Source organism: Peromyscus maniculatus, chromosome 23 (genome assembly GCF_049852395.1).
Source record: "Peromyscus maniculatus bairdii isolate BWxNUB_F1_BW_parent chromosome 23, HU_Pman_BW_mat_3.1, whole genome shotgun sequence".
NCBI lineage: Eukaryota > Metazoa > Chordata > Mammalia > Rodentia > Cricetidae > Peromyscus > Peromyscus maniculatus.
The window spans coordinates 17,916,619-18,060,797 of record NC_134874.1 but is presented as its reverse complement, the minus strand read 5'-3'; positions in this window follow the sequence as shown (position 1 = coordinate 18,060,797).

The window sequence follows — 144,179 nt, the reverse complement described above, 5'->3', positions numbered from 1 at the left end:
TTCACTCAGCCTGGAAGTCTTTTCTTTTCCTGAAGGTGTGTGGTGGCTGCAGCTTGCTGCCATACACCCTCACTTCCATGTCACCCTTAGAAGTCCCATCCCAACATGCTGAAGTAAATGCTGCCGCACTTCCCACCATTGGGGCATAATTGGAAGACCACTGTTCTCTATCTTCTATGTTCTAGCCAAACAATGCCAAGAAATCATTAATAACAAGACGTAGTTCTGACAAAATGTTACATAATTCTCAATTGCTACTTGGGATCAGGATGATGAATAACATGCTTGTGGGCCATTCTCTCTACAAGGCATCAAGGATGATGAGACGCTAGGACAAACCTACCCCTCCTTCAGCCACCCTCTATAATAGTAAAGGACTGGTCACCTTGAGCACATTCACTGTGCATGCCCTGAACCACCCGAAGGATGAATAGAAGTCTTCATGTCTTCAGTTTTCTTCAACCACTTCCTCCCTAAAGCCTAGTGCCCAAACTACCCCCAACTAAATAACATTAAGACGACATTTGTCACACATGTTGTTATGGCGAGGAGTGCCAGATGTGCTCAGTTTCTGCTCTCACCTTTATTGTTAACCAGTCAAAGAGGAGGGCAGATGAGCACCTCTGTGGAATTTTAAGTATGAATTGCTAAGCTTGAGTCCAAAACACAAGGAAAAAGAAGTTTTCTTACCAGCAGCCACTACCAATTAAGCTTAATTGTAGCTGAGTTCTACACAGCTTCCAAAGGCAGTATTAGAGACAAAGGTTGGGATCTCAGGAGTACTTTCCCTATCAGTAAATGTTTGTTAGTTGTTCCAGTCCTGACAGCATCCTATCCAGCATGATCCCGCCTTTCCCTCCCACAGTGTTCTAGTTTTCTTTGGACAAGGCCACAGTGACCATAGATTGGTGAAATAATCGACAGAGGAATCCTGATTGGTTTAGGCCAACTGACATATTTATGTAATTTCTGACTTGATCTGGGACCTAGAACCAGGCAAAGGATGCTTACGTGTTCAGAAAAGAGTGCTGGGTCCAACCTGAGGTTGATGTTCTCAGAAAAGCTGATGGGCAATGTGGGTCCTCAAGTGCTGCCTGAGAGCTTGGATTTTTGTGAGTGTTCCCAGCATCTCCTGAGGGGCAGGGTGTAAGCAGTGTGTCTGAATTCTTCCTATAAATTGCTTTCCTAGAAACATCTGCTTTCTATAGCTGAAGTTTTTTTGGTCCTGCCTGGTTCCCACAGCCCTGTGGTCCTGCAGCTGCTCAGACCCAAATGAACACACAGAGGCTTATATTAATTACAAACTATATGGCCTAATGGCTCAGGCTTCTCGATAGCTAGCTCTTACATCTTAGATTAATCCATTCCTATAAATCTATACTTTGCCACGTGGCTTACTGGTACCTTACATCTTGCTTCTCCTGGGGGCGGCTAGCAGCGCCTCCCCTGCTCTGTCGTTCTCCTTCCTCTCTCTCTAGTTAGAATACCCCGCCCAATCTTAATCTGCCTCACCATTGGCCAAACAGCTTTATTTATAAACCAATCAGAGCAACACATTTTCACAGCATACAGAACATCACCCATCAGCTTTCCTCCTAAGCATCTAGGACATTGGGTACACAAAAGGCAGAAGGTTCCTTTGGAATCAGTCCCCAGGAGAGAGCTTGGCTCATCCCATTGGGGGGGAAAAAGTATGGAAGGAGTCATCTCCTCCTTCATTTGGCCTTGCCATTTGACATCAGCCCATTGGCTTGGATCTCTATTCCATTGGATTGGATCTCTATTCCATTGGCTTGGATCTTTATTCCAAACATCGAAGCTATCACCAGACACTGTCAGTCAAGACACCAGCCTGCACAGTGTAGAAGGCGATGTGCTTATGTGCGATGGTTAAGAGGCAGAAGCAACAGGAGTGGACAGAAGAGCCCAGAAGCTGTTGTTGGTAAGGCAAAAGTCCAGATAGGTAGCCTTCTGAATGCAGATTAATGGAGCTTGGAAAGCTGACTTTCAATCTTCGTGTTACAAGGTGAAGACAGATGGACTATTAGGCTGGGGAGTCCAAGAAACTGAAACTGGGCAGCTACTGCTTCAACCTTGTGGAAAGAGAAAGGAAATTTCTTTGTTTGGCTTCTCTCTGTGACTCGCTAGACAGCCCATTAACCATTTAGCTGCTATGGTTTTTATCGCATGAGGATGAGTGCTCCTGTATCAACCAAGGCTTAATTGAAGCAGCAACAGCTCCATTTGTGTGACATCATGAGATTATATTTAGAATGAGTTGTATGATGTGAGAAGGAGAGAGGAGGCAGAAAGTTAAGGGAAGAATGGGAGGACCAGAGGAAAATCTAATCAGCCTATTGGCAATGCTGGCATGGTCTAAGATGAGAGAGTACTCACAGGGGAGCCTGAATCCAGGGAGGTCCAGCCACAGAGAGGATCATGGGATGGTGCACTGAAAGTACTTTGTGACTATCCTCCCTCTAGGAGACTGTGGGAAGCTGCGTGAGTCCGGGGTCTTGGATGGCCAGGGTTTCTGACTGACAGCAGGAAATCAGGGTGGTTGCTGAAGGAGAAAAACAAAATGTCTGAAAGGCTGAGAGCAGGTGAAACATTGGGGCCCTAGTCACCACCCAGATGCACATGGATTGACAGCAAAGAGCCACTGGGTTTCACTGCTACCTGCCAGATCATGTGGTTTTGTTGGCCAATCCCTAGCTGGATGCAGCCTTAGGTTCCTACCACCATGCCTTTCCCATCAAGATGGACCATCTTCTTGAAAACTGTAAGCCCAAGCAAACACTTTTTTCCCCTAATTTGTTCTTGGGTTGGAGTATCCTCTCATCACAACAGAGAGGAAACTAACACAGCAGGATGGGAAGATGGAAACCTTCCCATCCAGCTAAGACTCTAATGTGAAGCTAGAGTCTCAACACACCTGAGTGTGAAGCCCATGTGGAGGACCCTCGGATGATGGAATTTGTCTTTTAACACAAGAAGGTAAGTGCAAGGACATACCTTTGTCACCATGAAATGACAAGTGGGCAGGTAACAGGCTTTTTCCAGAAATTTTGGAATGGCTTCAAAAAGTAAAATAGATCCTACAGAACCCTAATCAGCACCAGTATAATTGTTCAACTCCAAATGAAACGCATTACTATTTTTAAGGAACAACAAAATGTGAGTGAGGCAGGAGAGATGGGTCCTTAGTTAAGAGTGTTTGCTGTCCTTGCAGAGAACCCAAGTTCGGATTGTTTCCCAAGCATCCCTGCTTTGTGGTTCTCAGTTGCCTAGAACTTCAGTTCCAGGGGATCCAACTCTCTTCTCTAGTCTCTTCAGGTACCAACACTTGCATGCGCAGACACATGGTCACAACCAAATAAAAATAAGATAAATATCTAAGACTCTCCTCCCAGAGGCTGGAGATAGGGTTCAGAAGTTGAGAGCACTGGCTGCTCTTGCACAGGACTTGGGTTCAGTACCCTACATTCACCTCAGGTGGCTCACAACTACCTGTAACTTCATGGAGTCTGACACCTCCTTCTGGTATCCACAGGAATTACATTCATGTTTACCTACCCATAGGCAGGCACTCACACATACTTATAATCAAAAGCAAGTCTTTAAAATGATGGAGACTCTTGCTCAGACGCTCCAAGCCATTTTGAGAACAAGGTGTTTCAAACCCCACCCCATCAACATGCCTTACAATACCCTTCTAAATTCCAATATAATCTCATGATTTTTTGAAAGTTAAATAAAATATTTGATATGAAGAAGCTTTCATGTTCAATCAATGCTGGTTCTGTCGCATTTCAGTTTCTTGTAAGAACAAATTTTATGTACAGCACATCAGAGCTTCAAAAATTCTTATTTAATGTTGAATATTTGTAGAAGGACCTGGCTGATTTTTAGAGTGGATTCATTGAAAGTGATATTAAAGAGAATTTTTAAAGAGAAAAATATATTATTCTATCTATGAAAGTACATCATAATCTGTATTAGAATGCAGCAGAAATGTAAAATTATAGCCCATTAGCTCTGAAAAACATATAAAATGCCATAACTAAAAGAGATTTATTGACCTAAGTGGATATTGACATAAAACAGAGAAAGAAACGCCATGAAAAATACTAGTAAATGGATTCTTACCCCTTATTTGTGGTACTATAAAAACAAACGGCAGCACGCCGTCCAGAAAAAAATATTGGTGGCTAAAAAGCAAGACTCAGAACAAAATGGAATGAAATCAGAACAAACAGCCCTCCTTGCCTGCAGAGGAATTCAAACAGTGGAAAAGCAGACTGATGTGCTCACAGGGGTGCTGCAGCGGATGCTGACAAGCTGATGTGTCTTTGTGAACCAGCACAAACGTGACAGTACGTGATGCAGTTGAAGATACCCCAAGGTCATTTTCATGCCTGCGGGAGAGGCTAGTATTTGCTTTGCAGTGGGGATATGAACAAACAAACTTGTGGGACAAAAAATAATAATAATTCCAAAAGACTACACCCCACTATGGTTCTATAGGCTTTCAGAAGTCCTGGATGTCTGTCACACAATAACCTCATCCCTTGTTATTGTTGTAGAGTCCTCCAAGACTAGTCCATGTATGTGTTTCCTTTAAGGCTGAGATTGTATCCAGGGGAAAGGCGGGGTCTATGATGTCCAAGTGCACACCTCTGTTTGAACTCTAGGATCAAGGCTCCCTACTCCAGTGTGCATCTTTTGGGGTGTGATTCCTTCCCTCCCACCATCCTGATCCTTGCACATGTTGTACTCACCCCCGCTGAGGAGTAATACTTCCAAGCCAGAGGTGATTCCCATCCAGGCAGAACTAACTGGAGATGAACGCTGTCATTTTAGCAAAACAGAGGAACGAAGAGGGGCCTTGGAAGCCCCAGTCCAGGTAGACATATGAAACATGCTGCTTCTTGGAATGTTTTCCCTGTACCCTTATATGGCCCGGGGAATAATTGCATCAGCCCAGGCTTGGGGTTTGAGAAGGAAAAATCACTTTAGGGACAAAATTGGTAACTGAAGAACCCATTTCCAATCTGTCCCATTTTGAATTGTGAATTAGTTGGTAGGGGACAGTTTTTAAGTTTAATTCAAACATTTTATTTGAAAAATCATACACACACACACACACACACACACACACACACACACACATATGGTATAAAGCACAAATAAAAAACTACTTACTCATAGAGAAATTTTTTGGTTTTGTTTATTGCATTTTCTAAATATACACACAGAAGGATGTGCATGCCCATATACACACACATGCACACACATATATGTGCATATCTCTCTCTCTCTCTCTCTCTCTCTCTCTCTCTCTCTCTCTCTCAGCTCAATCTCTACTTGTTCAGATTTAACTCTCAACTTGGCACAACCTCAGGTTGAGTCATGTTTCAACAGCTGTCTTCCCACAAGCCCCTTCCTGAGCATCCATCTGGTTGTTCCCAACCTGCATGTGGCTAAGACCCTGAAACAGGAAACATGAGCTGTAAAAGCTTCTGTAGTCAACACAAGGTTGCTGGACCTGGAGTCGGGGGAGGTTGGCTGGCTGGTGGCAAGGGCGTGAACACTGCTCTGGGAAGTGGTACCCTGTCCTTGGTTGAGCCTTGGTGCTGGGCCCTTACATTTTCCTTGTTTTTTCTTTGTTTAGAAAAGGAAGTGACTCACAGCTTCCATCAAGTAAACACCGTGTATCCTTCATGTTTATGTGTGAACGGTGACTTCACACTTACATAAAAATTGCTCTGAAGTGCTTAGAGAAAAAAAAAAAACATGAACAATTATCCAGCCATTCTTGAAATTGTTATCTAGTTTCCTACCAATTGTTAACTCATGAACTAATTATTTCTGTTTCTATCATATTAAAGTCGTAGGCACATTTACATTAAGGATTCCAGCACTTGGGAGCTTATGGTTTTTCTATCAAAACTGTTCAAATGACATGTCATATTCAACAAGGCTGCCAGGGATATTTGTCTCAAAAGTACATTCCACAAGCAATGTGAGATGACTGAGCAAAGAGGGAGAATCCAAAGCAGATGCAGAACAGAAATAAAGAAATGATTTTCATATGAGTGGGAGGAATCTATATAACATTGCTCACTGCTGAATCTGGAGTACCCAGCATAAAGCATACAACTTACATCTCATACATGTAGCATAGTTATTCACAATAGCTAAGAATATGAAAAATAACAGCAAAAGGGATATGGAGCTTATTATATGGTTGCCATCAAAAGGTGTGTTTAGAGAGGATTTTTATTAACAGAGAGCAAGAGAATATGCCCAGGTGTAGAGGGTCCCCTAGTCAGTGCCAGGTGTAGATGATCAGTGGTGAATGAACAGTGTGTTAATTGGCTTTAATAGTCCACTTGACATAATACAGAATCACTTGGAAAGAGAGATTCAATTAAAGAATATCTTTAGAAGGGTTTACCTGTACCTACAGGTATGTTTGTGGGGGATTGTCTTCATTGCTAATTGATGTAGGAAGACTCAGCCCACTGTAGGTGGCACCATCCTCTAGGCTGGGCCCTGAACTGTTTAAGTCTGAAAAAAAAAAAAAAAACTACCTGAGCATGAGCAAGCAGGCAGCAATATGCCCTCCTTTCTCCAGATTCTTGACTGTGGATGTGATGTGACTAGCTGCTTGAGTTCCTGCCTCGGCTTCCCCTAAATGTTGGTCTATAACTTGGAACCATACACCAAGTTAATTTCTGCCTCTGTGTTGCTTTTTGTCAGGGTGATTATCACAGCAACGGAAGGGAAACTGTAAATAAAGGGATACAGAAATGTTTTAGGATGGTGACTCTTGATGAGGAAGAAATGGTCAAGAAAGGGCATGAGTGTTCACTGGTTATCTAATTTGCCAGTACTGGTTCGGAGGAGACACTTGTTACTGAAGCTTTTCCTCCAGATGAACATTTACAATGTGTAGTGGTCAGCCACCCAATCTCTCACAGATGATATGCACACAATCCTCCACCTCAGTACCTTTCCCAGGGAGCTCCCGCAGTGTTACCTGTCATAACAATACTCTGACCATCTGTACTAGCTTCATTTCTGCTGTGATCAAATATCTTGACAAAAATGCAGTTTATGGGAAGGGTTCATTTTGCTCAGTTCCAGGTCACAGTCTCATTGTCAGGGAGCCAGAGAAGCAGTGGCCTGAGATAGCTCATCGCATCCACAGTCAAGAGCAGAGAGAAATGAATGTACATGTACTTAGCACTTTGAAAGCTGTCTCTACTCTTACACAGTCCAGAAACCCCAGCCTAGGGAATGGTGCCACCCACAGTGGGCTGGGTCTTCCCACATCAATTAAGTTAATTATGACAATTACCCACACACATACCCACAGTCCAACCTGATCTAGACAACCCCTTGCTGTGGGATGTTAATGTATGTCCTGTGGGAGCCCTTCTTGGGTTCCTTGTGGCATTACCCAGCAGGTTTGCATAGAGGATGATTAGGACCATGGGCCTGAGTGCAGGTGTCTGAGATGGTCTGCACTTGGCTGTACTGGGGGATGGTCTGTATGTCAAGTTGCTCTGATTGGTCAATAAATAAAACCTGATTGGTCGTGGCTAGGCAGGAGGTATGGGCAGGACTAACAGAGAGGAGAGATAAAAGAGCAGGAAGGCAGAAGGAGACGCTGCCAGCCACCGCCAGAACAAGCAGCATGTAAAGATGCTGGTAAGCCATGAGCCACGTGGCAAGGTATAGATTTGTAGAAATGCGTTACTTTAAGATATAAGAATAGTTAACAAGAAGCCTGCCACGGCCATACAGTTTGTAAGCAATATAAGTCTCTGTGTTTACTTGGTTGGGTCTGAGCGGCTGTGGGACTGGCGGGTGACAGAGATTTTTCCTGACTGTGAGCAAGGCAGGAAAACTCTAGCTACAACCCCTCATTGAGACTTTCTTCACAGGAAGACCTTAGGTTTTGCTAAGTGAATAGTTAGAATTATCTATTGCACAGCTCTACCTCTGAGGGGAAAAGTGAACTGGGAACCCAGAGGCTCCTTTCCAAATACAGAGATGCTGCTTGACATTCCTCTCCATCACCCTTCTTTTCCTAGGTCCAGGCTCATGCTTTTGAGACATGCCATATTCTCAGGAGTGTTGTGTTGGTATTCTTGTGTGTATGCACACCAGCTTGATTTAAAGTATTTTTAACTCAAGGATGATGAGTTATTTGAAAGTAAGAAGAACATCTGATCTGTGTAATACTGCAATCCCCCAGCTACACACAACCTCCCCGAAGTGTGAATGTAGGCTGGAGAGGGGGACATAGAGGGAAAATATGGATGTGGATTAAAAGCTTGGGAAGACAGTGGTTCACCCCTTTATTTGTCAAGAACACTTGGTTACCTACTAGCGAGGTCTAGTTGTGTGCTTAAATGTCCTTATCTACAATTTCAGGATATTAATATTAACCTAGAGGGTGTGTGAGGCTTAATAGAGGAAGGATGGAGGTCAGATGTGGCTTGGGGTGTGAACAGCTTTCAGCTCAGCCAGTGGGATGTCACAACCCCAAGCTACATTGTGCTTATCTGTAAACTGAAGATAACAGTCCACACTCTGGTTCAAATAGTGATGAGCATTAAATATATTGGATGCTGAAAAAAATCCAAGTGTCAGCTGAAAATACCCGACTCTGTTATCATTGTTGCACAAACTTTTCTTGCATTAATCAGGTGGGGTTCACTGAAATATAAGTGGCAGAACACTTGTCATTTACTCTCTCACGCATGGAGATGGATGTGGGGTTTCAGGTGGGGTAACATGCAGAAGCTCAAGCCCTCATGAGAAGTCCTCTTCTCCATATGTCTTTGCTCCTCTGGGACTCATGAGTCTGTTTTCATCATTGTCCTGTAGTTCCAGAAGCCTTTCTACAAATGACACTGAAGCTTGGGGTACACATCCTCTGGATCATCGCCCATATCATCAGACAGTAACTTATCTTTGCCCCAACATTTATAACCCAAGTCATGGAGTACTCGCTTATTCTGACTAGCTCAGCTTCCATAGCTGGGTCATGGGAGTTTAACTCTGTGCCACATGGGGATAAGGGCTCTCTGGTTGACTGTACTGGATCATGGGCTTAGCCTATGGCCAACTTGCAGGGATGAACATGATGGGATAGCAAATATCCAAGGGGGAAAAACAAATAATGCTGTGTTAATTTGCTACTTCTGTAACTGAAGGCTAGAGTGAGATGTCTTGATAGATATGCAGTCTTTTGTTTTTAGAAGCCAGGACAGAAGGAGAGAGGACAGAAGGGAGGGGGGAGGAAGGGAAAGAAGGAAGGAAGGAAGGAACAAAGGAAATGAGAGAAAGAGGGAGGAAGAAATGAATGAGTGGATAATGATGGAGTTCATCAGAGTCTATAAGGACCTGGGCTTAAGTAAGACTTTCGACATGATGATCAGAGCCTCGGGTGCCCTCTTGTGAATGAGATGTAATCATTCACATTTCTAAGGCATTTGGGGAGGACACAGTCTTTGTTCTCGACTTCACACGGTAGCTGACCATATTAGTTAATATAGAAGGATAGTACTTACAAACTCACACGGGAGCAGGGGGAGCATAAATGATCACTGGGGCTGGACTTGGAGAGGTTCAAGCGGAGTCCAACCACTCTGACGTCCCGACTTTCTCATGATATCCTACTCATCAAGCTGGCTTGGAAACATACAAAGTACAAACCCAATGATCCCAGTGAGGCCCATAGAGGGGCATGGCTGAGAAAGTCCAACTGTTGACTCCAATCAGGAAGTTTAAATAACTCAGAGCCTCCGTGGACTCAGCATGGAGTGACCCTGGAAGAAGCCGCAGATGAGGGGAACGGTCAGGCAGATACCAAGAGATAATCACGTGGAGAATTTTATACATACTCCACAATTCCAGGGACACCCACCTGAGAGGCAATAATGAGAGTGTGGTCATTTTATTCCCCTTGCAGAGCAGAATTACATCCCTGCCCCAGAGATCAGCCATGGTGTTTTGTGAAGCTTTTTCATGGGCCAGTGGCATCAGGCCTGCAGTTCTCCTGGTGCCAATTAAATGACTTCATTCAAACACTGAACACCACAGCAGAGGTGAATTCCTCATATCCCACTTCTTGGCCTTAGAAAACCAAGAGGAGCAGTGGAGAAGAAACAGAAACTAGGCATTAAACAAATGCAGTGATTCAAATGTACATTTACATTCATGGAGGCGCTATGAACACAGAAATTGAAAAAGTCATTAACCAGGAAAGATGCCAGTGCCCTTGCCCTCTCAGTGAGGCTGCCAGCCCTTCTGAGTCCCTTCCCACCCTTTCATGGAGATGGCATCCACAAATGCTCCAGTGTGGCAGCTTTCTAAACCCTGACAACAGAACTGACTTCGGAAAGGAAGGTAAATGTAGAGGGTGTATGTTGGTGAGCAGGTTTAGGTGTAGGGAGGGTGAGCCTAGGCACCCATACAGTGTCTGAGATAGCCTGTCTCCATGTAAAAGGGAATACAGTCCACCTCTCATGTAGCCAGATGCTCAAAAGACATGGACAAATCTGTCCTTATAACCACAGAGCCTGCCAGGACCTCTGTGTGCCATCTTCTAGTTGCTGGCTTCTTTCTTTCGCTTCTCTTATTTCAGTGGGTGGCTTAAGGAGCATGTGTTTACTTGGTTAGCGTCTGTCTTCTTTTCTATGCTGTAATCACCACGACTAACTGGCCCAGGTCTCATTTAATTTTAGCTTGGCACATTGGCACCCAGCTCCCCATGGGCATTTCAGCATATTGCTGATCGGAGGGAGGAGATGATTGCTCAGGTGCAAAAGATTCCTGAGCCAGCACAAAGTCAGTATTCACTGAGAGTCTGAGGTCTCTAGAGAAATGTAAAGAGGAAGGTGGATCAGTGTAAGCTGGAGACGAAAAGGGGCTGGACCTCAGACTGAGTCCATCTCCTAGCATAGGTACCTCTTCTCCATGGCCCAGAGGACATCATGGATGGTGGGACAGAAATATGGTTAGATGGAGAAGAGTGTCCAAAATAGTCATCTGGTCATCACATGACTGTTGCAATCATGAATGCACAACAGCTGTGACTTCCAGCCTGAGTGTTGGTGTGCACTTACACACACACACACACACACACACACCAAAAATAAAATCTTTTTCAAAAACAAAAACATTGAAAATGAATAAGAAAGAAACTACTATGGTGCACTATAGTGCCATCTTCAAGAATCTACTCTAACATGTCCATAAAATAATAAATAAATCAAAACATTGTTCGTTGTTAGCAATACTTAACAAAATTCAAATGTGCCATCATGCATTTAGCAAATACTTCTGTGGCATAAAGAGTGTATACCAGCGATAGAAGGTACTTAGCTGGGATTTCATGAGGGAATCTGTACCAGGAAGGAGCCCAGAGTTATTATATTTAATAATCGATTTGTAACACCATCTTGATCAGGCCAGCCTGTAAAACTTTATTTGGCTAACAGGAGTATGATATGTGAGGTAAGAGCCTGCCAAATTAATTTCCCCAGGCTTTGCTGAAGACAAAACTTAATCAGCCATCTCCTCGGTGAGAATTAATCTTCCATCAAAAATAATCTTCTTTGCTCTTTCTGCTTCTACCTAATTCTCCTGTAAAATGATAAACAAACAAAAATAAATAGGTAAAAGACAGAACTATTTGTCACTTATCCCTCAAGTGCAGCTGCAGGTAGGTTCAAAGATACAAGGAAGAAAATATGATCCTGGACATGATGGAGATGTCCCTGATCCCGGAGACTGGGCCACACTGGGCATGGATGGTTTGTGTTTGTTTATTTTGATGGCTACATGTGTAAAACACATTGACAAATCTAATTAGCTGCAGTAATATCTTCCCTTGCTAATGAAAATCACATACGCTTGGAAGACTTCCTTGTCATGGGTGTCTGGGTTCATATGGAGATAAAATGGAGTTTTCCAGGTCTTCAAAGAACACAACAGGTTCCTCAATCTTCCCTTCTGTGATAAGGGTGACTTCTAGACATTAAAAAAAATCACTCAGGGCTCTGCAGTTAAGTGCACTTGCTGCTCCTACAGAGGACCTAGATTTAGTTCCCAGCACCTAAGTCAAGCAACTCACAACCTCCTGTAACTCCAGCTCCGGGGAATCTGTCTCCCTCTTCTGGCCTCTGCTGGCACTGCACTCACGCACACACATACCTCCACACAGACACATATCCATGCACATAATTAAAAAATAAAATAAAACTTTTCTTTAAAAAAAATCACCTGTAGCCGGGCGTCGGTGGCGCACGCCTTTAATCCCAGCACTCGGGAGGCAGAGCCAGGCGGATCTCTGTGAGTTCGAGGCCAGCCTGGGCTACCAAGTGAGCTCCAGGAAAGGCGCAAAGCTACACAGAGAAACCCTGTCTCGAAAAACCAAAAAAAAAAAAAAAAAAAAAAAATCACCTGTAATTCATGCTCCTCATTCCTCTGTCCCAAGTGCTGAGACTGCCTCAGGTCTGTTTTACATGTACTTACCCATGTATGTTTCTTTCCTTGGAGACTTCAAGAAACAAAGGGCTCACATATGAGTTACTTCTCTTTTCCTGCTTGTTTGTACAGTTTTTCACCAACTACAATTCTGTAAAGACTCAGAAAAGCCAAGTGAGTGAATGAAGATGTAACCATATCTCAGAGGATGCTTAACCCAGGTCCTAAAACAAACACCAAATGGTCTGCGTGAGTTTCCAATTCTGCTGATATGCTAAAATACCCTGACCTAAAGCAATTTAGGGGAGAAGGGGTTCATTTTAGCTTATGATCCCAGGTTGCAGTCTATCAGCATGGGGAAGCTACAGTAACAGGAACTTAAAGTCGCTCGAACATCACATCCACTGTCAAGAGTGCAGAAGAATGGATGCATGAATGTCTGGTGTTCAGCTATCTCTCCATCCTCACATAGTCCAGAACCCCAACCTGGCAACGGTGCTCCCCACTTTCAGACTGAGTCTTCCCATGTCAATGAAGTTATTCTAGACAACCTCTGCTCCCAGGCCAATCAGATTTAGGCAAATCCTTATTAAGACTCTTGTAGGGTAATTCTAGATTATGTCAAGATCACAATGAAAACTTAATCAAAGCCCTGTTATTAATCCGGGAATTGCTAACTGCTTGTGATTTTCCATATCTCCCTAAAGACATTTTATCTACATTGAATAGGATCCTTGAGGTCCTTTCTCTTAGAAACTGAAGGAAAAGAAACCCCTGCCAGTGATCAAATGGTTAGAACTCCATCCATGTCAACCTCAGGGTTCAACTCTTCCAACTCCCCTTAAACAATGATAATCAGTCAAAAGACACAGTTAGGGGCTAGTGTCATCTAGGGAAACATAAGGCTTATCCTATCTTTAACTGGATAAATGATGAACACCTTATTCCACTGTATTCATGGTGGAGTTTGCAGCACTGTTTTTCTGCTTCTAGAGAAGATGGTGGCTTATGTACAACTTCCAGGCTCAGGGACCAGACATTCCCCCTGGAACACTTATAGTGAACCAATAACTCCACTGCAGTTTCTTGTTTAGAATTCACTTGTACTTTCCTTTTGCCACTGAACACACACGCAATCTATCAAACATAAGCAATTGCTGGAACTTGAACGATTTGTTTGTTATATATCAAAAGTTCAGAGGAAGCATTTCAGGGCCCTTAGTTTTTCCAGCTGGTTCACTCGAAGGTGCCTTTGCTTTTGAGTTTCAGTACAGCCTGCCCTGGGCTTCTGTAGCAACAGTTAGTGTTTAATGGACACACAAAGGAGCATTTGCTTGACTTCTTCAATGTTTGAGTGGCATATGGTTTGAGTATCACCTCCTTTGTCATGTGTTAGGATGGATGAACCTGTAGCACAGTGCTAACACGCTCTTGTGGGATTCACTGTCAGGTGGAGGAGGTAGGTATCATCCCTTCCCCACAACAACCCTTTCATGACATGTGAGGCAAATGTTTAAGGAGAAGTGCATGGCTGTGTTTCAACATGACCCAAGGGTCCATTCTATTATCAATGTGCCTTTAACTTTTAAAATAATCTATCTACCAATGTATCATTATCTGTTTACCATCTGTCTATGTAGTTATCATTTATCCATCCATCACCTACCCATTTATCATCCATCTATCATCTATCTTCCTATCTATCATCTACCAATCTATTGTCCAACTATCTATCATCTACCTTCCTATTTATCATCTACCGATATATCATCTATCTATACATCATCCATTTGTCATCTGTTTCTCTATCATCTATCTATCAATCATCTACCCATCAACCATCTATCTCTCTATGCATCATCCACCTATCTGTCAATCTATCCATCTGTCTCTCATCTCATCTTTATCTATGACCCATCTTATCTATCCATTATCACCTACAAATGTGTCATCTTCTGTTTCTATTTCTCTAAGGAGTCTTTTGTGATGTAGAGGGGTGATTTCTAGCAGAATGATGCCTACAGGAACATGTGCACCCCCTTTTCCCAGGTATCAGGGGAAGTTATTCTAGCAGCAGCCACTGACTTCTACCAATTATTTGTCCTACAAGGTATAACATCACCCTTGGCAGCCCCACAAGCACCTCTATGGGATGAATTCTTCAGCAACACTTGGGACATTTTCTTTTTCAATTTTCTCCAATTCTTTCTCAAAAGCTCTCTTGGATGATATGAGCTAACCCAATATCATATTAGTGAGTCTCTTCTCTTTGTGAAATACACATACTCACTTTCTGTGTTTGCATCACAGAAAACTTTCTCGATCAAATATTGAAATACTGGGGAGAACTGAAAACTCCAGATTATTTTCCAAGATGGTGTGCCTATTTTCTCTGAAGTCATACCAAGACCAACATCAGAGGGTCTGATCATTGACCCCATTTATTGATTACTGGATCACAGTATATGTTAATATGCACCTCAGATTGTCACTCAGAGCCCACTACTGTCATCAATAAGAAAATATAATTCAATCCCTGATATTGAAGGAGCAGAAAGAGATCTAAAATGTAATGCAGTGGGTCAAAGTGGTAGGGTGGAATAGGATGAGATGGGGTAGAATGACATAGGTGTAGATGGATTGAGATGAAGGATGGAATGAATGAGTTGTTAGGGGAGGGATTGTGTGGTGGGAGAGATTAGATTGGATGGGAGGAGTAGAACAGATTGAATGGGCTGGTGTGAGATGAATGGGATGTGATTGATGAGTTGGGCTAGAATTGGAAGTAGTGGATGAAATGAAATGGAATGGGTTAGATAGGATGGGATGGGATAACATGGGATGAATGGTGTGAGACTGAATAGTGTGGAGCACCATAGACTAAAATACGATAACAGACAAGTTCAAAGTACTTTTGTATACCATGAACATGTCACACATAACTTCATTAAGTCTTATTTCCTCTAACTTTCTACTCATAATAAAATTTCCTACTCGGATCCAACCCAGAACCTCATCTGTTTTTTTTTTTTTTAACATAAACTATTTTTTATCCCACTCTATGAACTTTTATTTTACACACTGGCCATGGCTTCTCCTGTGATACCATTGAGGAGTAAGGACTTGTATGCACAGTGTGTGGCTATTTATTGCATGTGCCCTTTATACACAAAGCATTTGCCAACTCCACCTACAGAAGGCCTCTGCCTTGAGTGTCCATTCAGAACTTGCCCTCAACCTCCAGTGGCTGCAGTGATATTGTTGGACCACGTACTTTTTCCTTCCCGACAGAGTAGAAACACTTCCTCTTTGCTCCTTGCTCCTTCCTCTACTGGGAAGTCACCAAACCTTATTACTTTCTCCAGTCCCTTCATCTTTACAATGCAGTTGACACTGTTTTCTTGGCAGGTGACCATGGTTTCATATCATTGGATTTTATGTGCCTTGGTTGAGGCCTGTAACTTCTGTTTGCCTCTGTTACCTAATATAATTTTCTGTGTGACTAATATGAAATCACCTAGAAAGCACTCACTGCTTTCTCGTTATTTAAAATAATTTTGATCGTGTTTTATTTATTTTTTTTGGTGTGTGCACGAGCCTGAACTGAAGGTACCACAGTGTGTATGTACGTGGGGGTCTGAAGGTGGGATTGGTTCTCTCTTTCCATCATGTGGATCAAAATCAGGTTGTTAGTCCTGAGGTTCTGAGTCATACAGAAAATCCGAAACCTGTCACAATAGCAGGACAACCCCCAAAATTAATTTCCCAAAATTATTTCTAGGGGGATGCCCCCACAGTTTCTAGATCCTCATTAATAGTTACAGTATCATAAGAAAGGAAGTAAAATGAAAGATATTTTAAGAAGGTGCAAAACTTATATTTTGACCTTGATAAAACCCACAGGATATACTCAGGATTCTCTGGAGATTTGTGTCCTAATGCTCCACAGTAGTGCCAGATATAATTAATTTCTCACCTCTTGTCCTCCTTCCCCCTCCCTCTTTCTAATCTTAGTAATCCTGTGCTGATTAGACAAAATTTAAATGAGGGGTAGAGACAAAGGGTACATGGGGCTGGAGAAAAGGTTCAGTGGTTAAGACCACTGGCTACTCTGGCAAAAGACCCAGGTTCAGCTGCCAGCACCCACATGGTGGCTCAAAATTGCCAGTAATCCAGCTTCGGGGATCCAGTGCCCTCTTCTGACCTTGATGGGAACTGCACACACATGTTGCACATACACACTTACAGGCAAAACATCTGTAGATGTAAAGTAACTTTTTTAAAATGAGAGGAGCAGTGAATATATTTCAAATGCAAACACAGACTTCTCAGGCATGTCGGTTAGTATGGAAACTTTAAGGTGAGATTCTTTTTTTGCGATCTTGTAAGAAGGAATCAGAGCAAGGAGGGAGGCTAGAGATCAGGAAGTGAAGTGCAGCAGCCTGAAAGCTTTTCACACTGAAGCAAGCCCAGAGGCCAACTGAGTCAAAGAGCTGGAGGTCAGCAGGATTTCCCACAGTGATAGCTGGGACCAAGAGGTTTGTATAACAGTCCCCAGTTTTCCAGCTCATCTACTATTCTGAATGCTAATGAGAAATCCAAGCAAAAGCCAATAGACATTTTCCCTCTGGTTCAAACCTATATCCCCAAGCCTTGCAAGTGTGTTGTGGTTGGGCTTAGAGCCACATGGCAGACACTGAAAATACAGAAATCTATCCCCAAATAGCAACAGTTTTCTGCTCGAAGATATCCCTCCCAAACTGTTTTATAATCTCTCATTAAGGAGGACTAAAATCACAACACACAATTAGTCTTAATTTTAATTATATACTGCCCTCCCAGAGAAAACTTAAGTTACAGTTAAAATACAGATAATCAGATCAAACCAGGAGTAGAATAAGAGAAAAAAGACTTGAAGAAAATCCCTTGGGCCAAAAAATAGACTGTAGACAATTAGAGGCAAATTTGAAGTTGTAATACTTTGACTTTGTTTCTGAAAGGTGTGTGTTTAAATCTAAACCATTGAGTCTCATTATTTGAAGATTCAATAAACATTATTAATGAGGAAATATTACAATGATAAATCATATTTAAATATAAACATGAAAATAGTAGTTTGACACCAACAGAAAGAGCATGTAATCACAGAATTCATATGCAGGAGAGGGACTTCCAGAGTTACTATTGAAAACTTTACTGTCTTTACAGAACTTCATTAATTTTACACTTATTAAATAGGAAAAATTATAAGATTGTAAAGAGAAATGTAAGTAGGCAAAGGATTTCAACATTTGCATATAGATAGAAAAGAACTCAGATCCAAATTACTGGTAAAAAATGATTTTCAATATTTTCACCTAATTTTCAGTAAATTAGCATTTAGAAATGTCTTTGTCATGTTTTTCAGAAATATAGATTGATTCTTCTTAACTTTTCTTCCAAATGACAAAAATAAAATACAGTTTATCAAAGAAATCACTACATGATGTGGTTAAGCCCCATGAGAACTTCAGGGAGTTAATGAGTTTGGGGTAAATCAAGATAAAAAATCTATAAAGATAACTTTTTCTTCATTTCACTTATTATTTTTGTCTCAAACTTATTTATTTATTTATTTTTAAAAGATTTGCATTACATTTTATCTATTGCATTTGTTTGCATGTGTGTATGTGAGCTTGAGCACACTGTAGTATATATGCAGAGCTCAGAGAACAATTCTTGGAAGCCATTTCTCTCACTCAACCATGTGGGTTCTGGAATGGAACTCAGTTTTGCCACAATTGGAAGCAAGGACCTTTACCCACTGAGTCATCTCATGAGCCCTCAGTTATATTTTCAAATCTCTACTAACATCTAAAGGCTCTAATATCCTATACATCCCTCTTTATGGAGTCTTAGTTCCCATATGTAATAAATCATCTTGTGTCGGGTGGTTTATAAACAACAAAAGGTTTTATCTCTCAGTTCTAGTGAGGAAGAAGTCTGAGATGGAGGTGTAAGTGGATTCTATGTCTAGGGAATTCCCTTTATTCTCTTCATGGTTGAAGTCTTCTCTGTGTGTCCCAGTATTATGAGATAGAAGTCCTCTGGTCTCTTTAGACCTTATCACGGCACTAATCTGTCATAACAATCCCCAGCCATGACTCGGTCCCTACCCAGAAGCCCCACTGATGATTAACAAAACTTGATGGGAAAGGAAGATTAGACTTCAATGTAAGAACTTGAGCACAATTTACCCCTCCCTCTGGTACCTCTGATAGCCTCCTTGTTGTGGTGACCTTGGTTACCCTGGCTTCCTGGGCTCCATCAAAGTACAAAGTAAAACAGTGGGTGCCCTAACAGTAAACTCAATGGACATCCCATTAAATTCCTAAAAAGGATGCTGAGCATGCACGCTCAGGGATGGCAGAAAATACAATCAGGCAACTTAGAGAAGAGCCCAGCCCTGGCAGCTGTGATTTGTAGGAGCAAAAAATCTTGCAAGATTCAGACTTGAGGAGACCCCACCAGTTCTCAGTTCATTATGACAACTCCTCCTGAAGTCTTCTGTTCTATAACTCTGTTCAAAGACAATCATCTCCTATCCTTTACTCCAAACTGGAGGAGAAACAACCTAGGCAGAAGGTCTCACACCCTACTGTAGCCAACACCAATGAGCAGATGCCCATTTTTCATGTTCTGCCATGTTCAGAGAATAAGATTGGCAGAAAAAGAAACATTGCGATCTTCAAAAATAAATGGAATATGATGCCATTCATTGTATAAGTTTTTAGGTGCCTGTAGCAGAGATGAGGGCTGTTATGTTTGTGCCCACTCAGAACCACGAGTGTAGAGGACTGTGGGCTCCTCTTCCCTTTAGCTACTGAGTTTGTGACATTCTAATGAGGTTCTATTAGATCATGCAAGGAAAGTACAGAGAATGCCTGCTTTATATCCCTCTACCCCCTAAAGAAAGGGCATTAAAAGATCAACACTAGGCATTTCTCCAAATGCTTAAATTGGGCTGCCAGTGTCTGTGAGCATTTTAACCATATTGACTTGTGTGTAGTCAATAAACGTGTGTAGAGTCTTTGGGTTTTTGATGGGCATGTCCCAAAATGTTTGAGAAAATTTAAGGGCTAGAAATCCTGTTGACTCTGGGCAGAGGGCTGAGTGACTTCTACAAAGAGTTCCCCATTGTGTAGAGAGGACCCGGGTAGGAAATGGCTCTTAAGAGGTGACTCTGCTGGATCCCATCACCTGTGGTCGGACACCTTGCTCACCCCTGATAAAACAGGAAGGGGCTTGGTCCTGCCTCAACTGAGTGTACCAGGCTTAGCTGTCCCCCCATGGGAGAAGTTACCCTGTTATAGGAGGGGATGAGAGGTCAGGGGGGAGGCAGCGGGGGGAGCAGGAGGGAGGGATTAGAGGAAGATCTATGGTTAGTATGTAAAATAAATAAAAAAAATTAAACAAAAAGGTAACTCTGAAGTTGTCAGCTCACGGCTCAAGCATGCAGTGACTAGACACAAGGTCCCGGAAGTGGAGACTAACATTAATAACTCTGAATATTTTATGTTGTGATTGGCATAGACAACATTGTCTTCTTGCAATAAGTGCTGGTTATTAATTTTTGGAGGGGCAGATTTCTGGTAATGTCAATATGTAATACTAAAACCTACAGATCCAAGAAGCCATGAAGAAGCAAATTGTCTCAGTTGTAGAAAAATAGATGCAACTCGAAATAACCATGCTAAGCTAATTATGTCAGACTTAAGAAATATCACATTTTCTTTTATTCATAGATACTAGACTTTATGTAGACACATAAGATCACATACTTCTGTATGTCACGAGATATTCTATGGGAAGGAGAACTTGGTCCACGTACATTGAATTATTCCTTGTGTGAAAACATCCTTAAGGAATCCAATACTATGTACATTGAATGTCCTGCAACAATAAAAATGTATATATATAGGAGAAGCTGGAGAGAAGGCTCAGCAGTATGATCCCTGGCTGCTCCTGCGGGTTTGGTTCCCAGTACCCACACGGTGGCTCACACTATCTTTAACTCTAGTTCCAGGGATTCTGATGCCCTCCTCTGGCTTCCACATGTGGACATCCACACATTTAGGCAACACATTGATACACACAAAATGAAAATGAATCTTCAAAAACGTTGGTAATTCAGAGAACAGAGAGGGGTCAGGTGAGGAGAATGCAAGAGCTGGAGGATGGTTGCCATGACACCCATGAACCAATGGCAGCTGTGGTGACTTAGGCAAGGTTGGAACAAGATGGGGCCCATCATGGAAGGGAGAGGTGAGCATGATGTGCCCTTCCCTGAGGAGCTGATGATTGCAGAGGAGAGAGATGCCATTTTCTTCAGTGGCGTAACCACCGAAGATTGCCTATACATCAGTTGCCCCTTCCCATGCTCATGTAAGCAACCCTAATGACCTCAGTGGGTCACGCAAAAAAGAAGACATAAAAATAGGAGCGGAGCTTGTTGGGAAGTGGAGAACACACTCAGCAAGTGTGGGAGGGGAAGGAGAAAGGGTAATGATTGTGGGGTGTGAAAATGACCCAAATACATCATATGCATATTTGAAATCATCAAAGAATAATGAATTTTAAAAGTTTAGGCACGTCAGTATGATGAGGGAAACAATGCGTGTTTGGCAACCAGAGAGGCCATCAAAATTGAAATATTTGATTAGACACAGCTATGTCCAAATCACTCCCCAGCGCACATTCCACGTTGGATGTCTGCGCATGTTTGAAACAGAGACATCTGTTCTGAATTCTGAAGTCCTCAAGTGTGTTAATTCTAAAATACTCAGATCCCCTGACCCTTCCTCGGTAAATACTCTAATTTAAAACACACATCAATTATTAGTGGTGTGACTGTCTTTTTTATTTTCTGAGAATTAAATGAGTACTGTATTTATATCAGTTTCATCAGGTGATCTTATTGTGGAGATTTCACGGGTGCAGCTTCCCTGTCCTGTCTGGAAGATACCATCTCAAAGCAGGCACAATGTGAGTATTTTTAACACAACACAAAAAGATAGAAGCATTCCCCTTCCCTATCACCATCCCCATTTCAGTATCAGGCCCAGAATTATTCATAAACATGCACTGGGTTCATTTCTTAGAAGATACCAACTATTGCATCCCGTGATTTCTAACTTGGGCAATGACTCTGGCATCTTGACATATGAACTGAATTACAGCAAGCCTCCATTTTTATCTTATGCAGATTAGGGAAATAATTTCATTGCCCTGGTAATGGATCATTAGCAGATTTCAGAATGAAGGGCATTAAACTCATGTTTTGCGAAGCACTTCCCAGAATGTTCAAGCTGGAGCCACAGAAATAAAGAATTCACCAATTTTCGAAGCTGTTTATTATATGTTTTTATAGACATGACTCCTTGGTACTTTTGCCTAAGGCATCCCACTTAATAGCAGAACAGCACTTTGAGCTGCTATTATCAAATATATGCATCAGATGGACTGATAGACTCTCTAATCTTGGGATTATTTGTTTGGAAGGGGAGCCCTCCACCACCTCTCCCTATAATGTGCATAGGCTTCAATTATCAAATTATGTTTATGCTTAAACTCCCTGATTTCCCCCATCATTTCCCAAACAATACTTTCCTTTTCTAAGTGTTTTTCAAAATGAGATTTGGCTTTTCCAGCTGTAGGCAGCTCAAAGGGCAGGGTAAATTAATCATGAATTAATGCGTTTACGACTGTTTCGAAAGTGGTGAATAGATGGGTAGGGACTCCATCTCAAATGCCTCAAAGTTATGTGGTTCTTGCATATGTAATAAGTACCTGGAAAGCTTTTTCAGTTAGTTGACTTGCATATTTTATGGGCCATAAATACCAATGTAACCTAAATTTTATCTGCCGTATTTTGCTTATTTCGGTTGTGGATGCAAAGTACAGGAGCAATTTAACATTTTACTGAGTGAGAAAATTGGGGGGCGGGGAGAAATAGTGACTTGTTATCTGCCTTTTTTATTTCACCTAAATAAAATCAAACCATCAAGCTAAAGCTTACAATAAAAATAAGTGCCACATGAACAATACAAAAACATATGTTATTAAAGCTAATGCAGGGAGGAATATTAATAGGATCAGGTGTTGAGGTGGTTCTATTCAAATCTGACTGCTGTTCTTCAAGGCATAAACGAATCTTAGGGTAATGGTTTCTCAGTTGGAAGCTTTAAATCTGGCTTTTCTCTTCCAAATGGAGCCAGAGGATGAGGCTGAGAGAACCAGGAAATGCTTTCTCCTGGACCTGACAGGGTCACTGTACTCTTGAGACCACAGCAGCTGTGGTTGTCTGCACTGGATCAAACCAGTCAACATTCCAGTATGGACTGGGAAGAAGCTCTCCAGGCCCTCACCCCTTCCTGAGGAGGTACTGATAGGTGTTAGCTTCTGGGGGAGGGAGAATCATTCTTTTTTGAGGGTGTGTCTTCTGGTAGGTTCCCCATGCTTCAGGGGATGGTCCCACACCCATGCATGCAGGGTTAGCATGAACTGAACTAATTGGGCTATCAAAAACAATGTATGAATTTGAGGAGGGGATGTTGCAGAGGGTAAATGAGACAACTATTATCACTGAGTTTATGTATGAAATTCTGAGGAAAAAGGAGAAAATTAAAGAGTAAAGGCAATCAGTCTGAAATCCATTTCTTATCAGCTCTGTGTATGTCATAAGCAGGGGAATGGTGGCAGTAGTTATTTGATGATTACTTGTTTTGAATACTCAAGAGTCAGACAAGAATGAGAACATGGGAACTAAAGGTCCTAACTAGACCTTCATGAAGTGGCCCATACCAGAACCCTGCTGGATTTTTTTTCTCAGTTCTAGAACTGAAGTGAGAAAACAGAAGAGGAGAATCAAATATCTTTGGAAACACCCTCACAAAAGTACCCAGAGGTGTGTCTCCCAGGTGATTGTAAATATAACCAACTTGACCATAAAGATGCACCACCACAAGTCTACACCTTGTCAATCTGACACCCAAGCACATGAAGATTAAACCATCCCACCCCATCCCTGTTCCCTTACGGTCTCACGTTCACTTCACGAGGCATTGCTGGAATAAAGGGGGAAACCTTTATTGCCATGACCTTTCCAAGTGTGAGCCCATGGTGATGGGCGCTGGTGAGGGCAGATGGCAAGAATTAGAAATTGTCTACATTGGTAGTTTCTGTCCTATTTTACCCAGAGCAAACTCAGCATAAAGGGAAATTAACCTAAACAGGTTACCCATGGGCTGTGCTGGGTTCTTTGTCTTCCCTCTAAATACTGGGGCCATTCGTTGCTTGCAGTAGAGAGAGGCAGAGTAAGAAAGAGGGAACAGACTTCTTGAAGGAGCCAAATTCCAATTTAGGGCTAACTAGCAGCTTCATATTCAACACGCAGAAGAAAGAACAAGAGAAAATATCTTGAAAGGCAGGGGGAGAAAACGCTCAGCTCAAACATCTGTTGGATTTAGTCTGCTCAGCACTTTTTCTTTCGGGTAAACGCTGATCATTTTATGTTTGGGGCTCTCTCTCTCTCTGTGTGTGTATGTGTGTGTGTGTGTGTGTGTGTGTGTGTGTGTGTGTGTGTGTGTGTGTGTGTGTGTTTGGGAAGCTATGGATGAGTCACATAAAGCTGTCCCCCACATATAAAGGTAATTTAACTTTTTTTCTCTTTTAACAGTTTATTTTACATGTACAGGTGTTTTGCCTGCATGTATGAATGTGCCTGCAGAAGACAGAGGAGGGTGTTGGATTCCATGAATCATGAATTATAGACTGTTCTGAGCTGCCATGTTGGGTCTTGAGAATCAAACCCAGATCCTCTGGAAGAAGAGCCTGGGCTCTTAACCACTGAGCCATCTGTCCATGCCTCTGGGGTTATTTTTATCATTGAAGGCTTTCTTCTCTATTTCTCCCATTAAAGTGGTAAGTCCAGGATTGAGCAAGCGAGTTTCAAAATGAGAGAAACAAAAAGCACAATAGGTGTGATGCTGATCAGTTTACCGATCTTGCTTACCTGCAAGCCACCAAAAGATTATCTCGTATTCATAAGGATGCGATAAAGCTAGAAGAGACCAGTGTGACTATTGCTGATTCCTCCATCTAAAACAGAAGGGATGACACTGAGAGCTGGAGTAACAATTCCATGACTCTAAGAGGGCAGGCAGGTACTCAGGAAAAGGAGACAACTCCCGCCGCCCCCCCCCCCCCCGCCCCACGCCGCCCTGAGTTCTTCTTCTGAATCTTTCCCCTCTGTTCCCATCTTTCTTCACAAAATTCATAGATGTCATTTCCTGTCCACAAGACTCTCAAGTGGCATCCTAAGGGTATAACTCCCTAAGTGTAGTCCCCCAGAAAGCCAGAATCTGCCTCTCCTGAGGAGGAACATGCTGGAATGATCAATTGTCAGGAGCCTCCACAATCCCATGCCCAAGGGTACCAGAGCGACCCTCCCAGAACCTGCAGAGCTGGGGCTAACCCCCTTGTTTCAACATGCTCCACAGATGGCCATGATGAAGTACAAGTCAGGGATTTCTGGTGTGTACATTGGGAACTCCATTACTCTTGGGAGTGCTTAAGGTATTTAGAAAGACAGTATCATGATACGAATTAAAATATGAACAAAAACACATCAATTTAAAATCAGAAAAACATGATTTCATCATTTACTCTTTAGAAGAAACTGTGTTCTTCTAAATTTGGACTTTTTAGATCTTACAAATGAAATGTAGTGAACTGGTTTGTTTCATTGTCTATTTGTTTATAGGAATGTTTAATAAACAAGGAAGGAAACACACTTCACAAAGTTAGAGTAGTCAGTCTACTTGTGATGTGAGAAACCTTCGCTGTCTAATTAATAAGGAAATTTATATAAATGATTATTATTCCATGATCAGCAAACAGCCCATGAAACTAAGCTGTAAGGAAGCTTGGCAAACTAAATTCCAATGGTAACAAGTCTCTGATATATGGATGTGTGTAGCCACCAACTTCTACATAGAAAATTCTCCTCATGGTGCCTGCAAGGCTTCAGTGTGTGTTTACTCCCACCCGTGCCCAATTTCAAGCTATAGTCACGTGATCAATGAGGAGCAACCAGGAGAAATTTACATAAATTGACTTGTGAGGATGGATGGGAGGAAGAAGAAGAACAGTAGGGGTGATGCTGACCAGTTGACAGACAGTGTCATGACACAAATTAAAATAAGAACAAAAACACATCAATTTAAAAATCAGAAAAACACGATTGCATTATTTACTCCTAAGAAGAACCTGTGCTTTCTAAAGCTGTTTTGCAAGTGGTAGACATTACATTGCACTGTAACTGATTCATCAGATGGTTTAATTTCCATAAGAGGACTTTCCTTTTTCGTATGACATCAGGAACAAACACTACTGCAAGTGTACTAGGGTAGAGGCTGGAGCACCATCAAAAACCATCAAAAACACTTTGTTTGGAAATGCCATAGTGAAGCCCGATACTTTGCAGGCTAATACAATAAAATAAGATTAAATTAAAGAAATAGTTTGGATGAGTAGAGTGGATGCTGCTAGTTTAATGAGACTCAGGTCTGAGCTATTTAGGGAACTAAATTGCTTCAAATGGCACATGCATAATACTAATTGGATTCAGTGGGTTGTTATTATTTTTAAAGATAATGAACACGGAGTTGGGAGAAGAATGTGTTTCAACTAGGGGACCTAGGCGAAGTTGTAGGGGTTAAAGGTTGTTGGATGTGATCATATATTTCAGTGTACACATGTATGAAATCCTCATAGAATAATTTTAATTGCTTCAAATAGATAAAAGCAAATTACAGAATATGCAATTTTATTTCATTATTAAAAACTGAGTATGTTTTCATTCCTACACCCTCATATAGACACTTAATAGACCCCAAACCAGCACAATATGTATAGTCTATTCAGAGATGAAGTTTTTGGATTCTCTTTCCCTTTATTTTATGCATTTCCATATTTAGGATCTCATTATTTGTGATAGAAAAGACAGAACTCCTAAAAAGCCAAACATTACAAAGACTAAGTCTAGAAATTAAATACTAGGTGCTGGGGCTGGCTTCCTGTTTGTCTCCAAGCAAAAACAAGCAAATAAAAAATGTGACCAGTGCCCAGGACACGCAGCAGAAACACTGCTCCATCTAGGATAAGGGGAATTCCAGCCCATTGCCAGGCAGCTTCTACATGGAGGTGTTAGCATCAAGATAGGCAAAGGGACACCTGTCATGGATAGTAGACAGTCTAGGACAAAGGTTCTTAACCTGTGGGTCTCAACCACTTTGGGCATCCCATATCAGATACCCTGAATATCAGCTATTTACATTACGATTCATAACTGCAGCAAAAGTACAGTTATGAAGTAGCAATGAACTAATTCTGTGGTCTGGAGTCACCACAACAAGAGTAACTGCATTAAGGGGTCGCATCATTAGGAAGGTTGAGAATCACTGTTCTAAAGGATCCGGCAGGAAGTAGCACCCCCATCATGACTCCACTGAGGATGTTTCAGAGAAAAGAATTTCACTAGTCCCGTTGCTTTTTGCCCTGATAAAATACATGACTAAATCCAATTTAAAAAAGGAAGGATTTACTCTGCCTCATGGTTTAAGGGGATATTGTCAGTCATGACAGGAAAGACATAGTGGAAGACAGAACCATCTTTGGTGCAAGAACTCTCTCTCTATACAGCTTGTTTACATCTTAGAAGACCCGGAAGCAGGGCAGGGCTATAAACACCACAGCAGACTCTTTCTACCAGCCCATCCTCTTAAACATTCTACAATCTCCCCAAACACCGCCACCAGTTAGGTACCAAATGTTCAAACACCCGAGCCTGTCTGGGCACGTGTCACATACAACAACGGTCTTCAAAGACTTGCAGTTGCATGGAAGACACTGAGGCTGGGAATCCTTCCAGAGTTGCTCTTACGCTCTCTCAGCCTTCAAGGGGGCGATGCAGCATCAGCAGAAGGCAGAGCTGGAGCCAGGAGCAACTGGCAATCTGAGCATTGCAATTCTGCAAAAGTACAAACATCAGACAATTGGCCCCAACCAGAGGAGTGGCCAAGAGGCGACTCCGGGCTTTCTTTCCTCCCACACAAAGTTGGGGCTTCCCACTAGGACATTCCAAGTGGAAGAAGGAAGATGAAGGCTCCTTGTGAGTAGTTCTCACTCGGGCTCAGAATGAAACAGACAGGGGAGAGCCAACATCTCCTGGGTGTGTTTCCCATGTTGGGCTGGGCTAAGACCAGACCACCCTGTGTTATCTCTTGATTTCTGCTCCTTGCCAGCTAAGGACCCCCAGAGTCGTTCAACTCCCCTGAGCTTCCTATTCCTCAAGTAAATAATGGGGGGTTGACCAATCTGCCAAGCTCCATTCTGGAGTAACATGAGCATGGTAAAGGGTTGTCTGCCCCAAGGAAAGGAAATAGCATCTGTCCACAGACAGGGTACCAATCAGTCAGACTCAAAACTTAACAAGCTGCTCCAAGAACTGATTTCATATTTCTGATCTCTTAAACGTGGCTTAATGAGTTGATATAACTTTAACTGAAAATTCATTAAAATGTATTTGCTCTAAGTAAATATTTAAATGAATATTACACACTCCAGGGAAGAGGGGGAGGCTTGTTTAATTATATCTCCCTCCTCTCTGGGAACAATTTGAGTTTTCTCCATATAGGATGATTCTGTTACACACCACTGTCTTCCCTGCCTTGGGGAAGCCACATAGAAGTCAACAAGGCTCTATACAGGCTGACAGCGTCCAGATATGAAATTGGAATACTGAGGCTGCATCTGGCTGTTTTCCAAAAGCTCATGATATTGCTGCACCCACACAGCTACACCTATGTGGGGATCCTATGAATTATTAAGCACAGCATGTTGATTTCCCACACTTCCCATCACTTTTTTTTTTTTTTTGCACAATTAAGCAGCTAAGACACGTTTGGCTTACCATCCAAACAATGGCACTTAATGAAGAAATACAACTTATTAAAAGCTCAAGCTTATCCCAGCTTTTACAGTCCACCACAGAGTCTTGACCACTCAAGACAGGAGTGATGCTCAAAAGGAGATTGGGAACATGGGTTCGTGGTTTACAGCCACAGGCAAGGAAGAAAGGATGGTTTAAAGACCCCATATCCTTGGGGGAAGCTAAAAGAGTTGGGAAGAAAGCAAACACAATTAATTCAGCATGCTAAGCTGAAGGTGGCCAGGTGACTTTACCCAATCTGTTTGGGAATCTAAAAATAGAAGTTCATCCATGCAGGGTTTCTTATGCCTGTATTGTATGGAATCGTGGAGGCCATAGTACGGGTTCAAGGCAAAAGTACTATATATATATGAAGGGGCTATATAGTACTTCCCCAAGCAGAAACACCTAGGTCTAATCTGCAAAGAAATAAGGGTGAAGGGAGGGGGGCTCTCTTAGCATTGTCCATGTTCTCAAATGCTTGTGATTATATTGTGTTTGCTTAATTTAAGGTCTTTTTTTGCAACAAAAATTGATTTGTATTTTTTTAACGCTTCATCTTGCTTGGAAAAAAATCTAAAGCAAAAGATGAAATACATGGAAATTTGACCAGCATTTAAAAATTTGGACTTATAATTGAAGTTCAGTCTGTGCACCAATGAGAGATGGGAAAGGTGGCATAAGGCTAGGCTTCCATATGGATGAGGACATATACCTTATTGGGAACCAGATGAGAGTGGCCAACTGAAGGAGCTTGTGAGTGCCAAGGGTCAGAGGAACGGCCATGGTGGACACACCATTCATTCACTTCCACCAAAAGTATACTGCTGTCCCTGAATCCCCACCTACCCCTTAGCAGATGGTGCCATGCTCTGTTTTTCTTTTATTTTGTTTGAGAGAGGTACCTTTAAAGGGTGTGGCTTGCATAGGTTCAACACAAAGCATATTACATTCACACAAAGTGGGTGATGACTGTGATTTGCTGGGACTGAAAAAAGACATGTCTCGTAAAAGTGTAATCTATGAGCACAGGACTGAGTCTATCAAGTTGATCGCAGTCCTCGAGGGAGGATTTGCCCTGGAGGAGGTAGGAATGGGGGGTAGGCTGGGGGTAAGGGGAGGGGGGTGTGAGGGGGGAGAATAGGGGAACCCGTGGCTGGTATGTAGAACTGAATGGTATTGTAAAATAAAATTTAAAAAAAATAAATAAAAATAAAAAAAAGAGTTAAAAAAAAGTATAATCTAGTGGCAGGAGTCAGATGAGGGAGAGTGAGGTGGAAATGATGGATATGCAGTACTCATGCATGAAATTCTAAAAAACAAGGTGTGTGTGTGTGTGTGTGTGTGTGTGTGTGTGTGTGTGTGTGTGTGTGTGTGTTTTAATTCAGAGGAAATTTAGTGTGGTGATACATATCTTCAATCCCAGCACTTGAGAGGTAGAGGCAGGTGGATCTCTATGAGTTTGAACTACATAGTAAGTTCCAGGTCAGCCAAGGCTACATATTGAGACTATCTCTCCCCATCACACAAAGGCAAAGGAGACAGTTACAAAATTTTAATTTTAGCACCATACAGGAGCAGATATAGACAAATAAGATTGACAATCAAGAACAAAGGAAGCCTGTGTGGATAACTGAAATGTAGTGAACTGGTTTGTTTCATTGCCTACTTGTTTATAGGAATGTTTAATAAAAAAGGAAGGAAACACATTTCACAAAATTAGAGTGTTCATGCCCTGAAACACAGTGAGGTTCTCATCAGGGATGAATTGTGCCAAGGTGTGCAGAGGAAATAGAACTCATAAAAGGACTTATTTCTTCCCCTTATAAAAATTGCCCATTTCTATATAACATTATAAATAACCAAATATAGTACTTCCCCAAGCAGAAACACCTAGGTCTAACCTGCAAAGATAATAAGGGTGTCGGGGTAAGGGGTGTGCTTTCTTAGCATTGTCCATGTTCTCAAATGTTTATGATTATGTTGTGTTTGCTTGCTTTTAGGAAGCTTTTTTTTTTTTGCAAACAAATATTGATTCGTATCTCTTTAAAGCATAGTTTCATCTTATTTGGAAAAAAATATCTAAAGCAAAAAAGGAAATACATGGAAAATTGACAAGCATTTAAAAATTTGGATTTTTAGATCTTATAATTGAAATGTAGTGAACTGGTTTGTTTCATTGCCTATTTGTTTATAGGAATGTTTAATAAACAAGGAAGGAAACACACTTTACAAAGTTAGATAGTCAGTCTACCCTGATGTGAGAAAGCATGAGAAGCCTTCTTTATAGTTAATAAGGAAATTTATATAAATGATTATTATTCCATGATCAGCAAACAGCCCATGAAACCAAGCTGTAAGGGAGCCTGGCAAACTAAATTCCAATGATAACAAGTGTCTGATATATGGATGTGTTTAGAAACCAACTTCTACATAGAAAATTCTTCCCATAGTGCCTGCAAGGCTTCAATTTGTATTTACTCCCACCATGCTCAATTTCACGCTATAGTCATGTGACCAATGAGGAGCAACCAGAAGAAATTCACATAATCAACTTGTTAGGACTGATGGGAGCTAGATACACCACACTCCTGGACAGATCCCCCTGAGGAAAGAAAATACCTGAACACTCATCTTTGGCAGAGCATAGAGTGGAGTGATAAATGGCTTTTATAGAAGCAGAAAAATATGCATCAGCTCAACTTTTTACTAATTCTGAGTAAGAGTTATCAGGTCCTCCAGAAAATCCTGGAGTAACAGGAGTCATGGTCACTGATAATCTCCTTTCTATGGCTCTTTCATGATGTTCATGAGAAGGGTCAGGAGTAGAACAGGCTTCCTAGATGTGCAACTGTGCAGGATGGGACTACATGCCATTCTGAAGCATGTTTGAGTTCCTCATTTTTATCCACATTGGTATTTTTCTCCCACACTGAGTAGAAGCTTGAGATGCTTAAAGGAGGCAGCAAATCCTTACCCAGGTGAAGCACATGACCAGGTGGCCTTCTGGGAGAGGAATGGCATCTTTCTTTAGGACAACAGAATGATGATTCCCAGCATCTATATTTATGCATAGTTATCCTACATTGAGAAAAGAAAGAAGATAGAGAGTGACATCACCAATGAAGACAAGACCATCTCTAAAGTGCTGGAAGCCACCGGAAAGATTCCTACACCATACTGTAGCAGCTTCATCCAAATGTATCTGATGAGTCAATTGAAGTAAGAAAAAAGCTTGAGATACTCAATCTACCAAAGCTCATTCTAAAATAAGCAAGCACATGAAATATCCCACATTTACACAAAGAATTTAGTAGTAAAAAGTATTTGCATGGATGACTCAACTTTTGTTGACTTCCCTGGAGAAATCTACTAAACATTTGGGGCATTAATAAGTGAGATGTAACCTTCCTTGTTTGTTTTCTGTTACTGTGATAAGCACCATCTTACACCCACATGTGTGCTCGCGCGCACGCGCATGCACAGACACACACACACACACACACACACACACACACACACACACACACACACACAAAGCACACACAAAGCACATGCAAGCATGCACATACCAGATAATAAGGAACTACAGAGAACATACAAAACACAATAATCTCAATAGAAACAGCAAAATATTTGAAAACCTATAAAAGTTAATATTGATTTTTAAAAAGTCTTAATGGATGGAGAACAGTAAAGAAACCTCCCAATAAAGATAAGCAGTGTCTTCGTAAAACCTATATCTAGACATGGTTGAAGGTGTAACAATGTTTTTTTTTTTCCCAAAAAAACAAAAAGATTTGGAGAAACATCCAAAGAACCCAGTGAGTGACATGACTGTTTACAAATTGTACTGAATATCTTATCCAGTGCAAAAGAAGAGAAAACTATCAATGTTCCTCCAAAGATGCTGGAAATAAAATGGCTTAAGCAAATTCCCAAGGTCTATTCCCAAGGATGATGATGGTGATATTGATGATGGTGATAGTGGTGGTGGTGATGATGGTGGTGGTGAGAGCAAGGGAAGTGATGATGAAGTAGGAATGGTAATGGTGATGATGGTGGTAGTGATAGTACTGGCGAGAGTGAGGGTAGTGATGATAATGGTAGTCATGGTCATGATGATGACGGCAGTAATAGTATTGTAAGGGTGATAGTGGTGATGGTAATAATGATGGTGATGATGGCAGTCATAGTATTGGTAAGGGTGATGGTAGTGGTGATAATGGGGATGACAATCATGGTAGTGGTGGTGACAGTGTCAGTGAGGATCGTGGTGATGGTAATAGTGATAATGGTAATGGGGAAAGTCTTTATATGACAAAGAATTCAGTATTGTTGCTCTTTACAAACACACAGAAAACATGATGCAACATACATGTGTAGGAATGGCTCCAGAGAAACCAGTAACATCAACATCTACTTTGTAAGTTCTGGCACTAACAAGTAATGGAATGGCTCCACCAAAACAAGTAATAGTAATGTGTGTAATACCAAGTTCTAACACTCTATAGCAATGGAACTTTGCATTCCTAGTGTGATCACAGAGTTCTTGGACCACTTCAGAAAATCATCAGTGTCTCAATGTTAAGTGTGCATTTATCATATGACCTCCAATTGTTCTGGAAGACGTTTTCCCTCATGATGCAAACACCATGCACAATCCTGCAATTCAATGTCTATTGTGGCTTAAATCATCACCACTGAACAGTCCTTCAAAGATACCTCTGAACCATATCAATGGACTTCATTGTATCCCTAGTAGCCCATGTATTTTGGTCATGGTGAGGGGGGGTGCAATAGGTTAAAAAAAAATTCAAGGCAGAATAGTAGGGCTGACATGAAGAGAATGTGCTTCCTATCTGCACATAAGCTGGGCCTCCCCTTCATATTTTAATTATCATTTAATCACTTCTGTTTCTGCCCACTCTCAATGTGTCTGCCTACAGGAAACCCAGAGCCCTTCCTTATTATATACTCTAGGCTACGTCATCTATTTCGATCTCAGATTTACACTGAGAAGATAAAGGTGATCTATCATTTTTGTGAAGGTAAAAGTCATTTAGGGAAGTCTGTATTTTCACATTTTATCCGTATCACTTAGTTCTTAAGGCTAATCAAATTGTGACAGAAAGAATCCCGAACAGCATCTTATTATTGCATTTTCAAATACTGGAGAAGGAGTCATGTGTCCCTTGTTTTCATATACGGCTGGAACTCTTGAAAGATTTTTCATATTAGTGTGGCCTTTAAGAGGCAACAAGGAGTGTGTCTTCTGAAAAAAAAAATGTCTTCAGGCCATCTTCACTTCCTTATTGTTGAAATAATATTGTAAGATATTAACCTTCACTCACCTTCCCTCATTCAATCAGATAAAGGCTCTCTGCTCATTTCTTCGGGAGTAAGGGAGGGAGAATGAAGCTGAAAAATACCCTGCAAGTCGTTAGCTCATATAGCTAGAAAATTTGGTTGGTAGCGACAATCATGACAGCTAAGGTTTAGAGAGTGCTGTGTTGTTGACTCTTGTTCTGAACCTCCCATGTGTGCTAACTCTGTGAGAACAATACTATCATCCTTCTCATGTCACAGGAGACAAAGCTGAGGCAAAGAATTGTCACATAAGTTGTCTATTTTTGCATAGCTATTGAATCAGAACCAACATGTGGGCACACACAACATGGATTCAATTTTCATGTGTTTAAGTATCTGGCTGCAAGATTCTCAGTCTTCATTTCCCCCTACACTGATCTATGTTTCATTTTAAAGTCTTAGGCAATCATGTTGGGAAATAAAATTGGGGCTAAGATAGTTTAGCAGTTAAGAGTATCTGTTGCTCTTCCAAATGACTGAAGTTCTGTTCCCAGCATCCACACCAGATGGTTCACAACTGCCTGTAACCCCTGCTCCAGGGGATCTGACACCCCTTTTTTTGTCTCTATGGGCACCCACACATGGGTATCATACACAGATGCATGTAAACAAAAATGAAAACCAATCTTTCTTTTAAAGAAAAAAATAGTAGTTGTGGGAACACTTACAATCTTTTGAGCATAAAAGTGAGAACAGTGATATTACTCAAAAAAAAAAAACAGGTGTTCTCTCCATTGTAGCTGGGGGATAGAAGATGGAGAAGGGTGAGTCTCAAGACAGGAAGAACAGAGGGAACAGATCTGAGAAGAGATGCTAAAACCTCATCAGAAGATGCTACCTTCCCATCAGTGTCTCCAACCTGCACAAAGCTAGGCTCATTGGTGTCTTAGTTATGCTTTCCATTGCTGTGATAAAAGGCTATGACATAAAGCAACTTGAGGAGGAAGGGGTTCACTTAAGCTTGCAGTTTGTAGTCTATCATCCAGGAAAGTCAGGCAGGAACTACATCAGAGGCCATGGAGGTACGCTGCTTTCTGGATTACTCCCCATAGCTTGCTCAGTCTGCCTTTTTATAGCATCCAGGATCACCAACCTAGGGTTAGAACTCACTATAAAAGTCTGGGTCTTCCATCATCAGTCATCAATCTAAAAAAGTAAAAATGCTCCATAGACTTGCCTACAGGCCAGTCATATAGAAGCATTTCCTTGATTACCATTGCTTCTTCCCAACGATCCTCTCTTGTGTCAAGTTGACATAAAACTATCCAGCAACCTTGAAAGCTCACTGATTCTTCAGACCCTTACCTGCATGGAATTTTCCTCTAGCCTGTCACGAAGACTTGATAGAAACAGAGCTGGAGAGATGTCTGCTCTTTCAGAGAACCCAGGTTCAATTCCAGCACCCATACAGTGGCACCTAACCATCTGTAACTCCAGTTCTAGGGGATCTGATGCCCTTTTCTGGCCTCCATTGGTACCAGGCAGGCACATGGTGCAATACATACATGCAAGCAAAACAACCATACAAATACAGTTAAAATAACAATAAATAAACATTTTAAAAACAACCATTCCCCCATTGTTAAAATCTCTAAAAATTCAACAATGTACATACACAAACATATTTCAAAGTTCTACAAAGGGACAGTGTAAGCTTTTGTCAAAATCAGCCCTATTTTGTACCACTGCCTGGTAATAAAGGATTTCATGGATTTTCTTCACAAAGAGCTTCCACACAGTTGTCAAGAAAAACCATCCCAAAGTCACTATGTTTTTTTCCTTCTTTCAGCCTCGATTATAGCTCCCTCCTTTTAAACTCCAGTATTCAAACTGCATCCACAAATATAAAAATATGCCAGTAAGGTGACTTAATTACTGTCCTCATTGACCTGAGAGCTCCCATTATCAGCACCAAGTCTGTTTCCTTTGTGTGGACAGATGAGGGTGAATTAGGAACTGCACCTCTTCATCAGCAGCTATTCAGAAGCAAATCTTTATATGTTGTACATATTTTTTGCTTTCTGAATATTTGCTTGTCACAGTGACTAGGTTAACTCACTGTTGAAATATGGTCTCCTCGGAAACCCAGAGCTCTTAAGTGATTTGAGGCAGAAAAGAGCAGAATTCCACAAGTCCATGTAGCTAGAGCACAGCTTTCTACTTGAGAAAGATCCAAATACTGCCATGTGTGATTCACTGTATGATCTTAAAAGGCTGGGACTGCAAGACAGACAATCATCCCATGAAAAAAGGGTGCTTCTTGATACGGAAGAACTTGTAAATGTATTTTAAATATTTATTTATTTTTAAATTATGTGTGTGTATGTGCATGTGAGTGTAGTTGCATGCAGAATCCAGAAGAGGGAGTGAGATCCCCTGGAGCTTGAGTTATAGGCAGTTGTGAACTCCCCAAGATGGGTGCTTGGAACTGAACCCAGGTCCTCTGCAAGAGCAGTACACACTCTTAACTGCTGAGCCATCTCTCAAGGCCCTGAAAGGGAGATTTTAACCCTAAGCCTTCTTGTGTAGTTAAAGTTGTGGTTGTTCTCTTAAGGAATCTAAAGGAGTCAATCCTGTGTATGCTCAAGATATCACACGGAATCAAGGGGATTATAAAGGCTGGGTCACAATAAATAAGACAATAAAGTCTTATAATCAAGAGGTTGCAGATAATTGTGTTATTTTCCTAGTTTTAAAAATTTGAGAATGATTGTATCTTACTTCCACAGTTAACAGAAAGAAAAAGGAAATAGAAACACCAAAGGCATTATGAAGGATGTCTCAGTCCCAACAACAGACAAGCTCAAGCCATGGTAGTTAAGCCTTAAAATGAGATTTGATCCTCTTCGCTGTCATGCTCTGAGTAATCCTCCTAGCCATTGAAAAAGTGGCCAACGAAGGTTCTCATATGACCTCCCAGTGCCAGTCTATTGAGTGGAAAGGACACTGGCTTTGCTTCTGTCCAGTTGAGAATGTGCCTCAGCAGACTCCACTCTATTTCTGCGATTCAAATGATGGCACCAGGTAATGGAAAGCCAGGAAAATGAATGTCTTTCATAACTATAAGCCTGTATACGGTGCTACCCAGAAAAAATCGGTGTGCTACACCTCCATCACCACAGGTGGATACTGACATGTTTAAGCTTCATTTCACTGCCCTCTTCATCCAGAGAAGAGCTGGAGTCTTGGAGTCTAGGCACAGGCTCTGACTTCCATTATGGACCTGCATTCCCAAGAGAGTGAAACTACTTGGTTTTTGCTTTGTTGACTTAACTGTCTTACTTCACAAATGTCAACAAACAACATCACAGGGACTCCTGTAAATGAGCAGCCAGATGGAACCCTAAAGGCTGTGCCTGGCTGGGTTCTCTGTTCTGTCTCTGCCAAGTTAATATCTCTCTGTCCTCTTGCCAAGAGAGGACACACAACTTCTGAACACCACAAACTTCTCCTTCTCATCACAGAACACACCAGTCTCTGTCACCTGATAACTGGTATTAGGCAACTGAGTAGTCACCAGCTGCCCACTACCAAGTGCAGAGTGTACTCTCTTAGAACAGATGTGCATAACAGCAGCTGAATGATGGTGGAAACAGCCACAATTCCTGGACCACATTGTGGAATCTGCTTCTGTAGACTGAGTCAGGTGATCAAGACTCCTGGGGCTCTCCAAGGGACAAGAAGTGGATGGCTAAGTGTGCTTCCCACAGAAAGAATGACAACTGAGTACAGTGCAGTCAGCAACCACATAAATGTGTGTTTATCAAAGATGGGCAGCAGAGCTGGGGAGATGAGTCATCTGGTAAAGTATTGGAGCAAATGTGAGACCTGAGTTCAGATCCACAGAACCCACATAAAAATATCCATGAACAGTGGTGTACATCTGTAATTCCAGAACTGAAGAGGAAGGCACAGAAGAAACAATTCCATTCCTTCAGCTTGGTGGCCTAGCCAAATTAGAGCTGCAGATTCAGGGAGAGACCCTGTCTCCAAAAATAAGATGGTAAGCAACTGATGAAGCTGTATAGTGTCTGCTTCTGGCCTTGCTACACACACACACACACACACACACACGAGAGAGAGAGAGACAGACAGACAGACAGACAGACAGACAGAGACAGAGAGAAGAGGGGGAGGGAAAAGATGGGGTGAGAGAGAAAAAGGCTTCATAGGCAATGTGGCTTCATAAAGCATTCATTGATGTCACAGACAAGAGGATATGAATACACATGCAATGGAACATCATTCTAAAAAGAAGTGAACCCTGCAAAGTGCAACTGTTTGGATTATTCTTGAGATGGTTATGTGATGTGAAACAAGCTGGCAGGAAGACACCAACTGCGCAGTTCTGCTTTTATGAACTATCCAAACTAGTAAAAATTCATAAAAACACAAAGCTGAGGGAGGAGAAAGAGAACATTCTTGTTTGAGGTACATAAAGCTTCATCTGAGCAAAATCAACAGGCTCTGAAGTTGTGCATAAAACTTATTATGTACATAAACATTTTTATCAATGAAGAGGAAAGATGTCATGTTAACTCTTTGTTATAGTTTGGTTTCTGTTATTGTGATGAGCATCACTATCAAAAACTACTTGGGAAAGAAAGGGTTACACTTCCATGTCATAGTCCATGATTCAGGGAATTCAGGGCAGGAACCTGGAGGCAGGAATTGAAGCAGAAGCCATAGAGGAACACTGCTTACAGGCTTGCCCCACATGGCTTGATCTACTAGTTTCTTTCTTTCTAAACAACCTAGCATCACTTGCCTAGGGATGGTGCTGCCCAAAGTGAGCAGAGTCCTCCTACATTAAATATCAGTCCAGACAATTTCTCATTGATATTATCCCCACAGGCAAATCTTATTGAGGTAGTTTTTAATTGAAGTTTTTTCATCCCAGGTGATATTAAGTTGTTTCAAACTGACAATAAAAACTAACCAAGACAATGTTCTTTTTCTCACATTTTATTAATTATTTGAGAATTTTATGCAGTATATTTTGATCATATTCAAATCACACCCTCTCCTCAAAGATCCATATCCACCCCCTTTCCCTAAGTATCCTACATTATGTCTTAAAAAAAAGTAGTGAGTAAAATTTGTGCTGCCCACATATTCCTAGATGTACGATTGTCTATTGGATCATGGTTCAGTTGCCAGGGGCCACAACTTTAAGAAGTCTGACTTTCCCTCTCACAGCAGCTATCAAATGCCAAGAGCCCCTCAGCTAGGGGTGAGGCTTTGTGACCACCCCCAACTCCATGCTTGGATTTTATCCCATATGACTTTCTGCAATCTTGCACCCAATATGTGCAGCTGCCCTGCTGCATCCCAAAGACACATTGCTTGTAGTCATTCCCTGCCTGTGACTCTTGGAATCTGTCTGCCCTCTCTTCCTAAATGATCCCTGAACCTTTGCAGGAGAGAGTGTGATATTGACATTCTATTTGGTGCTGAACATTCCACAGTATCTTATTCTCTTCATTTTGACTGTGTTCATCACCTCTACTATAATAAGAAAGCTTCTCTGGTGAAGGTTAATAGATGCACCAGTCTTGAGGCAAAACAATATGCCAATAGGAGTCTGCTTAATACTGTGGATACATAGCAAAGTAATCATAGGTAGCACGCACAGCCCTTTCCAGGACTATGGATGCCAGCCAGTAGCTTTCAGGCATACAGTGTTTGTACGAACAATGAACAGGCAGAAAGAACACATGAAACTGAATATTCATTTCTCATTGACACAGCAACGGTTGGAGTGTTGTCAGGATGAATCCTCTGTCAACCTGAGAGTGGTGACAATGAGCCTCCGCCCCTCAGTCACCATGGACACAGGGGATCTCAAAGTAATTGGCCAAATAAAAGCAGCCTGTTCAGAGAAAGATGCACAGAGCATAGTCCCATGGCTATAAAATTCTAGACAATACAAACTATCATTTAGTGACTAGGTACATATGATCAGTTATTTCATGGAGATTATGAGCTGTTCCTGCAGGGACTAGATATATTCACTGTCTTGAGTGTGGTGATGGTTTTGACAGTGTGTATGCATGTCAAAGCATATCAAATCATACACTTAAAAGTCTATGCATACTATTTGACCAAGTATGCCTCATTAAGCTTTGAAAAGAAAATGTGCTGCTGTGTAGCAAATACAGTTATATACATATATATATATGCATATATAAACAATGATTAGAATCTTGATTTCTTTTGATGTCAAATAAAATGGACATTTAAACCTTTCATTGAGATGCCAAACACTTAGAAATAAAAGATACAGTCTCAACAGTTAACAGGGAAGATAGATTATGAATAAGGCTTTATATTTAGTTTCAAAGGAAGACGTATTTTAATCATCATTTTTATTGTTTATGTTTTTAATACAATAAAAGAAAAGGTCTTAACACAGCTAAAAGTCTTGTGTGTTCATTTCACAGGCTCCGCTTTCAGTTTTGAGTTCTTAACAACAGGGTTTGCTAGGGTCTCCAAGACACTTCTGGTATTTGTGACAATCCTTGAGTTTGTCTTCCGAGACTCAAAAGTCATCAACACATATAATTTTTACCTAAAAGGACACAAAACTGTTGGTGCAGCCTAGTGAGGGCACAGCTTAGCTGACAGAGTATTTACCTAGCCCAAGTGAAGCCCTGGGCTTGATCACTAACACAGCATACTTCAGGTATGGTGGTGCTTGCCTGTAATCCTCCTAGTACTCAGGAGGCAGAGGCAGGAGGATGAGAAATTTGAAGTCATCATCAGTACATAGGCAGTTTGGGATCAGCCTGGGAAAACATGTGACCCTGTCTCAAAACAGCAGCAATAATATTCGTTGAAATCAAACAAGTGAGGGAAAACAGCACAGGTTGATGTTGGGGGTGGGCACAGGCGTGCACCTCCAAGAGGTTTCTCTCAGTGTGCCCCACCAGAGGCAAACACACCTCTCATTACTCCAGCATGGGTGAAACGGCCTCTGTCACAGGAGCTCTCTCTCACTTGAGCCTGCGAGTAAAGGTGTTGTTTGAGGAGTCGGTCACACAAGGCATGCACCAAAGTCCCAGACCCTCAGAACGAGGGCAGGTGTTCAAAGTCATCGCACAAGCTACCTAGACAGACTGGTACACCGTGGTTTACAGGGTGTGGAATATCTAGAATGTTCCTAGAACTTCTCTACCAATAATGAGAGCTAGCCCATTTAGAAAACTCATAAATGGAAGCAACTTGGACCTTCTGGGGCTAACTAGTTCCTGCATAGTGGGACATTCACAAATGTTTACTGGTGTTACCTTTAAATAAGCATATATGCATATTTACAGAGCAAAATCATCAATACAGAGGAACATTCAGCATAAAATTATACTATCCCATACCTAATTCAATATCATGACAATAATTTTGATAAACGTGCAATTATTTGTGTGTAGCACAATATAACATCCCCCTATTTGCATGTTTTGAAGATACACATATCAATTCTTTGAGAATTTCATTCAATATGCATTTTTGCCCCCTGCTCCTCCCCTAACTCCTCCCAGCTCTACCCCTTGCTTTCTATTCTCCTAAACTTTGTACCTTGGAAAAAACAACCCATTGATCTCAATTTGTGATGCCCAAACATTCCTGTGTATGGAGTTGTCCACTGGAACCTGGTCCACCTACCAGGAGTCACATCCTTAAAGAAAACTGACTCTCCATCCCTCAGGAGGCATCAACTGTCCATGGCTTCCCTGCTAGGGGTGGGCCTCTTGAGCCTTTCCCAAGCCCATCCTGGGATGTTAACTGCTTGGTCTTGTGCAGGGCCTATGCAGGCAGCTGCAGCTTCTGTGAGTTCTCAAGCATGGTGGTCCTGTCATGTCCAGAAGACATTTTTCCACTATAGTCCTCCTGGACCTCTGGTTCTGACTGTTTGTTGCAAAAAGAAGTTGGTTGAGTTTGTTCTCAACCTTTCCATGGCTATATTGGAATACACTTTTATTGCTTTGACAAAAGTGACTTAAGGGATGAAAGGTCTCTTTGGACTCGTGGTTTGAGAAGACATACTATCATGAAGGGGAAGCCAGGGCAGTGAAAACATGAGGCAGCTGGTCAACCCTGTATCTGTAGTCACGAAGCAGAGACTAATCTGGGTGCTTTATTTGCTGTTTCACTATCCTCATACGGGACCCCAATGCACATGATTGTGATGCCCACATACAAGGTGGGTCCTTTCTCCTCCAGTAAACCTCCCTGGAATCTTCTTCATGGACATGCTCAGGGTGTGTTTTCTGAATGATTCCAAACACAGTCAAGTTGACAAGGAGCTCTATGACTAGGTCAAATCACCCAGAGAGTTTTCTGTTTGAACACCCACATGACTATCAAGCCATACCCAACTGGTTACTAACCTTAATTGTCATAGAAACAAATTCATTTTGCTGTGGAATGAGACACAGTTATTGGAATGATGTCTCATTGACCAGTAGATTTCCCCCTCCTTCCTGTCCATGAAAATGACAATTATCCAATGTACAGTGTGGGGTGGGACCTCAGAAGATAATGTTAAATGGAGGCACAGACTACATAGTAATCAAATTTGGGGGCATATGCCTAAAGAGTTTGGAATCTAATGTTACATCATAGCTATCAGTCTGAGGACACTTGGCTAAACTCAATAAGGCCTTAATATTTAAATATATTAAATGCTGTAATCAATAGCTGCTAAATCTCTGAGTATTTTCAAATAATGATGTGATATAAATACTATCAATACTTATTTTGATGACACATTGAGTTATTTTGGTAAGACACTGGACTGAGTTCTTCATGAGAGGCAAGACAATGAATTGTTATAATTACATTATTAGACAAATACTGTCACTAACTACCTATCTGATATCTGAAGAAACAAAAACTTGGGGACAGGAAGTGACTTTCATGCATTCACTTAGGTGGCAAGTGAGACAACAGTTAATCTCAAACTCACATGCACCTACCCAGGACCCCATTAAGATTTCTGACATAACTACATTCTGTGATGATTGTACTAATCAATTTTATATTGAGGGTTTTAAATAATCTACCTCCCACATTTTAAGTGAACACTCAATGTCTTCTAGCAAATGCACACAAATATGCAATTGAAAGTAAGGAAGATTCCAACCCCCTCAGAGTCCTGTGCTCCTCTTATAGATAGTAACCTGAGACAGTGATTACCCTAGTTTCCATTGTAAGGGTGGAATTTGTGTTGTTTAGAACCAAACTCTATGTAGTCATTTTTTATTTGTTTAGTTATGTGATTTGGATTTTCATTTACATTGCTGTGCACAGCCATAATTTATTTCTTTTTAATGCTAAGCAATCTTCTGTGTATTATTGTTACACCCTACACACCCACACACAAACTCACACACACATTCACAGATACACACACACAAATTCACACATACATACACACATTTGGATTGGTTTGGTTTGAGCTGTCAGATATCACAAGTGAGATGCCATGCATGTTTGTGTACAGGTATTTTTTTGGACATATTTTCACTTTTCTTATGCAAACACCTGAAAGGAAATATACTAAATGAGAAGGTAAACATATGTTCATCTCCCTCATGCACTGTCCAAACCATTTCCAAAGGTTTTGCGACATTTTTCAAATATCCACTTGCCATGTGTGAGAAATGGATCTTATCAAGGAAGTACAAGTCTTCAATGTGGACACAGCCTGAGCTGATGGTGTAGACACAGGAGAAGATCACAAACACTAAACTTATGTTTATGCGGGGTCTGTAACTAGAACAATGACCTCATCCAGCTCATTCACATGATATCCTTCATCAATTTATAGATCAAGAAATGGAGGCAAGCATAACTAATTCTACAAAGCCACACATAGTGAGCAAACAGAGTTCACACTGCCATCTCTTAAACACACTGTGATTCTGCTTCTATTTAAGGATTGAGCTTCCTCTAAGGATGTTTTACCCAGAGCTAAATGACAGACAGAGCAGAACAAGCTTGGAGTGTTTGATGTGAGTTCTAGGAGAGTGAAAATGTTATAGTGTGGTGTATCCTGGTGAATTATCTTACAATCAAGAGTTGTGGGGACAATTTTCCTGTCCTTTGCAGACCTTGGTGTCCTTGTCTGTGGAAATGGGGTAATGACAGTGTCACCTCCTGGGGTTATATGAAAGCAAGGGGTGAATCTACATGCAATCACTTGTTGCATAGGAAGAAACAAATCAAAATTTGCTGTTGGGGAAGGTGGAAAATGCACCACCCTCCCCCAAAAGATGATCCACATCGGACTGAAGTTCTGTCAGCCCAAGTGGGCCACCTCCCTCTGTATTTCCTTTATGTGGCAAGTGTGAAGTGGTCATTGCTCAGCCCAAACTATCTGAGTCCCAAGGAAGCTAACACACCAAGTGCAGTGCAGGTGCATGCTACGTGCAAAGTTTGATGGGAAGGCTAATTTGCAGGAATGTTTTAATGCCTTCCTATTTCTAGCACCACCAGCTCACCTCAACCCTTCTGCAGTCTGTTCTGAGAGATAAGGAAGCCCATCACACTCCCGTGGCTTTTCTGCAGCAGGAATGTTTTGCAGAATGTCTTTTTGTAGAGGCTCATTTTATTAGGCTATTTGTCCTAATTAACTGGAAGGGCCTTGCAGGAGGAGTCGTGGCTCAATGGCCACTGTGATAATAGGAGGTTCACAGACACTGGACAGCAGGTAAATTGGTGGTGCATCTCTTTGGCAGGAGCATCAAGATTTCTTAATTGCTGATTGACATAGGAGGCCCTAGCCCACTGTGGGCGGTGCCATCCCTAGGCAGGTAGGCTGGGCTCTATAGGAAAGCTAGGTGAGCATGACCCAGGAGGCAGTATGCAGCCTTCCTCCATGGTTTCTGCTTCAGTTCCTGCCTCCGGGGTCTTGTCTTGAACCCCTAGCACAGCTTCACTCAATGGTAGACAATAACAAGTAAAATGAAGTGAACACTTTCCTCCCCAAGTCGCTTTTGGTTATGGTGTTTATCACAGCAACAGAGCAAACTAGAACAGGTTCACACAGGTAAGACACAAAGGCCCCCATGGTAAAAATAAGGAATCTGCATTTTAGTCTTTGTCAAAGTACTGTTCACGGAATATGGATGTCATTGTTGTTAGTTATTGATAATAGCATTGCTTAGATGGAGACCCTGGGAGAAAAATCGGATGATTGAATTGAGAAGGCTTTGAACCCAGAACTGGCTCCCCTGTCTTGTTTCATCATAAGAGAACATGGCTTCTGCTCAGCTACCACCGTGGACGAGACAGAGAGTTGCAAACACACATATCAACATAATGCCGTAAATAAGTAGAGATAGGTATATAGAACTTTATAAATGTATGTACTTAGTTTCTTACCCTCATACAGATACAAAAGTCAGTGAAAAGCTCTCAAGCATGATGCATCAGGATTCACTCAGACACCAATGGGCAAGCAGGTATACACAGGATATATTCTAGGTAGGAAATATGAGTTCCAGTGTGGTAGTCTGAATGTAATTGGCTCCAATAAGCACATAGAAGGTGGCACTATTAGAAGGTGTGGCCTTGTTGAGATAGGTGTGGCCTTGCTGGAGGAAGTGTGTCACTGTGGGGGCAGGCTTTGAGATCTCCTATGCTCAAACTGTGCCTAGTTCAGTGCACTTCCTATTGCCCGTGGGTCAAGAGGTAGGACTCTCAGCTCCTTCTCCGGCACCATGTCTGCCTGCATGCTACCATGTGGCACCATGATGATAATGGACCAACCTCTGAAAATGTAAGCCATGCCAATTAAATGGTTTTTTCCCCTTTAGAAGAGTTGCCTGGTCGCAGTGTCTCTTCACAGCAATAGAGACCCTAAGGAAGACACACACCCAGACCCAACCTCAACTTTAACTTTAGCCCCATTAACAATGGAATCTAACTGAGAATCACTGGTTTGACCACAACAATGCATTTTACTAATGTTTTCATTTTTCTTTGACTAAGAGATCATGGGGGAGGAAGAATGTCTAACAATTAACAGCTCCTTTTACACTCTCCCATTGATCAACTTCCTTTTTCTCTCAGCTGAGAAAGCCACACCTGGGCACCCACACTACATCTGCATATGCTCATTCTTCCTGCTGTCCCCAGGAGCAGACCCAAGCAATGCAACATGGGTTATCTCAGGGCACCAGGGGCCTGTCAGAGCCAGCTGGGCTGGTGACCAAATGACTATATGCCTTTGGTTCTGCAAAGTGCAGGAACCACCACCCCCACCACCACCCCCGCCGCAGCCACGTGACAAAGATTGATGGTCTCTTGCAGTCTCCAAAGCAGGGCAATCCCACACAAAACACCAGGCTGAGAACAAAGGGGATAAAAAGAAGCTGAGCACATAGGAGCTAGACCTGGTCCACCTTCAGTAAAAGACTCAAATGGGGGCATTTCATTTTTTGAAAGATTCATCCTTTGACTTCTGGTCAAATATAATAAGAGATATGAGATGGACTCAAGACTCACCTCTCTGTGTGTCTGTGGTTGTTGCTTCCCAAGACTTAACTGGTCATTTTTTTTTTTTTTTTTTTTTAAGATTTGAGAATTCCATACATGTGAAATAGGGTCATATCCACCCTCCTCCATTGCGCCTCTTCTCAACAGCTCCACTCACACCTCTCCAATGTCTCTTTCTGTCTATTTCCTGTCCTTTTATTTCTTAAAAAATAACTCATCAAGTCCAATTTGAACTGTTTACATGGACATGGGTGTTGGGACATCCACTGCAGCATGGGCAACCAGCCTCAAGGTCTTGTACAGGTAACCATAGCTGCTGTGGTTGTGACAGCCATGTCATGTTCCAAGGTTAATATGTGAGCCCACAGGGGTATACATACGTATGTGTGTGTGTGTGTGTGTGTGTGTGTGTGTGTGTGTGTGTGTGTGTACCCACAAAAGTCTGTTAAAGGACATCAAGAATTTATTAAGATATAAAATGGGGATAATACACTCATGGATACAGAACAAAGTAAACAGCCATCCTTGTCCTCCATTCTGCCCAGGAGTGAAGAAAACCAACCAGCTGGCCTCCGAACTCTCTAGAGAGTGCACAATCCCTCTCTCTCTCTCCCCTTAAGAGGTCACCTACTCAGATAAGAAGCCACGCCCTAAGGCTTATACCCCAAAGCCATTGGAGGAATGAATTCCCACAACACAGGGTTACATTTCATAGCTCTCGCCTCCATTCACCGGCTCTTATATTCTTTTCTCTCTCTTCTGCTGATGTTCTCTGAGCCCTGGCTTGGGGTTGGGAGTTGATATAGAAGTCTCATTTAGGGCTCTATGCCTTCTAAGAATTTTGACCACTTATACACCTCCGTATTACTGCTGCTCACAGATGAAGGTTGAGAGCACACAACTGACCAGTGGTCTTTACAAAGGCTCCCTTCTCCCCATGTCTCCCGAACACGTGGGTGGCTGTGTTGTACACAGCAGCTGATTAGTCGTGTTCTGAAGGGTGTACCTGCCAACTGTCACATTCTCGCCATCTTTTCTGAGTTCACAGCCCTATCGCTACCGTATGAAAGCTCATGTGTTAAAAATTTAGTTCCCTCTAAGTTATAAAGCTGTAAACACCCCCATGTCATAAAGACTCTGACTCAATAATTGGTTAGGGATTTTGCAATACTGTTACTGGTACTCGGGCTCCAATAAAAGACGAATTCAGCCATTCTCCCTGTTCTTATATATAAGAGAAGTGCCACCTTCTCAGTCTTCTCAGTCTTCCTCTGTGAGATGTCAGACCCAAAAGGATGCTGCCTGACACTGGCCCTGTGCCCATTACTTCCCTGACTCTGGAACCATAATAAATGCATGTCTGTTCCTCATAAATGATTGAGTATCAGGTATTCTGTCACAGCAGCAGAAAACTAATTAAGACATCTATCAAAACACTGCCCGGTGTCTACCTAGCCCCTTATTAATATGATTCTATTAAGGACACTGGTTGGTGTTCTTACCAAAAACTGGTAAAGTTGAATTTAAATGTGTTGGTTTTTTATTAGCAGATCTGTGCTGTTTTTAAGTTGCATAAGGAACACCCACGCAAAGAATGGTGTAGTAAATGAAATAAAGAACAGCTGAAAACACTCGCAGAGTGTCATGGATTCATTCTCTGCTATTAGGGGAAAAATCATTCATTCTTGCACATTAGTTTTTAAATAACAAAATTGACTGCAAACTGGTTTAAATACATGGGGGTTGGGTCTGCCTCATATCAATTGCTTCCTTTCCCTTGAGTTTGCCACTTTGTTCTTTTCTTTTTGGGGTGTGTGTGTGTGTGTGTGTGTGTGTGTGTGTGTGTGTGTATGAGAGAGAGAATGTTTAGACGTGTGTGTACAAGTGTATGTGAATGTTTGCATATATGCAGATGTTTGCATGTGTAGATGTACATGTGTGGATGTGTGCACATGTGTGTATATGAATGTTTGCATGTGTATTTGCACAATGTGCATGGATGTGTGCATGAATGTGTATGCATATGTTATAAAATGTGTATGCTCATATATGTGTGAATGTTTGTGTGCATGTACACATGTGATGGTATGTGTGTAAATGTGCACACATATGCAGGTGCTATGTGTGCACGTGTATGTATGTGAATGTTTGTATTTGGGTGTGCAGGTGTGTGAGCATGTAGAGGCCCAAGATTGATTCTGAGAATCACCATGTATCCTTTGTTGTTCTCTACCTGTTCCCTGGTTCAGGATCTCTCCATCAAAGAGCTCACCAGCAGCCACTGGGTCTGATCTTGCTAGTCAGGTTGTTTTGAGGGTTCTGACTCTGCATTTCTTGACTGGAACTACAGGCAGGCTGCCATGCCCACCCAGAACTTACTCAGGCTTCTGGGTAACGCCAAGCCTCAGGCTAATGCAGCAAGTACTTTAACCACTGAGCTACCTCATAGGCCCCTACTCTCTTATTTCGTGTTTTCAGTTGTGTAGCTAGAGTTTTCCTGCCTTGCCCACAGTCAGGACAAACCTCTGTCACCCACCAGTCCCACAGGCGCTCAGACCCAACCAAGTAAACACAGAGACTTATATTGCTTACAAACTGTATGACCGTGGCAGGCTTCTTGCTAACTGTTCTTATAGCTTAAATTAATCCATTTCCATAAATCTGTACCTTGCCACATGGCTCGTGGCTTACTGGTGTCTTCACATGCTGTTTGTCATGGCAGTGGCTGGCAGTGACTCCTTCTGCCTTCTGGTTCTTTCTTTTCTCCTCTCTGTTAGTACCGTCTATACTTCCTGCCTAGCCACTGGTCAATCAGTGTTTTATTTATTGACCAATCAGAGCAATTTGACATGCAGACCATCACACAGCACAGTTGCTCACTAGTTCCATCCTCAGGATCACCCAATGGCAGATTTAGACCCACACCCATATGGAGTCTAGCAGCAACATGCCTTCCCTCTGGCTGGCCAAAATCATGAAATCCTAGAACTTGAGACTTTCCCTGGCCCTGACGGAGACCTGTGCCTCACCTGTGGTTATAATGATGTCCACCCAATGAGATGCTTAGATGAGCAAGGTAAGACTCCCCTATCAAACTCTGGAGTGGGAGATAGACATGAGTCATGAAATGTGGACCCAGCCAACTATAATGTTACAGAGCAGAGGAGCACCATAAACCAGAAGCCATGGAATGTTCAACCACAGTGGAAATCCGCATTGCATTTTAATTTGGAGGAGTGAATGGGATATAGTGTATATGATTGGACTCGTCCATACTTTTAATATCAAGAGATAACTCATATTAAAATCTCAAAACCCTAGCTGACCTTGGCAAATGGAAGATGTATGAACCCACATTTGATCATGGCAAGAATCCCCAAAAACAGAACGTAGTCTATGCCTACACCCGTTTCCCGAGTTCCCAGAGGTCCAAGGGCTATCTCACAGAACTTGCTTGCCCTTGAAGATGCTAGAACTTGAGATCACAGATTTAGGTTGAAAGGGTCCATTGAGTATGTGTAAGCAGTGGCTGGCATGTGAAGATGAATGTCTTATTTGAAACAAGAGTGAGTGGTTTGCAAGTCAAAACTTAGACCACCCCCCGTCCCCGATCCCAGCGGGAATCTAAAGGCTTGGGATATCGATTCCTCTATTGTCAAACTTTGCCATGAGGGCAAATACATCCCTGGATCTAATAATGGCCATTTTTTTTCTGTGCAAGGTAACAAATTAGCTCATTTAAATTATGTGATTGACATAAACATAGCAAGCCTTAACCTTGCCCCCAAGCCAGTGGGAACAGTTCAATTCCTGTTCTGTGGCCACCTGAGACACAGCTTTACAGCTAAACACATTTTTAAGCTCTGACAACAGTATCATAGGATAAAATACAGGGGCTTCATGCACCCCGTTTTAACCTGCTTGAAATTGCCTAACACTGAATACACCGCTAAGCTGTGCAGACCGCTCCTCAAGCAAGTCTGCAAATTCCCTGTCACTCTAGCCAATTGCTTCTGGGTAACAAGGATCCTCATTTGAAAGCAATAATTAAACATCTATAAAAAGCAGTGGTGCCTGGTGCATGTAGGAATTTGTGCAGCAGAGGAACACTAGGGAGTGTTTGCAGGGGAAGAGCAGCGAGGCAGAGAAGTTGCAAGTCACACTGTCTTCAAAAGCAAGCAAGTTCCATGCACTGGATGTCATTGGACCACTGGGGACTTAGGCAAGCTGGTGTGGGCATAAGCCCTGCCCCACGCCAAGCAATCCCTACACTGACTGAATATGGGCTCATTTCTCACATCTTCCTGTTTCCTAAGAGAAATTAAGGTTTTGAATATTTATTTGGGGTAACCTTCAATATTGTAGTATTGATAATAGTTCAGGAAGAGAACTTGAAATGTATGCTGTTCATCAATGACAGAAAAATTGCTGTTGATATACAAAATACCTGCATCAAACATGCTGGACATTAAATGGGAAGCCCTGAGGATCCATGCTGTATAATTTAACATACGTGACATTTTGGAATGACAAAATTATGGAGAACAGATTCGCTTTGTGCTTCCTAGGGGTTAAGGCATCGATCACAAACTGAGGCGTCGTTATACATTATGATAAACTTTTGAAATTTTTAAGTCCAGAACCTTCTTCTTGCAGCCAAAGATGGACAATGAAGATGTCCAAGTGTACATTGGGTCCTGAACTTTACACAGCCTAGAATCATCAGAGAGGAAAGCCTCTACCTAGATAAGACTGTCTTTAGTATTAATTGGTGCAGGGGAGTCCAGCTTACCATGGGTGGCACCATTCCCTATACAAGTGGTCCTGGGCTGTACAATAGAGCTAGATGAGCATGATCCTGAGAGGGGCCAGCAAGCATCTTCCTCCTCCTCCTAGAACAGATTCCTGCCTCCAGGTTTCTGGTTGAGTTCCCACCCTGACTACTCTCAGTAATGACCTCTAACCCATTAACTGAAATAAACCCTCTGCTCCCCTAAATGACTATAGGCCAAAGTGTTTTATCATAGCAACAGAAAGAGAACTCTGGCAGTTAGTAAATGCATCATTGTGTGAGCTATAGTTTAGAATGCCTTGCACAGCCTCTGTTGAGGTGACACTTGTCCACACAGTGATTAGATTTAATTCACAAAAGTGACGTGAATGCAAGGGTGATTCCTAAAGAGAACGGTGGCTGAAGAAGAAGAAAGAGGAATCAGGAGTGAGGCATAATTCAAAGGAAGAGCATCGCTACGTCTACTCCATTAGGCCAGGCAAGGATATCTGAGGATCTGAATGAAAATTGTGGATTTTATTATCCAAATAGCATTTATAGAGTTATTCTTATGTAAAGTTTCTAGCCAATCCTGTAAGAAGCTTTGGAGGGTAGAAGCCCTCTTGAGTTATCCTTAGCTGAGGCAACAGTGCCAGGTCTCTGCATTGCCTTGGACTTAGCTACCAGGAACCATCAAAGCCATTGCTGCTACCACTGGGGAGGCAGTGCCCAGTCCTGTAGATGTCTCTGGCCTCACATCACATTACCTACTGTGAGGCACATGACAAGTACATTTTATATTTTGTTTTCATGTTTGGTTCTCTAAGATTTTTTATTTACTAACTATTGTGTAAATGTAAACGTGCATTATTTGTGCCATGGCACAAGTCTGAAGGTTGGAGAACAACTTGGTTCTCTTCTGTCACCTTCGTATGGATTCTGGGTATTAAACTCAGGTCTCCAGGTTTGCACTGCAAATACCTTAACAGACAAGCCATCTCTCAAGCCCTCTGATTCTTCATCTTCACAGCTCTTGTATAGGCTGAGCAAAACCCTCTTGTTTAATTTTGTGACCAATCTGCCCAGGGGCACGATGTGTTTACAGCATCCTCTGCAAATGCTAACTGCCCAATGCTTCTATAATATATAAATTGTTAATATCACTTATGTTGTTTCTCTATTTATTTTAAAATGAGTAACTGACCATTACTCATCTGTAAAGCTCTGCATGCTGTAAGTAACTTCACTGATCTGGTTAAATACTTAAGCTTGGCCACTCACAGGAACATGAGGAATTGTTCAAGTAAGCATGGGGGTAGGAGGAACAAACCAAAACTAAGACAGTGAAATCCTTTCATATCTTCTGAACTCAGGCACCGGGCCCAGCAGTCCTGAATAATTTCAAAGAAGCAATAGGGGATATATTCTGTTTTCTGATCGTTTGTTTGGTCAACTCTTTCTTTGCTACTTATAATTAGAGATGCGATAACCACAGTTCTGGTTCACCTGGCAGAGGCTAGGAAATGGCTTCTGCCTGTTGCCACCAGGTGGCAATCAATGACTTAATCCCACGCCTGGAATGAGGCCCCCAAAGTCCTTACTGAAGGCATTTCTGCAGCTAAATAATAAAATCAACAGCAACAGGAACATTTTACTTAGTGTTTTGTGTGATTTTTAATCTCATTTAATTTCCAAAAGTCTCTTCTATCATTTTTAAAAAGCTAAGCACACCATTGCCCTATCAACTAGCTTTGATTGCCCTGCACAATCGTTCTAGCAAAAAAAAAAAATGAACTTGTATTTATACAAAAATATATGTTCAAATGCTTATGACAAACCTTCTGAGAATAGACTGTCCCAAACTGGAATACAATCCGAATGTGCTTTAACAGAAAAATATTCAAATTAGACTGCACCAGACAATAGAATACCACTCGGAAGCAACAAAAAGCATACTTACTATTCACAGCCCCGATCTCCCCAGTGAATTATGCTAATGCAAAAATCCCATCTCAAAGAGTCATATGCTAAATAATTTCATTTATGTGACATCATGGAAATGTTAAAATTATGGAGAACAAATCAGGGATTTCCAGGGGCTAAGAAGTGAATCAAAACCCCTAGTGAATTAGGATAAAGTTTTCAAGAATATTAGATTCATACCTTCACCCCACAGCCAAAGGAGTGGTCACGTCACACTGTGTCTTTAGGAGTCTGACAGAGTCACAAGGCTGAGCAAACAGCAATGGTCCTGGTTTTATAGGCACGAGGGCCTGAGTGTGATCACCAGGAACCAAGTAAAAAAAGCCAGGTATGATGGTATGAGCTTGTAAGCTCAGCTCTGTGGAAGAAGAGACAAACAGATCCTAGGTTTTAGGAACCAGACTGGTTACACAGTGAGTTTAACTCCAGTGAGACACTGTTTCAAGAAACAAGGTGGATGGGGATTAAGAAAAGACATCCAAGGTTGTCCTGTGCCTTTCATATGCTCTCTTGCTGTGGAACAATCCTTTTCTATACTATGAATATGCATTCCTCTTATTGGTCAATAAAAAGCTAACAGGCCCATAGCTGGGCAGGAAGTTAGATGGGAAAGTCAAACTGAGGATGATGGAAAGAAGGAGGGTGGAGTCAGGAGAGATGCCAGCCAGCTACCAAGGGAGCAAGATATGTAAAAAAAAAAAAATAGAAATATGGGTTAACTTAAGTGTAAGAGTTAGCTAGTAACAAGCCTAAGCTATTGGCAAAGCATTTATAAGTAATATAAGTCTCAGTATAGTAATTCAAAAGCAGCTGATGAGACAGGAAAACTCCAGCTACATTCTCTCTCTCTCTCTCTCTCTCTCTCTCTCTCTCTCTCTCTCTCTCCTTCTCTCCCTCCCTCTCACCCACCCCACACCCATCCTCACCACCATATGCATACACATACATACACATACACACAAAGACAGACATACACATATATACAGAAAAAGAAAATATCAGACTTAAGTTTCAAGTCTTTTTTTTCCAGTTTTTTCGAGACAGGGTTTCCCTGTGTAGTTTTGTTGCCTGTCCTGAATCTCTGCCGCCGCCCTGTCACCACCACCACCTGGTAAGTTTCAAGTCTTAAAATGACATTTAAGTCTTAAATAATAAGAACTCACTTTCATTTGTCTGTCCATTTCAGTTAGATAAGCATGAGAACCTAAGTTCAGATCCTAGCTACCACAGAAAAAGCTGGCCTTGGTGTATGTCCATAATCCAAGTGCTGGGGAGCCAGAGACAAGCAGATCCTTGGACTTCATTAGCCTACCAGAAATGGGAGGCTCTGAGCTCAGGGAGGGATCCGTCTCAGAAAATAAAGTAAGACAGGATGACACTGGACAGCCACCTTTGGCCTCCACATGCATGCGCACAGGAACACACATGGCAATACATCACAGAAATGTCTTTAAAATTACTCATATGTGCAGGGCACCACGTGGTGTCTCAGAACATGTGTGCTCCCGTATCACACTTAAAGCAGAGTCAACATCTCCCCTCAAAATTTCATCATTTCTTCATGAGGAAAAACTTGGAAACCTTTTCTTCTTAAGAACTGCAGCAGCCAAGTGGTGGTAATGTATGCCTTGTATCCCAGCACTCGGGAGGCAGAGGCAGGTGGATCTCTCAGTTCCAGGCCAGCCTGATCTACAGAGTGAGTTCCAGGACAGGCAGGGATACACAGAGAAACTCTGTCTCAGAAAAGAAGAGAAGGGAGGGAAGAAGGAAGAATAAGAAGAATAAAAAGGAGGAGGAGGGAGAGGAGAAGGAGCAGTCCCTAATCACCCATCATCACTAGTCCCCTTACTGGGCACTGGCTGTCTCATCAGTATTTCTCCATTCCAGCTATCTCAGCATCTCCCCGGCTCTCCTACCCTGAGTCTCACTAGTCTCTAATAAACAGTTCTATGAAGTCCGCTGATATGGGTGTTTGCCTGCATGTATGTATATGCAACACATGCATGCAGTGCCTGCAGAGACCAGAAGAGGGCACTAGCTACCCTGGGAGTGGAGTTACAGATGGTTGTGAACTACCATGTGGGTGCTGGGAACAGAACATAGGTCCTCTTCAAGAGTAGCCAGCCCTCTTACCCTCTGAACCGTCTCCCCACACTCTGATATTTGAAATTTAATGAACAGTTTTAGTCATACAACTGCTATCATTATCAACATGATATTAAGGTGTTTAATATGAACTTAAAAAATGAAAGGTTTGGAAATAGGTTCTGAATGTTTCATGACAATGTGGACACAACAGTTAAAAATAACTAGGTATACCCTGTGCACATCTGCACAAAAGCTGTCTGAAGTAATGAAAATTCATCTTCACCCAGGGGACTAAGAAACTGCTGGGCTTCATCGTACACACACAGACCATCCTTGTGATGTGTATTTACAAACTGAAACATCAAACCCAACATCTAGCCGTTGACAAAGGAACGGAACTAGATGAACCTACTAAATGTGGTGGAAAGACTCCACCGCTCAGCACTGAGTAAAGAAACCAAAGAAGAGAAACTATGGTGTGAATTTGAGATGTACAGGAATGCTAATCATGACCACATCTCTAAAATATCATCCAAGGACTTGGATAAACCACAGTGAAAGAGAACAACACACAGGGGGCTTTAATGGAGCCAGAGACTAGGGTAGAGGCAGTGACCATGTAAGACGGAGCCAATGATGTATCTGTAATATTTATGTGCACTGACTTGAGGTTAGGGATCTCTTTTTCCCCCCCTGCCCAGGTTCCCCAAATGAAAAACTCAAGAAATATTCAGATTCACACATAATCCCTTCTGCTTGCATTTCCAAGACGACTTTCCAGAAAGTCCTGCTGTTGCAGGTGTGAAAAGATGTCACATCAGAGACTTTCTGAATCATGCATTTTAGGGTAGCTCAACATCTAAATATAAGCCCTTTCCCGAGCTCCTGCCGTCATTACCATTCGGTAATTGTAAGCAACGTGACGGGAGCTTTTGCTTCCAGATGTATGACTGAAGATTAGGTTCTGTTTACACAATGTGGCCGCCTTCTCTCTTTTAGAGTGCTCAGTTTGGGAGGAAAGGTCAGCTCTCTGCACATTAGCTAAGGCAATTAATTCTTCAGGGCTTGCTTCCCCTGGGTGTCAAAGAATTAAGGAATGCTGAGGCTGGATAAGGCTGGATTCTTGCAGGAGGCTCTTTCATTTTGAAGTTCTGACACATCTGGGTTTTCTACCTGTTAAGTTACAACTCAGCAAATAGAGAGGTCAGACTTCCCAGACCCTTGGAGGGGGTGAATACCAATGGTGTGTCTAAGTGGACACCTGTGCTCATATGATGGGACAGTCCTGGATGAAGATGCTCCCTACTGTATGGAAGGTGCTGTGATTCCAAGCTGAACAAATATAGAACAAGGACAGAGTTGTTAGCCTGGACCACAGGGAAGATCGTACACTCTACACACAGTCCCAATATACAATGGTTCCATTGGTCCTCTTTAAGATATTGGGGGCAGGGAGTGCAGCACACATATGGAATAGGCCATATTTTGAATTTTTATATCAGCCTCAACTGACGTGTGTATTTCAGTGCTCACTCACACAATCATAAAGGGAAGTATTGATACTCTGCCATGTGATTTGTCATCAGAATCTTTGGAAGGTACAAGTATTCAAGATCTCACGGGTGTGAATAGCTTCTGTTCCGTTGCTTGCCTCTGCATGTGAAGCAGCGGTCAGTGATGATGGGAGTTCAGCAACAGTGCTGGTATTCCCAAATACTCCGTGTCTTCCCATATGTGCTTCTGCTGCCATTTAGAGACAAAGCCTATAGAGACCAGTGAACCTGGGGAACACATGTGAGTGAAACACACACACACACACACACACACACACACACACACACACACACCAGACATGTACACATACTCTCCAGATACACACACACACACACACACACACACACCAGACACATACACATACTCTCCAGACACACACACACACACACACACACACACACACCTGTCTGTCTGTCTGCCTGTCTGTCCATGTGTACAGAGACCCATCCTCCCTAGCACGCAAGTTGACCCATACAAGAGCTTGTTGGTTAAAAGTAACATTTCTTAATAGGGAATTTCCCAGCTCCCCTCTTCCTCTACCGTGCCAGCTCTAAGTTCAACTTCTGATTGAAAAAGCAAAAAAGGGGGTGGAAAGACAGCTTAACAGTTACAAACATTAACTCTCCAGCCACAAGACCCGAGTTCAACTCCCAGCACTCACAGGATGGTTCACAGCTACCTGTAATTCCAATTCCAGGGGGACCAACACCTTCTTCTGGTCTCTGTGGGCACTGAACACATGCAGTGCATATACGCACATGTAGTCAAACACATAAAATAAAAATAAATTAAATCTTATTTTTTTTTAAAAAAGCAAGCAACTTGCTCATTAAATATACTGCTTGTGATGATGTAGAGGGTCACAGTGTGATAACCAGAGTTTAATAACAGTCATTATTATTGCTAGTATCTGATTAATGAATTGTAGAAATCATGTTATTTTTAAAAGTACACAGGATGACTTAATAACAAAAGAAAATCTGATGCATTCTGAAATGTTTACAGGTCACAGGTTGGTTTTAATAAAGTGAGCTAACTGGTTCTTTGAAAAACGGTTTTCATCAAAATTTGCAAAGAACTGATGGTGTAAAAAAAATCTCGATCTCCCTGGGGATAAACAGAGCATCTGAGTTTAGTCAGTGAACCGAATAAATGTAATCATAAGCAAGGCTCACAGAGGGCATCCGTGGGATCAGAATGAAGCCTTTCTGCTAATTCCAAGTGATACCACTGAATTCCTAGTGTAAATTAAATATTGCTGTGTATTTGTTTTTATTCAAAATGCAAAGAGACGGTGATGATTGGTTTGTGCTGACAGACGTGCAAGGAAGACGCCTGTGGTTCACTCCGGTAGCACAGACAAAAATGGCTGCTACGCAAAGTCATCCAGGCCAAATGGTACAGGCCTGTCATCCCTGACACTCCCGAGGCTGAGTGTCATGTGCTAGACTTTTCCTGTGGGAAAGCAACACAGGCACATCCCCTCACCCCAGAAAGGGAACACATGGTGTCCGGAGTAACGACTGCACAAAAGTCCAACATGGTGAATCAATGGCTTTTCATTGGGGTTACTTGCAGGAGTGTGGGTGAGGGACTGTGAACAGGAGCAGGGATGATTAAAAAAAATCATTTAAGCTGGGCGGTGGTGGCACGCGCCTTTAATCCCAGCACTCAGGAGGCAGAGGCAGGCGGATCTCTGTGAGTTCGAGGCCAGCCTGGACTACCAAGTGAGTCCCAGGAAAGGCGCAAAGCTACACAGAGAAACCCTGTCTCGAAAAACCAAAAACAAAAAAAAAAAAAAAAAAAAAAAAAACATTTGTATCATGTCAAAGCCCACCACAATGTGAGTGAGGACTCAGGAATGTCTCACTCAGGAATGCTGGAACCACAGTGATCTCTCTCTCTCTCTCTCTCTCTCTCTCTCTCTCTCTCTCTCTCTCTCTCTCTCTCTCTCTCTCTCTCTCTCTCTCCACAGCTTTCAGGCAACTGCATAGGGCTGAGAACCTGAGAACCTCCTCTCTGTACCTTGGGTGGTCAGTCTCCTCCATAGCTGGTGTTTGACATTTCTATAAAGACCGAGGGGAAACTTTTAAGATTTTTGCAAGTTTCAGCTTTCCCAGACATGGGAGGATTGCTCTCTGTTGCTCCTGGAAGGAGGGTTTCAATCCCAGAGAAACTGCTTTTGCAACACCGAGACTGGAGGATTTTGTTTGTCTGGATTAGTGTGAGTTTTCAAGGTAAGGCTGGGTGACGTAGTGAGACCCTGTCTCATCTAGAAATAAAAAGTTAAATAGAGGACCAGGGGTTTGTTTCAGCTGTCAAACTCTAATGTAAGTGAGGTCCTGGGTTCCACCCCCCCCCAGTGCCTCAAAAATTAAATGAATGAATAAATAAATAAATAATGAATGCTGATGGTTACAAAATTCTCTGCAACAAAATTCCATTAAAAAAACATTTGTCTACCAAATATGTCTGGCAAAGACAACAGATTCTAGGTCTGAAAAAATCACAGGAGTCTCTAAATCAGAAAAGAAAAAATAAATAAACAAGACTATAATGGTTTTAGCAACTGAAAATGAGTTCAAGCATAGTCTCTTTTTCTCTGGAACTTTAAACTAAAATCTGTGGAAGGTACAGACCCAAGACATAGAAAAGAAGAACAGAACATAAAGAGAGACCATGTCTTCCCTCGAGGAGTGCATTACCAGACAGGGCACATGCGTCCCTAAAAACGATTAGACTACTAATGGTCAGGACTGGCCATTTGTCATATCACAACTTAGGTTCAAAAGATCCAGACATAATAGTGTCAAGAGAATCTAGAAGTTTAAAATGTTTCTGTGACAACTTCCCTTTTTAAGTTCTACTAACTAAATTTAAGCAGTTCAACTTGTGTGTTGACTCCAGATGATAAAGGACCTCTTACTGTCTTAGGAGACTTGGTATGCACTGCACTGGAATATTCAACTAGAGATACGGAGTGTCTGGTATCACACAGTTCATCCCAGTCTACACAGCTGGCATCAGGAGTGCCACCGATCCCACATCACAACTCTTCATCCTATCTCCTGCCCTTACTTCTGACTTCTGCCCTGTGGTCCTGTGAAGTGCAGTGTTGGTCTGGTTACCTACCTACTCTGTGTCCCCTGAGCAGTCGGGTTGAAATGTATGCTAGGCAGATTATTTGTGATGTGCACTTTCAAGGTAAGGTGGCAGATATAAGTGTAAGTCATCTGAGACAACTGGACTCCATTGAAATCTGAAGCCCTCATTTGCATAATTACCATACCTTATTTGGCAACATGGCCTTGGTGTTCAGCCACACTCATCACTATTGGGGTTAAGCCACAGGACAATATACAAAACACAATCACAGCCAGACAGTTGTAAGTGAAAAAACATTGGGTTCCAATATAGTGTTTGTTTCCAACTACATAGTCTTAGTGACCTTGAACAGGTCTCCTCCCTTTCCCAATGTCATTAAATGTTAACCGAGAACCTAAAATTGAAACCATAATGTCAACCCATAAAATGCTTGGCTGGGCACGGTGTGTGATTTCAAAATTCAGTCAGCTAGAAACTATTATTTTTATTTTTTTCTAGCATGCCTGTCTCATTTGTATTATTGTTGCAATATTTATATCAAGAAGTCACTTAAAAGGCTTCATTATTAATTTTAAAAGAACACTTATGTCATAGGACTATAGACTAAAGCAACAGACATCACCACAAATAGGTGTTACTTCAAGAAGAAATTGATAAAGTGTTAAATTATCCCAAATGGCAGGTGACATGATGCAGGTGACATCATTTGGGTAAAGAGAAGCCAACTTGGATGGAGAAAATGTACATCATTCACTTAAGGAATACAAACAGTCTGCATTGGGGAGGGGAGGGGAGTAATCACCTTGACCACATGTTCCTCCTCCTCCTGTTACTATATATTTATGGGCATAGAGACCCTGGGAGTGCCTCAGTGTGGTCAAAAGATCCTGGTGTTGTCCAAAGGTCCTAGAATTACCTCAGTGTGGTCCAAAGTCCTTTAAGTGCCTCAGTGTGATCCAAAGGTCATTTAAGTACCACAGTGTGGTTCATCTGGGGAACGTGAGCAGCATGAAGAAGGAAGGAGTGTTGAGGGGAAGGGCAGAGAGAGACTATGCCCTGATGCAGAGCAGATGAACAGGCACAGAAGCCAAAGTCATCAGATGCTACTGCCCACTAGGGGCTTGACCTCAAGATCCCTCCCTTGCAAACGGCAGAAGAGCCCGTGTCAAATATGCAACTACATCAAACTGACATTTTCCAGAATGTAATCAAAATAACTAAAGAATCAAGTATTGGAATTCTCACTGTTTAATTTAGCATGTTTAATGTCATATCCGTACAGGTGTATTCACACAGCTTTCCACATGTCCTTGATTGGGAGATTCAGAACTCCACAGTTATTCAGTTCCACCTTGTATTCCTCTAAGGCTGGTAAATACTCTAGTGAGATAACAGTTTTCATCCTGAACTCTTCAGCACGCATTAGAATATGTCACTTGCCAACACATGGTCAGAATTGTAAAGGACTAAAAATATATGTTAATAGATTTCACAGAATAATGCTGTATAATTGTGCTGTCAACCAGCAATAGACACTGCTTTCTTTATAACAGGAGACAGTTTCTGAACCACCAGTATCCATGTTTTGTTTTCTACTACCACCCAGAAAGAACATCAGGCATTTCATGTCAGGATGGACATGGACAAAGACTACATAGAGAAGGTATGGGTGGCATTTGATGGAATGTTCGAGAAACTGCTTTGAATCCATCAATCCCATGTGTATTTATGAGTGTGGATGATGGAAAAACTGTGATTCTGTGTGCCTTAAAATGGACTTAAGTGTAATTGCTTCTTCTCCAACTAGCTGTCGCCTCTGAGGAACAAGCCAGGTGGTGGTGGCATATGCATTTAATCCCAACACTCAGGAGGCAGAGGCAGGTGGATCTCTATTAGTTTGAGTCCAGCCTGGTCTACAGAGCAAGATCCAGGACAGGTTCCAGAGCTACACAGAGAAACCCTGTCTCTAAAAACAAAGAAGAAAATAATCTGAGGAGCAAGTGAATACTCAGAGCACATTTTTCGACCTTAATTATATTCTTTTAAAACTCTGTGTGTGTGCATGTGTGCCTGTGCACGTGTGTGTGTGTGTGTGTGTGTGTGTGTGTGTGTGTGTGTGTGTGTGTGTGTGTGCGCACATGAGGGGAATATGCATAAGTGCACACATGTGCTGGAGCATGTATTAGAGGTCAAAAGATGACTTGAAGGAGTTGGTTTTCTCCTTCTATTATCTGAGGTCCTGGGAATAAAACTCAAGTCTTAAGATTAGACAGCAGTCAACTTTACTCAATAAGATATTTTGTCCTCTTTGAGAGAAAAGAGAAGAGAGGAGAGAATTAAAATATAGACCAGGTTGCTAAATATAGAGAGAACCCAGCTCTTCTGTCCATGCCACTCCGTGATAGACATCTGTCATAGCCTTAAAAACTACCACTAACATGATGCTGCTATCTCATAGACATGGGCTTCAGAGTGAAAGTTACCCACCATTCACTGGAAAAAACAAACAAACAAACAAACAAAAAACCTTGCTTACAGTTCCCGCTAGTGGGTAGCCATTTCAACCTTGGTCTGGAAGTTCCAACCCCATTGAGGCTTCGGTAACTGTCACGCCTACAAGGCAGGGCCAAGAGAGGACCCTGAAGACCCAAGATCCGGATACGCCTGGCTCTCTTGGTTCCTGGACCCTGGACGCTGGAGGTAGACAGAACAGAGTTCTCCAGAGAACACTGCCGGACTGCGACACACCTTTCCCAGACCCTGCAACCTACTTATCCTTTCACTTGTAAGTTACGCCACTAAATAAACCTCGTTTTTAACTACGTGGAGTGGCCTTAATAATTTCACCAATAGTTCCCTCTCTGGGAAGCAGGAGAGGTGATGGAACAATGCACCTCATCCCTGCTTCTTCAGTTCATTCTACAGAGTAGTGTGATTCCCAGTGCATGGGCCTTCCCAATCCATGAATGAGGTCTCTGTGCTGTACTATTGGTACCCAATGAATGATTATTGAGGGGGTTGACTAGGGACATCACATGAAACAGAAAAGGCAGATACAGCTGTGACCAAGAGAGCGTATTTGTGGGACTGAAAAACACAAGCCTCACGCCTTCCCCCTCCCCAGTGGGGGACAGTCACCTCTCATCTATAGCAATACAGCATTTAAGATACAGCTTTTGTCACTAGGTTCTGACCAGGACTGTAGGGACAGGCCTCTCAATTTCAGCTATTGCACCATTTTTATAATTGCCTAGCCACAGAATGGATTCTACTAATTAAAGACGATAATGCAATTCGCTTTCAATTTTTGAACTCATGGAAGGACATTATCCATAGGGTCTAGCAGAAGTGGGTCAGCTCTGGTTTGCGTTGCTTGTGGATTTGTATTCCCTGCCCCTACTATTTGTGAGTCCACTTGTAATTAAAGAGAAGTTGGTGATCATGGAGGTACAGTTGCCTTTATTCAGGGTGGTTCTGCTAGGGCTGTACATAGCATTTAGGCTTACTTCTATCTAAAAGAATGGCTGGGAGTAGACATTAAACCCTAATGAAGTCAGGTGACTCATGAAATCTTAAGGAAGGAGCTCATGTACAGGGTCATGCAGAGGACATGGATAAGGGCTGTGAAATCAGTCTGTTGGATGGACTCACACCAGCGTTACCGGACAAACAATGCATTTTAGAAACAGATCAAAGTAGAAGTCTTTCCTCCTCAGTGGAGGCTCTATAGCTTCACCTTGACAGGCTCTAGAATCACCCAGAAGACAGGTCTCTGGGCATGCCTGTGAGGAAGTTTCTAGGTTAGGTAAACTGAGATGAGAAAACCCCCCGCAAATGTGAGTGGCTGTATGTCGTGGGCTGGACTCCTGGATGGAACAAAAAGTAGAAAATGAGCTGAGCACCAGCCTTCATCTCTCTCTGCTTCCTGGCTGTGGATGTTATGTGACCAGCTGCCTGACATCCTACCACCATGCCTTCGCTGCCATGAGGGACTGTGTGCCCTCAACTGTGTGCTCTCAAACTGTGAGCCACAACCTCTCCTTCCAGAAGTGGCTTTTATCAGGGTTTTTGTCACAGTGGTGAGAATAGAAATGACTAACACAACAGCAACATAGACTTAATCCACAGAGACTTCACAACCCTAGAAAGAAAGGCTAGAGAGCCCACCCCATTAAGGAAAACAGTAGTTTTATTTGTAGCTTTAGCATCTTGTGCAGAACACTCTCCTACTAGCTTGCTTGGAACATCTTAATTGTTTCAACTTAGTGTGAATGTCTTACCTATCCTCTGGCATTAGAGGTGAGAGGCAGGTTTCCCATGGTGCTAACTTGAATAATCTCTAATTACTAATGCAAACCAAAGAGGAATTTGAATCATCAATCATACACTACCCTGAGACCCTATGACTACAAATACTTTTCCACCTTCTCAGGGTTCTTGAAAACACAAATCAATGAAACATTATTGTGCTTCCAATGAGATTTCTTTGCTGGATAAGCAACTTCACCATGTCACAAAACACATCTGATAGGTATAGGTCTGGCTACATTTCCTAAGACTATTTTGGAAATCATTATGATACTGCCCAGTATGTGGGCTTTTTTTGTTCAACAGTAAAAAATTAGAAGAGAAAACAAAAGTTCAGTGCAAAGTGAAAGTGAAGTTGATTGGCAAGCATTAGAAGAGTCTTCTCGTGCAGGCAGTGGTGGTACACACCTTTAATCCCAGCACTCGGGAGGTAGAGTCAAGCAGATCTCTGTGGGTTCATGGCCAGCCTGCTCTACTGAGCGAGATCCAGGACAGACACCAAAACTACACAGGGAAACCCTGCCTCAAAAAGAAAGAAAAAAAAGAGTCTTCTCCAACAGAGAAGGGGTCCCAGAGCAGGTATAGCATGTCTCTAATTGGTCTGAGTTTTTTCTTTTAGTTTACAGTGTCTCACCCATAGATTCCCAGTACCTCTCATTCCCATTGGTCTGCAGATGTCTGGGTACACATTCTGTAACAGGAGTTGGATCTCTATCTCTGTAATTGTAGACTGGCTAGAGTAACAGTGGGCACCACATGCCCCTCTGCTCCTCGTGGTGTAACAGGTACATGAGAGACCCACTAACTAGGAGGTAACGTGGACTACATTCTTGAGAAATAGAAGCTTACTTCTGGAGCAAGAACTCACAAAGAAATGAAGACCCGCCTGTTGCTAAGGACAAAAAGCCATTAGTAAGAGAGCTTCAAACTGTGGTTTATGTTCTTCATCCTCTCAAGATAGGACCTATGGCCTCATTTACAACCTCAGTCCTCTTCTGCATGAAGTTCATCAGCAAGTTCACTTATATTTCTACTCAGCCTTGGCTCTATGGACCCAAAGCTCACAGCACAATGTAGCTACAGACATAGAAGAAATAGTTATTTTATCAGATTGAGTCTCCATTTTATTAACCCTTTGAGAAGTTCATACAATGTGTTTTGACTATATTCACCCCCTCCTGAAACTGCCCCCAGATCCACACATTCTTCTCTGCCCACCCAACTTTGTGAGCCCACTTTGTTTACTGAAACCCACCAAGTCCAACTTGTGCCACCCTCATACTCTTAGAGGGTCATCCACTCAAGCATGGTTGACCTACCAGGAACCACAACCTTAAGAAATTACTGACTTTCCATCTCCCAGAAGCTATCAGTTGCCAGTGACTCCTCAGCTAGGGGTGGAAGTTTGAGCCCACCTCCCCTCTCCGTGCTGGAATTTTGTCTGGCTTGAGCTTAACTCACATTCTTTGTTTCTCCACAAAGAATTTAACTCAAGTTGGCATGTAAAATTCCACATTTGACATAACCAGTTCCAAGGCTTGGTTCTGCTCAGATCAATGTTAACAGAATAACCAATATTGGTTGACAATAAAAACATGGGCTAGTAATGTAGATGAGAATAAAACCTGCAATAGCCAAACAGATCAGAAAGTTACAGGGACTGGGCTGTGCTTGAATTGTGAAGCTGTATCAGTCCCCTTTAATAGAAAAGAAAGGCAGAGGCTATAAATAGCCAAGCTACACCCTGGGTGATTTCTACACCTGAGTTATCTGAAAGGCATTCAAGTGCATTTAATCTCTGGCTTTTGTCTCTTCTGAATGTCTCTGTAGCCATTCCCGTCAGAACCCTGTGCAAAGTTAAATTAGCAGGGGCCAACACAGCAACAGTGAATATCCCCAAGTATGTTCCCAACAAAGGCACCCTACAACAGCACATCATCGTAGAGAGATAAGCTGTCCTCAGACACCAGCTCCACCTCCAGAAACAGACCATTCGAGGTGAAATGGTGTGGGCATGGCTATGGTCTCAGTATCTTGTCTCCGTGTTAACACCACTGGCAACTTTATGTGAGTAGAATTGTTTAGTATTGAACATTCTTGTTCCTTGTTTATTTCATTTAGCAAAATAACCCCAGGCTTAGCCATGTGGTCACTGGATGGATGGACTTTACTGAGAACACTGCTATCTCAGCAAAGGGTTCCCAGCCCCTATATTTCTTGGAATGAATTGGTTCCCGTTCCAATCTCCCCCTCCCCCTGTGTTCTCCACCCCCTTAACCCAGAGGAAATAGACTCCTGATGTATAGAAACCTGATCTCTATCCCTTCGTCACCTTCTTTTTATTTAAAAAAAAAATATTTTTTCTGTATGTGCACAGGAATGTTTGCGCATGTGAGTGTAGGAGCCTACAGAGGCCAGAAGAAGGCATCGGATCCCCTGAAGTGAGGTTTACTGGCTGTTGTGGGGCCCTGGGCACAGAACTCAGATCCTTGGCAAGAGCAGTAAGCACTCTTAACTGCTAAACTGACTCCCCAGGCCCATTTTGTCACCTACTTACCAGTCAGTTAATACCAGGAACCCACGGACATTTGCCAAGACTTTCCCCAGCGTATTAGTTACATTTCTGTTACTTTGACAAAATACCATAACCAAAAGAAATTTAATGAAGGAAAGGTCTGTTTCAGTTTACAGTTCCAGGGAGACTGAGTCCACAATGCAGAGGAAGGCTTTGCAACAGGAACAGGAAGCAAAGGTCATATTTCATCCACACACAGGAAGCAGAGAAAGAGGAACAGGAAGTGGGGTGATTTTTGTAATCCTCACAAGGCTCCACCCCCTAAAGGTTTCATCACGCCCTAAACAGCGCCACCTGCTGGGGACAGATGTTCAAACACCGTGCCTCTGGGGGCAGTTCCTTGTTCAAACCACTGCACCCAGAAAAAGCAATTTTTGTCCCGGAAAATGTCATAGGACCGTGGGAACAACAGGGCTGAAACTTTTCCATTTCTGCAAATACAAATTGAAGTAATATTTTATTCAAATCTTGAAACACAGCCATTTAAACGCTGTGACGTGAAATACTGACACAATATTAGCCTATGTGAATAATTGGTAATAATAGCTACCTCTGAAATAAGTTATGAAGCTTCAGGAGCGGCACATTCCACAGCTGGCTAGCCAGAGATAGGGTGACTTAGTTAAGGATATTGCTTCAGTATGGTGACAGTTTGCTTAGCCAGGACAATAAAGTAAGGTGCTGTAATTTATTAACCTTTGAAATGACAGGACTGGACACGTGGAGCTGGGCTTGTGTTTCTACGATACTAGTACCAGTGAGGCCAAGGCAAGAGGACTGCCCTAAGAGACTTCAATTCGAAGTCAGCCTGGAATACACAGTGGGCATCAGGCCAGCCAGGGCTACATAGAAAGACCTTGTTTACAAAAAAACAAAACAAAACAAAAAATATAACAACAAAGTACTCCAGACATGAGTCAAAGGGTCTGTGTACTGTGTGTGAGTTTTTTGTTTTGTTTTGGTTTGGTTTGGTTTGGTTGTTGTTTTGTGTTTTTTGTGGATTTTTTTTTGCAACTGTGAGCTAAATTTATACTTATTCTCCTTTTTAAAAGATCATTTGCTTTTTATTTATGTGCACATATGTGTGTTTGTGTGTGGGTATGTGCACATAGGTGCATTATCCTCAGAGGCCAACAGAAGGTGTCACATCTGCCAAAGCTGGAGTTACAGGAGGTTGTGAGCCACCCCACATGGGTGTCTGAAACCAAACTTGGGATCCTCTGGAAGAGCAGCAAGGGGTCTTCACTGTTGAGCCATCTCTCCAGCTGCTCCTTTGGTATTTCCTTGGCAAGGGCATCTTTATGATTTCTGTTTTAAAGACAAGCTCAGAGTAACAAAACAGTTTATACAGCAGTCACTATGACTTCATTATGCAGATTTAAATATTTAAAATATGTAAATATATGAGGGGGGAATCTATTTCCTGTGAGAGATACATTCCCTATGAAACAAAATAAAACTTAAAACACTTCAACTGTTTTTTTTTTTATTGTCATTGGTTAAATGGGCCTCTTCCTGACACATTAAGCTATTCCTGTGTAGTCTACAAGAGAGATGCTTGAGTCCTTTGTACCATGGAAGATCTTGGCTTTGTACCAGGCTTCTGGGCCCCTGAGGAGCCCATGGAGTCCTCAGCGATACCGTACTGCAGCTGCCCCCATTGTCTCAAGGGAGGTGCTGTCCTACCTGTAGCATTTCCTACAGAGAATTAAGCCACACCCTCTTGCAGCTTCTTTCCTGAGACTTGTCCTTCAATGTCATTTAACCTTCTCCTTCGGTCTTTCCCCACACTTTCTCTCTCTTAAACCTTGCCTTGCCTCAATGATAAGCAGCATTCGCACATGCTATGGCTGGCATGCATATCGGGGGATTGTCATTGGATGAGTGTAGCCGTTATTTACTTAAACACTTACAGAGTGCCTATTAATTTCCAGGCGTGAGAGGCACCGACATGCACAGCAGTATCTAAAATACAACTTCCTGTTGAAAATTTGCTTAAAACTCTAATTGTTATTCTAAAAAAAAAAAAAAGAATCCCTGATACTTCTCTCCTTCAAACAGACATCATAAACCCTTCACATATTTTCAAAGTCACACTCCTTTTTCTTCTTCTGAGCAAATACTGAGACACCCTCTTTTTTTTTTCCAAAGGTACATTTGATCTCTTCTTAAAAAAATACAGTGACCTCTTCCCAAATGCATATCAATTTTTATTTCAAAGTCACACTTCTAGGGAACGGAACTTTCTTCCTCCCCAGGAGATCACAGAGAATGTTTAGAATGGTTCAGGGAACGGGAGAAATCAGGAGGAAATCCGGGTATAAAAGCGAGTTTGCCATTCAGATGTCCGATGGAACTAGAGGGTTTTGATCTGAGCCTCTCACAGGGGGGCATGGTCCTCCTTCCTCCTTGCAACCTAGTCCTTGTGATTAACAAGGTCATGGTGTTTCATTCTACACCATGGACATTTGTTTACCTAGAAGAAAATAAACAGCCCCATGTTGGGTTGCGACTCACTGTGGGACTCACTCAACCAGATTGCTTGGTTGCTGCAAACTTCTCTCAGTTTTGTTTTCTCCAACATTTCCAAACTCTCCTTGTTAGGGTTCCTGTCAGTGTCCACACCAAGTCCTTGCAATTTTCCAAGTTGTATCTTTAAAGAATCGGAAGGGCTCTAGTTCAAGGATGTCTATAGTTTCCCACCCCACCCCCAATCCCCCAGTGCCTTCCTCTATTGCCTTTCTTTGATGAGTTTGAACTTCTCAGGTGCTATCCAGACATCTAGTTCTCCTCTTGGGACTTGCCTGCATTGGCTCAGTTGATCTTTACAGTGCTTCTTTGAACCTCGGTTTGCGGATCTGGGGAGCAGGTCAGGGAATCAGCACGAGATAATCTCACCAGTCCATGCCACATCCAGGGACTGACTCTATGAAATACGGCAGCATCTTCTGTGTTTTCCAGACTCCAAGCTCCCTACAACCCACTGCTCATGAGAACATTTGATTTTACATGGAGGCCCATTGCAAATATGCCCTTATTTCCTTCCACAATATTTATCTGATGTCCACAACGCCAAGGCTGAAGTTTAATTGAGGGGGAAAAAATGGATCTGCTCGTCTGCTCATCTTAGCAAACAGTGACACCTGGAGGGTGGGAAGACTGCCCCGGTTTTCTATTGTGCAATGTCTCCAACCATCCTAAATATGTAGATTTAATATAAATCATCATCTGTGTGTGGATGCATGTGCATGTGGGAGGGGGGAATGGAAGAGAGATGTACACATGCTTGGGTGTGTGCATGCATGTGTGTGTGTGTGTGTGTGTGTGTGTGTGTGTGTGTGTGTGTGTGGTGTATTGTACCTGTTGGAGTGCCTGTGGAGGCCAGTAGAACTTTTGGTGTCTTTCCTTACTGCTCTATACCTTGTACCTTGAGACGGGGTCTCTCCCTAAATGGAAAGCTGGCTGTTTCAGCTAGCCTGGCAGCTAGTGAGCTCTCAGCACCTGCCAGTCTTTACTCCACCCCCAAGTACTGGGGTTACAGGAACACACACCCATTCCTTAGTTTTCAGTGTGGGTTCTGAGAATTTTAACCCAGGTCTTCGCGCTTGCAGAGAAAGTGTTCTTTCCCACTGAGCTGTCTCCCCAGCCCCTATTCATTAAAAAGTATCTTCTGTGACAAAGAATTCATCTCTGCATGGCACAATCTTAACTGAAGCAATTCCATGAAGGACCGCAGGAAGCCCCTGCAATAATAAATAAATTAATAATAATAATCTTACCACAGAGCTCTCTCATCTGGAAGCTGGCCTAGGGCTAGGAAGGCACAGAATGTCTGGGCTCCCCCACAGCATGGTCGATTGGTTCTGAAAGTGAGGATGCCTAGGGAGTTGGGAAGAAACCCAAAGCAACAAGAATGAGAAAAGGGAAAAGATGGGAGGGTGAGGGATAGGACAGACTTTCACCCACGGCAATGCAGGCATGGTCCATGGAAGAGGGCCTCCTATAAATGCCTTATAAACCCTAGAAGGAAGAAATGCAATGTCTAGATGCTCTCACTGAAAAATATACAGAACGGCATCATCAAAGGGGTGGGAAAGTGTCACCAGTCCCGTGTGGTAACTCCCATACTGCTTCCCCTTCACTTGAGGGAGTTAGAATAGCCCCCTCCCTTCCCTGCCCTCCTCCAAACCAAAGCAGACTTTCTGGTGCCAACCATTGCAAAGTGAGCCCTGACCAGTCCATCTGGTCCACGCAGTGGTCAACAGTCATCAGGGATCATGGACCACTCATGTCAGTGGATGGAGGCTTTTTCCACAGCTACGGTGGATTCAGTTATTTACGTCATCCATTGTCAAGCAGGAAAGTACTGAACCAAAGGGAGAGGCTACCTCTGCCCTGTGAGTTTCAAGTGAATTTGCCTGTTCATTTGTGCCCTCCTTATTTATAATTGTATCTGAATAATTAGCTAATCCAATGAACATTAAGTACCATGTTTGGGCAGTGCATTCAAAGCCCCCAGATAATTAATACTCATTTGTGTTTATGAGCCTGTCTGCTTCAATACACAAGCTTTCTTGGAATATGACTTCAAGGATGATGGTTTTTGTTGTTTCAATTGCTGTTCATTTTGAAAACTGATACATAGCAAACAGGCAGATCCCACAGATGCCATTGAGAAGCCCAAGTCAATCCAAGCCTGTTTAGCTGTGTGCTTTTATGATGGCATTCTCCTTGATCCAAATCACAGCTGATTATGTTAACTTGCATGCAAAGTGAATACTTGATTTCCACAACTTCAGATGGTATAAAACCATCTCCACCGTAGCCCTTGACAATTTCCCGCTGATTAGAGGAGATCAGATCCTTTCCAAAAAGACAGTTGCATCTGGTACACAAGAGAATAAAATGATGCATCCCAGAGTGGCCCAGACATAGCTTCTGGGTAGGAATTTCATATTTCAGCTCAGTGCTTGATCTGTGGGGCTGTGAGACTCAAAACTGGGTTAAGCGTTGTCTCTGGTAACAAGTAAATGGAAAGGTTGAGTGAGTGATGTCTTTTGATCAGAGAGAGACACAATGACACTGCCTGTGGTACAAGATCACAAGATATAAATCACCAGTAAAATCAATACCAGTGAAAGCCTGTCAGGCAGCTCTGTTGAGCTGAGGCAAAGACAATATGGGACACTGTCTTAGTTAGGTTTTCTATTGCTGTAAAGAGACACCATGGCCATGGCAACTCTTATAAAGAAAACATTTAATTAGGCTGGCTCTTTTACAGTTTCAGGGGTTCAGTCCATTATCATCATGGTGGGGAGCATGGCGGTGTACAGGCAGACATGGTGCTAGAGTAGTAGCTAAGGGTCCTACATCTTACAGGCAACAGAGACACTGGGAGGTATCCTGAGCATAGAAAACCTCAAAGCCTGCCCCTACTATGACACACTTCCTCCAATAGGGCCCTACCTACTCCAAGAAGGCCATGCCTTTTAACAGAACCACTCCTTTGGGGGCCATTTTCTTTCAAACCACCACAGACACAGTCTCGGAATTTCAGACTCCACGTCCTTTGCCTGTGTTTTCCCTCCTATGTATGTATCTGATCTCATGCTTAAAGGTGTGCATTAAAAAAATAAAATAAAATCCATACCTGATGCACCCAGTTAGAAGTTACTCCGTTCACAGCAGCGTCTGCTTCTCTCCTGGAGCTTTTGACCATCAAACTCCTGGAAGGGCCATGCAGATTTTGGCTTTGATTGGTAGAGTCAATGAAGGTCAGCCGTGTTCCTATCTGGAAGAACCCTTCGTCAGTCCAGCATCTGCTTTTCTGTTGAAGTGATAGCATGGAAACCCATTGCTTTGGGGCTGGGCAGATGTCTCTGTTAGTAAAGTGCCTGCCATCAAACAGAATGACCTAAACTCAAGCCCCTAGCACCCATGTAAAGGCTGTGCATGGGGTCACTTTCTTGTGATTCCAGTGCTAGGAAAGTGGAGACAAGTGTATCTCCAAGGTTAATTGTTCATCTAGTGTGAATGGGTGAGTTCCAGGGTCAGAAAGAATTTACCTACTTCCCCTCAGTCTGTGTGTTCTCTCCTCCAATACCTACATGTTCCAGGTAGGACAAGTGATATCCTGGGAAATCAGACTAACTCCACTTCTTTTCTTTTTTTGCATCATTGTTCCCATAAGCACCCCGTGGACACACAGCCCCCTTAATCTCTTCAGAAGTCATTTTGCCACCACAGAGGCATTGCACATCTCTACAGGGAATCTGTGTCATTGCGTGCTTTAGTACTTTCAGATGACATTGGCTGGGGAGTGTGCCGGCTTATCAGGCATGTCCAGCCTTTTGACGTGACACCAGGACACTGTCACCCACAAAGGTCCCTCTCAAGAACCATGTGAAATAAATTGCACAATAAACATGCTAACATGGGCAGGGGGACGCCTAGGAGTCTTCAACCCTACACAAAGAACTACAGGCATACTCTGGTTTCTCTTCAGATCGTATAAATCTTTCGCCTTTTACAAAGAACTACAGGCAACCAAGAAATGCTGAGAATGGGAGAGTCTTCCTCAGGAAAGAGCATACCAAGTGATTATCCAATACCAAATGGTTCAGTCCCGAAAACATAGACAAAAGTAACATTATACAGACCGAGCAGATTATATTTAGGAATATATGTGTGTATATATGTGTAAACACACGAGTGTAACAAAAATTAATGAAAAAGAGGCCATATAACTGAAAGAGAGTAAGGAAGGCTTACTTGGAGGGATTTGGAAGGAGGAAAGGGAGGGGGAAACGATACAAATGTATTATAATTTCAAAAAATGAAAGAAATACTTTTTTAAACTTGCATCTGGCCCATACTTGATATTAAAATATTTTGGAGGCCGAGAGGTGACTCAGTTGTGGTGATATTTTATTTGTGCTCTAACAAATAAAGCTTGCCTGGGGATCAGAGGACAAAGCCAGCCACTATATTGTTGCACACAACTGAATCCCAGGCAGGATAGAGAGAATGAGGAAATTATGGGATACAGATTTCAAACACAATTAGTAATACTTATTTCAGGTCATCCTCTCCTCCCAGCTGTGAACCTGCAATTTTCTATGAATCTCACCAGAAACCCCCTTCATAGTAAAGGACACATGCCAAATACCTCATGCAACCTTAGTGCTTGGTGATTTTATTTAAGGAGATTATAACACCATCTAAGACATCTCAGGAACCTCCTTATAATCCTGGTAATTGACAAAAAGAGGGGTGGTGTTTCTTAGCAACCCTTTGAGATGTAATTGGAGAACCACCAAAATGGTAACTATGGTTAATGCTGAGACATTTGATTGGGACTCTCCCTTAAGAAGGTCACGCCCATGCTTTTCCCCTGAGTGCATTTCTTCCTGTTTTTAATGGATCTCTACTTCACACTGGCTCATCCTGAAACTCTTTTTCGGTGGTTTGGCCAAGGATTTGGATTCATTTGAGTTGATGTCCCTAAGAGCTTGTGTGACATTGTAGAGCTGTGCCTCTAACCCTGTGACTGCCCTGAACACCCTGAGAATCTATAAGTGGACCACACGAGTACTGAAAAAAAATGCATTTTGTGTGTTTGATTTTAAGTCAGCATTTCGAAACCAGAAGATTCTCAAGCAAGGCTGGCTTTTATCCGGGGACTCAAAAGACCAGCCTTGCTGTGCATCCTCCCCATGGGCAGCTTGTTTTCTGAGGAAAAAGAAGTCTGTAACCACCTTCCTACCTGCTGGGAGCTGTGTCTCACGTTGCTCTACACTGTTTCCCCTCCCTGCTGGCTTGGTGGCTAACATCAGGTCCATTCACCCTCACACCTGAGGCTGTTTGCCCAGACAGAAAAAGAAAAAGGGAAAGAAAAAAAATGAGTTTTGCTCACATATCTCTATTAAACTCAGATTAAAAACAAAAAAAAAAATGGCTGAAAGAATTGCTCATTTCAAGAGAGGATTTTAGTGACACCTACCTTTCATCTGACAATTCCATCTAAGAACATATTAATAATCATTTTGATCTGGGTAACTGCAGTCTAAGCCTCCACAGCTCCAATTCCCTCAGTCTGGAAGCATTGGTCTCCCTTCTCTCTCTTCAATAATTTCATAACTCTCATGAAAATGAGTTCTTTTTACTCAATGACAAATTATAGATGCAAATGTGTTTTTGAGAGCCATGGGAAAGGGAGGGGGGAAAAGGAGATTAAAACGCATCTGTTTTTCTCATAAGATGAAGATTTCAGTCTGGAAGTTCCATTAAAAATTAAAATAAACATAAAGTGTTGCATAATTAGAACTCTCCAGCATTTTCTAGGACCTCATCATTTGTCAAGCCTTATCTCAAGAATGCTCAGACACCATCTCCTTCAATGTTCACTGCAAGGCAGGAAAGGTGTGGAATTGTAATCCCAGTTCACAGATCAGAAAACAGAGGCTCAAGAATATGCCTATGGGGGCTGGAGAGACAGCTGAGCAATTAAGAGTACTCACTGCTCTTGCAGATGACTAGAGTTCAGACCCCAGAACCCATATCAAGTGGCTCACAATCACTTGTAACTCTAGCTCTAGGGGATCTGACACCCTCTTCTGGCCTCTGTGGGTAATGCAGTCATGTGTGATGCATATTGACTGTGATTTTAACAACAAACTCTATTCTTTGTCAAAATTCGTTCTTCATTTATTTAGGAGTATTAATTTATTCAATCCTTTTGATATCCCCGATTCGGTTTTGTCCTCACCTAACCTCTGGGACATACTGGAAGAAACCTCTTTCTGAAAACTCCGAGACATGTTTGCAACTCACCCCGTAATGCACAAATCAGCTTCTACAGAATTGAGGAAGTTTGGATGTGTTGCTTTCAGTACGGAGAACCAAAGCCAACATAATTCCTAACTGTTTTATAGTGAAAATAAAGATTCAGAACTTTGAAATGGAAATCTGTAAAGTGGTAGAGAAGAAATGGAAGAAACACAAAGCAGTGGCTTAACCCTGCTGTCCTCTGGGCACCGTGAAATGTCATGTTCCCCTTTATTATCCTTGGGTGAACCTGGCTTAAGAACATTAGCAGGAAAGTATTTCTCAGTGGGAGCAGCATGCCCGGTGGGCGGGGGGGCGGGGGGGGGGGGCAGGGGCGGCTGGGGAGGCATGTCTGAGTCTGTTACAGAATAAAGTCGGCCTTTTCTTTGATGAGACCTTTGATGGTGACCACTGAGGTGGGGTGGAGAGGGCTGTGATGAAGGCAAAGGAGCTGTGGGTGAAACAGGGATGCCTAGGACCAACAGGATTTGAAGCAGGGGTGCCTTTAACACGTTGCTGTGAGTTGTCCTGGTACAGAGGTGTGAATAGGCTTGTCCTTAGCATTTGGCCTTTGGGTGTTCATGCGCAGTTCGTTCACCACACCCCAGAGTCTTAAAGTCATGTTCACTGCTGTCCTTAAGCGTGTGTGTGTGTGTGTGTGTGTGTGTGTGTGTGTGTGTGTGTGTATGGCTGAACCCCATGTATTTCAATCTTTTCAGGAGATTATCAAGGTCCTGCCAATCTTGGTTTTTTTTTTTTTTTTCAACCCAAACGTAACCAAGTCCCCTCTTGCTTAGCTTCCAAGACCAGAGGGCATTGGTGCATTCTGGATACAGCTGGAAACTGTTCCTAGGTTTATGGTTTTCTTTTATTTTGAATATTACCAAATTTTTTTCAGAAGCTTTTTTTTGGAATTTAATGAAATAATCACAGATGTTCTCTCCTTGGCGTGCATATAATTTTACATCCTGCTCATTTTCGCTAATAGGGTAGTAAACTAGGATATGACCATACCACCCTGCATACACCTCTAATGTGATAATAAATATGTTGAGGTATATGGTGATCTGGCCATAGGTATTTTCTCTTTTTTATATTCCTTCACATTGCAGTAAAACTTTATGAAGAGGCAAAACTGTGTTCTCACACAGAAACACAAGTTCCTGCCTTGTCCCTCGTAAATTGTAGCATCTGCTTGATCCCAGAGAGAAATCTTTTTTTTTCTGGAATGGAAGTTGCTATTCTAGGTAAAATTATATTTAGTTACCTTATTAGAAATGCACTTTTTCTTAGGCTGTGGGAATTCACATTATATACAAAGCGAAGGTACCTAATTAGCTGACCAAGAGAAAACAGAGCCCACAAACACAGTTAAATCCAGCAAACTCGAAGATATCATTTAGAGTCAATGTAGAAAGTAACTTCGAAAATTAGTGATAAAATTAGATGTTGGTATCGGACTGGATAAAGGCACCTGTGGTGTTGAGGAAAGACTAAAGGCTCAGAGTGTCTCCTTTACAGACAGTCCCTTCACACTGTATCCTGGCAGCATAAATGAGAAGCAGGCACTGTCCTGGGTGCTGGAGACTATGGAGGAAGCAGAGTTGACCCTATCTTCATCAGGGTAGCCGAAGCAAGTACTACACATGCATTAAACAAAGAAGGATGTTTGTTAGGTCAGGAGGACCTAGCGTCTCGCAGGAAAGAAGACTAATTGGGCAAGGGTTGGAGTGACAAGATTATTCCCTGTTATATCAAAACAGACCTGGAGGTGACTTTTTAAGACCCAAATTACCCCAATTTTCTCTATTATACAATCCATCAGAATCTGCCAGAAGATCTACAGTCTTCTCCCATTTTTAGTAGTCTACTTTATCTGTCACTAAACTGTGAAGTTTCATATCCCATGACATAATTTTGACACTTTTGGCACCATTAAATGCATATACATCCCAAATGAAATTACAATGTTGAAAAAAAAACAGGGAAACTGGGGGTGCTTCCCCCCTACCCCTGCCACATGATTCTGCCCTCTCATTGCCTGTCTGTCCATCACAGTTTAACAAACTCATGGCAACATTTTTGTGAGATTTCATTTTCTCCCCTGCCACTTTGGATAGCTCCTTGACCACTTTGGCAATGATAATCTGTGGTTCAAGGTTGGCCAAGCAAACCATTCCCTGTGGATTCCTTCAGGTGTGTATATTTGATCGTGGCATTTTGGAAGAGTGGGACTTGTTTGGACAGAGGAGGAAGATTTTTGTGAGGAAGCAGGGTTCTAATTTCTGTCCTCTCTATTTATTCCAAATCAAGAAGTCCCAAGTTGGGGGCTGGGGGAGAGATGGTTCAGTGGTAAAAAGAACTAACGGCTCTTCTAGAGGACCCAGGTTCAAATCCTGGCATGCCTGTGGCAGCTCATTCCCCACCTGTTACTGTAACAGTCTGGCTTCCATGGGCACCAGGCATACATATGGTACACAGACACAAGTGCATGCAAAACACCCATACACGTAAAATATCATTTTTTTTTTCATAAAAAATGAGTCCCAAGTCACTTGTCACTTACTAATGTCCCGAGGAATATACCCCACCCTGGCAAAGTACCGGCTAGTTATGTGAGCAGTAAGAGTCGCTGGGCCTGTTTCTCTTGCATTGAAATATGGCTTTGCTTCTCGATCTGCCATGTCCCGTTAGCAAGCCTTCTGCTACTGTGATATGATGCCTGAGAAAAATCACAGGACGGGGATTCATTGTGGCCGACAGGTTTGGAGGCGTTGCAGGCATGTGACTCCATTGTTTCTGAGCTGTGGTGAGGCAGAGCCTAGTGAGGGGGAGCATGTGGGAGAGCTGTTGACAACCAAGAAGCAGAAAGGGAGAGAAAGCAAAGGGGAATGAGAAGCAGGAAAACATATACCCTTCAGGTCCCCAAGGAACACTTCCTCCAACATGGCCCTGTTTCCCAGTGTTTGCACACACACACACACACACACACACACACACACACACACACACACACACACGCACACACACACGCACACATACACGCACATGCATGCACACAAACACACACACACACCTCCCTGCATTACCAGGAGCTGGAGACTAAGCCTTCAACACTTCAACACCCAAGGCTTTGCGGGATATTTCAGATCCAAATGCTAGCATTCCCCAAATCACGGGGTTTCACTGTATAGTTAAGTAGCCCATGTCTGTGAGTTTCCCTGCCACAGTACTTTTCAGGTTGCTAGCTCTGCTTTAAACCACCCAAGGCACCTGGTACCAGACGCTTTGTAGCATTGTAAGGGATTTAGCAATTTGGTGATGGCTGGAGATGAGTGTGAAGCACATAGAGAGACACTGTGTGTTTTAATTGAGGGACTGGCAAGAGGGCTCACAGTGGGTAAAAGGAGCTTGCCACCAAGTATAGCAAGCTGAGTTTGATCCCTGGTACCCACGTGATGGAGAGACCTGACTCTCTTAAGTTGTGGTCTGACCTCCACACAATGCATTATGGCGCACACCGATACCCATATAACTCCCCACATGTACCCATGTCCCAAATAAGTAAATGTTTAAAAAAAATTAAAGGGTTAAAAAAAAATCTCGGAAAACCAAACAACAGCCACCCATCGTCTGTATCTGAGTGACAGCCACCATTGTGTCCCATTGTGTGACTCTTCAGAGTGGTGGTCCTTTAGGGATACATCATTAGAGAGACAACAAGATCTGATTCTATCTAAAATATAAGGACCATCTGCTATTAAGAGGCCTAAGACAAAGCTCCTCTATCCTGTCCACCCTCTTCCGTGATTTTGCATGTGTAAGCAACTGTACCGGGTGCACTGAGTCTGAAGCTGCCATAAGCAGACATAGGATGATCATCCACAGATGTGAACTCTTTAACTTCGTCTACTGGCTAACCTGCTGGGACACGGTAATTACTTTTTGAATCCAGGTGTTCTGTTTGTGGGCAAATAGAAATTATGGATGATATGTTGACAAAATAATCCAGCGTTTACAAAGTTAGCTCACAAATCCTATGTGGTTTAAAAAGAGCTGGTTGTTTTGATTTAATAAAAATATCATTAACCACCATTAGCATATGGCAGGTCACCAGCTGAATTCAGTAAAGACACAATGAAGGGTCATCTTAATAATGGCTCTGAGGCAGGTGGACACCTTGGCCAAAGTCACTAGCCAATGCTCACCAAGGCCAAGTTCATATAGAGTCTGTATGATTTTTCCCTAATCAAGGCCTAAGATAAACTTGACTCTGGTGAGGCCATCAGGAACAGAGAGTCCTCCGGGCTGCTCTTAATGTGTGTTGACCCGTGATCACACTGAAGGTACAAAACACATATCCAATTTCAGCAACTCAGATCTATGGGGGCTCCACTGGGTCAGAAAGTCCTGGAAGCCAGAGGCTTGCTGTCAAGCCAACCCGAGGGTTTTCCTTGTCTCCAAGATGTCCTCCAAGCTTCCTACCTTTGGCTTTGTCAGCTGTAGGGAGTGTTGGTCAGGCAAGGGCTGGACTTCTCTAAGGACAGGGAGACCATCAAAACAAGAATTAGCATTGAGTTACAAACCCAGAGTGAGCCCGACTTCCCATTTTTCAAATCCCTCTGCATTTTCTTAGTTTTACAATCTCTTTTTTTAAAGTTGATTTCTTTCTATAATCCTGCTTTCAAGATCTGCATTCACTATTCAGACCCTAAATTAAGACAATTTCTGCACATGTTTATCCAGGTGACATCACTCATTTTGTTCTAAAAGCCAATTATAGCCCTGAAGACAGTGATGTATAGGGACTTTGAAAAAACAAAACAAAAAACAAAGGGACTTCTAAGGTGGCTTTCAGTGAAACCTGATAGAGAATGTTTGAATTTATGCCACTTAAATATATGCCAGATACAGAAAGAAAATCGCATTTCTTTGAAGGCAAGTAGCTTTTATCTCTTGACGTTATTTGAAAGCTTCATGGAAAATAACGTGTCTAATGTGGACCTGGTTAAAACCTCATTAAATTGAAACCAAGAACATTATTGACTAAATATTCTTCTGTTGAGAGGAGAGAGGAAACATCAGATCAATGGCTATTTATTCTTTTGCTCTTAAAATTTTTCTGCCTGTTATCGGCTTTTCCAGTTATTTACATCAACATCCCTTCTACAAAAATTTCAGCAGGTGCCTTCCCCAAAGCCTATTATTTTATGTAATCATTTTAAAGAGTATTCATAAGCAAAGATCTCTCTCCAGCCCTCTCAGATAGTGAGAGGTCCCTGTGAGTGGTCGATCCTCAGAGGTCAGCTCGTGGCTGGAACTCTCTGAGACCCACGCCAAATAACACCTCACTATGGGTGTTATTTGTACCACCAGGTACCTCTTCACATGTGTCCATGTGGGCATAATGTAAATCCCCTTCATTTGTGTGCCCATATGATAGTGCAAGGACATTTTTATGTATAATTGATGCTCTGCAATAGTCTGCAATCTGAATCTTGCATGAAGTGAAGTTCTCAGCAAAAAAACACCATACCCGTGTTCAAGATCCTTGTGGTCGGCTGGTCAATTAGAACTTCCATGATTGTGGAGACTGAGAATGTGGCAGATCCAGAACCGAATTATCTTGGGCTAATTTTATGTTTTAGCAGCCATTTGTTGTCACCTCTGCGCTTAACCTAACATACTTATTGCGATCAAATGAATATTTTTGAAATGTGCTAATAGATCAACAACCCAAATGCTAAGAATGTCATCATGAAACTTCTGAAGTAACAGTGATGTCTCCATTTTGCTGAAACCCACCTACCTCATATCCTTAATACTGTACTTGGAAAAAACTTCCATTTATGATTTTCTTTATTCTGTTACTATAAAAAGTTCATAAAACCATTTCTACATTGGAACATGTTATTTGGGACAACCATGGGCATACATATTTGGCTCAAGAATAAACTATCTTTAATCTCCTCCTACGTGAGAGCTGGGTTTTGCATCAACACCAGCCTACCAGTCTATTTTATTTGGCCAGAAGAATTTCCAAGAATGTGAATGGACATGAAATCCTCCAGTTAAGCACAAATGTACCGTGTCCTCTCTTCTTATGTCTGACCTACTTTGCTACCCACCTCCTTTGTCTAGACTATGGATGCTCCTATTGGCTGTCCTGAGTTTACACTTTGGTCTCTCTGCCAGGCTGAGAGTTTTGAAAAAAAAAAAATGGTTGCCTTTTTTCATGTACCAGGATCAAGCATGAGAAACTGGACCACAGTAGGCACCCAGTTGGTATTTAGCATATATAAATCAACAAAGACAACACGGTGAAAGCAAATATGTCCATCTGTTCAGAGCTTGGATTAGTAAGGGAGTCAGTCATCAGGACATTTGTGCATGTTACGCGCATGTGTGTAACTGAGATTGACAGACAGGATGCAAAGTGTGAAAGACTTCTGTGAAAAACCAGGACTTCAGTGGCTCTGTGGCTAGAGGTAGTTGGTGAAGCTTTAGCTGAGCTGACTAGAAGCAAGACATCTAGTGTTACGTTCTCATCCCTGGTGCAAGATAGGAGAGGAAGGGTATATTTGGCATAAAATTCCATCATTTCTGAGAAGTCAAAGCAGGAACTCAAAATAGCTAGTCACATCACAGCCATAGTCAAGTGAAGTATTTACTTATATTGTTCTATTATTAATAAAACCTTGGAAGTCAAATATTGGGGTAAAAACCTGATTGCTTAGAAAAGCATTGGAGAAGCAACCAGTGATCTCTTCTCTCTCTCCTCCCTTGATTCAAAAGGGCCACGAATCTTTCTAAGCCCCTCCCTATTACTACTTTCTCTATATCTCTATATATATCTTGAGTCTTCCAAAACCTCTGTGGCTAATTCTGGTCAGTTAGTTGCTAACTTTGCCCCTGATTCAAAGTCAAATTTTATTAACAGCCTCGGAATGTCAGTGTGAACAAATATCCCACAACAGTTAAGAGCAGAGAAATGAATATACCCATGCTGCCTGCTGGTTCATGCTCAGCTAGCTTTCTTCACTCTTACACAGTTCAAGGCCCTGCCTAGGGAATGATGCTGCCCACATTCAGGGTGGGACTTCCCACCTCAATTAATAATAAAAGCAAATACCTGTAGACATGCCCATAAGTCAAAACTGACCTAGACTATTTATTCCCTTATTAAGATTCTCTTCTTCGGGGCTGGAGAGATGGCTCAGAGGTTAAGAGCACTGACTGCTCTTCCAGAGGTCCTGAGTTCAATTCCCAGCAACCACATGGTGGCTCACAACCATCCGTAATCAGACCTGGTGCCCTCTTCTGGCCTGCAGTCATACATGCTGTATACATAATAAATAGATAAATCTTTTTAAAAAAAAAAAAGATTCTCTTCTTCAATCCTTCCCTGTTGAGCAAGTTGACATTTAATACTAACCAGCACAGGTCCAAGAAGGGGAGGGATGACTGATGGTCACTGATGTCATGGCTGGGGCTATCACAGGCAATCTGACATACTATCTCATTGAATGAGTACAACATATTCTGGAGATTTTCAAGTATCCTTCTTCATATCGTCTTTGGTTCTGAGGACACATTTTCATCAGCCTGTGTTTTCTAGGCCAGGGATGTCTTTGCAGAATGTCTCCATAGGGGCTCTGCATTCAAGTGGCGTTAAAATAGATGGCTTTGGGTTGGCTTAGAAATCTTCCATAGAGATCCAGTGAGAAGAGCATAGTCATCTGCCCAGAATAGCCCGAGCTACCCTGGATCTCTTAATACGAATATTAAAGAAACCTAGAGAGACGCTGGACTGTGCTGGTTGAGCAGGAGCAGAGGATAAGGGGAGGCTCCACCTCAGGCATCAGTGCCATTGAGAGATCCAGGGTTTGGGTACCAATCACAACATGCTGACTATGAGTGTGAACTCCTCTGGTCCAGCCTGGATGAGGATATCCCAAGATGAGGAGCCTAATCTGCATATCATCTACAGCAGGATGTAGACACCGGTGTCCTCAGCTCCCTGCTCAGGTCAGCTGCTCACTCAGTGTCTCACATCTCAGCCTCTCCATTTGTCCCTTCAAACCCGCTGAACCATTATTAAAACTGTCAGGGTTGACATGTGGCAAATACCTCAAGATTGTCCCCCAAGAATCCCACAGTAAGAACAAGAGACAGAAACAAGAGCTAGAACCTAGTGGTCTCTGCAGTCATTAGTGTGTGACCATGCACATCCTCCCCATTTTTAGGAACACTGAGCACAGCTTTCTGGCATGGCCAGCTCCATAGTCCAGCTATTTCCATCTTTTGCATCTTCTACTGCCCCCAACTTGAATTCAGCTCCTCCTGGATACATAGAATGTCCACAGCCAGCCACAAGGAGGTGAGTAACCTTAAGCTGAATCCCTGGGTGGAGAGGAGACATTCCAAACACCAAGTTATGTCCCTGCCTTCAGCTGCCTTTTTCTTCACTTGTAAAGTCAATGTGTGTGACCCAGGTGTGCAGGAGCTCAAGACTGAAGCTGAGCCCCAAAGAGACGCTGTATAAGGAATGAGCCCTACATCTACCAGAGTAATGGAAGTAGGGGTAAGAAACCTCTTCAAGTAGGTTCTGAAAGGTAGGGATCTTGCACCCCCAGAGAAGCCCTTGAGACACTTTTGTTTCAGAAATGAGGGTTCTTGAAGACAGAATGTCTACCAACATCTATGGCCATACCAACCTGAACACACCTGATCTCTTCTGAAGCTGTCTTTAGTCATTGTGGAAGGGGAAATGGTCATAACATGGCTCTTAAGCCTTCTGCGAGTGTTTCACCAGTTGCTGCAAAATGAGAGGAAAGGAATAAGAAGAGGAGAAGGAAAGCGGGGAAAGATGGAGGAAGGGAAAGCGGAAGAAAAGAGAGGAACATGGGAAGGAGGGAGATGAGAGGAAGAAGGAAGAAAAAAATGACCCAGTTAGCTTTCTGTTGCTGAGATAAAACACACACCAAAAGCAATGTGGAGAGGAAAGGGTTTCTTTCAGTGTTCAGCTCATAGTCCATCCCTGAGGGAAGCTAAAGCAGGAACTCAAGGCAGAAACCTGGAAGCAGGAACTGAAGCAGGGGCCATAGAGGAATGAGGCTCACTGGCGTGCTCCTCATGGCTTGCTCAGCCTGCTTTTGTATGCACCCCCTTATCACATGACCAGAGATGGCACCACCCACAGTGGGCTGGCACATCCATTGTCTCTTAAGAAAATGTTCCACAGGGCAATCCGATGGAGGCAACTCCTCAACTGAAGTTCCCTCTTCCCAGATGGTCATGACTTGTGTTAAGTTGGCAAAAACAAACAAGCTGACAGACAAAAACTTACTCTCAGAGGTAGGAAGAAAATAAAGGAGGGAGGAGAGAGGGAGGAAGATGTCAATGAGCCTATCACACCACATTTTCTATTCACCTGGAGGAAACAGGTTTGTAACAGCTGATGATAATAAGCAGAACACCGAACATCCAGGCACCTTCAAGTTCACAACATCTTACACCTGAAATGTATCCATTCTTTGAAATACGACCCTGCCTGTGGTTTCCCCTCAGCGACTCAACCCCAAAAAACATAAAGCCACGTTCTTCGTTCTTCACGCGGCACAGAAGAAAACAAAAACCTTGCCGGTTCCTAAGACCATGCCTGGCAAGCCTGTTTGTTCAGTAAGGATTGTTCAGGCAGCCCACATTCCAGATAATATGATCAAAACTCCTGCGCGCTGATGCCGGATGGAGACGTCCTTGTGCAATTAGACTCATTAGCTTCAGATCCACATTCTAATAACACCTGTCTCGCGGAAGCGTGCTTATTTTCCAAATCTCATTCTTTAAACCAGCTTCATTTAGGTACACACTCTTTTAAAAAATCATCTCAGTTGTCGTAATATTAAAATTAAATATGCAAAATAAGTAATTTTATACAAAGCATTTCAGAAAACTCTTCACATCTGGCCTGCTCATAGCCATGAATGCAAAATAGCACTTTACAATTTCATCAGCCCAGCGAGCAGAAGAGATTTAAATTCGTGTGCAGCTATTTTGCATGGCACACCTTGTGGCTCTGATTTCTCACACTGGAACTACTTAATTTCCTAACTCAGAATGTGGCTTCTAATGTAAATTGCCTTTCTCCGTATAACTGTAAGTCTAGCCACATAAGCGTTTTTAAAAGTTGGATGCAAAGCATGTTGGGAAGGGTTTGTCAGTTTCAAGGGAGGGGAGAAGAGACTTCCCCTTCGTGAAGTCACCTGCTCAAAGAAATAAAAATAAAATTGGCATTTTTGCCCATGACCCTGGTGGATGACCCCATACATGAGTGCATCTGGACAGCAATAATTGGACTTAGTGGGTAATAAGAAAAGGAAAGATGCAAAGGATGGGGGGGGCATTGGAGATATGGTGGGAACTGGAGGGAAGGATATGATCAAGATGTATTTTATAGATTTGTGAAATTATATATATTATGTATAATTATATACAGTCCTGTGGTCTTTTGATTGAAAGTCAATGTTTTTCATAAATTCTAAATTGAAGTTTTTCAGACAAATTCTATCCTATTTTGTTTTTACCCTAAGTTCTCTGTATTTAAATTTTTTTAATTTTTAAAAATGTATTACTTTGCTGGAGAGATGGCTCAGCACTTAAGAGCACTGACTGTCCTTCCAGAGGACCTGGGTTCAATTCCCAGCACCCACATGGCAGCTGACAACTGTCAGTAAGTACAAAGTACAAGATCTTAACACCCTCACACAGACATGTAGGGGAAACACCAATTCACATAAAAATAAATTTAAAACAACAACAACAACAAAAGGCCAGGCAGCCTTGGTGCATGCCTTTAATCCCAGCACTCAGGAGGCAGAGTTAGGCAGATCTCTGAGTTCGAGGCCAGCCTGGTCTACAGAGTGAGATCCAGAACAAGCTCCAAAACTACACAGAGAAGCCCTGTCTTGAAAAAATCAAACAAACAAAAAATGTCACTTTATTTTATGTGTATTTTATGTTTATGGATGTTTGCCTGCGTTCATATCTGTGCAGTATGTGCCTGCAGAACCCATAGTGGCCAGAAGAGGGTATCAGATTCCCCTAGAACTAGAGTTACAGATGTTTACGAACCACCACATGGATTCTAGGAATTGAATGCCGGCCCTCTGAAAGAGCAGTCAGTACCCTTAAGGCTAGACCATCTCCACCCCTCTGTGTTTAATTTAAATTAGTTGGATTGTTGAGTTATTTTTCTCATTGTTGTGACAAAACACCAGGCAGAAGAGGTTTAAAGGAGCAGAGGATCCTTTCAGCTCATGGCTTCAGAGGGATTTCTGTTCCTCGTGGATGAGGCAACACGGCAGTTGGGCGGCTCAGCTACACGTGTGGGATCCAGAGGCAGCTCAAGAAGTCTTGTAGGCCAACAGAGAAATAGAGAGCTTAGGCCAGAACAGGAAGTTCCTATAACCTTCAAGGGCTGCCCCATGGTTATCCACTTCTATGATCACAGTAGGCCACAGATTCCAAACCTCCTGACACAGCATGATGAGCTGGGGAGTCATTGTGCAAACACATGAGCCCATGGGAACAAATCATACTCAAACCATACCAGTTACCAGCACACTTGAGACTGTGCACTTTCAAGCAGGCTGTCAGATTTCACACACACACACACACACACACACACACACACACACACACACACGCACACACACCTTTTATTAAATGTGTTCCTCCTTGACCTGGATTGTTCTTGAGCAACAACAACAAAAAAAAAACATCTTGGAAACTGTGGCTTCCCAAATGGCCACAAACCCAGGAGATGGAGTTTTCTACTTAAGATTATATTAGTTAAGATTTTATTTCATTTTACTTTCTTAATTATGTATATCTAAGTGGGTCTGTGCATAGCGGGTGCAATATTTGTAGAGGACAGGACAGGGTGATGGACCCCCTGGAGCTGGAGTGACAGGTGTTTGTGAAGTCTCCTGTTGTCAGTGCTGGATGCTGAATGTGGATCCACTGCAAGGGTATCGTGTGCTCTTAACCCCTGAGCCGACGCTCCAGGCCACTGCTCAAGATTTTGAAAATGGACAAAACAAGTCCTGCATAAGGAATTTTCCAGAATGCTGATTCCTTCTGCGATGTGTGCTTGATGAACATGGAAATGGACTTGGAGAGATGGCTCCGTGGTTAAGAGCACTGCCCATGTTGGGCAGCTCATGACCACACGTAACTCCAGCTTCAAGGGATCCAATGCCCTCTTCTGGCCCCAGTGGGTACACACACACACACACACACAGAGAGAGAGAGAAGGGGGGGGGCAAGGAGACAGAGAGACAAAGACAGAGAGAAATAAGTAAATAATAAAACAAATCTTATAGAACAAGGAATGTGGGTGTGTCGTGAGTTCTTTAGAGGGTGGAGCTAGTGGAGCCAGAGGTAAGACGTGAAAATACACTGCACAATTGCACAAGAGGCCATGGCCGTGCTTTGTCCAAGAGAGGTGGAAACTGAGGCATTTCTGCTCAGGCATACAAAGGAATTGAACCTGAGTTCCAAGAAGGGAGCCTCCACAGGAGCTGATGTCTGCACAGCAAGAAGCCAGAGGAGCATTACCAGCTTTCTAGTCCAATTAATAACTGCCCACAGTGGGATGGGAAATCAGTTATTACATTATTGTGACCACATGGGAATCTAACAATACTGTTTACTGTTTATGACACGGGCTTACTTCCTGGAGTGTGGACCATCTTGATATTTTGAGCACGTTCCTGAGTCTGGGTTGCTTCTTCCTTAGGTTCTCTTACAAGAGCTCTCAAGCCTAGTTAAAGTTCTCAGCATGGTATTGAGTCCTCTATTGAGCTCTATGCCAGTCAACAAATGTTCCCTGACAGGATGGCCTCTGAGAAGTGTATACCATCAAATTGATTGAAGAGGCTTTTCACATCATTACTAAATGCTTCTGAAAACACAATCAAACAAGAAAACTAAGTCATAAATGACATTAGAGGCTTAACGGTACTAACCCTGAAGTTAGATTTTAGAATATTTGAGTACATATGTGCATGTGTATGCATGCACTTTGTGTGTGTGTGTGTGTGTGTGTGTGTGTGTGTGTGTGTGTGTGTGTGATGCCCACAGAAGCCATGAGATATCAGATACCCTGTAATGTTAGAGATGGTTGTGAGCTATGCCATGTGGGTGCTGGGAACTGAAGTCCGGGTCCCCTGCAAAAGCATCCAGTGCTCTTAAAGCCTGAGCCATCTCTCCAATCTCTTGTCACCCCCCACCCCTCTGTCACCATGGGTAAAATTGACTCTCTCTCCCCACCACAGCCAATCCTGCTTTAAATTTGTGTGTGTGTGTGTGTGTGTGTGTTTCCTCCCCTATAAAACAAGTAACACTGGTGCCTTGCATGGTGGGTGGGAGGCGAGTGATGGCTGTCTGCAACTCTGCACATGCATGAGCCAGAGCAAATGCTTAGGACCCTTACCCTGTTCCTGGTGTACAAAGGATGGAGTCCCCAGCTATAGCTATAGCTCCTTGCTGTCTCTCTACTCAGAACATTCCAGTGGAAGTGAAGCACAGTGATTGATGTGGGTGCTCATCTCTCTAGAACTATGTGTGAATGCTAGCCTGAGGCAGCTGATTCACCCACGATCTACGATGAAATCCTTATGAAACCCATTGCTTTGTACAAGGGTCGTGCATTCATAAAATCTTTAAACAAAATCACAGGCATATGAACTTGCCTTATGGAAGACTGTCCCACATCCCCCCATTAGATTGTCGTGGTCTAATTGTTTCCACGATTTTGTCGATTTTCTTTCTATTGGCCTGAGCTAGTAAAAATACCTCCTTATGAAAAATGTATGTGATTAATAAAAGATGAGCATTCTAATTGGGTTCTCCTTGCTGTTCCATAGCCTGATTTTAATTAGTTCTTATATTCATGCGAAGATTCTTATTTTCAAAAAGGAATTGTGGCTTAGTCAGTTCAACATTGTTGAACAATGATGAGCACATAGGAGTTTTTTTCCTGCTTTGGTTTGCAAAACATTTCATTAAAATAAGTTTTGCTCTGGGTTTCACCTAATAATTAAATCTGTGTGTGTGAGGGGGGTGGGGGGGAATATGCCAACTCCTTATCACCTATTTTTAAACTTCCTTATTTATGGATAAGGAGGTCAGAAACAAGCCCGGAAACCCAAAAAAAATGCACCTTCATCACCTCTTAAATTTTTATTATTTATATTAAAGCATAAAGAAAACAAAGTCCATAGCATAGTATTTCATAAAATGTCTTTCAAAACATTGTATGTTGCAAGGCTTGTTTAGTTAGGTGGAATGATGTAGTTCTAAGGGACCCATCTTTCACTGAGGCTTTATGTGTATCACTCAGTTAATCAACTTAAAGTTGCAATCCAGTAATGGTTAGAATATTCATGACCACACACAATCATTATCACAACCCATTTTCAAAGATTTTTATTAACCAAAATGAAACTGTACCAATCAGTTGTCAACCCCATTATACTCATCCCCAACTACCACTTGTCTTAGCTACTTTCTATTGCTGCAATAAAACACCATTGCCAAAAGCAACTTGGGGAGAGAAGACTTCATTTCACCTTACAGCTTATAAGTCCATCCATAGGGAACTCAAAGCAGGAACCTGGAGGCAGGAACTGAAACAAGGGCTTTGGAGGAATGCTGCTTACTGGCTTGCTCCTTGTGGCTTGCTAGCCTGCTTTATTATAGCACCCAGGACCACCAGCACAGGTGTGGCACTGCCCACAGAGGGCTGAGTCCTCCTATATCAACCATTAATTGAGAAAATACCCAGCAGACTTGCAAGTCCAATGGGGCATTATCTCAGTTGAGGCTCCCTCTTCCAAAATGGCTCTAGCTTATGTCAAGTTGACATAAAACCAGCCACCACACCACCTAATCCCATTCCCACCCATCTCCTTTTACCATCCTACCTGCTACCATCCAGCCCCTTATTACCCATCCCCATTACCACCCACCCTCACTGCCACACAAGCCCATAACCTGTTTGCAGCAACAAAGCCATCATTCAGTTCTCTGTCTATCTGGGTGTTTCATGCCATAAGTTGAACCTGTGATGATATCTGGTGTGTCTAACCTCTTGGTGTAATCATCGTGAAGTTACTCCGTGTTGGGCGAATGCTATCCTACTAGATAGACAGACCACTCTTTTTAATTATCTATTCATCGTGGGTGCTTTTGAGTTGTTTCCATTTAGGGTTCATATTAATGATGTTGTTTATTCTTATTTCTAGAAAAATATCGCTTGGTCACCATCACTGTGACATAGTGTTGAATCGTCTAAGCCAAAGCAAAACTATGATGTTATAAATCTACACTCAATGTGGTGATATTTTATTTGTGCTGAAATGTGGTGATGTTTTATTTGTGCTTTAATAAATAAAGCTTGCCTGGAGATCAGAGGGAAAAGGCCAGCCTTTATAAGTAAACGAGGAAGTCAGGCCGTGGTAGCACACTCCCTTAATCCTATCACTTAGCAGGCAGGATCTCTGTGTTCAAGGCCACACTGGAAACAGTCAGGTGTGGTGGCACATGCCTTAATTACCATGGAGGTCTGGAGGTCTGTACAGACAGATAGAAAGCGACAGAGCTGTGTAGGAAGAGGAAGTGATGTAGCTGGACAGAGAGCAAATCAGATGGTAGAACAGCAAAGCATATGTGCACAGATAGACAGGAAGTAACTTGCATTTGGAAGCTGCAGAGTTGGTAAGGTAAGGTTGGCTGGTGGCTTTCCCTGTTTCCCTGATCTCTCTAAGGCTTTCACCCTATATTTGGCTCTGTGTTTTTTATTTAATAAGACCATTTAGAAATTTATCTACAACTCAACCTTTGATAAAAACCACCAAACATTTTTCCATGTACATTTCCATGACTTCTTGGTCAATATTTGACATTCTTTATAGACATCAACTCTATTCCTTCCCTCTGTGTGTTTAACTTAATGCAAGGAGACACTGTATTGATGACATCAGCTTTGTGGTAAGTTTTCAGATCAAAATATTTGTTCTTCAGGTTTTGTTGTTGATGTTGTTTTTGTTTTTGTTTTTTTGGTTTTTTTTGTTTTTTCTTTTGCTTGCTTAAAAGTTTTGTTTGGATTTATTTAGTGCTATTTTTTAGTTTGTTTTTTTTTTGTGTGTGTGTGTGTATACATGTGTGTGAAGGTTCCTGGGGAGGCTAGAATAAGGTTTCAAACTCTCTGGAACTGGAATTGAAGGCAGTTGTGTGGTCAAAATTCCTTAATAGAATGCCCATGCTCTCTTTTTGAGGGTGAGTGTGGCTTTGTAAGCAATCCCTGTGTTCACCCTACCTGTAATCTCTTTCTCCAATGTGCTCATTGCATTGACTAGACTTACCAAGAGAGGACCCATTTCCCTGTGGCACACACACACACACACACACACACACACACACACACACACACGCTGCTCACCCATGCTATGGAGGGAATATGGAGAGAGGAGCTGTCCAGTGAGCTGCATTTCTCATTTCATCATTACAGAGAAATCTGTGGGACTAGTTTTAGTCACTAAAGGAAAACTAAACTAAAAGTAGCAACTGGTTGCATGAAGATGTTAAACTTCGGTTAAAAAAACAGAACAAGAAGTTGTACATTGAGAGTGAAAGATAATTTCAATTTATTGGTAAAAGCATTTTGGGGGTGTGGATACTGAATGAGAGGGATGAGACAATGTTAAGTGCTAGGCAAACATTTACTGAATACAGAAAGTCAAGCACAGACCTTAAACTTTTATGTACACTGTGGGTAGCTAATTATCTTATTAATCCTATTACGGTCTAATTACCTCTTCCATTTAACCATCTCAATAACATCTCTTTGTAACAGCTTTATGGAGATATAATTTGCATACAATAAAATCCACCCTTTTAGAGGGTACAGTTCAATGGCTGTAATGCACCTGTCACTATTTGGCAAGAGGCGTCTGTTGCCTGTTAGTAGCAACAGAACCCTGCCCCTTGGCACTGAAGCACATACACATATGTACACACACAATCCAGCCAAGCACCAGGTAGAAATGCTTTGCTCACACAGGGGAAAGACAACAGTGTCATATTCCCTGATGGACATTGGTCCTTGTGACCAAAATTCTCTCCTAGCAACCAATGATGGAAAAGCATACACTACTCCCTTGGACCCCAAACTCTCCTGGCAAGGCACACAATTCTGGGACTGGCTGTTGAAATGAACACTTAAGCAAAGTCCACATTGACTCCCACTTGTTGTGATAAGCCCAGCTTTTCTATAATGTCTGAGAAACGCTTGGTTTGTTCATGATCAAGAAAGTTCACATCTCATTTCCTTCCAAGAGTTCTGTAGTTTTGGCTCTCTCTTACTCATAGTTGTTTGATTCAGCCTGAGTTCGTTTTCATATGTGGTGTGTGGCAGGAGTCCAATTCCATTATTTTGCATGTGAATAGTTACCCAGAGGCATTTGTTGAAAAACCTACATGCTTCCCTGTTAAGTGGTCTTTAGAACTTGCGAAAAGTCAATTAACCTTAAGTGTGAGGGTTTGATCTCTGGATTTCAATTTCCACTCAGTTGATTTGTGTTTAGCCTTATGCCACTACCACACTCATTTAAACAATTAATGGAATGAGGAAATGGCCAAGGAATTGGGGAGAATATCTGTGTTAACTCCTTGTGTTAAAAGATTATTATCTGGACTATTCAAAGAACTAAAAAACAAATAAATAAATATTTTTTAAAAAGAAAAAAAAAACAAACAACTCAATCAATCAATGAGCTTATGATGTGAACAAACAGTTCATTAATAAATGAACATTAAACAATGAAATCCAAATGGCCAATAAACTTGAAAAATTTCAAAGTCACTAGTCATCAGAAAAATGCAAATTAAACTACATTTCGATTCCATTGCACCCTAGTCAGAATGAGTGCCACCAAGAAAACAAATAATATGCCAGCTAGGCTAGAGAGAGTTGGGATCCATTATATACTGTTGTTGGGAATATAAACTAGTCCAGCCACTACGGAAATCAGTCTACATGTTATTTTAAAAACTAAAAATAGAACTGCCCTGTGACCTGGCTGTAGCACTCCTGGATGTATGCATGAAAGGTTCTAAGTTGGCCAGGCGGTGGTGGCACACACCTTTAATCCCAGCACTCGGGAAGCAGAGGCAGGTGGATCTCTGTGAGTTTGAGGCCAGTCTGGGCTACACAGTGAGTTCCAGGAAAGGTGCAAAGCTATACAGAGAAACCCTGTCTCAGAAAAAAATAATTAATTAATTAATTAATTAAAATAAAAAAAGAAAGGTTCTAAGTAAACACTTGCACATCAGTATTTACTGCAGAGCTTATCCCAATAGCTAAGTTACAGAACCAACCTAGGTGTCCATCAACAGGAGAACAGGCCAAGAAAACATGGCACATATCATGAAGGAAATTTTCAGCCCTGCCTGAACCCTCCAGCTTTGTCATGTGCAGGAAAACAGGTGCACGTGGAGATAATCATATTGAGTGAATTAAGTCTGACTCGGAAAGAGAGTTAGTTATTTTCTCCCATTTGTGAGTAAAAGACTTTGTATGAACTAATTAAATCCTCTCTCTCTCTCTCTCTCTCTCTCTCTCTCTCTCTCTCTCTCTCTCTCTCTCTCTCTCTCCCTCTCTCTCTCTCTCTCTCTCTCTCTCTCTCTCTCTCTCTCTCTCTCTGTGTGTGTGTGTGTGTGTGTGTGTGTGTGTGTGTGTGTGTGTGTGTGTGTATCACCCCCCACCCAGCCCCTGACCAAGGCTCTGTGGACATCATGGAAGAGGAGGCAGGAAGAATGTAAGAACAAAGGACAGAGAAAAGAGATGTGTATTGCTGTCTTTGGACACCATGTGTGGCCATTACATTCATGAACTCACAATGTATCAGAACACTCGCACACCAGTATTTACTGTGGTGCATGTCACAATAGCTAAGTTGTCAATAACTGTGGTCAACAGCACAGATCAAGCCCAGTCACCATTCCCAGAGAGATGTGGGAGGAGCCCCACTGGCCCCGCCCCTTGCTGAAGAGGTGTTGACCGTTGGTAAGTGCTGGGGGATGGAGAATTCATTTTTCTTCCCCATGCACCAATGAATGATCCCACAGCCATGCACACTTAGGCATCACTGGACTCAGTGGGAAGGGGATGTATTGGGAGCTATAGAAGAGTTGGAGGGAGGAAATGGGACAAATATCCTATTCCACTGTATACATGCATGAAATTCTCAAGGATAAAGAAAAAATAAAATATTTTCAAAAATGAAAGGAATTAAATTATATATTCAATCCATAATTTTAAAAATATTGAAAAAGTCTTCCAACTTCGTTTTCTTGAGTGTCAGTTTTATAATTATCCAGTCAGTTCCCATGAAGAATTCAGCTGTGGTTTTGATCGGGATCAAGCTCAATTTTTCCATCAGCCTGAAGACTGTAATCACCGTGACACAATGGTGTCTTCCATCTCACTGACACGGAATTTCTTTCCATGCTATCCGACCTTTCTTAACTCGCTCTCAACAATATTGTTAGTGTGAAGGGTGGAAGTTTGTATTTGCCCTTTGAAGTTTATTCTTCTTTCATTCTCTTCACTATTATTTTTAAATTTTAAAATATTTTTAAAATTTTACTTTATGTGCCTGGGTGTTTTTCCTTCTTGCGTGTTTGTGGACCACATGTCAGTGCCCATGGAGGTCAGAAGAGGGTGTCAGATCCCCCGGAACTCGAGTTGCAAACAGTTATGAGAGGCCTGGGATTCGAACCTGAGACTCATGCAAGGGCAGCCAGTGCTCTTAACCACTGAGCCATCCCTCTAGCCCCTCCCCTCACTATTATTGAACTTGGATTTGTCTTTTGTTTTTCTCAGTGTATTCATTTCTTTGTCCATAAATTTTTTTTATTCATGCCCTTGTAACTCCAAGCTTTTGTTGAACTGGTGACTTTTGAAACAGTTTTTCAAGTATAATTTTTAAAATTCCCTATGTACAAGATCCCAAAATCTGCACCCAAACATGGCACTCACTCTCTTTCTCTCTAATTTTTATGTCTTTTGTTTCATTTTCTTCACCATTTGCCTGAGCAAAGAAATTAAATTCTTTCAGTATCATTTTGAACTTTTCAAGATAGAAGTTTGTGCCTCCTGTGCTAATTTTCCTCGAGTCTCTCATTCTTTTTGATGCTGGTGTAAATGGAATTGTTTGCTTAATTTAATATTTCCTGTTATTTATTCTTCCTTTAGAAGCACAATGGTCTTTTGTGTACTGTTCTCCGGCAAGCTTGCTGAATGTCTAGACTCTTTTATTGGTTCAGGAAAGGGTTTTAAAGCCAGTTCTTAGCATTTTCTAAGTAGAAGATCATGCCATCTGCAAACAGCATAGTTTGGCTTTCTCCCTTCAATCTGCATGAACTCTGTGTTGTGTTTCTTTTCTTAATTGCCTCAGCAAAAGTCTCCATGGCAGTGCTGAAAACCCAATGCAGAAGCACAGACATCTGTGTCTTTCATGGAGCAGGGAGGGGACTCTCTGTTCCTCACTGATACTTCTGACAGAATTGTTCAGAATGTTTGTGGATAGCATTTTCAGGGTGTAAAAGACCTCTTCTAATTAAGATGTTTTGAAATAGAATTTAATTCTACTCTTTTTCCTATGTCTATGGAGATGATCAAGTGACCTTTGGTTTTTATTCTGTTGATACAGTGTGCTGCATTCACCTGAAAAAATTAGATGTCTAAGTAATTTTTATGGTGTGTGTGTGTGTGTGTGTGTGTGTGTGTGTGTGTGTGTGTGTGTGTGTGCCTGAGACTGCAGTGCATATGGAGGCCAGAATTGCATCCCCTGAAGCTGGAGATACAAGGTTGTGAGCTCCCCAAAATGTGAGTGGTGGGAACTAAACTTGGATGCTCTAGAAGAGTAGCAAGAACTTTTAGCTGCTGAGTCATCTCTCTAGCCTCTGCCTCTACATCAATGGTTTCCAACCTTCCTAATGCTGCAACCCTTTAATACACTTCCTCATGTTGTGGTGACCTTCCCCCGAGCCATAAAATTAATTTTATTGCTACCTCGTAACTATCATTTTGCTGCTGTTATGAGTCATAATGTAAATATCTGGTATACAGGATATCCGATTGGTGACCCCAAAGGGGTCATGACCTACAGGCTAAGAACCCCTGCTCTACATGATTTTTTTTCCTTTTAATTGCTCAGATAAGTCCCACTTGTGTATTCCTTTGCATGTGTAAATAGTGGGTATTTTGTGTGTCTAGTCTATACTAATAATTAGAGTTTTGTTCTATAGTTTTCTACTGGGAACTCTCCTTGGCTGTGATCTCTAATTAATGCAAGCTTCATACCATGAATTGAGAAGTGCTTCTGCCTCCTTTGGAGACTTTAAATAGGTAATGCATTTATTCTTTTACAAAATCATACACATATACAATATACTTTAATGGCATCTGGGGAGAGAGAGTCACTTTTCTCAATGATGTAACTTCTGGCAAGTTGTCTTTGCTCAAGCAAACAGCCCCTCACCCACCCATCCGCAGATTTTGTAGTCAAAGATGATTAAATGCAGTGGGTTACAAAAACAGAAACAAAAGGCATGGAGGCTTTATGATAACTTAATATTAATTCTTCTGAAATCCTTGGTAGAATTTAATAGAAAGGTTACTTATGCATAGGGCTTTAGTTTGTAGAGAATGTTAAAATGTATAATGCAATGTATCTAGAGAATAATTATCCTCTCCCAAACTTGTCTGCTATTGAGCTCTGGTATGATAAGTTGCCCAACACCAGGGTTTGGTCAACTACTGCTTTTTACAGTGTTGTGATTAGACAAGATGCCTGGAGGGGTCCCTTTGACTCTGATAGTCTGTTTTTCTGATCCTACTGGACACCTGTATCAAGTTCTGTGTGGCTTCTTGTCTGTGGTACTTGGACTTGCTGATATGTGACAAGGTAAATTTCATTAAGGAATATGTACAGGTTCTGAGGTTGAGAGAAACCCTGCCTGAGCCCTGTAGACTTAGCTGTAGTGGGTAGCCATTCCAGCTTGGATCTGGAAGTTCCAACCCCCATTGAGACTCTGGCAACTGTCACGCCTATGAGGCGGGGCCAAGGGAGGCGTCTGGAGACCTGAGACCTGGATGGGGAGTGCTCTCTCTGTTCCTGGACCCTAGACGGTGGAGATTGACTGAGCAGAGCTCCAGAGAACACCGCTGGACTGCGATACACCTTCCCCAGACCCCTGCAATCTACCTATTCCTTCATTTGTAAGTCACCCACTAAATAAATCTTCCTTTTAACTACGTGGAGTGGCCTTAATAATTTCACCAATACTTAGCCATTACTGACTTGGGAGGCCACGAGGCTATGCTCTGTCCTACTGTGCCAACTATCTGTGCAGTGGGCAGCATTTCTGGTGTGTGGACTTTGATGGTAAGGGTTGCCTGAGCTGTTTGTAAAGAACTCAGAGTCATCTTTTGTTTACCTTCCACTGGCTGAAACCTCAAGCCCTTTGCTTGCCCTGTGCCAAGTATCACAATTGATGGGCCCACAACTCCACCTTCATCACGCTCATGCTACTGTTTTCTGAACAAGTCTGGTGAAGCTGGATGCTACATGATTTCTCTTGTTGCCAGTAACTTCCACCCACCTTTGCTTCTTCATTCCATAAATATCTCTAAACCCTGTCCTTAGCTACATCCCCAATATCTCTTCCAAGCTTCAGTACCCTAGGCCAATCTACTCCTGTATCCCATAAAATTTCCCAAACCTTCCCCCCTGGGAGACCAGCAGTTTCATGGTGTCTCTCTGCTTGACTTCCAGCAAAGTTTGTCAGTCAATGATTCGTTCTATGGCAAAGAGAACAGCCCTGATTCAGGAACATGTCGGCTGTTCCCTTTTGAATTGACATCTACAAGTGAAATCAGAAGCCATCCCAGTGTGTAAAATGCTTGACTATAACTGAGTCAAACATGTGTGATGACCAAACACAGAAGCATTAGGCTCTTGCTTCTCCCTGGCAACAGGTGTCTGGCTCCTGCTCTGCCCCTTCAAGAAGGACCACACAGTGTTGTCAATTTGCGTATAGTTCCCAGTGCTCACTGTTGATGCCTTTGCTCTGTCTTCTGCGAACCTGTGGGCATAGGGCCATATTCCGAGCATGGGCCATTTCACATCACTGTGTTTTTCTTTTGTAGGTGGTATAACAATCTTTATGTAGATGGGGGAAGCTTCCATTTAAACTCTTTTTTAAAAACAATGTGTACTTTGTTAATTACCTTATAAACTAGTGAGTTTCATAGAGCTTCTCATACATATTTAGTTGTGGTTAGCCCACCCTCTACCTCTCCTTTTTTCCATTTCCCCACCTCAACCCCCATTTAAGCTTTTATCTCCCAGTATTCTCCCCTCTCTTTTCTTTCCTATCTCATATGTCTTGCTACCCCCTCTAATTATATTGCTTTCCTTGGACTGCAAGATGACAGGTTCCTGAGTAGCTTCTTCATGTGCACCCCAGTGTTGTTAGCCAGACCCTCCTCTGTTGCACATGGGCTCCTCCTCCTGCAGGGATTGAGATGTCAAGCCTCCATGGCAATGCCTGGCCAAGGCAGATGCCTGACAGATTCACTGAGGCAGACACAGCAGGAAGAAAAAGGACAATGGGTGTGAGTGTTGAATCTCTAAAGTCCTGGTCCATGCTCAAGAAAGGGGGCCCGTGTGCTGTTTCCCCTCTGCTGATGAATTGATTCTGTCTGCAGTTCAGGATAGGTTTTAATTTTTTTTGTGAAGTTCATATATTAGTACTGTATTTGCATAATTTCCATCCTTCACTTTTGCTCCTCCAAATCCTCCTCTGCCTCCTTCCCTCTCAAATTTGTGACCTCATCTATAATTATTATTGTTGCATACACACACACACACACACACACACACACACACACACACACACACTACTGAGTCCATTTAGTTTTGCTCATATGCATGTGAGTTTAAGGCTGACCACTCTTTGAGACATGACAGGGAAGCTGGACCCATGAAATCTCAACAAGATAGTCACCTAAACAAGATCTGCATAATGGCATGCCAGTGGACATCCCAACGTAGATAGGAGAAACCTCACAAGGTCCCACATGTAGATGAAAAGCTACAGGCTTTCAATGGCTAATGAGAGAGTGCAAATCAGTTTTCTTCAGGGATGAGCCTCTTGACAGGTTATCCAGTCCCAAGTAGTAACCAGCTCAGGGGTGGCAGGGAATCAAGGAGTTATGCTGTGTTGTTGGCTGGGAAGCAACACCCTTCAAAGCTCATGGGAAACCAGAAGTTCCAGCCTCCCTCCCAGGGATACCAGGAAAGTGAGCGGAGTTGGTATCATATTCCTCCATGTTCCTGAAGTGTCTCGGCTTCTCTTCCAAGGCTCCAATCAGTTGTCAGATATTTTGCCTACATATTATTGTAGCAGAGTGATTTCCTCCAGCTGGGACGTGACTACCAGCCACTATGAAGCAGAGACTTCTGGGAAGACCTACAGAAGATCGTGGCCCCACAGTCATGGCAAGAAGGATCCAGAGCACCCAGCAATAATGAGATGGACAATTACAGTGATGAGACTGTGCAAGCCTCCTAGAAGAGGGGAGGGATATGGCCAGACCCTCACCTAAGATTTCAGGCACTGCTCTCTCTACCTACCAGCTATGTGTGGTCTTGGAGTTGCTTACATGCATGGGTGGTAGAGGGTTGAGAAAGGAATTACTCCACAGTGCATCTGTCACGAGGTCATCACCCATACTAGGGTGGCACTTTTGGTGACACTGATTCCTTTGAGTTGCTTAAATTCCTGCAGTTAATCCTTCACCCATGTTCCTATGAGTAACCCTTTATATTCATGAAAATGGCCCCAATAATTCCACTGGGTTACCAAGCTTCGGTGTGGCACTGCTGTGTCTAGGATGGGGAGATAGATGCTTCCATTTCCCAGGGAAAAGTCACACAGCTGTGCCTACATAGAGACACCTCATCAGAGAATGGAACCTGAAACAAGCCCGGATGAGAGTATTGAACAAATATTTGGGAATGTAAACTGAGCTAATAAAACAAAGAGAAGAATCAGAATGTGTCTTATATGTCTTGATTTTCTTCACTCTAATTAAACATTAAGAAGAAACACACACACACACACACACACACACACACACACACACACACACACACACACGTTTAACTGTTACCTGACCTGATATGGTTCTATAAAATTATCTCATGGTTGAAAAAGTGTTAATACCTGAGCCAGAATACACCAATTTTCATATGCTTTTTTTGAATCATGTTCCAACTCCAATTTCTGAAAATAGCTGATATTTGTGATGTGAAACTTTAATTTCTTAACAGTTGGATTTGAGCTTTATAAAATTGTCATGGGTCAAGCACAGATTTTCTTTTCTTCCTGACATGTTAATTTGTCAAAGCCAAGAACAAAGAACACTGATTTACAATTTAGAGGCATTAGGAGAAGCTTCCAATGATGGAGTCCCTCTCCCTATTTGAAGCAAGCTCTAAAAACCAGCCTTAACCCCTTTTGTGCTGAGTTAGAGTTTCCGATAATGTGTCACTAATCACTACCTAAGGGACTCAGACTTCAAACTCCTTGAGAAGAAGAAACCCAAGCTTCTATTCTGTAATGAGCAGAAATGCACCCAATGTTTCCTGGAAATTGCCCATGGTTTAGAGCTGTAAGGAGAGCACAAAAGAACACGATTTTTACCACCGTTTCCATCTTATTTAAAAACTGTGTGTGTTCCTTCTCTTCTCCTTGTTCTGTACGGTCTGGAGAGTTGGAGTATATAGCAAGAAAAAGGTAAAATAATACATAAATAACATGTAGCAGACAGAAGCAGCAGATACACAGCAAAACATCATCACATCGATGCTCACATCACCCATCAGCAATGAGAGTATCCTGATTGACAGGCAAACATTAGGCAGCATCATCAAACTGGGGCCTTAAAAACATTCAGTAGAATCCTGGGAAAGCTGACTGGGGACCTCTCACTTGTGAACATCCTGGGCAAGCAGATGTGCTTGCTTCTCTATGGACCATTTTCCCACGACTGAGCTTCCAGCTTCCCGTTCCCACCACAGGCACTTTTTATATCACGGGATAAACAATAATAAACACTGCTGGAAGCGGTTGACCTTCTTGCTGTTTTCAAGGGCACAATTTTCACTGGTGGACTTTTCACTGTTCACTCTCTGTAACACAAAGCCCGGAGAGGGATGCTCCTGCCCTCAATCAAGGAGTCTAGGAAGACACTTGAAATAAACATGCTTTGGGGTTGGGGGGAGTAGGAGGGAACAGGCTACCAGAGTTGGCTTCTCAGAAGCGCAGACAGCACAATGCACTTTGCAGCATTCTCCTTTCTTCTTTTCCTCTCTGTTATTCTCCTTCATGGGGCATTGAACCTATAACCTTGCCAGCACTAGGAGAGTACAGCATAATCTCTCTTCAAGGCTCATGCAAAACCAACTCTTTCTTGAACAAAGAATTCTGTACAATTTAGACATGTTTTACTTATGATTTCTTCATCTACAGCAGTCTAAGAAGAATTGGATCACTCTTGATAGTGTAGCTGTTCTGTTCATTGAACAGGTAATCATAAGTTTCCCTAGACAACAGCAACTGTAGGTTATAACATCACTAGTCCATCATCATCCCTAGTCCATCATCATCCCTAGTCCATCATCATCCCTAGTCCATCATCATGCCCAATTCATCGTCATCCCTAGCCCAGCATCCCTACGTTACACTAATCCTAGTTCATCTCATCCTCAGCCGTAGTTCACAGCATCCCTAGTTCACCAGCATCTCTATCCCATTAGCATTTCTAGTTGTTAGTAGCAGCTGCCTCTCCATCGTAGGATTGGGCACAGACCAATGACCATGCATCCAGATTTTTTGAAGGGAACAAACTTTCCCCAGATGGGCATTCTGGTTGCTGTTGTGATACAGATGCTCCTAAATGTTTTCCCATGAAATCACAGAAGATAGGCCTTGTGATGTCCAGAGTGACAACCTGGGAGTTGTCAGGACAGTAAGAAGCCTCCATTCTTATTTTCTTTTATAAGGAAATTGTGTTTTGGGGTTAGCAGCTGAATTAAAGGAGCGTTTGCAGAGTTTTTACTAATAAATAACACTTAACTGGATCATCAAAAGAAAATAGAAAATAAAGCCCATTAATGTTATGGAATCCACATGGCTAAGTGAGGAAATGGGGGGGGGGCAGTAATGGGAAATAAATTATTCATGTTTTAAATGTGGTGACAGACTCACTTGTCACATTCTAAAACATGGTGAGTGGTAGAGCAGGACTCACTGGTAATCGCAGATAATGGGCTTACTCATGGCTGGGTGCTTTTTATTTTTTCTTTCTTACCTAACATAAAATTCTCTAGTGAGTAGTCCACAGACAAGGCAGATAAACCTTATCACCATCATTTTCAGACTCAGACAACTTCTCTGCCTTTCCCATCTCCATCACCAGTCTTATCTTTAAAAGTGTCTCTTTACTGAAAGTGGCTTCGGGAGAACCAGCCATTGTGTATATCAAGATGCCTATGGGCAGCCAAATCCGAAGATGATAAGTGCTAGGTGAGCCAGTGCTGTGGGGGAAATGCTCCAATTCCACAGTCTCCCGTATAACTCCTTGTCTCCAATTAAGTCTCGTGGACAATTTTCTTTGTAAGGAAGATGGCGAAAGGTGGTTTTGTCTTTCTCACCTAGGCTCCCAGGCACTCCAACAGTTAGAATACCATTATCCTGGTGAATGTGATGGAGAGAATTACTCAATCAATGTCTTTACAAAGGCTGGAGTTTAAATTAAGGCTGGGAAGGACATTACAGTCAGTCACAGTTTTTTTTTTTTATTTGTTCATTTTGAGAGGGCCTCACGATGCAGTTCAGGCTGGCCTCACATATAAGGTGGTCCTTCTCCCTCAGTGCCCTGAGCGCTGAGTCTTATTTAGGGTATAGGTGTTGTTAGCCTCACATTTAAGGTGGTCCTTCTCCCTCAGTGCCCTGAGTGCTGAGTCTTATGTAGGGTATAGGTGTTGTTAGCATGTATGTGAGAAAGTGAGTGTTCATACATGTCTGAGTTCACTCGCACATACACTTGCATGTATTTGGAGACCAGACCTCAATCCCAGGGATCATCCTCAAGTTCATGGGGCAAGTCTGGATGGACAACAGGCTCTGGGAACCTTTGCTATCTTCCATCCCAGCACTGGGATTATAGGTGTGCACAGCCCTGCCTGGCTTTGCACGTGGGTGCTGAGCATCAAACTCAGATCTTTGTGCTCCTGACTGAGCCATCTCCCCAGTGCCTAGAGTTAGTCTCAATGTCTCAGCAGCATGCTCATTTTCTATTGATGAATTTTGGCATTTTATTGAAAACCATGTCTCCTTTTGACTAGTAGTTACATTTATATGCAAATTAGTGCCATAAGTGTGTTTGTCTAACTCAGTTTTGTTTATTGACCAAGTGGCTTGGGTCTGGAGCTTCCCAAACGTTCACCTACTCAACATTTGGTCCCCAAGATGGTACTGTTGGGAGATAGAGGCTGGCACCTGTAAGAGGTACCTGAGGTGGTGAGGAATTAGGGAGACATATCCTTGAAAGTAGTTGTTAGAAACCTGACTCTTTCCTCTCCTTCTCTCAGTCCCTAACCAAGAGATTCTGCTTCACCATGCACATCCTCCATGATGCTCTGACTCACTGAGGGCCAAAAGCAAGAAAGCCATCTGTTCATGACTGGGATGGCCTTACTATGAGTCAACACAAACCTACTCTGTTTATTAATTTACTAATTAACCAATTTATGGTCTCAGTTATTTTGTTACAGTGACAGGAGGCTGGCTAGCTCACGAGGGATAAAGGTAATAACAATGCACGTGGACCCTATGTTGAGTAATCAAGTTTGCAAGACTACAGGCTATTGAATGGAAGCCCTTCTTTCTATGCATGGAACAAGGGAGGAGCCAACTGAAGGGAAATAAGTGAGGGTTAGAAATGAGGGGCATGGCCTCCACCTGCTCAGAAGGTCAAACAAGGTCAAATGCCATAAAAGGCAGACCCAGGAGAGCTGTGAGGTTCCAGCACATCCCTACTCTTCTTGCTTGTGTCCTTCATCTCTTGTCCTAATAAACAATACACCATCCCAACCCTGGTGAGGGATCACTACCCTCTGTTCATTCCCATACTGTTCTAGCTTCCTGAGGCTGTGTAAGGCAGTTTTCAATCTCAGCTCTAGTGATGCGTGGCCAGTTTATACTTTGCAGTAATGCTCAGCACTGACATTGAAGAGTCTCAGCAGCCTCGCCTTCTTTCTACTAAATGCCAAGAGCATTTCACAGTTTTGACAACCAAACATATCTCCCTAGATCCCCAAGTGTCCCAAAGGTCATGATGAGGACCAGGGAGGCAGTGTTTCATTGTTAAAATAAATTCTGATTATTTCATATTTCGCTTTGGTTATGTTTCTACGACTGGATTCTGAGAGAGACAGAAGAAAACTAAAATTCAGAGAAATGACTCAATAATACAAAATGGCCACTGAGGACATCCAAATGTCAAGTCTAAGTGTGATCTGTCTTTGCTAAGTCTGAAGTTTGGATGATGTGAACAAATGGATTCACTGCTTGATGCATCCAGGATTGAAGGAGGTCTGACATGGACAGAAGTCATCCTCAAGAAAATTTAAGGTATATGTGTGTGTGTGTGTGTGTGTGTGTGTGTGTGTATCTATCTGTGTGTATCTGTATATCTGTGTGTGTGTGTCCGTATCTCTCTGTGTCTGTGTATCTGTGTCTGTGCATGTGTCTGTGTGTGTGTGTATCTGTGCTGTGTGTGTGTGTGTGTGTGTGTGTGTGTGTGTGTGTGTGTGTGTGTGTACATAAACCACAGAGGAGGAGGTCAGGTAACCTACTCTACCACTGTTCACCTTATTCCTTTAAGACAGGGTCTCTCACTGACCTTGAAACTAGGCTAGAAGTCAGCAAAACCCAAAGATCTTCACTGTCTCCACCCCCACAGAACTGGGATTACAAATGGTGTGTGACAACACCTGGCTTTTTATTTTATTTTAATGTGGTGCTGGAGATTTGAACTCAAGTCCTCATGCCTGCTGAGGAAGCATTCCTACCTGCTGAGTTGTCTCCTCAGCCCTTGAGGTCATTTTATACTCTGCTCAGTATCAAAGAGATAAATTTCTTTATGTGGGAACAACTGACCTTGTCTAGTGAAAGGTAAATGATAGATAGGTAGATAGATAGATAGATAGATAGATAGATAGATAGATAGATAGATAGATAGATAGATAGATAGATAGGCAGGCAGACAGAACACGAGTTAGAGGCTTGAATATATCAGACCCTTGATTAAGGAGCCCAAGCCATCAGTTGCTCTGTTTCCAACATTTCTGAAATCTTCACATTCACAACCATCCTAATATACAATATCATCTTCAAGATATATGGAATCTATGACTCAGAGCCATCAGGCACTATAATACAGTAGGTTTAGGACAATGAAATAAAATAGATAAATTGCAAAGCCTGGTGGCACACACCTGACTTCCAACTACTTGGGAAGCTGAAGCAAGAGTATCACAAGGTCAAGGCCAGGCTGGGTCTTGAACAGTTTAGTGAGACCCAATCTCAAGTAAATAAATAAATAGGAGTGGCTGGACACATGGGTCAGTCATTAAGAGCTTTTCTGCTCTTGCAGGAGACCTGCATTTAATTCCCAGCACTCATGATGGGCAGCTTAAAACCATAAGGAACTCCAGCTTTTGGCTATCTGATGCCCTCTTCTGGACTCTGCAGGCACTTCATTCATGGGCGTAAAGACAACCACCCCTCACCACACACACACACACACACACACACACACACACACGTGTGCAAGGGCGCACAGATAGATAGATAGGTAGATAGATAGATGGATAGATAGACAGATAGATACATAATTTTTAAAATAAATACAAGAAAAAAGTAGAAAAGAAAAAATGAAAACGACATAGAGCTGAGTGATAGAATGGCCAATGCTTTATTTCTGTTCACTCAGAAGCCAAAGGGTTTGCAGGACAAACTTGATTTCCCATTCATTATGTGGCTAAACAGATGTCCACAACTCTAGTTAGAGTTACAAAGGGGGCACAGAAGGAACAGTAAGTGACAGCTGGCTGAGTCCATTTGCAAATATAAAACCAAACTTAGTGAGAGCATAGAACCCACAGGTCAGCCAGGGAACCTGACGCCAGGTCCAATCCAGAAAACTGTATATTAACTTCTGTGTATTTACCCTTCCCTTATCATTGCCCTGCTCCCTAATTGATAAAGCTGATGTTTAAATTGCTCATAGAGCTGACATGCTAGTGGGGGATCAAAGGGCATCTTCTAGTCTTCTTCAAGCTCATTCTGCCTTATCATCAACTAAGGATGTTTGTTCTTCCAGACCCAGACATGAAGTCCATGGGTTGAACAGACCAGTCAACCATCCCATGCCTGGGACTGTCAATCATACAGCACCAGCAGCAACTGGACCCATCAGACCTAAGGCATAGCACACAGAACTGCCCCTTAGGAGAAGTCTACGTGGCCCTGATCCCAAGCAAAACTCTGACCCACTCATCTTTTCTGCTCTGCCTAGTCAGTCTGGACCTGTGCAGAGTTCAAAGCAGACTAGTTGGTTATCTGATATTGAAACTTGTGGGGAGGAGTGTGGAGAGATGTAAATCACTAAAAAGACAAACATGGGAACCCAAATTCAATGCCCGAGAGCCCACATAAGAAAATAGATCTAGTGGCACAGGCCTGTATAACCTCAGCATCAGGGAGAAGAGAGGAGGAAGAAACTAAGGGCCCTGGTGCTCACTCTTCAGTAATCCTAAGCAAATGGACAAGCTCCAGGTTCAGTGCAAGGTCTTGTCTCAAAAAATAGGATGGAAAACAATTGAGAAAATGCATATAACATTTGGCTTCCACACTCAGGCACACATATGAGTGTGTGCACCCCCTGTACACATGCACTCAACATATACATGAACACACAAACCAAACAGAAACCTGGGAAAGCTCACATCCAATCTCATACAGCCTGTGTCCTTTAGAAATGCTGTGATATATGTGGATTCTAAGATCATGTGTATATATGCCTCTGGTTAGTCTCTCAACAGCATTTCACAGTACCAAACAGCAAATAATAATTATATTCATCATGTCTTCCTATTTTCATGTTGTATTTCTTTATAGGACTGAGTGTTACGTCTAAGGGAAAGTATATTTTCATTAAAAGTTGCTTCATTTAAAAATATCCTGGAGACTAAAGAGATGGCTCAGCTATCAGGTGCACTGACTGCTCTTACAGAGGACCTGAGTGTGATTCCCAGTAACCACATGGCAACTCACAACTGTCTATAATTCCTATTCCAGGGGATTTGATGCCCTTTTCTGCTTGAAGTGAACAACAGTCACATAGTGGTGCACGGATGTAGATGTAGGGAAAAAATACCCATACACAGAAATTTTTATAAGAGAGGGGAGGAGGGGGAGAGGGAGGGAGGAGAGAGAGAGAGAGGGAGGGAGGGAGGGAGAGAGAGGGGAAAGAAAGAAGGGAAACAAAGATTGTAAATTTTGCCTCTGGTGCAAAACCAAACCAAAAGGACATGTATCATTGAGACAGATGGGACAAAAGTCTGTAGTGCCCAGTTCTAAAGATGAGCGACATTCTTGTGTTGTGATATTTGTGTCCCCATGCTAACTGAATGTCTGGTGCAGTGGAGTGGATCCCATTTGCCCACTTTGCTAAGTGTCTTCCATCTGCTCCATGATGAGCTCTGCATCCAGCCCTGCTCTCTGTCAGGAGGCAAATGTCTTTGTGCTGTTGCTCCCTGATGCCCGGGCATCTTAGCTCCGCCTCCTTCTGCTTGCCCTCCAGCAGAGGCAGCAAGTGGATCTTGAAGGTCCAGAGGCAAGGGAGGGTGGAATTTTCTTCTCTCCACTTCATCCCTGACAAGACATAACTTGGAGGTGTCTACTTCCTTGGCCAGCAGACACAGTCCTTGCCAGGGACCTCTTAGGTTCTGGCTCCCTCCTCTTAGCTCTTCAATCTGCAGTAGGAACTGTTTCTACATTTGCTAATTCTTTTTTTTTTCATTGTATTTTTTGTGTATGGGTGTTTTTCATATATATATATATATATATATATATATATATATATATATATATATATATATATATATATATATATATATATATATATACCATGTTTGTGTGTAGTCCCCCAAAAGGCCAGAAGAAGACATTTAGATCCTCTGGAACTAGGGTTACAGATAGTTGTGAGCTGCCGTGTGGATGTTGGAAATCAAACCCAAGTCCTTTGGGAGAGCAGCCAGTGCTCCTAACTACTGAGCCATCTCTCCAACCTGGAACTAATTCTTGAGTTTTTTCCTGCACCTTGTTCTTCTCTTATTCCCCCAACAGCTGCACAACAAGCTCTGGTGTGTGTGTGTGTGTGTGTGTGTGTGTGTGTGTGTGTGTGTGTGTGTGTGTGTGTGTAATGGTTTCTCTTAATCAACAAGCTCTGGTGTGTGTGTGTGTGTGTGTGTGTGTGTGTGTGTGTGTGTGTGTGTGTGTAATGGTTTCTCTTAATCCCTGTGCAGTGTGCATAGACACTCACATTTTCTTGGTTCAACAATGAAGTTGGTATCTGTGCATTGCTTGCTTTGTGCCACCATGTTTCAAGTGCCTAGTGCCAACAACACTCCATTCTACAGATGAGTAAATTGAGGCTCATAAATGGCAGTTTCTATCAGGTGATATAGCATATTTTGTGTTCAGCTTGAGAGGATTTGGATTCAGGAAATAACAATTTCTACCCACTCACAATTTGGAATGACAGCTTATTATTTTAAGATTTATCATCTATTTTATTTATGTGTGTGTGTGTATTTGCCTGTATGGATGTATGTGAACTATCTGGGTCTAGTGCCAGAGTAGATCAGAAGAGGCTGTGAGTCCCCGAATCTGGGTGATAACAATTGAACCCAGATCCTCTGCAAGCAAAGCAAGTGCTCCTAACCATTGAGAGATCTCTCCCGCTCTGAACCAAGCCCTGCTACTTGATTCCCTTCCCCAGGCTTGTGCCAGGAGCAGAGTTTGTCACGAGATTCATAACTCATTGTTCACCACGCACTGTGGAAAGCACTTATTTGAAGTCATTAGCTGAGTTCTCCAATCACCCAGTGATCAATTAATCCAATAGAAAAAGCTTTTTTGTGCCACAGCTAATTTGTGCTTGTTAATGTGTAATTAGTGCTCGGCGTCTAACTTTCTTTTAGAGAGACAATGCGAAACCTGGCAGAAGCAGGAATGATTTGCGCGGAGTCAGAGAGGATTATGCAAACCCCCTTTCCAAATTAATGGAGGTAATAAAAGATCTCGCAGCCATTTTACATCTAAGCCTTTCAGAATAAAGGCACTGGGAAACGGTCGGGAGAATGGTGTGCTGACAGCCAGTGCCTGCCAACTTGCAAGAGGCAATTTTTAAGGATTCTGCAAGCTTATTGTTAACTAGGACCATTGTAAGTAATATAAAACCAAATATTGTTCTGATCTCTGCAACAATTGCAGAAGCAAGGAGGATAGTGATCTCACACTGGTTGCCGTGGGGTTGAGGGATGTTTCAATTTAATGAATATAAATCATGGACAAGTTAAAAATAGCTTGAAACTAGATCATTTATCAGAACTAATGACAAAAGACCTAATGGAAAGACACAGAGAAATGTAACCCCACTGGTCAGATCATGATTGAACAAAAACCATGCTTTATCTACCAAGATACAAGTTTAGGTTTTTTTTTTAAGTAGCTATGTAGAATTTACAACACATATTTTAATTACCTTTAAGATTTATTTATTCTGTTTGTGTGTACATGTGAGAGTGTATATATATTGTATGCATGCAGGTGACTGAGGAGGCCAGAGGGGCCAACAGACTCCCTACAATGGAGTTATAGGAGATTGTGAGCTGCCATGGGGTGCTGGGAACCAAATCTAGGTCCTCTACAAGAGTAGTCAGTACTCGTAAGCACTGAGCCATCATTCTATCCACCATGCTATTTTATTTTTTTAATTGATTTAAAAGAACACAGCGTTGCCCCATTTCACTTCATTTATTCATATTTCTATCAGTACAGTTATACTATATACATTATATATATATGTGTGTGTGTGTGTGTATTCAATGAATCAACACATTATTTCTGTTTTAAATTAATTCATCTATTGTTTATTTTATGTGTATATGTTCATGTCTGTGTGTGTGCACATGAGTGCATTCCCCAACGAGGCTAGAAGAGAGAGGTCAGTCCCTGGAGCTGAAGTTATAGGTGATTGTATGCCACTATATAACCCTGCTTCACTGAAAGACCAGTAAGCATCCTTAAACCTCTAGTCACCTCTCCAGGCCTTTGGTCTGTGGTATGGATCCCTGTACCCAGGGCTGTGAATTCTTGGAGCAAAGGAAGCTTCACAGAGACAACGATCAAGGTGACTGAAAACCCTTGTTGTATTGTAACACAACCAAGTGTGGATAAAATAGCCTGTTTAGATTCCATTTTCTTCATAGTGAGCATGTCATGTTGAGAGATTGTTAGGTGTGAAGAATTCTTCTGGACTGGAGAGATGGCTCAGAGTCAAGAACATTGGCTGCCCTTGCAGAGAAAATCTGGGTTCAATTCTTAGCACCCACATGAATGCACATAACTGTCTGTAACTTCAGCTCCAGGGAGTCTGATGTACCTTCTGGGCACTGAATGTATATGTTACACAGAAATATATGGAGATAACTCATTAATATACCCCAAAAAATTTTAAATTAACAAAAATCAGCTCTTCTAACATTTTATAGACCCTAGTCCAATTTAATTGGCAATCATTTTATTTCTATGGAATATATTCATTTGTCAGTTCTTCTGGAGACAAAATGAGGCTGAGTCATTGGATAGAGCCACACTAACAGGATGTACACACGGTTTCATTCTACCTGTTCAGTTGTTGCCTCCCACAGTCCTGCCCAGTCAGCTCTCTTCTTCCATGAATGACCAGCTCACAGCTCAGCAGCCTCTGAGCTGACTTTTGCTATGCTGCACTGTGCAGTAACTCAAGTCAAACTTGTCCTTGGTGCTAGTGAGAGAGGCTGAACCATGGCACAGCATGTCCTCAATGCAGAGGGAAAGAGCAAACACAGCCATCCCGAAGCTCCTGAGTAATGTTTCCCAGAACCCCAGGCTCTGGTCCTATACTTCTTTCTACCTAGAACCCAGTGTCTGTAGAATCCAGCTCCTGGTGACAAAACCCACTGCTCTTTATTGTGGGGACCAGTGCTCTGGGCTTGAGGTGGCTGTTGCTCAGTGACTACCACGGGGCATGTGCATAAGACAGAAACCATTAATGCTCATTCATGGAGGGGGAGAGGGCTCATGGGACCCTGCCCTCTTCCTTGGAGATACATAGCTAACTAATGGTTGCAGGGGGTGTCAAACAGAGACAAGCAGACAACAAGGATAGACATGGAGAGACAATTTTCTTCAGTGGTGTAGCTACTTGTATGCTTCATAAACTCCTGTAGTGAACTAGTCACATGCTCCGATGGGAAATCCCTCACCCATTTACCTGTGAGTTACCCCTCACCCATGTACCTGTGAGTTACCCCTCACCCATGTCCCTATGGGAAATCCCTCACCCATGTGCCTATGAGTAATCCCTCACCCATGCCCCTATGGGAAATCCTTGACCCATGTGCCTGTGAGTTACCCTTCACCCATGCCCCTATGGGAAATCCTTGACCCATGTGCCTGTGAGTTACCCTTCACCCATGCCCCTATGGAAAATCCTTGACCCATGTGCCTGTGAGTTACCCCTCACCAATGCTCTCATGGAAAACACTAATTAAATATATTGATTCACAAAGATACACTTGGGGAATGATCTCTTTAGTCTGTCATTAGTCCTCTGTTTGAAATGAATGAACATTTGTTCATTTATCCAAGAAAGCTCATATAACATTCTTCAACAGCTCATTTTTCTTATTTTTTTTAGTGTCTTTTTACTCTGATGAAATAAATACACAGATAAACATAGTGTTTATGGAAGTCTTAGAATTTGATCTTTGAATCAAATGTTTGTGTCCCCACCATGAATCTGCTCCTAGTTTGGTCTGGTTTCTCAGTCTCTACAGAGGACTCCAGTAAAGCTTCCTGCTCTTTTGCTTGGGACATTCTGAAAAGCTTCAAGAAGAGGGACTCTGAGAGCTAGACACTATTCCCTCTCTTTCCCCCTCTTTTGGTCTTGGCCCTGCTTGTCTGGACAGCTCTGTATTCCACAGTTGTTTTGTATCCTCTGGAGATGACTCAACCCTGCCTGCCTTACATTCTCTCTGAGCACTTCTGTCTTGACTTATCAACCTCTTGCTCACATTCATACATGATCAACGACTCTTTGAAGGGAAAAGTAAAGATGTCTGTCTCACTCCAGTAGTTTCCTGATCTTTCTGACATCCTGCCCTTTGTGTGCCATGCTCTCGGTGGGTTCCTAATGTCAGTACACAGACCTTTCAAAACTGTTTTCAGCTTCCCTAGTTTCTCCCAGTGTCAAGTTTGTTCGGGGCTACACCGTCTCATCACAGCTTAAGATGGACTGTCTCTCACCAATTCTTTTAGTCCATCCCATCGGAATTTAACCTCCTCCTTTGAAATGTTGCTTTGCTAGAAGCTTGCAGGCAGTTTGAAGCCTCTCTGAAGTCCAGTCAAGGGAAGAAAGCAGCTTGGCATGGCCCAAGCAGCATCATGAGAGAGGAAGATGTGGCTCTGTATTCCCCTGGGCAGTAGGGAGGAGGCTGTTGTAAGAGAGTGGCTGTTTTCTAGCATTTTACCCAATCATTGTGAATGAGAATTTACTTGGATTGTGAGGCAGGAAAAATATATATTAAAAACTTTATTAAGTTTAAACAAATAGGTATTTAAAATACTAATATTGAGAAGTAGCCCAATAGAATTCACATTGGAGAGAGAGGGAGAGAGAGAATGAGAGAGAGAGAGAGAGAGAGAGAGAGAGAGAGAGAGAAGGAAGAGGAGGAGGAGGAGGAGGAGAGGGGAGGGGAGGGGAGGGGAGGGGAGGGGAGGGGAGGGGAGGGGAGAGGAGAGGAGAGGAGAGGAGAGGAGAGGAGAGGAGAGGAGAGGAGAGGAGAGGAGAGGAGAGGAGAGGAGAGGAGAGGAGAGGAGAGGAGAGGCAGTGATGGAGTCAGAGGACAGCTTTGAGGAGTCGATTCTCAGCCTCTACCACATGTTCTTGGTATCAAACTCAAGTCATCAGGTTTGGCAGAAAGTTCCTTTACACACTGAACCATATTTCTGGCCCTGTCTATTTTTTGAAATGGGGTCTATGTAACCTGGACTAACTTCTAACTTTCTGTGCAGCCCAAGCTGGCCTTTACTTCCCAATCCCCCTACCTCTACCTTCAATTTCTAGAATTACAGGCAGGCACCACCACGATAGCTTCATATTGGCCTTTAAGTCAGAGAATACTGAGGAGTAACAAAGTCAAAGTCTTCGGTGATTAAATTCCCAAGAGAGCAATGAATAAATGTGGCTTCATTTGCCAGTGATTTGTTGCTATAAAATGGTACAAGAGCAGCCACAAACAAAATCAAATAATCTCATTTGCTACTCACACACCATGGAAGAGCCAGTTCTTTGGGTAACTGCACACACTGGCTTGCATTTTAAGTGAAAGCTGCAGTGATGGATGTGTATCTCTGAAGGACACTACCTTCCAATTAGCCGTGGCTTTGGACACCCCCGAGTCCCCCATGAGCTTCAGGGGCCTCAGATGGGAGAATTGATTACGATGCTTGCTCAGTTGCAAGTAAGAGTTTTATGTTTGTTTATTCAAAATGTTTCTGAAATGTAGTTTAAATAGATTTATTTTTGTGACTAGATTATACAAGTAGCAGATTTGTATTTCACGAATATAAAATAAAAACACTAAAGATCGCAAATCTGTTCATTATCTGGGTTAGTGTTTGAGCAACCTTTTACTGAAAAGGGTCAACCGATAAGCATTTGAGCTCTGTGGGCTGCTTGACCTTTCACAGAACTTCTTAACTGCCTTGGTTTAGAGTAAAGACAGACAGAGACAATAAGCCTGGGGCTGAAGAGTGTATGTGAGCAGGAGCAGAGCACCTGCCTAGAATTCTCCAGTAAGAGGCTGGGGGATGTGGCTCAGTAGTAGAGCCCCTGCTTAGAATCCCCCAGTGAGGGGCTGGGATGTGGCTCAGTAGTAGAGCCCCTGCTTAGAATCCCCCAGTGAGGGGCTGGGATGTGGCTCAGTAGTAGAGCCCCTGCCTAGAACCCCCAGTGAGGGGCTGGGGGTGTGGCTCGGTGGTAGAGCACCTGCCTAGAACCCCCCAGTGAGGGGCTGGGGGTGTGGCTCGGTGGTAGAGCACCTGCCTAGAACCCCCCAGTGAGGGGCTGGGGGTGTGGCTCAGTGGTAGAGCCCCTGCCTAGAACCCCCCAGTGAGGGGCTGGGGTTTGGCTCGGTGGTAGAGCACCTGCCTAGAATCCCCAGTGAGGGGCCTGGTGACATGACCCAGAAGCAGTGTGCTAATTTACTATGTGCAGAGCTCTATGTTCCCTCTCTAGCACTGCACCAAAAAAAAAAAAAAAAAAAGCAAACAGCACATTTATACTTTAAAACAGAAAACAAAAAGCCTCTATTCACAAAAGTAGTCTTTGGGCCAATCAGACTTTCCTGGGGGCCATAGTTTGCTAGTGTATATTTGAAAGACAATTTTTTTTTAAGATTTATTCTAAGCAAATATAATATTGTACAGTAGAGTCGGCTGGCTGGTCTTTTTCACTTAATGCAATACACACACTGCCCCCCCAAACACACCCCCACACACCCCCACACACTCACCAGTCTGCTATATACTCAGACCTTTTGGTTACCATCAACATGAGGGGCTTAAACAACAGCAACTCATTTCTAGATGCTTCAAGCCCAAGGTGAAGGCCCTGGCATACACGATGACTCTTAGCCGGCATTTGCTACCTGCCACTGCATCCTTCCAGCCCTGTTCCTTATTTTACAATCACAGAGTAAGTGTTCACTGTATCTTGTATACTTCTTATAGGGGCACTGATCCTATTGGCTGGAGTCGTAACTATGAGCTCACCTTTAACCTGAATCACAGTCTTCCAAGGCCTTATCTCAAAGTCACAGTAGTCACAGTAGAATGAAAACTTTAACATGTGAATTGTTGGGAGGAACAGGGGGTTACGGCACAGTATACAACTACATGTGTGTGCACATGATCATGCACCCTGGGCATTCTTCCTTCTCCTCATGTGTTAGGTTTTCACTCCTGGCCAAGCCCTACACCAGGCTGGTTTCCTATTTAGATTTTATTCTAAGTGGCCTCTCCTGCTGATTTCCTTCAACCTTCCCGGAACCACCTAGGATCGTTTTCTTCATCACATCCCTCCCTTCACATAGCATCAGAAACACTGGTGATCTAAGACACACTTGCTCGGTCACTAGAATCTCCCATGAAGGCACACACACACACACACACACACACACACACACGTGTGTGTGTGTGTGTGTGTGTGTGTGTGTGTGTGTGTGTGTGATCGATATTAGTTAACTACACTAGTGACAGGATAAACAAGCCATGTTTTCCTGATCACACAAAGTCTGTGACGTACCGTCTATATGTTGTTTTGATTTCGTGCTTGGCTACTTCTCCGGATTCAAGTTGCATTTCTGGTGTCACTTGGTTCTTCCTGTGGGTCAGGATGAAGATTGAGTCTTGGGAAACACTCTTAACCTCTTTAAGGACAGTTCAGGGGGAGTAAGTACGAACTCTGAGAGAGACAGAGGAGTCTTGCCACCCCCAAAGTCACCCATTATCCTAGTTTGCACTCCGTTGCTGTGATAAACATCACGACCAAGAGCATCTCAGGGAGGAAAGGGTTTATTTCCCTTAATCATTCAGGTCAGAATTGAAGGAAATCAGGGCAGGAACTTGAAGCAGAGGGACAGTTGTTGACTCTCCAAACCTACTACAAACTACTCCCTACTGAACATCGCTAACATGTTCAAGGACAGCAAATAAAATATCACAACACTGAATTAAATTAAATTCAACCAATGACCCAGAGGAGAAGCAGGACTCCTCCAAAAATTAAATCCTGGTCAAAAGGGACCGTACCCCCGTTGTCACAGCAAACCTCAAATTCAGTTCCTGGTGAGACTGTGCATGACACCTCTGGAAAATGGGTCAGCTGTGGAGAAGCAACCACACTTTGTCATTCTGTGTGACTCCGAGAGCCGTGGCTTTGTGTCTGAATGACAGAGAACCTTCCGTTTCAAAGTGGGCTGCACCGGGGTGGTGAGAACAGGGAGATACCACAAGCAAAGGAGCCTGAATTTAACTAACCTCATCCTCCAGGTGACAGACAGCCCTGGGAGGCAGCTGTGGAGAGTTGGAGGGACAGACATTGACAGTCCGAAACGCACAGGTGACAAGAGGCTCTGCTGGGCAGGTTAAGTGCATGGGAAAAGGATCTCCACCCTCCGTGGCAAGGGGCAGATGTCATCCACTGGGAACAGCAATGGGGTATGGCAGTCTGAGCCTGAGTCCACAGGTGCATCAGCCTCTGCAGCCACACGTCTGCCCTCTGCTGCTGTGGAGCTGGAGAGCTGTGGTGTTCCAGGAGTGCAGGTCATACCCTCAGCCGCATCTGTCCAGCAGGGCAATTAAAACGTAGGGGGGAGGGGCGTGAAAGTGAGAAGAAGCCCCTCCCATCTGCATACCCACCTCCTCTGCTGTACTGTTCACAGCAGGCAAGACATGAAACCAGCACAGGCGCCCATCAGCAGACAAATGGGCTATGGTACAAAGACACGGTGAGATTTTGCTCATCTCTGAAGAAAAACAAACGTGTGACATTTTAGCAAAATGGATGCAACTGGTGGTCTTTATGTTGGGTAAAATAAGCCAGACTCAGAGAAAGACAGACATTGTGTTTTTTCTTGAATGTGGATGGGTGCGTGCATGCATGAGTGCATGCGTGTGATGTGTGTGTGTGTGTGTGTGTGTGTGTGTGTGTGTGTGTGTGTGTGACAGAGACAGAGACAGAGGGAGGGAAGGAGAAAGGGAGAAAAGGAGAAAGAGAGAGAGACAAGGGGGAAGAAGAGATACTAAGGGAAAGAAGAGATGCAAAAACAAAATAATGGAGTCTGGTTTTGAAAACTGAGAAGATAATCATTTGGAAGAATCTAGAAGCCATCAAGAAGTGGGTATAGGAAGTCTGGGAGTCAGTGAGAGAGGGGCAGTTAATAAGGAGATTTAGAAGACAGGTCAGTATGAAAATGCCACAGTGTACCCAGTACTTTGTATGCTAACTTAAAACATAATTGTTTTACAAAACTACAAAAATAAAATCTGTTTTGCAATAATTAGGATGTCTCAGGGCAATGGTATTTTTAGTGACTTTATATTACATATGAGGCCTGGCTTGCTCTCTGGGGAAAGCTAACACAGGCACCAGAGAAAACTCTGTGAAACATCACTGAACATATATAAGTGGAATTGGGAACATTCAGTTAATATAAACCCAATGCAAAAAATAGCTTATGAGATAACAACGTAAAAAACCCCAGGATATCTAGCTTCAGGCGTGTGTGGCTCAAGTTACTCAAAATCTTTGGGTTATATCTTGATTTCTGTTTGAATCATTTCAATAGAAACTGAACACCTGATATATCTGTGATACACTTGTGCATGTCAAGATATAGCAGTGACCAAAACAGGAACCATCCTTGTTACTGTGCCTTCACACCCCAGGTTGTAGCCTAAATCACAGCCCCACTGTCCTCGGCACTGCCTTGGACTTAGCTAAGGGTGAGTCTGGATGCTGGAGCCCCGCTGTTCATATCTGGCATCTTCCCAGAAAAAAAAAAATGTATGGTAAAATAAAATGAAACAACCGAGGCAGGGGAAATGGCTGAGTGGGTAAGAGTGCTGTCTGTGTCAGCATGAGGACCCGAATTCAAAACCTCAGAATCCATATCAAAAGCCAGGTATTCATGAGTCTATAAATGCCAATGCTGTGAATGTGGCTGGAGGAGAGAGAGCTGAGACATGAGGGTGGCTGGGGATTGCTCAGGTTCAGTCTCGAGGGAATAAAATGGGTTCTGACAGAACAGGATAATTGATGCCTTTTGACTTCTGCACATGTGCACCCCCATTCTCACACATGTGCATGCATTACACACACACACATAACAACAACAACAACAACAAACAATTAAAACAACCTTTGCACTCATCACTATATTGCATAGATTCTTCTAGACCTCAGTGACAGAGTCAGGTACAACCAGATTCTCACACCTGGTAAGATGTGACTGGACCTGCCTCAACTGAATCTACCAGGCTGAGCTGAATCCCCAGGGAAGTCCTTGCCCTGGAGGAGATGGGAATGGGGGGTGAGTTGGGGGAGAGGGGGGCGGGAGGAGGGAAAACAGGGGAATCCATGGCTGATATGTAAAATTAAATTATGAAATAAAAATAAAAATAAAAAAGAACAAACAAGAAAAAGTTAATGAAGTTAAACCCTTAAAAAAAAAAACAAGATGTGCTGATTTTCTTGGATTCTTGGATATTGGACCAGGTGGACTGGGCTTGGGATCATTCCAGGTCAACCCACAGACTGAGAATAAAGAGTAAACTTTTTAGGGGAGATAGAATGTTCCAGAATCAGAGAAATGTTTCATGGGACACCTATGCCATCAACCGCAGGCCGGTGAGGGCTACTGCAGAGTGGAGCTGTAGATTCAGAGGGTAAGTATATCCTTAAGCATTTTGATGTGTATTGCTAATTATTTTTCAGAAAACCAACTACTGTATTGTACTTCCATTTGTGCAGTTTCTTTGAACATTGAAGAAATTACTTAAAGTAATAAAAACTATGATTGAAATGTAAGATGTCTCTATATAGACTTGAGATCATTTTCAATGATTAAAGACATGCCATTAAGCACATTAATCTAAACTGTCCACTACTTCTTGTTTGAATCATGTCTACAGTGGTACCTAATTATCATTGTTAAAATATAGAATTAAAAGTCATCCCTCAAATCACCACTTTTATCACACTTTCAGATGCCTTGTTGAGAGAATCTCCATTACTCCACTCTCTTCCTAGAAGTGTCCTGAGTCCTCCCTTTTCACTGACAGATGACCAGCCTAAGTTTGTTTTTCTTTGTGAGGGCTTCCTTGGGAGCATAGCTTCAGAGAGGGAGAAACACACTGGAAAGGAGAAAACTGCAAACTTAAGGCTTCGATGGCAGATTTTCCAAACTGGAAATGACATATGTTTTCTATTACCCAATTACTGAACTCTCTGGACCTGCCTGCCTCACGACGTCTCTGTTGGTAAAGAATGTGATTTCTCAGTGGTGTCCCAAGGCAGTGCCTTCATCTCTGAGAACATTTTGAAAAAGTGAGAGAATAGTGCTCTCGGCCATAGCACATAGAGTGGACTCTGCAGGTGAAAGCTTAGAAACTGCTGGTGTTCCAGCGACGATCCTTCCAGCATCTTTTCTGGTGGTGTGCATCTAGTTTCATTTCTGTAGCTGCGATAAAATACCTGACCAAAAGCAGCTAAGGAATGGAAAGCATTTATTCAGCTTACAATTCTAGGCTGCAGTCCAACAACAAAGGGGATCCAGGCAGGAACTCAAGCATCTATTCACATCACATTCGTAGTCAAGAGAGAAAGAGGATAAACACATCCTTGCTTGCTTGTGCTAATCTAGCTTCTTTTATTCTTGCATAATTCAGGACCTAGCCTAGGGAATACTGCTGCCCACAGTGGAGCGGTCAAATAACAATCAACACAATCTTCCACAGACTTGCCCACAGGCATTTGATTTAGATAATGTCTCACTGAGATTCCCTCTTTTAAGATGACCTTAGGTTATATCAACTTGACAAACTAAACCAGCACAACCTGAATCTTAAAGTATATCCCAAGCGCTATGTATTGACTGCTGACCACCAGTTCATGGTTCTTCTTGAGGTGGTAAAATCTTTATCGGGTAGGGCCTAGTGGGAGGAAGTTAGAGTTAGGTCACTGGGAACAAATCCTTGCAGGGAACTGTATGACCCAAGTCCCTTCCAGTCTCCTTTCTGTTTCTAAGCTAACATGAGGTGAGTGGTTTTTCTATCATGTGGTCTCTGTCATCATATTCTACCTTGCTTCAAATCCAAAAACGATGGAGTAAAAAAAAAAAAAGTGGACAGAAAGCCCTAAACCACAAATCAAAATGAATCTCTTGTCTCCCTAAGAATCATTTCTGGAATGTGAGGACCTGAAAGAATTGGGCCGGCTAAAGTCTAATGCTGCAGACAACCTTTCTTCAGTTTGAGTGTAGTTTTATACACGAATGAAACAAAGAAAGCAATGATCCAAGAAAGGTTGTTTGAGTTCAGAAAAACATGTAAATAAATGTCAGTCAGCACATACTAAATATTAACAGAGCAGCCCTTTCTCAGCACTTGTCTCAGGACAGACCAATTTAAAGACAATTGCCTGGCACGTACTCTAGATTATATGGGAAAGCATGAAGGCAAGGCAGAAGGCTATATCCAGATTCAGGGGACATTGACCAGATTGGGCTCTAGAGCTGTATTCTGACATCCAACAAGAATAAACATGTCTTATAAATTGAATGTAAATGTTTGTCACAAGAGGCATGAAATCGTGTGTCCAAGACCAATCCAGGGAACAACATAATGCACCTGAGGTAAAAGGCCCTCTGCCTCTTTCTTGGAGCCCTCTCTCACAGTTCCTCAAGGCATTGTTTGTCATGCATCCTTCAGTTGACTGTGTTCCTACACTAGTCAGTTTGCTAGTGTTCAGTCTTCCTACACAATGTTACTTCAAGACTAAGTGCTTAAATCAGAGATTCATCTTTGTCTAAACGGTACCAGGCATATAACCATCATGGGTACTCTCTGCAGTGGTTTATATTGCTGTCAACTTGACAGAGCCTATAATCACCGAGGAAAAGGGGAGCAAGGCATTACTTAGATTAGGTCAATGTACATTGGAAGATCCACCCTTAAAGAGGGTGACAGCATTCCTGGAGCTTGCTTCCTAGACTGCACAAAAAGGAGAAATCTAGCTAAACACCAATGATCATTTATCTCTTATTCCTGACTGAGTGTCCCAGTGGCTTTGTCACTGTGATGAAACCCTCTGACAATAAGTAATTTGGGGAGGAAAGGGTTAAACTGAAGGACACTTTCAGGTCCCAATCCATCACTGAGGGAAGCCAGGACAAGAACCTGGAGGCAGAAACTGAAGCAGAGTTCGTGGCAAAGAGCTGCTTCCTGGCTTGATCCCCATAGCTCCCTCAGCCTGCTTTATTATAGCACCCAGGACCACCTGCCCAGGGGTGGCACCATCCACAGTCACCTGGACCCTCCCTTATGGGTCACCAATCAAGAAAATACCACACATGCTTGCTCACAGGCTAATCTGATAGACACAGTTCATCATTTGAAATCCCCTCTTTCCAGGTTCGTATGGAGTTGAGCAAAAAACTAACCAGAGCACTGTGTGTGCGAAGCGATCATCTGTTTCAATTTCCTGCTGCTCTGACTTCCACACCGTGATGGACTGTACCCTCAAACTATGAGTTCAGATAAACTCCTCCTTCCTCAAGTTGCTTGTGTGAGGTGTTCTGTGGATGTTACTATGTAATTAATGTCTCTGGCCAGTTATGTTTCTGATGGACTTTATCCCTTCCTTGATGAACACCTCTGGAGACAATCTCTAGGTTATGGAAGCTCTCAGTTTAGAGTCTTCTCTATGTTCACTCCAGTTCATTCCCCTTGAAAACACCCACTAACATAGGTGTCTGTGCTGCCAGTTTTACTGTTTTTTTCCCATCTGGCTGTGAATTCCAGGGGAACAGAATTGTATGTGGTACTACATATACTCTGTATTTAGAAGGCTTCCTGGTATGGCTCAGGGATTAAGAGCATCTCTTGCTCTTCCAGAGAACCTGGGCTGGATTTCCAGCTCCCACCCAACAGTTCACAGCCATGTCTAACTCCAGTTCTAGGAAATGGGATGCCCTCTTCTGGCATCTGTGGGTACTGCACACATGTAGTGCACATACATACATATAGGCCAAACATTCATACATATAAAATAAATATATCTTTTAAATGTTTTTCCTTTTAAAAGTACAGTGAGCTTCCACATTTTTCTCTTCTCTTTTGTTCCCATATTTTTTTCTGTCATGTTCTAGAATATTTATACCATTTCCAAATGTTCGGCTCCTTTATAATTTTGAAAACATTCACTTCCATTTTGTTCATTCTCTGACACTCACGGCTGTGATCTGAAAGTGAGACATGGGGGAATTACTCTCACAAAGAGACAAAGTAAATCAGGTTTCTTTTTTTTAAATACACATATGCAATAGAGTTTTATGATCTATCATGTTGTGGAAAGATAGGAAAGACTCTTTAATGCATACTCTTAAATGAAAGGAACAAGTCTAGAAAAGCTATGTACTGGGTGACTCCAACTCCATGCCACTCTGGAAAACCCAAACAAAAGGTCAGTGGCTGTCATGGTATGGAGGGTGGAGGTCAGGGCTGAGGCAAATGGATGGAGTACAGGGGACTTTAAAGATGGTGAACCTGTTCAGTAAGACTATAAGGTGGACAGAAGGTAGCATGGATTTGCTACACTCTCTACATGGCTTTAGTGATGTCAATGTTGGGTCAGCACTGAGCTACAGTAATTAACAATAAAAGGACTGTGCCTTAAGGACAGGGAGGGGATCCATGGAAATGGTGCTTGGAGTGTGGAATGTCCCTCACAGGCTCAGGGGTTTGAACATTTGGTTCCCAGATGGCGGTGCTGTTTGCTGAGGCTGTGGAACCTCGTAGGAAAATGAGTCACTATGGGTGGGCCTTGAGTCTTCACTATTTTAAGGATTTATTTATTTATATATAATGTATATAAGTGTTTCATCTGCATGTATGTCAGTATGTGGATACCCAAAGAGGGTGCTGGGTCTCCTGTGACAGGAGCTATGGAAGACTGTAATCCATTATTAGGTGCTAGTATCCCAACCCACCTGGGTTTTCTGCAAGAGCAGCAAGTGCTCTTAACTGGAACTGTCTCTTCAGTCTGACTTGAGACTTTATAGCCCCTCCCCACCTCCTGTTCTCTCTCTCTCTCTCTCTCTCTCTCTCTCTCTCTCTCTCTCTCTCTCTCTCTCTCTCTCTCTCTCCTTCCTGAGAGTGGACACCTGTAACTATGCAGCCTCCTGCTCCTGATTCCAAGCCTTCCCTGCCTGCTGCCAGCACTCTGGACTCTGTCCCCCCTGGAACTATGTGCTGGCTAGTTTTATGTCAACTTGACACAAACTAGGGTCATCTGGGAGGAAGGAACTTCAATTAAGAAAATGCCTCCATAAGATCCCTTTGTAAGCAAGCTTGTCAGGCATTTCCTTAATTAGTGACTGATGGAGGAGGACCCAGTCCATTGTGGGTGGTGCCATCCCCTGGCTGGTGGCCTTGGGATTCTATAAGAAAGCAGGTTGATAGCATGATCATCATCAGAGAGGCTTCATCCAATAACGGATAGAAGCAGATGCAGAGACCCACAGCCAAACAGTTGGCAGAGCTCAGGGAATCCCATTGGAAGAGGAAGAGGGGGGATTGTAGGAGCCAGAGGGTTTGAGCACACCACAAGAATATGGCCCACAGAATCAACTAAGCAGGGATCACAGGAGCTCACAGAGACTGAGGGGACAATCAGGGAGCCTGGGAGGCTTACTGTTTTCTGTAGGGAAATGGAGGAGAAGAGGGGGAAGAGGGACTGGGAGGAATGGAGAGAAGGAATACTACAGTCTGGGTGTAATATATGAGAGAAGAATAATTTTTTAAAGGACAGAAGAGAGAGAGTGAGAGACAGAGAGAAGGAAGGAAGGAAGGAAGGAAGGAAGGAAGGAAGGAAGGAAGGAAGGAAGGAAGGAAGGAAGGAAGGAAGGAAGGAAGGAAGCAGACTGAACAAGCCATGGGGAGCAAGCCAGTAAGCAGCACCCCTCCATGGCCTTGCATCAGCTCCTGCCTCCAGGTTCATATTCTGACTTATTCAATAATGAACAGTGATGATGAAGCATAAACAAAATAAGCCCATTCCTCCCTTAGTTGCCTTTGGTCCTGGTGTGTCATCACAGCAATAGTAACCCCAACTGAGACAAACTGTGAGGCAAACTACACCCTTTCTCTCTTAAGTTGTTTTTCTCAGGGTATTTTAACAAAGCGACAAGAAAGTAACTCCGTCAGAAATACCCTGTATGTACTGTATGAAAAGATTTTTTTTTCTCTACATCAGACCTAGTGCTGATTAAAAATGGAAAGCTAAATCGAGATTGAGCAGAGAATTTTCAGTAATATTTTTCAACGGCTTTGTAATGGAGCACGGCTCCAGTCCTTGTGAGTGCCAGAGTTTTAATATTCTTCCATCACAGCCTCAGCAGAGCAGGGAAGCTGACTGAGCTTGACAAGGATGTCCTTCTAGCCATCCTTTCACACGACAGTTTTAGAGTCTGCATGGGAAGATGAGGCCTCATTAGTGTCTTCAGACACATCCTCCAAGCCTCTGCATCTGCACCTTCGCTTTTGATCCTTTACAGGTGCGCCTCCGTGCCTTCTTTTAGACGAGATAAGAATGCTAGAAATAGGTGACTCCCCGTTATCATCTTAGCTCTCCCAGAATCACCATCTCACAGCCTGATTTGGATTGCTAAGGGTCTGTGCCTGCCTCCACACCATGGGCTTATTAGGAGATCAGTTTGTGACCAGGCACTTGCCATGTTGTGGGTTTTCAGTAAAGGGAGTATCCAGGGCTGTGATCTGACAAGGCACAAGTCAATGAAAGAAGGGGAAGGTGGTAGGCTTCTCCAAGGAGGAGGAAGATTTTGAGCTCAGTCACTGTTAGAAGAAAACAGAAACCGATTCAGGCTAACATAAGGGAAAGCAAGGGACTGTTTTGTGAAGCTCATGAAATTTTTATTTGCACCAGATTTAGATGGATGAACTGACTCCACAAAGTACAGAAACCCAAATGACAGTTCCAGGGACATAAATGCAGGGTGGACATGGTCAATAGGCCCCACCTGTTTACATCCTGCATAAATCATGACCGGGCTTCCATATTGGCCCAGGATCATTCAAAACCTCATTATCCTGTGTCCTCAGGACTCCCACTGGACAGCTGGTCCGGTTTAGTGTCTGAATACAGACAATATGGCTTCAGCAAAAGAGAATGACAGACATACTGTTTTGTAAGTCAGCGGAGGCCTCAGTTAGCATGACTGACCATTCAATGACAGAAGACTGGGAAAGCTGTGGCATGGGGGGGACCATCATCAAAGGCTTGAGTCTAACCAACAGGTTGTTGGGAAAATGGAAGTTGACTTCACAGAGAAGTTATAGGCTACACTTTATTATTATCATTCTCATATTATTATATTGTGTGGCATCTCCTTGAATAACTATACAGATTTGGCTTCCTGAGAATTTCTGGTTACTTTTATTTTTCTTTTTGAGACAGAGTTACAGGTAAACCAGGTTGGCCTCAAACTCACCAAGTAGCTGAGGATGAACTTGAACTTCCCTGCTTCCCTTGCCTCCACCTCCCGGCTTCTGAAGTGACAGTCTTGCTCCACCGTTCCTGGTTTATGTGGTGCTAAGAACTGAACCCAGGGCTTCATGCATGCTTCAGCGAGCACTCTGCCAACTTACCTGCATCCCAAGCCTGAATTTGCAGTTACTTCTCTTTTAAACAGATCAAAATATAAACCTTGTTTTTTATGTGTTTTTGTTCCCATGACATCTTATGTGATAGATGTTGTTTCATTAACACTGAGCTCATGGCCAACAAGAGCTGTAATTCATGCCTAAACAAAGTCTAGGGTCTTATTTAACACACGTCCTTGTCTGCTAAGGCCTATCCTTGGCTTCTTGTCTTAGGGTTTCTCCACAGTACCTTAATACCAAGCACAGGACACAGGGAAATCAACAAGAAAAAGCATATGAGCCTCAAAAGTATGTTAATCAATACACCGCAGGACACTTGCTTAGATTTTGCTTGTCAGTTTACGTATTTACTTAGGTCCTGTGTCTACTTGTGTGACATTCCATGAGTAGACATGAACTCACATCTGCTTGCCCTAGAATAGGGCACCAACGACAGAACAAAGAAACAATTCAGCAGCAGTCTAGTTTGGAGAGGCAATGAGTTTATCGGGGTCACTTACAAGAGCTGAGGGGTTCATTACAGGAGCAATGGTGAATCCAAGGCACCTCCGGCCCTGAAAAGCCCACTCTAGACTGAATGAAAACTCCCAGTTCTGCACCCCCCAAGCTCTCTGTAGGATTTGCAGACAGCTCTATGACTCACAAAGCCTCCTACAGGCAGCCCCTCTCCTCCACAGTTGCTGACTGCTTCTGGACTCATGAGGGAGGCCTGCTGAGACTTTTGAGTTCTAATTTTCCCGGGTATGTGTCCTTTGCTTCCTTGGTCACCTCAACCTCCCTCTTTCCCTCCTGGATGACCCTATCAAGAGGATTGGTCCAGAGGAGGCTGCTACAGACTAGTCGCTCCTCTTCACAGCTCAGATTTTGTGGTTACAAATAAATGTGATTGAGCATGTGGAGTTCACGATTAATCTGTAAATAATGATGGAGTTTTTTGTAGATTGTGTTGATGAATGCTCGGGAGCTGTGTGAAACAGTCAGGCTAAGGTGATGTCTGTGGCTCGAGATAAACAACAAAGGCCAGAGTTGGACTCGAACAGAAGAGGCAGCCTGCTCAGTCCATCAGCCACTGTGTGTTAAATGGAGTGCAGAGGACAAGGAGCAAAGAAGGACTCTGGCCTCGTAAAGACACCGCGCAAAACTACACCAGATGGAGTGAAATCGGAGGCAGGTCCAGAAAAGGTGTATTGTCTCTGATTTGTGCTCCGTGTTTGAATGGTCTCTCTCCCTCCCTTATTCTCATTCCTGTCTCTGCCCTCTCCTTCACTTCAAGGGCTACCATGATGCCCCTTAAACTTTGCCACACAGCAGAGACGTGAGTGTTCTCACATGAGTCAAATGTGGGGCTTAAATGCTACAAATCAGAACGTCCGCCTTTCCCCGAAAACGTGCCAGTCTGCACTAATTAAGTGTAAACAATTTCATATAAATTTCAGAGTCCTGAAATGGTATAGATGTGAGCTGGGTGTGAGTTCAAATTCTGCCACTAACTTTAGAGACTCGGAACTCGTGACACCCCACCTGTAAGCATTCATTTCCACGTGTGTAAGAAGGCAGTGGCCTCGACCCTACCTCTGGTAGTGACGGTGAGGATTAAGCAGGATTGAAAGGGCTTCTGCACTCCCACACGGGAGATCTCTGATGATGTTAGCTACTATCATGATTGTTTTTCTCGGATCAAGAGTGTCAGTAGCTACAACCCCCTATGAGGAGTTGTTTGAAAGAGATTCTCCATACTCAATAGTTTGGGCTTAGAAATAGCCCGCAGCAAAAATCAATGGAAAATAAGAGCCTGGAGGCAGAGGGAGAAGAGAAAGTGGGTAGCTTGGAAATGAGCAGGTGAAAATGGTGTGCAGGGGTACCCGGAGGCTTCTCTCCCAGGTAGCACTATCAAGGATGCTTCATGCTGTCCTTGGCTCCACAGCCTCCTGTGCCCCCACCCCTGATTCCTTCAGTCATTCATGTGTCCTTCATAGTAAAAAAAAAAAAAAAAAAAAAAAAAGCTGTCATACGAGAAATCCTTTATCAGTAACACATCCTTTAATTTTCACAAATAAAGATGAGGCTTGAATAAATCAGCTAATGACAAGAACAGATGCTACATGAAATCCAAAAGCGAACCAGGGTCTTCCCCACTAACAACCTTCATCTACCCTCCCTGTAGATAAGCAGCCTCACGCTCGCTCTGACTTTTGTTTTGATCTTCATCCCTGACAGAATTTAACTTGAGTTCCTGCAGATTAGACAAACAATTAAGTCTTCATTGCATCAGTCCGTGAGGGACAAACTCCTGATCATCCAATCAAGGGAACCTGCAAATACTCACCGTGGGGTGTACATCTGCAGTGTGTTTCATCAATCCTTCCGATCATTTTGGGGCTTAACTTCTAGATGTGTCATCAACATCCATCTACCTGGGTTTTATTTGCTTGGTGCATGTTTGGAAGCGCTGGCCTGCATTTCCATATGAGAGCTGTATGTGACCACTTTTTTTTTTTTTTTTTAATGACAGGTTGGATAGTGCAGGGCTGTGATTCTCACTCATCCCTGTTCACACCTCTGTGTCTCTCACCTGATACTAGAGGAGGAGGCAACATCCACCTCCAAAAGATGCTGGTTGAAATAGAAGAATGGTCAGAAGTGATTTTTGTCAGTAAAGATAAGCAAGGCAAAGGATCAGCAATAACATTTAAGAGAAGAATAGAAGAAACCACATTCTAGAATATTCACTGTTTATTGGATTTGTGGGTAAACTCTTCCTTGCAGGACTGTGTAAAGGGCATAAGATTCAGTGGACTATTTTTAAATTTTATTTTTTGTATGGCTGAGTGTTTTGCCTGTATGTATATGTGGGTGTGTGTATGTATGTATGTATGTATGTATGTATGTATGTATGTATGTACACCACACATGTACAGTTCCCAAGGAGTCCAGAAGAGATCTTCAGCCCCAAAACTGATGTTACAGACAGTTGTGAGCTGTTACATGGGTGCTGGAAATTGAACCTGGGTCCTCTGGAAGAGCAGTCAGTTCTCCTAACCACTGAGCCATCTCTCCATTCTCATCAAAAGCATGTTTTGCTTTGTTGTTATTGTTGTTGTTTACATTTTTATGTTTCATTGTTTTCTTTAATTTAGGTGACATAATTGAATGTATTATAGGGACCTCTACCACCCAAATAATGAAGCCAGTGTAGGTTTTAACCACTTTGACCTTATATACCCTGTCTCTATGTCTATATGGCATTACAGTACTTAATATTGGCTCCTGGGAAAGAAACACCCAAAGACTTAGAGACAGTACAGTTACACTGCAGTTGGAGGAATCGCTGTTCACACAGGTCCTGCACCAGGACAATGGGGTGTTTCATCATTGGTGTTGTTTTACAGCAATTTCCTCTGAGTTAAAACATTCTGTTCTGAAGGGACGCTCTTAAGACTCAGGAAGTAAGTCAACTCAAAAGTCTCAGGAAGTCTGAGAAACTGAACAGATGCACAAGACCCCCTCCCCATCCTTTCCCTAAGGTTATCTGATCAGTAGGACCATTGAGGAGACTAAGACCAATAGTCTTAGTCTGGAAGAGACTTGAAACCTCCTGGAAGAGACTCTTCTACTTACTGAGCTTGATGCAGACTGCACAGAGAGCTCCAGGTGACAGCATTCCTGAGCTGTCACCTGTACTGGGATGGGCTTTTAGTGACACAACTGCCTTTGACTCATCCATCCTCCTGTAGGGAATACCAATCTACCCATCTGTTTATCGAGATGGATTTTGGTGGTATTATTATTTTGCTCTGTAATTCTATCTTGGACTAGTAAACATTTGCTTCTGATGCCAGGGATAGTCTCACACAGTAGGTCTCCATGCACAAACATCTTTTTTTAATGGAGTTCTCTTTCTGTTAGAGTAATGGGTGAGTTTGACTAATGAGGGGGTGAAAAATTGAAAATGGAATAGGCTTCTCTGATGTAACTCCATTCAGATCGCATTGTTGGTGGCAACCACAATTTGACATGCCAAAAAAAAGATCTTGTAATTACATTGATTCAATTTGTCCATGCAGAATACTATTCATTAAGAATGCCTCAGAGGGCCAGAGAGATGGTTCATTGATTAAGAACACGGGTTGCTCTTTCAGAGGGCCCAAGTTCAGTCCCCCGTTCCAAGATAGCAGCTCATAACCACCTGTAACTCCAGTTCCAGAGGATCTGATGCCCTCTTTTTGCCCCTGAGGACACTACACACATGTGTCATGCATTCATACAGATACACATAAATAAAAATCAATCATTGAAAACTGTCCCAAAGCTGCAAAGATGGCTTAGTGGATAAAGTTCCAGCTGTGCACGCTTGAGGACATGAGTTCAGATCCCCAGCATCCATGTAAAAAGCTGAGTGTGGTTGTGTATGCCTACAATCTCCGTACTGGGAGACAAAGACAGGAAGGTCTCCCAAAAGCTTGCTCCTCAGCTGGCCTGGCTAAAATAGTGAGCTCTTGTCTCAATGAGAGACCCTGTCTCAAAAAAGAAAGGGACAGCTGGTGTGTGGTGTCCCACGCCTTTAATCCCAGCACTTGAAAGTCAGAGGCAGGAGGATCTCTGTGAGTTCCAGCCCAGCCTTGTCTACATGGTGAGTCCAGGTTGGCCAGGGCTATGTAGTGAAACTCTGTATCAAACAAACCAACAAGGACAATTAGGGAAGAACCTCAATGTTGACTTCTGTCTCCATGTTATGCTCACACGACCACGTGTATCTGCACATATCTGTTCCCACAAATGCAACTTAAGTACATTAAATTAAATTGTCCCACTAAGGCCAGAAAGCACATTTATACACCTGTCGTGTACGTGGGAGTCAGGACTGGCTGCAAGAGATTTCCCGTTGTTCACTCAAAAGAGAGATGTGAACTTAATAGTGGCTCGTATGGAAGTGATGTCTGAAGATCTACAGATGTCACATCCCAGTGTAGCCATAACTCTATTGCACTATTTGAGTCTGAGTTTTATCATGGCAAGCTCACTGTTGTCACCTGACAGAAAAAAAATGTTTAGAAATGAAAGCGAGTTGGGAGAGGTTTGCAAACCTTGACCATCCTCTCCAATTCCTCGGTTGTTTCTCTAAACCATCCAGGCTGTTTGGATGTTTTTTTGTTTTGTTTTGTTTTTTAATCATGCCAAAGATGAAATCCAAGATCTCATACCACTGTGCTCTGGAAATCCAACTGATGCCCACCTTCTCCATCAAGGCAAACTGTAGGCAGATTGGCAGAGGAAACCGAGTTAACAAAGTCCAGGCTTGGAAAAATGAGGTAGAAACTGTTCACTCCAGTGGAAACTATACATGTTTTTGCAAAGAGGAAAGTCTTGGGGTGTTTTAGCGGTTCTGGCTAGAATGTTCTAGGCTCTGCAGAGTTCAGTGTCTTGGGACATTTCTAATGACTAAAAAGCAGAGATTTCTCAGTGTGTTTCCTTGAAAATCTGCTTCCAACCCCTTCCTGCATGAGGGTTAGCACACTGACCTTGTAAGTGAAAAAGTATAAGCTGAGGAAGGAGGAAGTACACCAATCACCAATCAAAGCTTGGTCAACCACAGGATAGGATGGCTGCAGATTAGACAGAAGGGAGATGGGCAAAGGCCAGGTTTTGGGGGGCATTGTTCACATTGCATAGCCAAGCTCATCAAAGAAAAATGCTATATTCCCCTGGTGACCATGGCTTTCACAAAATTATTTTTATTTTGTACCTTTAATGTTTTAGTATGCTCTTTCAGGCCCATGCATGCTAGGCAAACACTATAACATTGAGCTATGTGGGGGCTCTCTGTTAGAACTACGTTGGTGTGTGTGTGTGTGTGTGTGTGTGTGTGTGTGTGTGTGTGTGTGTGTGTGTACGTGCCATATATGTGCACATGTGTGTTGGTACATGCCCTCTTGTGTGCTCTTGGAGAGATCTGAGGGGAACACGGATGTCTTGCTCCATCACTCTCCATCTGAGACAGGGTCCCTTTCTGAACCTGGGGCTAAGTTGCCAGCCAGCAAGCCCCATTGAGTTCCCCACCCCTGCCACCATAGTGCTGAGGCTATCGATGCATGTATGGCCATGCCTGGCATTTTATGTAGGTGCTAGAGACTCAAACTTGGGGATATATACCAATGAAACCAAAACTTGATTTTATTTTTACCTGCATCTCTACAGCCCTGAAAGAATATTTTTTAATGAACAAAAGTGCCGTTTTTACACCTCGTCATTTTTGTAGTAAGAATGTTGTTTTATTTTTATTTTAAATTTTAAGCGACATTATTCCAATTAGAAGTAGCGCTCTTTCTACAGATATTAATATGGGTCACATTATTTGGTGCCTTTCTGCCCAATGTTCCACACCTGCCTTTCCTGAGAGTTTGTTTTCTGTTGCAGTGTACAGGCTGTATAACTCAATCATCCAGAAAGGAAAAAAAAGGATTAGCTTGATTTAAATGGCGAATACACTAGCGGATTGTTGGCAAATGGGGGCATTTGACTGGAAGAAATGAAATCAGTTTTTGAAAGGACGAAAATGGCCGTGAACAATGAGCTAGGTAGGAACCACAGCTGTAAGGCGCAGAACAAAGGGCCCGATCACATTCTTAATTCACAGAGTTGTCTAGAGGGTGCTCGCTTCAATTTTTAACTGATTACCCAGGTATTAATAGAAAAAAAATACAGTTTTCTATAAGATTGTAAACGGTTCGTGGCTGTCATAGGATAATCCCAGTTGTGTTGTTCATGACTACTGAGGCTCACACAGATGCTAAATTCTTTGCAGGAAAAAAAATAATGATGATTTGAAGCAAGAGTCTAAGCTACTTTGGATAAGCCCACAAAGACGCCAGTAACTCAGAACACTAGCGAATCCCTGTGATATTTAGTGATGCACGGTTGTGTTACTGATCTTGGAGGTCACAGCCTGTGTTCCAAGCCAGATTCGGCAACCTGTCCAATCAAGGAGTCAAATTAATGGGGGGGGAGAAAAAAAGAGAGATTTATTCAATGGAGATTTATTCAATGGAGATTTATTCAACTGGAGAAATAGGGACAGAGACCCAGGAACATTTTTTTAAGTCCAGGATCCTGATGCGGTACTGAAGTTTAAATATGGGGCCAAGGATGTACACAACTAAGCAGTCCCATAAAGATGTGGTCCCCACCCAGCATCGACCTCATCCCTCTCTGGGCTTCAACCTCCTCTTCTAAGGTTGGCTGCCAAGTTGCTAGAACTGTGAATCTTTCTGGACGACAAGTTCTCCTCTGGCTGGTGCATAAGATTCCTGGAGAAATTTTCATTTTGTGGGCTCCACCGTTTCAGTAGTCAGGTTGAGAGACATGGGTATCTCTTCAGAAGACCCTTGTTTCTGTCAGCCCCCTCACACCGGGGGAAGAATAGGGAGGTTAGTACACAACAATATCTCTTCTTCAGCTTTGGCTGCTTTCATTTTAACATCCCTTTGGGATTGTATAGCTATCTCATACTTGACTACGATAAACCCATCCAAGCCTGTCTTCAGTTGTTGAGCCAGCCCATGCCGAGCTCTGGCCTTAGAATTTTTTTACCTTGGTGCCTGACCTGACTGGATCATTGTTTTTCTTCCTCCTTAGACAAAAAGATCTCTGTCACTTCCTAGAATCCTTCCCTGTCGACCATATGCCAACCCTACCACCCTATTCTAGGCTCTCTCCATCCACCTGACTTGGTTCATTTGCCGATGCCTTTCTGTCCCAGCATTGGTCACTCTGATGTCCTTTACTTTCTTGTTTTGTTCGAAGGGAAGTCTGTGAGCAGGGTGCTCATGGTCACAACCCCACTGATTCCCTACAAGGAGCCTGAGAATGAATGCAGAGTGATGATGAAGGACCAATGTGTACTGAAATGGGGCATCAGAATCACAAGAAAATTCTTGCTTAATTGGCTCAAGGGACTTGATGATGGGAGGCAGGACAATGTGCTAAATAACAGGAAAACTTTCACTCCTTGATTTCCAAATAAGGACGCTTAAAACACAGGAGAAATTTCCCAAATAAGACAGAAAATGTTCAAAGCCTTGTATGAGTGTCAAGGTAACACTTGAAACGAGTTCTGTGAAGATAATGAAGTTCTTACATTCAAAGTTTCAAAGTGCTGTCAGTCTGATGCATGTTGTTTGGCTTTGATGGTGAGTATGCAAAGACAAAAAAAAAAACACCTCCACAGTGTATCTAAGAAGTGTGATGCTCCATTTGCACTTATATGGTTTCCCAGCAGTGCTCTGATTTGTTAGCCATTGTTTTAAAGGGTCAAACTCTTTCAAATTTTCTAACATTCACAGCCTTGAGATCATGCCTCTAGTATATCCAAGTTTGTTGAATCACTCAGAGCATCACCAAGACTCATGAACATCCACCTCTCTGAAGTCTGCCCTGTATCATTTCCATCTAAAAATACACACGTGTAATGGTTAAATGTGAGTTACAATTAGACTTTCAAGCGAAGCTCAAATGGCCACTTATTCAGGAGATGGGTCTCAAGCTAATTTACTTGGAAGATGCCATGAGAGCACCCCAAATTCTGGTCATTACAATAGCCTCAAGATCTGTTTCTTGGTGCTGGAGAGGTGGCTTGGTGGTTAAGAGCTCTGGATTCTCTTTCACAGGAGCCAGGTTCAGTTCCCAGCACCCATATCAGGTGGCTCACAACCACTTGTAATTCCAGCTCCAGCTCCCACCCCCAATGCCTTCCAAGGGCAGGTGGTACACAGATATACACGCAGGCAAAACACCCATAACACAGAAAACAAAATAAATCTTAAAGAATCAAACCAGATGTGTTTTGTAAACAGCTGATGAGCTCTTTCTCAAGTACTTGCTTTGCATACAGGAACAGGGACATTACATGAAAGACATCAAGTTGGGTAAAAAGATGTCCTTGTCCTCCTCATCATCATTAACTCAAATCACTTGCTGGTGTGAAGAGAGCTCTCCAGGCCATTCGTTTCTTTTTGCTCCTAACTGGGACCAAATATCTTACAACAGCAAACCAGGTGATTTGAAGGACATTGGCTGTGGATTTGGGATGCACTAGGAGCCTCACACCATGATTCTGTCTCACTTTCCTTCCTGACATAGTGACCAGCAGTGACATATCCGATCTCTGGTCACCTTCTGATAATGTAATCTCATCTGACTTTGCAATTGTGTGTGTGTGTGTGTGTGTGTGTGTGTGTGTGTGTGTGTGTGTGTGTGTGTATCCCATCTAAAAATCTCCTAGAAAAATAATATACTATGGTGTTAATAATAGATTTTTTTGAAAACCAAGAATAAGAGCTGGTTTAGTGACTTTATCATGGACTCCTCTTCCAGGAGACCTGGGTTTGATTTCTGGCCCCTTCGAGGTGGCTCACAACCATCTACAGCTCTAGTTCCAGGGGCTCCAATGCTTATTTCTGGCCTCCAAAGACATCAAGAAGGCATGCAGTGTAGTAACATATATGTAGGCAAAGCACTCATACATGTAAAATAAAAATAGATCTTCCCTTAGAGGAAAAAATAAGAACAAAGGCTTAGCAAGCACAGAGCCTGGAGCCAAGCTCAGAAGTGAGTTGCCTCTCTTAAAGCTGTGACATATGGAATCAAAAATTCCTCAGCAGACTGTGCAGCCATGAAGAGAGGAACATATTTTGGTCTCAATTTTTTTTTCTCTCCTCTGCCACTTATAATCCAATTCTCGCCTGCGGAGAGTATTCTCAGCCCTCCCAAAACCATTTAGTTTGGATGGAGAATGATGAGCACAGATATTGATTTTACTTCTTCCAACTTCTTGTTGAGAGACACACAAGGAAAGATGATATTGTTTTTCTTAGACCTGCTGCCCTACACACGAAGTAGATAATGAGTGTTGCCAAGCAAAACTTGGCAGACTGGGAGATGACTTTGTAGGTAAAGTTCTTTCTGCCCAAACATGGTCGTTCTGAGTTCAGATCCTTTGGGCCCTCCTAAAAAAAAAAAAAAACAAAAAAAACAGACACAGGCATGGCAGTGCATATCATGTAACACATCTGTAATGTGAGTACTTAGAATGTGAAGACAGATGGATCATGTGGGTCACTGACCAGACACATAACCAAATCTGTGAGCTCCAGGTTGAGTGAGAGGGGGTTGTCTCAAAAATTAATGGAGAGAGCAATTGAGGAAAGCGTGCAATGTTACTGCTACATATGCATGAGTGTACACACACACACACACACACACACACACAGGAATTCACAAAAACATTTGCACATACAAAACAACACATACACTCACATGTGCATATGCAATGAGTGTGTACATATATCACACACATCTCATGCACACATGACTGCATGCACATAAAAGCACAGACAAAACACATATGAACTCACAAGAGCATGTATGTATACCATATACAAACAAAAGGTAGGCAGCTCATCTCTGTCATAGCCAATGAAGGCGCTTGACCAGCTATTTATAGGTCTAGATCTTGGGGAACATTGAAGAGTATTTAATGGATAAACAATCAATAGAAATGGCAAATACCTTTACTAGACACTAGAAAGAACATGACTCACAACACTGGAACTGTCAGTCAGAGCTTGTTCCACACGCCAGGAAGATACCAGTGTTCCCCATCTGCTCCTTCTCAGTCGACTGCAGTGGGCATGATTGACTTGTAATTTTAAAAAAGATCCCTATGCCCAGCACCAGTGTAGTGACACTTCATCCACCCGAGCCTGAGACCACATGTGGCCCTATTCACTGAAGGTTTCGGTCCCTCTAGGTGTCCCTCTGTCCTGGGCCCTCCCTTCTCAGCTCTGCCTCGCCTCCTGCCCTCCCTGCTCTCACTATATGCTATAACACCACCATATTTCTGAATCCCTCTGTCCTGAAGGTCCTCATACAGGGCAACCTAACATGGCCTGTGCTAAACCCAGAGCATGGCCACCACAAAGGGTCTAGAAAATATGTGTGACAAGTGCATGTGTCTCAGAGACAGAGCTTCCAGAGGAGGAAGAGGAACCAAGTGACTGGAAGAGTCACAGAAGTTGTTGATAATGAGTGACTCTGGCTGACTTCAGGATCCAAAGCTCTTGGACTTACACTTTCTGCTATTTGTAGAGAAAATTGGATGCTAAGGACCCATCATGCGAAGGAAGAGGGAGAGAAGGAGGAACCTGAGGATCTGGGATTGGGGCTTAGGGTGTGAAGTTCCACAGCACCTGGAGACACCTCCATGTCCTGTGCTCTACCCTCCTCTTCCTCTCCACATAGAGCTCTCCCAGAGCTACACTGCTGCTCCCAGGCAAGGTGAGTTCTCCTGACATCCTGGTGTATGGGCAGGGCTCTGCTGTGAAGTGAGAGACCATGGTCTTTCTTAGATATGAGGAAATTTGTGTCAGCGGGCAGATGGACGTCTATAGTGGCAGAAGGATCATATCTCAGCTGGCTCAGGTCCTTGAGTGAGTGAGGTCACTCCGTACCCCAGGTCTGAGTGAGTTTGTTCTAAAATGTGCATTCACCAGCATGCACTGCCCTGGCAATATAGTTTCAGCTGTTTGTCAAGAAGGGGCGTTTTTCAGCATACTCAATCCAAAGGATTTCTTAACTTACAGTGTGATTTCTTTCTCCTTACCTGCTCTATTTAAGAGATTATTTTTCTAATTGCATACATTTGAGGACCACATAGTTACCATGGTCATCATCATCACCATTACCATAATTGTCATCGTTACAATCACTATCATCACCATAATCATTGTTATCATTACCACCATCATCATCACTATCACAATCATCACCATCATCATCCTAGCTTTATATTGTGCAGTGGACAGACACAGTCCTGTATTTCAGCCCTTTGCAATGTGTTCAGTGTGTTTTGATAGTCCTGAAAATGGTCAATTTGAGTAAAGGCTCTATATTTTGTTATTGTTGGCTGCTCTTTCTAAATACATCGTTTGGTTCAAGCCTGAAATTATGTTCAAAATTCCTGTGTTACTGGTGATTTGATACGATCGTTCTATCCACAGGGGAGAAGAGTTTGTTAAAATCTCACACTACAACTATATATATATGTGTGTGTGTGTGTGTGTGTGTATGTATATATATGTATATATACACATATGCATATATACACATATATACGTGTACATACATATACACACATGTATATGAATATATGTATATGTGTATATATATATATATATATATATATATATATATGTATTTCCTTTAGTTGCTAAGTTTTTTATTTATGCCTTTAAATGCTATTTGGGCTTGTTTTCCTTTTTGGATGGCCACTTAATCCCATCTTAATATCATCTTATCACTTGAACTCTTTTGCTTTAAAATCTAAACTTAATACAAAACACCAGCCCACACTCACTTCCTAATAAAACAACATACTTCACCAGGCTTTTACTTTGGCCCGTTCTGTTTCCTTGCATTTCAGTACGCTTTGCTGTAAGCAACATTGGAACAAAAATGGGCTGGGTTATAAGGTTTTCTTCAGTCAAACAACACTAAGTGTATTAGTTGGGGGTTCTCTACAGGAATAGAACCAATGGGATGAATACAGGTGTGTGTGTGTGTGTGTGTGTGTGTGTGTGTGTGTGTGTGTGTGTGTGTGTGTGTGTGTAAGAATTTAGTAAGCCAGTTTATATTGAAATAGTACCAGCTGCCTCACACCTGAGAGGTTGAGAATGGATAGTCACTCTGTCCTTGAAGCTTGGTGCCTTAGCAGGTAGAGTAGCCCCCAGTAGCTGTCTCTCACTGGAGAGACCAACAGCCCAGTAGTTATTCAGTCCATAAGGCTGAGTGCCTCTACTGTCCTAATCCGGTACCTGAAACCTCAAAGGTTCCTGGATTGTTGCTGGTCCCTTACCCACAAAGGAAGCCTGGAAACAAACGCTGGGCCTGATATCAAAGAAAGAATCATCAGCAGCAACAGGACAGACAACTCACCAGCCAGAGGGAAGGAGGAGAATAATCCTCTTTCCGCCAGGCCCTTTTAACCTGGGCTGCTACCCAAGGGTCTTCCACATCAATCAAGGCATTCAGGACACTTCTTGCATCCAGACTCCCTACTCGGGTGATTCTGATTCCTGGGAAGTTGATGTGAAAATGAACCATAATGCTGAGGTTTTATCTTTTTTATTGATGTAAGTCACTTTGGGTTTCCTAAGTTCTGTGACACGTTTGTGTGTTGGTATCATACTGCTTTCTATGTGTTTTTGAAGGTTTCTGTGACAGTAGCCCAAATAGCAATTAATCAATAGCACTTGAGAAGAGTGATGCCTAATGTTTACCTAACAAAGCTAAGGGGGACATGCAAGATGCAGGCAGGCTGCAGAAGGTAGATGTTGAAGCTCTCTATGAAAGGTTTTTGTGTGGAATCCAGTTTGACACAATGGATAAAATCAAGGGAAACTTCATCTGTGGGGACCTGGGTTACTTTACATGGTTGTGACAGGGCTGGAGACAGCCCAGTTGGTAGAATGCTTACGTGGCATGGTATGTGGCCATGGGGTCTGATTCCCCAGCACTGCACAGATGACATAGTGCTGCACTCCTGTAACCCCAGGACTTGGGAACCACATGAGGATCAGAAGTTCAAGGCCACCCTTGGCCATGTAACAACTTCAAGGCTAGCCTGAGCTACATGAGACTCCGTCTCATAAATAATTACCAAAATGAAAACAAAACAATAAAAAAACCTCAGTGAACATTTAATGCTACACAATGTTTGTTCTCCATGATGGTCAGCCTGAGGAGAGGCTGACTTGCTATGTTCTCTGTGGCTAAGTACAGATTTTTCATAGGATGGTGAAATTTCACAGAAACTCATGATCCATACACAGTCACCTAGCAGGATCCTAGGGAAATTAATGGGATCAAGATATATGATGTAATAGAAACATAGGATAGATAGATGATAGATGATAGATAGATAGATAGATAGATAGATAGATAGATAGATAGATAGATAGATATGCAAATAAACAAATAAATAGGGGGAAAGCCTATACTGCTCTTATAGAGGACATCAGTTCTGTTCCTAGCACCCAAATCAGGTGCCTCAAAGGTGCCTATAATTTAATTTCCAGGGGAGCCAACACTCTTCTGGCCTCCTTGGGTACTATACTCAAATACATACCCACACATGGACACACACATATACACTTCACAATTTTTTTAATCATTAAAGGTAAATTATTTTCCATATCTCACATACCTCATAACCACTTTCAAATTATTTTCAATATGTTGCCTGTGGGGACCTCTCCTTTGAAATAGCTTTGATCAGTAGTAACCAGTTCTCAATCCTATTTAATGAAAGCATAGATTCTATTATTAATTTAATATCTGAGTCATCTTACTTTACAACATGTGAGTGCTAAAAAGGAATGCTATTAAAGTCACCAAGTAGAAAATTCAGACATTTGCTCAGTTGACACAGCCCTGACACTCATTTGGTCCATGATGTTGGCAGGGTGACTTCCACATAGCAAGCCCAGGACCAAAGCGGGTGGACAGAGCAATAACCATTCTATAAATGATCACATGGAAATAGACTTATCATTCCTAAGCTATGTTCACCTGCCAACCTGCAACACCCCCCACACCCCCCCCCCCGAATCCACCACCCCCTAAACATGCACTCCAAATCTTCCATGGTGTTTTAATTTACAAAAGAGAAAAGATAAAAAGAAACAACAACAAAAAGCCACAAATAAACATGCTTCAGTTTACTTCAGCTCACACAGTTTACTTTACATCACTTAAAGGGATGCTATTGTTAGAAGACCTGGGGGGTGGGGGTGAGAAGGTCTTGACTTTGTAGGCTTTTGCTTTGTTGAATAGAGTGCAGAGAGAAGAAGGAAAGACAGCAGCTTTGTCTTGCTCTGTGTTACACCCTTGGCTCTGTGGCATTCAGTAGGTGCTTCGTGAATGTCTAAAGGATGACCTTACTCTTACTCATTTTATTCTTAGCCTCTCAAATGAAAACTAAATGTATTCCCTATGCTGTCCACCTCCTCACACATGTTCCCCTTTGTTGATCTCACAACGCTGGTTCCATGGAGTTGTGGAGTCCTTTCTGCCATTCCCTCCTTCCGCTGCACCTTGCAGACCCAGGCCCACCTCTCAGCTATTTTACCACTTCTTCTATCCCCCAGAAACACCTAAAATACTTTGCACACCTCACTGGCGACTTGGAGACCATATTATTATTATAAGTCAGACAAGTCTGGATTTCATTTCTGATTTTCTCACAGTCTGTCTGACTTTAGACCCGTGGTTCTCAACCTTCCTAATGCTGTGACCCCTTAATACAGTTCCTCATGTTGTGGTGACCCCCCAGCCATAAAATTGTTTTCATTGCTACTTCATAACTGTAATTTTGCTACTGTTATGAATCATAATGTAAATATCTGATATGCAGAATATCTGACATGTGATCCCTGTGAGGGTCACAACCCACAGGTTGAGAACTACTGCCTTTTTTTTTTTTTTAATGCACCAGCTTCCTCCTCTGCAAAGCTACAGAACACAGTAGTACTTGCCTCTTTATATTGTTAGGAAAATTAAGTGAACTGGCTTGTATGAAGGAATTAGAACATTGTTTGACATCTTATTAGCACTTGACAGACATTCGCTTTTAAAATTATAATTACTATGGTCATAATGCTTTGAATTATCAGTCACCTGGTGAATTTTGTATTTTCATCTATGAGAATAACTGTGCTTTAGCGTAGAGATAGAATTTATTCACTTCCGAGTACCTTCAGGGAACTTTTCCTGAATTATGGTACAACATAATCATGTGTTAAACACACCATAATTTCTTTCCCAGAGTTAGCATGTAAGAGGAAAATTAGTCCTGATCAAAAACACTTTTCCAGTCTTCTGAGTCAGTCATAAATATTTCTGTTTATGAATCTGTATCTGGGTGTTTTAAAATAGAAACCATGTTCCTCAAAGAACTGGGGGTTGTTAAGAAGAGGAGGTTCCTGGGTACTGCCATCGCCCCGCCATCAAGGAGCTAGCCAGGCCCCATCTGTGGGCAAGGGACTATGGGAGGACTCTAAGACCTCTCCCTTGTCTGATCCACTGCTCTCCTTAGCCTCCATCCTGCATGAGCTCAGACTGCAGATCTGAGGGACCGCAGGTTCTGGGTTCCTGGGCTAAATTTCAATCCTTCCATTTTATTTTCTTTCCCTGTTACTGTGACAAAATACCCCAACACAAGCAATTTAAGGGGAGGGGTCTTACTTGGGGTTATAGATCAAGGATACAATTTCATCATGGAGGAGAAGTCAGGGGAACAAGAACGTGGGGGAGCTCGTCACATGGCACCTACAGCCACAAAGCAGAGAGAGATCAATACTCCAGACAAACTCATGTTCTCTTTTTCATAAAGTTCAGGCTTTTATCTAAGGAAGGGTGCTGCCCACAGAGATATGCTGAGTCTGGAAAGGGATGGTTCTTATTGGGTATCAGAGCTTGGAAAGGGTTTGTAATGCCTTTTGGCAAGGCACAGGAGATGGGGAGGTGTCTCAGTAGATAAAACATAAGGACCACATTTTGGATCCCCAGGACCCAATAAAAGCTGATTGGGAATGGCTGCCTCCCTGTATTGCGAGCTCTCTGGAAGTTGAGACAGAGGATCCCTAGAAATTTGGCTGGCTAGATTGTTGAAGACAGGTCTCTCTAGTTATTCTGAAGGCAAGTGGGACTTCCACAGGTAATGTTTCTGAGGGCTTTCTTTGGTGGTTGTCTTTGTATATTAAATGCTTATAAGGACCTTGACCATAAGACTTTCCTTGTTGGGTACATTAACATGAATATCTCATGCTAAGGAACAGTAAGGAATGGGTTCAGCAGAAATATGGAGGAATCTTCTCTTTCACTGGAACAAGAGGCAGAAACAGAAAATACAAAATACACGGTGGAATACATCCTTTAATGGCAGCTGAAGGGATGAAGAATTCATTTTGAGTTGAGTACAAACCTCTGCATCATGGCTGGGACAGCTCCTGGCTATGGTAGGTGCCAGCAGAAGCTAGAGGCTGCCTGTTCAGAATAGAGCAGACCAGGAACCAAAGGCATTAAGGTTATACACCTCAATGCCAAGCCTAAGCACGAGGACCCTCCAGTTAGTCTTCACCCCCAAGTGACTCCACAGCCAATCAAAACAGGGACACCAGCTGGAGATGAAGCATTCCAACCTGGAGCCTGTGGGGCACATTCCACATTCAAGCACAGCATAAAGTCTCCAGATGAACTGTGCTTTCCTGCGTCTGCGAGCAAACAGATTCATCTCCCTCCTCTTAGCTGCAGTCTGTTGCATCCCCACGTTTGAAAGAATCCATCTAGTTTATGAAGTCTCTGCAGAATACTGGGGAAAAGTCGGCTCACTGAGTGAGTGGAGTTGAAGCTTGTAGACCAACAAAACAATTGCATCTTTGACAACA